Here is a 128,194-nt window from a genome sequence, read left to right on the forward strand (position 1 = left end):
TACCTGGAAAGGGTTTGGAGGTGCAGGATTTTGTGCCCCAAGCCTTTAGAGATTGTTTCTGCAAGTATTTAGCTGCTTGGAAATGGGTATCTGGTTTGAGGGGATGGGTTTCAACTTCAGCTGTGTGTCTTCCACCTGACCCTTCAAAATTCTCAAGGCTGAGGCTTCCTCTGCCCCAAGTTGCCTGAAGAATCTTCTTCCCCCTTTGCTTGATTTTGCTTCTAGAAGGGTTTTTAACTTGCTCCTTAGAACCACACTGTTCCCTGTAAGCCGCAGTCCTTGGTTCTGGCCATGGGGAAGCACAGTGTGCTCCATTTGCCTGCAGCCCCCACAAAGAGGGAGGTTATAGGAGCTGCTTGCAGACCCTGCTGCCCCTGTGTTACTCGAAGCAAGGACAGTTGTGGTGCTCAAGCAGCCAGTTTCCAGGCCCAGGCTTTCCTCTTAGGGAGAGGGGCAGCACTGTTCCTGCTTGAGGTTAATAAATAGCTTAATGAAATTGCCTCTGTGTGTTTTGTACTGGACTGCTCTGAAAGGTTTCCCCACAGTTACGACTGTGTAAACAGAGACAGCACAGGCTCATGGCTCCAGCAGCAGCCTGGGCTGGGTGGAGGGGCGGCGTTTGAGCTGTCAGCTCAGGCCTATCAGCCAGCCTGCATGGAGTAGGGCTTGCCTAAAAATAGACACCAGCATGAGTGTGCTGTTTGCCTTCAGGAGGTGGCTGGGTCTGCTTGGCTGCATCTGGCTGGAACACCCCCCCCAAGCCCCCAGGGAGAGGAGGAACACGGCTTTGTTTCCCCAGAGAGGAAAGGCACGTGGTGGCTAGGTGAAAAAGTTTATTCCCCTCTCTACAGTGACAAACCAGGAACTACTTGAACCCCAGCCCCAGCAGCGCCAGCTCGCACGCCGCGGCTGGGAACAGCTTCACAACAGGTGCAGCAGAAAAACAACCTGAGACAGCCGGCCTGCCTCGGGTCAGCCGGGAGCAGGGCACTGCCGAGGCCGCGGGCAGGATGCGGGGCAGGGGGGGGCTCGCTTCCGTGGAAGCATGAGGCAGGCAAGGGCAGGCTGGGTACTGACTCAGCAGGGAAAGAAAGCGCTCCAGGCCCTTCCTTGGACAGCTGGAGCAGGCACAGCCCCGCTGCGATCCCAGCGCTCGCTGCTCCCATGGATCCCAAACTGCAGCCCCCCCATACCCCGAGCACCCCTGGCTCTTGTGCAGGCTGGGAGAAGGCACAGTGCGGGAGTTTACAGTCAGAAAAAGGCAGGGCTTTGGCATCAAGCTCACCCAGCAGCAGCTGAGGGAGAAGCAGCCAGTGTTGGGTGGGAGCCGGACCACCCAACCATGCTACAGCAGCAAGAGCTGGTGCTTGAGGGGCTGCAGCCGGCAGGGCTGGCAAGGCACCAGGGCAGCAGTCACAAGGGAAGGGCCAGGCCGGAGCTGGGGTGCAAACCACACACCCGCCACCCCCCCCCACTTCCTCCCACAGCCGCTTCCCCCCCCCAACCCTGGCAGAGCAACAAGGGGCTCACAGGCTGCCCCACACCCCCACCCTGCCCGCAGCCACACCCCCTCTGTGCGCCATATCACCTGCTATGCACCAGGCACTGGGTTCCAGTGGCGGAGAGCTCAACTCCAGCCCCGGGACCAGGCCTCCCACGCACCCCAGCCCCATGGCCTTCACACAAAGCAGCCGCCACCCTCCCCCCCACCCTAGAGAATGGCACCGGGCAGGGCTCAGTACACCGGCGGGGGCTGGTAACCCTCCGGGGCCTCTGCCGTGTGGGTGAAGGGCGGCTGCTGGTAGCTGTCGTGGCTGATGTTGGGGTAGCTGGAGTAGGGAGTGGGAACCTCTGGGGTGGGGTCGACGTAGCTTTGAGTGAAGTCTTCCACCCCCATCTTGTACCTCTTGTAGGCGAAGGCGATCAGGAGGCCCTAGGGAGACGAGAGGGGTGGCGGTGTCAGGGCTGCCCAGCCTAGGGAACCCCCCATGCTCCCTCTGGAGCAGGGCAGGGCCGGGCGCTGCGGTAGCTTCACTCACCCAGGAGAAGATGGAGAAAAAGCTGAAGGTGATGGCGGCACGGGCTGAGTCATGCCCAAAGAGTACGTCCTCGGCGCGCGTCGAGGCCCACTGGTTGGTCAGGAAGCAGAAGCCAATGAACCACAGGAAAGTCCAGAGACCTGTGGGATGAAGCTGGTATAAGGGGCCGGGGCTGTGTCCTGCTGCTCCCAGGCAGGTCCCCAGGCCAGACCCCGCACCCACCAGGCTGCTGCTCCCTTTGGGGTAGGGGGGGGTGCGGAAGAGGCCAGCACAGCCACCCACGTGCTGTTCCCCATGGCTCCTTTGAGCACTCCTCGACCGGCAGCGCGTGGCCCACGGGCAGCGTGCCAGACGGGAGCGACTCCCTTCACCAGGCACCGGCAGCCACGTCACGGGACAAGGGCAGCCATTGTAGCAGCTGGAGAAGGCGCAGCCCTGCCCCACGGCTGCCGGTACCTGAGAAGCCGAGGTCTGCCAGGACCAGGTACTTGCGGTCGGTGGTGTTGCTGATCTGGGGGAAGTAGATATCCACCATAAAGAAGAAGATGCAGGCAAGGAAGGCAAGGATGCCGATGCCAATGCCGTAGCGGCACGCGTCCTCGTTGTGGTTGAAGATGCAGAAGAGCTTGGAGGAGCCGGGCAGGTTGGTGTAGCCCTCCCCGACCAGGCAGGAGAAGACGACCAGGGCGAAGACCTGCGGGGGGAGGAGCCGGTGGCTGGCGGGCAGCACTGGGCTGGGGGCAGGGGGGTCCCTTCCAGGGCTTCCCGTGCCCAGCAAGGCTCAGGGCACCGGACCGGGCAGGGCTCGGCCGAGCACCCGCCACCGCGGCTGCGCCAGGACAGGAGGAAGGGGAAGGCCAGGAGGGGGAAGGCCGGGCCAGGCCACGCCGCGGGGCCCGGAGCGGGCGGGAGGAAAAAGCCGGGAGAGACGGAGAGAAGGGGAAAAAGCGGGGCCGGGCCGGCCCGGGAGGGCTCACAGGGCGCGGGACCGGGCGGGCTCACGGGGCACGGGGCCGTCCCGACCCGGGACCCCTCCGCAGCCGAGCGGCGAGGCCCGGCGGGGCTGTCCCGGAGCTGTTCCGGGTCTGTCCCGGGGCTGCCCCCTCCCCAACTCACCGCGCTGGCGATCCGCGCCAGGACCTGCGGCTGCTGCACGAAGCGGCCCAGGTCGAAGGAGCCGCCGGCCTTGGCCGCCCCGTACGCGCCGCCGCTGCCACCCTCCATCGCGCAGCAGCCGCCGCCGCCGCGCTCCTCGCTGCTCCTGCGCGGCACCGCCCCGGGGAGGGGACGGGACGGGACGGGACGGGAGGGCTGGGCCGTCCCGTCCTCCTGCTTCGAGGCGGGGCAGGGCGGAGCGGGTCGTACTGGCGCCGGTGGCAGCGTCAGCCCCGGGGCTGTTGTCTTCGCGCCCCTCTGGTGTCCCAGCGCCTCGCCACCGTCCCCGGTGGAAAGTCCCGGTCCCTTCCCGGTGCCGCGGGGCCCCAGCAGCGCCGCCCCCCGAGCGCCGCGGACGGGGGAGCCCCTCGCGGTTCGCCGCGCTGTGTGCCCCGGGTCCGCTCAGCCCCACGGCTCCTGCGGGTCGTGGCCCCACGGCCCGGCGCGGTCGGAGGGGAAAGGGGGGATCTGCGGGGCTGCCGCCGCCCCGGCACCGGGCTGGGTCAGGCCGGGTCGGGCCGTGTGCGGGGAGGGGGAGGTGTCCGTGTTCCCCCGTCCTTCCCGCTGGTGAACGGTGCCGGCTCAGCAGCCACACCGAGCCTGGGACCCACACGCCCCGCCGGGGTCCCGCCAGCCCGGAGCAGCCTTAGTCCGCGCCGGGAGGGCTGCAGAGCCGGACGGGGCGGAGGACGGAGGCGCTGGGGGCACGGGCGGGCGGTGGGAGCGGGGTCGTTCTCCGGCCCCGGGACGGCGCTGGCGAAGGAGGGGCACAGAGGTCTCTGTCCCGGTGTCTCCCTGCCCGGGGCTGGGGCTGCCGCAGGGGCGGGAAGGGGCATCCCGCCCCGACGGCGCTGCGGGCTGGCCCCGACCCTTCCCCGGCACAGCCCAGCTCCGGAGCGTCCCCGGCTGCGCAGCCTCCCTTCGTCTCTTTCTTACTTACTTCCTGCCCCGGCCGCGGTTACCAGCCTGCTGGGCGGCCGTCCCGGGTTTAACCCCAAGGCTCTTGGCGCTTCCCCTTCTCCCGGGCCCCCGCGCTCAGCGGCCCCGGCCCCGGCCCGGGGCAGGCAGGAGGAGCCTCGGGGTTCGGGAGAAGCGTGGGACCGGCTGACACCCACCCGCTGCGGCAGGGCGTCGCGTCAGAGCGAGCGCAGTGCCACAGGGACCCGCTCAGCCCCAGCAGGATGTCCCGGCCGCCCTCCCTCGCACTCCGCATCTCTGAGGACACCGAGAGCGACGGGTGAGTGTGGTGGGCCTGCGCTGCCCGAGCCCCGGGACCCCACAGCCCCAGTGCCGTGAAGCTGCCGGGCACAGCAGCCCTTGTGCTCAGCAGGCACCGGGTGCCCGTGCCACAGGGCATCACAGCTGGACTTTGGGCCGACACCAGGGCTTTGCTGTGGCTCCGTTCCCTGGTGCCCAGCTCCGTTCCTTGGTGCCCAGCTCCCTTCCCCGGTGCTCAACCCAGCCCCCAGTAGCACCTCTGTGTCCCTGCAGCCAGGAGCTGAGCCCGGACAATGAGGGAGCCCTGCACACCACCTTCTACCAGCTCATCCAGGAGCAGAGCAGCTTGCTAGAGGCGAGTCTGGAGCTGGAGATGCAGGAGAGGGGCCAAGGTAAAGCGCTGCGGCTGCAGCTGGGGTGGGACAGGGCCCTCGTGTGTGTCCACAGCCGTCTGCTGTCCCAGACACTGCCTGAGCCATCTAGGGCTCACACACTTGTAGGAGCCTGCTGATGCCAGCACAGGCAGCAGGGCAGACCTGTCCCTGGGAACACAGAAGAGGGTGCTCTGGGGGAGCACATGCTGGGGCAGGCACGTGGCCTCCCCACTGCGGCAGTGCCGCAGGGACTGGAGCTGTGGGCACACTGGCTCTCACTGCTCTGCATCCTGCCCTCCCTTTCCCAGGGCACCCATCCCATCTGGCCCCCCCGGATGCCTGTGCCACCACAGCCTGGCTGGAACCCGGGCAGGCCGAGCAGCATCCCCGCTACTCCTCCGCCTCCCTGCAGATCCTTGCCAGCATGCCCAGCCGCACCATCGGTAGGTGCTGCCCACCCTTCCCCAGCCCCCGGAGCTCCTTGGAATGCTCCTGTGGCCATCCAGCCCACTGCCCTGCTCTTGCCCACAGGGCGCAGCCGTGGGGCCATCATCTCCCAGTACTACAACCGCACAGCCCAGCTGCGGCGAAGGAACAGTCGCCCGCCCCTGCAGCAGCTCTGCCGCACAGCACGGCCCAGCCTGCGGCTGTATGACCTGGAGACCGACCCCGCCAGGGCCACGCTGGAAGGTGAGGGGTCCCCCCGGGAGCAGGAGCTGGCAGTGTCGGGCAGCGTCCCCACACTGGGCTTGGGACAGGCACGCTGTGTCCTGGCTGGCTGTGTCCCACTGAGCTCCTTGTACCCCCAGATAAGTGGAGTTTGCTGGTGAAGGAGATGCTGAGCCTCCCGCTCAGCAAGTGCAGTCACATGCTGCTCAAAATGCCCGTCAGCCTGGCGGAGAAACGTACCATCTGGTAGGTCCCCTCACCCTAGCCAGGCAGGGCTCCCTCAGCTGGGGCCATCCTAGAGCTCTCTGACATCCCTCTGTGCTGAGCAGGCAGAAGGTGAATAGGAAGAAGGGCACCCTGAGGCAGCACACCCAGCACCGTGCCTCCTCCTCCTCCTCCTCCTCCTCCTCTCTCTGTGGGTGGTCCAAGTACTACATCGTCCTGGTGAGTCTGGGGGCTGGGTCTGCACTGCAGCTGTGGGGCTGCTGGAACAAGCTCCAGCCCCGGTTACTCCCCTGGGCTCCCTCTCTGCAGGGCTGCCAGAGCCTCTGGTACAGGCTTCTCTCCCAGCTCCCTCCCATGGAGCCCTGGCACTACGCCCTGAAGCAGATCAGCGGTCGCTTTGGCTCCAGTGTCGTCTCCTACTTCATCTTCCTCAAGACACTCCTTATCTTCAACGCGTCATTCCTCTTTATCCTGCTCTTTGTGGTGGCCCCACAGGCTGTGTATCCCCCAGCCTCAGCCAACCCCCAGCCCTTCACCGGCCTTGAGCTTCTCACTGGAGCGGTAAGCACTGGCAGCACATTAGTGCCAGCACAACCCTGGGCCAGGAGCTACTCCAGGCCTGAGGCCCTGCCCTGTTACCCCAGTGCAGCAATGCCCCAGTCCCTGTCCTGTTCCCCCAGTGCAGTGATGCCCTGGTCCCTGCCCTGTATCTCCCAGCACAGCAATGCTCCGGTCCCTGCCCTGTATCCCCCAGTGCAGCCCAGTCCCTGCACCATATCCTGCTGTGGTGATGCCCCAGCTGTTGCCCTCACACAGCTAGGACACTGTCAGCGCTGTGGGTGTGGGAGGGGGTGCCTGGTGCTGCCCCAGCCTGGGGCTCTGTGCCCACCAGCATTGGCACAGATGCGCCAGGCTGAGTGGGGGATAGTGGGCACCAGCAAGATCACTGTGGCCTCATTGTGCACTTTCCCACAGGGCTACTTCACTAACTCGCTGATGTACTACGGCTACTACCACAACGGCATCCTGAACCAGCCCTCTGCCTCCAGCCCCAACGGCAGCACCAGCCCCCTCGCAGCCCCCCTGCTCCCATACAACATGCCACTGGCCTACCTGTTCAGCTTCGGGGTCTCCTTCTTCATCACCTGCTTCCTGCTGGTGTACAGGTGGGTGAGCAGCGCCTCTGGCACTGCCAACATTCCACTCGGTCTGGCCCTGATGCCCTGACACCCTCCCCCTCTCCGCAGCATGCACTGCTCCTTCCAAGAGAGCTACCGCCTGGGCAGCTCTGTGAAGAACCTGGCTGTCAAAGTCTTCTGTTCCTGGGACTTCAAGGTGATGCAGAAGAGCTGGGTGAAGCTGCAGTGTGAGAACATCTGCACCCAGCTGAAGGTAAGGGTGGGGGTGGCAGTTGACCCCTGCGGTGGGAAGGCAAAGGGCATTCGCAGGAGCTGGTTCAGACCCCCAGGCTCAGCACCCCTCTCCTGCCCTCTGCACGGGGCAGTTGTGATGCTGAAAACACCCACTGGCCCCAACCCTTCACCGCTGCCTTGTCTGTCGGTGCTCTGGGTCCCACCCCTCGCTCCAGACCCGGAGTTGGCACTGGTCTCTTCCAGGAGCTGCTCGCGGAGCGTCGGTCCGGCGTGAGCTCCCTGAAGCTGTGGCACACTGTCGTGCTTTTCCTGGCCTGGTTCTTCTCGCTGGGCACGGCGCTGGTCTGCGTGCTGGCTGTGTACTACCTCTCAGAGCACATGCACGTGGTGAGTGCAGCCCATCGCTGCGGGCTCTCCCTCCCTGGCATGGGGTGCTGGGGAGAGGAGGGCCAGAGCAGCCTTGGAGGCACCCCGTTGCTGTAACTGCCCCCTCCCCGAGGGTAATGGGCTGCTGGCACCCACACTCTCACCCTGGCACCCACTCCCCAGGTTCAGCAGGACCACCGAATGCGGGGCAGCGGCGAGCGGCAGCAGGAAGCCATCCTGCTGGTCCTGCCCTTCGTGGTGTCTCTCCTCAACGTGCTGATGCCCTACTTCTACAACTTCCTGGCCATGTGGGAGAAGCTGGAGTCCCCTGTGATGCAGGTCTATGTGGCAATCTCCAGGTAGGTTGGCTGCGGGGAGTGTCCTATACCCCCAGCAGCTGCGTGCGGGAGCTTTTGGGGGCCAGGCACCCCATCTGTGGGGCTCAGCCCCTCTGTTCCCAGGGCTTAGGGGCTCCTGGCCCTGCTCCCAACTCCCTAGGCACCTCATCCTGAAGATGATGATCCTTGGCCTGCTCTGCTACCAGTGGCTCAACCAGACAGTGGTCTGCTCGACAGAGGAGGTCGGTGCCACCACCTCAGGGCTGTGTGGGGCTAGGGGCTGTGTGGGGTTGGGGGCTGGGCAGGGCTGAGCTCTGTGCAGATCCAGGTGAGGAGGACACATGTGAACCAGCCACCCGGAGCGTGTCTTCCCCAGGGAACATGGGGCAAAGCCAGGGCAGTGGTCCTGGCACCAGTGGCTCTGCTGGTTGGCACCAGAGGCACCATCTGCTCCTTTGCTGGGGAGAGGGGAGTGACAGCTGGCCAGGGGCACTCTACACGTGGGGCAGCTGAGGAAGGGGTGCAGGGGGGAAGAGGTCCCACTGCCCCTCACACCCTGTGAGGGCCACAGGGAAGTCGTGGGGGAGGAGAGGCCTCGTTGCCCCCTTGCAGCTACCTTGGCTTGTCTCCACAGTGCTGGGAGACGTGTGTGGGGCAGGAGCTGTATCGCTTTGTGGTGCTGGACTTCATATTCACGCTGCTGGACACGCTCTTCAGGGAGCTGGTGTGGAGGTAACGTGCCCCAGGATGGGTTCCCCCATCCATCAGCATGGCATATCCAGCACATCCTGGCTCTCCACATGGTGCTGCCCTGGTGCAGCCAGGCTCTGACGCTGCTGAGGGGAAGGTGGGGTGCTGAGTGTCCCCCCTGGCAGTGTGAGAGCAGAGCTCTGCTCTTTCCTAGGCTGATCTTGGAGAAGAGGCTCAAGAAGAAGCAGAGGCCCGAGTTTGACATTGCCCGAAACGTGCTGGAGCTGATCTATGGGCAGACACTGACCTGGTGAGCCAGCTCATTCCTCTGCTGGCAAACGCCTCGTGGTCCCCTGAGAGCCCCAGGGGCCAGGTGTGGGGTGTCACATGCTCCTTGCTTTATGGAAGCCTGACTGGAGCTGGTGCTGGTGCCCTGCCGCTGCCTCTGGCTCTGCCCCCTCTCATCTTCCCCCCACTCTCTCCCAGGCTGGGTGTTTTCTTCGCACCGCTCCTGCCAGCCGTGCAGGTGCTGAAGCTGCTGCTGCTGTTCTATGTCAAAAAGGTGTGAACTCCCCCCCCCTCCTGCAGCTCCCCACACACCCCCACGTCCGGCAGCCCTGCAGCACCCTGTCACAGGCTGCCTCAGCCACGGCAGAGGTGCTGCGGCGAGTGGGTAGGAGGTGGTGCTGGGGGGAACGGGGTGTCCCCCAGCTCGCTCAGCTCCCAACAGGAGGGACAGACAGGTCTGTGGGTTGGGGGCACCCGTCCTGCAGGCTGCTTCCCAGGAGACAGCAGCAAGTGGGGGGCTGATCCCTGTCTGCAGACCAGCCTGATGCAGAACTGCCAGTCGCCCAGCAAGCCCTGGCAAGCGTGCCACATGAACACCGTCTTCATCACCCTGCTGTGCTTCCCGTCCTTCCTGGGTGCAGCCGTCTTCCTCTCCTACACCATCTGGTCGTGAGTACCCTGTCAGACCATGGCTCAGGGCATAGAACCACCAGCTGCCTGGCAAGGGAGAAGGGCTTGGGGAGACCCTGCCTCTGCAGCCCTGATGAAATGTGGAGTGTGTCACAGCCAGCTCAGGGCTGTCTGGAGGAGGGATGCTGCCCAGCTGCTGGTCATTGCATGGGGCAGAGCCTGTGCCTGTTTCTCCCAGCTGTTGCCAGATGTTCCTGATGCAGGACAAGGGGATGGGACCCCCTTGCAGGGGTGTGTGACGCTTGGTCCCCAGAGGGACAGATGTGTGAGGCCAAGCAGTGCCCTGGGCTGGGGTAGCGGCTGGCTGAGCTGCCTATCGCTCTGACCGACTCCATCTGTACAGGATGCGGCCGTCGGAAACCTGTGGTCCCTTCCAGGGCCTGGAAACCATCTACAAGGCCTGGACGCAAGTGCTGGAGGAGTCCAACCCAAACATCACCCGGGTTGCCTGGGTCCCCCAGCACCTGCTGCCGTGTGTTCTCCTCCTGCTGTCTGTGGCCTCCCTGTGAGTATGAGCCCCAGGCTGTGACCATCTTGAAGGTCACATCCCCAACCAGGGGGCTGGGGTGTCCCTCCAGAGCCCCATGTCCCAGCAAGGACCTGGAGCAGTGTCCCCCAGGGTCCTACCCCAGCTGCCACCATCCCATCCTGCTGTCACTTGCAGAGTCGTGATCGACATCACCATCCAGACGGTGAAAGACCAGCGGGTGATCATGCGCCTGCTGAGGGAGCAGATCGACAAGGTGTGTGAGCTCTGTCACTACCCTTGGCCAGTCCTGGCAGCCCTGGGACTGCCGGATCCATGCTCTAGTCGTGGCACTGCTGCCTCCTCAGATGTGCAGGAGCCCATCCCGTGGCTGCTCACCAACTTCTCTGCTGTTGCAGGAGAGGAAGGATAAATCATTTCTCATTGAGAAGCTTCACTCCATTTACCAGCAGAGAGAGAGACGTGCCTGAGTCCAGGTGAGCCCTGCACCAAGGGGAGAGAGAGGGCTGCCGGGGTGCTCAGAGCTTGCTGGCTGTGTGGACATTCCCCTGCTCCGTGCCAGAGCGTTGCTGGCAGGAGTGTGATGGTGTAGCATGGGCAGGGCCAGTCCAGCTGTGGTGAAGCACTGCTTGCTGGGGAGCGGGAAGGTGCAGGGGATGATGGATGAGCTGAGGCAGAAGCATTTCCCCTCGCTCCCCTGGCCTGAGCGTGCAGGACCCAGCGTGCTGGGGACATTCCTGGCCTGTGCCAGGGGATGGCTGGATCGCTGCTGCGGCTGGGGGTGCCAGCACCAGTCTGGGGACAGGATTGGGACTGGGAGCAGAAGGGGGTGGGGGTGTTTAGAGAGCCTCACTGTTGCTTTCAGCATGAGGCAGCGCTGCTTGCCCCTGGCAGCAGACCCTGGGGGTTTCAGGGACACTCTCTCTCCTCTTCATGCCAGACTCCTTGGGAAGGAGAGGGCCAGGCCAGGACTCTGCTCACAGCCTGGGGCCGGACCCGTTCCTCTTTCTGAGCCATTGCAGCATGGTGCTGGAAACAGCAGGGTGCTGGGAAGACCTTCTCCTCAGCGTTGCAGCAGCCAAGGATCCACTGGGACATGTCAGGAAGCTCGGTGGGGATGCTGTGGCCTAGGGACGTGTGTGCTCCCACTGCCTGGAGCTGCCAGGGACGTGGCAGGCACAAGAGGACCAGGACCAGGACTGCCAGCACATCCCAGGGCATGGCTCTGCACAGGGCAGGCCCTCCTCTGTGAGTGGATATTGTTAGCAGAGAACAACTCTCCATCACCTAACACCCCAGCCAGCCCAGAGATCTGGGGACCCTAATGCTGCAGGTCCCCAGCCCCAGGCTGCCCTGGCCCATTAAAGCATGGCTGTGCTGGTGGCTCCCAGCCTGGCTCTGAACCTTTGTGCTGGAAGCAGATAAGTGATTTGGTGCATTAATTAGGGGTGGTGACTTGACAGCGTGTGCCCACACTGTGGGTGCAAGGAGCACCTGGCCCCAGGAGCCACTCACCACTGTGGTGTTGTGGCTGCAGCCCTGGCTGAGTGCTGCTTTCCAGGGCCTGTGCTGTCAGTAGCCCCCGGCCTGGGAAACCCAGTTACCCTGAAGCACATCCCCATGTGCCAGGGAGGGTTGTCCCAGGGCATGTGCCAGGCCTGGGCAGCCACACTGCCTAATGAATTGGCACTCATGCTGCTGGGTGAAGCAGCTGCCTGCCCAGCTCAGGGCTGGGCTATCCATGTGGGCAGGGGCTGGGTGATCCGGGTGGGTACAGATGCAGGTCAGGGCTGGCATGGGTTCTTGGTATGGATCCAGCTGCATTCTGAGCCTGAGCAAAGACAGTGCAGCCACAGGCTGGCACCGTGCTGTCCCTGAGCCATCCCTGCCCCTCAGTCTGCCCTGGCTCCCAGCACCCACCCAGGGCCCCACAGTGTGTGTGTCCCTCACCATGGCCTTGCTGGCACGAGGTCCACAGCCCCAAAGGTGCTGGCAGACCCCTGTGTACACTTGGCTTCCAGCCCTGGAGCCAGGACCAGCCCTGGCTCTGCGGAGCCTGACCCAGGCACCGCCACAGCCCCCAGTGATGCCAGCAGGGGCTCTCCCCAGGCTCCTGCCCACCCCCTCCCTCAAAGGCCGCAGTTCCACCCCCGCACAGCGCAGCCACCAGCCTGGACAGCACAGGCCCAGTTTTACTGTACAGCCCCACAGGGCTCCTCATGCCACTGGCCTGTGACGCTGCCCGGGGCCCCACACCCAGCTCCTGCTCGCCAGCCCCCCTGGCTTCAGTGCCAGGGCTCAGCGGGGGTCTCCCAGGGTGGCCCGAAGCCACCGCAGGACCTCGGCCAGGCCGGTGCCGTCGCGGGCGCTGGTCTCCAGCATCGTGACGGGCTGCGTGGCGCAGGAGACGACGTCTTGCATGCGGAACAGCGACTTCATCTCCGCCAGCGACATGTAGCAGGGCAGGTCACTGCAGACGGAGAGGAGGGGGCTGTGTCAGGCCACCAACACACCTCTCCTGCCCACCCAGACCCCTCTCTCCTCGCTGCCCCCAGGACTCCCCAGGCTTCCCTAGGTGGCACCTGATGGAAGGGATGCAGGAGCCACCACAGGCTCTGCTCTGGGCTGGACCCCCCTGCTCTGGGCTGCTCCCCTCCACCCTCTCCAGGCTGAACTCCTGCTCCGGGCTGACAACCCCCCACCCCTCACATCTTATTGAAGAGGACCAGCACGGGCACGGAGGCGAGCTGTGGGGCGGAGAGGACGGACAGCAGCTGGACACAGGACGAGGAGACCTGAGTGGGGCTGGAGGCGTCGATCACGAACTGGAAGAGGAGGAGGAGAAGGGAGAGCAGCGGTGCGGGGGGGGGGAGGGGGGGTGAGCACACCCGCCCGGCCCAGGGTGTAGGGACCAGCACCGAGCCCCGACCCGCCCCTATTCCCCTGCATCCCCCCCTGGGCCGTCACGGACACGGCTCGGTGCGGGTCCCCGCCCAGCCACCGCCCCGCCAGTGTGGGGTCCCGGTGCCGCCGCCGCTCACCAGGAGAGCACCGCACTCGCCATAGTAGCTGGGCCAGATGGGGCCCATGCAGCCGCCCAGCTCCCGGACCGTCACCTTCCGCGGCAGCCGCAGGTCGGTCAGGTTGGTGCCCACCTGCCGGGACCGGCGGCTCGGTTGAGTCCGGCCGTGCCCGAGCCCCGGAGCCCCTCGGCCGCAGCGGCGCTACCGGCCGGCCCCCGCCGGGCTTTGCCTACCGTGGGCAGTGTAGCCGGGGGCTTGCCCAGCTCCGCAGCCCCCTCGGCACTCAGCTGTGCCGCGGGTTAAGGAATAACGGCGACCGGGAAGGGGACGGGGGGGGGGGACGCGCCCGCTGCCCACCCGGTGCCCGCCCCGCTCAGCCCCCTCCGGGGGGCCCGGTCCGGTCCGGTGGGATATGCCGCAGCCGCCGCGCCAGGAGGCTCTTCCCACCGCCCGCCGCCCCCAGCAGCAGGCACGTGGGCACCGGCGGCCCCGCGCCCGCCATCGCGCGAGGCGCCGCCCCGCCCCGCCGGAAGCCGCCCCGCCCCGCCGGAAGGCGGAAGCGGAAGCGCGGCGCAGGGGCGGTCTGGGCCAGGCCGGCGGCGGCGGGGGGGGGACACGACACTATGGGGCGCGGCGGCGGCACCTTCGAGCGGCTCCTCGGTACCGGCCGCGGGTTGGGGGGATGGGGGGATGGGGGATGTGCCTCGGGGCCCGCAGCGCTCGGTGTCGGCAGCCGGGGCCGGCCCGGGGCCGTGGGCCGCCGCTGGGCACGGCGCTGCCCGAGCCGGGGCCCGAGGGTCGGTGTCACCCGCGGGGGGGGGGGGGGGGGGGTGCGGGGGTCGCGGCCCGCAGGAGCCGGAACGGCGGGGGCGAAGTTACCGGGCGGCGCGGGGTTGGGGGGGGAGGGAAGGGGAAGAGCCGGTGCGTTCCGGGAAGAAGCCGGTTCCCCGGGTCCGGGGCATCGCCCGGGGCGGGATCCCAGCGCAGGCAGCGGCGGGCAGGAAGGCAGAGGCGCTCACAGGCAGCCTTGAACATAGAATCATAGAATGGGCTGGGTTGGAAGGGACCCCAAGGATCACAGAGCTCCAACCCCCCTGCCACAGCCTGACAGGCTTGTTCCTTGCAGATAAGGCCACGAGCCAGCTGCTGCTGGAGACAGACTGGGAATCCATCCTGCAGATCTGCGACATGATCCGCCAGGGAGACACGCAGTGAGTGCTGGGGGGGGCTCTGCCTGCTCCCCCTGCCTGTGTGGGGTGAAGCCTGAGGGTGTCAGACCTGTCAGCCCACTGCAGCCTGTGCCCTGTTCCCCCTGATGGATGGGCATCAGAAAAGCAGCACAGTGTGCCCTGGGTGTATTGGGGGACTCCTCTGACCTGAGGGCACCACACCTTACTCCAGGCCTGGAATCCTCAGAGGAACTCCAGCCTGAATGTGCTTATTTGATTTCATCCCAGTTTTCCCCCAGGGAATCGCACAGGCTGAGGTCAAACTGTGCCTTTGTGCAGGGTGGGGGTTAGCAGGGTGTCAGCAGCAGGTGGAATCTCCCCTCAGATTCTTGATGTGCCCTCTCTTTCCTTACCCAGAGCAAAATACGCCGTCAACGCTATCAAGAAGAAAGTCAACGACAAGAATCCCCACGTGGCTCTCTATGCACTGGAGGTAATGTCAGCCCACACCATCAGCACTATGGGGGCCTGGGGCATGGCAGGCCAGGGAACTCCCCAGCTCCAGGAACCTGCCTCCCAGGCTGTGCAGCATTTCCTGCCTGGGGACCAGCAGAGTTGTGGCTTGGAGTTCACCTCCCCCTGGCTCTAGAACAGAGGTTTTGTGCCTGACTAGTGGCACGGTGGTTTTTGTTCCCTAATTCTGCCTTGGAATTAGGAACAGACAAGGCTGGAACTAGAAACAGTGTCCCTGGGAGTCTGTCTGTGTTGCAGAGCTGCAAAGGCCACTGTGGGGCTGAAGTGTAGCTTCCTCTCCAGTGTGGTGGTGTGGATTTCCCTGGCTTGGCTGACACCATCCTAACATGACTCGTTGCTGAAGTCATGCTGTTCTCTTGGTGCCCTGGCTGCAGTAGCCTGTAACATGTGCTGGGACTGATCACAGGCTGCAGAGAAGGAAGAGATCACCAGGCTAATGTTGTCCTTTGCCCTTGCAGGTCATGGAGTCAGTGGTTAAAAACTGTGGCCAAACAGTCCATGATGAGGTGGCCAATAAACAGACTATGGAGGAACTGAAGGAAATACTCAAGGTAAATGTATCTGAACTTACCCTTGGTTTGGAATAAGCTGGTGAGAGAAGCAGCAGGAGAAAACATGCATGTCCTCTCTCCCTTCCTCTGCATAAGGAGCAGAGGGGAACTGTTTGGAAATGCCTTTCAGAAAGGAGCTGACTGCATTGTGTGATGTGGAGGGGTGAGTGTAGGGAGCTGAGGGAAGGAAGATGTCTGTGATGTGTGGCTGTACTGTGAGCTGGGTAGGAACATGCTGTCAAAGCCTGGACCATTTCATGGCAAAGCACAGTGCTTTGCTTGGCTGGGGGCAGCAAAGGACAATGGGGAGATGATGGTCCACACCTGAGCAGCAGTGAGGTGGATTCCCTTCCCCTAATGCCTCCTCAGACACACAGGAGGGTAAAGCAGTGAGGTAAAAACTGGCTGGGGCTTCCTCTTTAGCATGGGATTGTTTGAGGTGCTTTGCAGGATCTCGATGTGGCTGTTCTCACTGAGGAGCTGTCACTTGTTTGATACAACACGATGCCTGCAGGAGCTCTGTGTGTCCCTGGGTGGGACATTTCCACAAGCAAATGTGTCTGTAGCTGCCAGCCCCAGAGCAGCAGAGCCCAGACAAGAGCTGGTTGGAGTGCTGCTGTTCCTCTCAGCCTCCCTCTTCTGCCACACACAGATGACCGGATGACCCACATACTTGGTGAATGAGCTGTGTGAGCCCTGTCATCTCACACACCGTAGCAGGGTGTCTCCCTCCTCTTCTTCTTCCTGCTAGGGCTGACTCAGTGTCTGTGCAGGAGCTGCTGAGGTAGGAGCACTGCTGCAGTGTGACAGGCAGGTGTTGTAGCACAGCCGCTCCCAGCGCTGAGGAGATGGGATAAGATCAGATCCAGAGATTTTGTGCTTCTCTCCAGCCCTTGTCTGCCTTGGCAGCTTCAGAGCTGCCCATTCTCCTGTGCTTGAGGCTTTGCTGGTGAAGTGGCCTTAGCTCTGATGAGATTCAGGGCCGTGACGTGTGTGGAATGCAGGATTTTGCCAAATCTCCCTAGAAGTTTGGAGCTGCAGGAGTTTGTCAGGAAGCCGTGCTGTGTGGGCTGAGCTCTGGGCTGAAACAGGAGCTTGACAGAGCCCCTCCGCTCCCCAAGGAGTTTCTGGAGCAGCCTGTCATGTGAAAGCCTGATGACTTGGTCAGCTGATGACAGGGCTGCTCTCTGAGGCAGGGGTAGGAACAGGCTTGCCAGGTTTCCTCCAGCTCCTCTGCCTGTGGGACAACAACTCCTGTCTCCAGAGGGCAGGCTCCCCAGCTGTCCTTATGGCCTCACATCCCGAGGTGGCTTCGGTATTCCTGGGAAGAGGGCTCAGGGCTGGAGGTGCAGACAGCCTGGCACTGGCACCCTCTGGGCACCCTGCAGCTCTGCTCTGGGGTGCTTGGTGAGGCAGACTGTGCTGTTCCACCCAGCTGGGCAGCTCTCAGTCTCACAGCTTTCTGGTGTGGGAGGAGCGACCCTCGTGAGGAGGTGGGCAGAGATGTTGGGCTGGGATGAGTGGGGGCTGGTTCTGGGGAGCGACTCTGTGAGTCTGTGGGTGTTTTCCCTTAAGCAACATAACCTGTCCCTTTCCAAGGTGGTCTGTGCTGTTCTGAGGGGTGTTTTCTTTGCTCTGGAGTGGAGAAACTCAAGGACTGGGTAGTCATCACTGCAAATTGTCCTTCTTGCAGCTTTCTGGTAGCTCTTCCCTTGCACAGGTGCTCTAAAGACTCTCCACGAATGCTGTTTCTGGCTTCTCTCCTGGGGGATTCACACCATCCTTTGTGTTTCAGGGTCTTTTTCTCAGATGTTTTTCTTTTTGCTTTCCCTTTCTGTGCAGAGACAAGTGGAGACAAGTGTGCGCAGCAAGATCCTGTACCTTATCCAGGCCTGGGCTCACGCCTTCCGCAACGAGCCCAAGTACAAGGTGGTGCAGGACACCTATCAGATCATGAAGGTTGAAGGTGAGAAATCTGGGTGCACGACTGACTGAGCAGCTCTGCTCAGGAATCATAGAATGGCATGGGTTGGAAGGGACCCCAAGGATCACAGAGCTCCAACCCCCCTGCCACAGGCAGGGACACCAACCTCCAGGCCTGGAGCTACACAAGGTTGCCCAGGGCCCCACCCAACCTGGCCTTGAACACCCCCAGGGATGGGGCACCCACCCCCTCTCTGGGCAGCCTGTTCCAGCCCCTCACCATTCTCTCTGTAAAGAACTTCCCCCTAATATCTCATGAAACCTTCCCTTCTTTAGTTTTAATCCATCCACCTTGTCCTGCCATTATCTACCCTTTAACAAGCCGATTCCCCTCCTGTTCCTCTGCTCCCTTCAGGGACTGGAAGGCTGCAATGAGGTCCCCCCACAGCCTTCTCTTCTCCAGGCTGAACCAGCCCAGCTCCCTCAGCCTCTCTCCGCAGGGGAGCTGCTCCAGCCCTCTGAGCATCTCTGTGGCTCCTCTGACCCCTCTCCAACAGTTCCCCATCTTTCTTGTACTGGGCCCCCAGCTCTGGACACAGGACTCCAGCTGGGGCCTCACGAGGGCGGAGCAGAGAGGGACAATCCCCTCCCTGTCCCTGCTGATGATGGAGCCCAGGATCCCATCGCCCTTCCCAGCTGCCAGAGCCACTGCTGGCTCATGTTAAGTTTCTCATCCACCAGAACCCCCAGGTCCTTCTCAGCAGGGCTGCTCCCCAGGAGCTCCTCTCCCAGGCTGTATCTATGTCTGGAGCTTTGTGGGAGAAGCGATGGGTGTCAGGACGCTGCCTGGGGGAGGAGGGGTGCTGTTACCAGTGCTCAGGGCTGTGCTGAGCCGGATGTGACGCGTGGCTGCGAGCTGGGCGCCCCGTGCAGAGCAGCCCCATCCCAACAGGATGCTGTCACTTCTCCCACAGGCCACGTGTTCCCAGAGTTCAAAGAGAGCGATGCCATGTTTGCTGCAGAGAGGGTGAGTGCTGCTGCTGCTGCTGCTGGGGAGGGAGGTGGCACTGCAGGACAGCCCGTGCTCTCCGTTCCCCTTCCTACTGAACCTTCAGTTCAGGCAGTGCTCCGTTCCCTGCACATGAGAGGCCTTGCTGGGCACATGCTGCTCCCAGCTGCCACATGGGCCAACTGAAAGGCTCATGGAGACCCTGTTCTCAGCCTTCCTCCCCTCCTTACCTGAGTTCCCTTAACCCTGACAGGCTCCGGACTGGGTCGATGCTGAAGAGTGTCACAGATGTCGGGTGCAGTTTGGTGTTGTGACACGGAAGGTGGGTGCCACTCCTGCCCCCCCTGGGTCCCCTGGTCCTGCCTGGGATCTGCAGGACTCCCTGAGCCTGTGTGTCGTGGCTGGACCACGTTCCCTGGCTGCTGCTGGGGAGTGCCAGGAGTGTGGGAGTGATATCTAGCTGTGAAGGCACGTCTTGGCACAGGGCTGATGTCTCCCACCCTTTGCAGCATCATTGCAGGGCCTGTGGGCAGATTTTCTGTGGCAAATGCTCCTCCAAGTACTCCACCATCCCCAAGTTTGGGATTGAGAAGGAAGTGAGAGTCTGCGAGCCCTGCTACGAGCATCTCAACAAGTCAGTACCCTGGGGGGGTGTGTTTCTTTCCCACAGCTGCGACTGTGCAGGGAGAAACTTGGTGTGGAGCCACCTTCTTGTGGACCACAGGAGGTGTGGGGTGGGCTGGGCTGGGTTCCCTTCCTGGGAATGTAGTTTGCAGCTGTAGTGTTGTGCAGGGCTGGGGCTCTGCTGTGGAGGGGGGAGCACTCAGGCTGCACCGCTGCCTTTTTCTGACTACAGGAAGGCTGAGGGCAAAGCTGCTGCCACCTCCGAACTGCCCCCAGAGTACCTGACCAGCCCCCTCTCCCAGCAGTCCCAGGTGAGTGGCTGCTCTGGGTGATCTGGGGGTCCTCACCTGCTTGTTGATGCCTTTTGCTGATCACCTTCCCCGTCTCTCCGCTCGCAGCTGCCTCCAAAGCGTGACGAGACAGCCCTGCAAGAGGAGGAAGAGCTCCAGCTCGCTATTGCCTTGTCTCAATCAGAGGCTGAGGAGAAGGAGAGGATGGTTTGTGCCCTGCTTGGCATCTGTGGGGGGGGTCTGTTGCCATGCAGCCCCGATGTGCTGGGTGTCTCCCAGCTGTGTGGTAACGGGTCCTGAGGCAGGTCCTGGCGCCAGCAAGTCGCAGGGCCTGTGCAGGGAGAGGTGAAACGAAGCCAGGCACGTGCAGTGTTGCATCCCAAACCTTGGAAGCAGGCTGAGCCCAGGCTGCCAGCCCTGGGGCACACTGGCCTGTGGGAACTGTGCACAGCCTGAGACTGGGTCTACAGGCTGTGCCTGGCCATTGCTGGGAATGTTGCCCTCCCAGTGTGCCCAGTCTGAGGCAGGCTGGGAGATCTGCAGGAATCCAGACAGTCCCTGAGTTGACTATATTTGTTTTCTCTTTTGCAGAGGCAGAAGACAACCTATTCCATGTACCCAAAGGCTGAACCCACACCCGTCACATCATCAGCTCCCCCAGTCAGCACACTCTATTCCCCCCCTGTGGTACGTTCAGGAGACCCCCTGCACATGAAGTGGCTGGTGTCAGCTGCCTCACCAGCCTGCATCTGCCCTGCTTGGGTTGGGTTTAATCCCTGTCCTGAGGGAAAGGATTTGCCCCGCTCAGTACCCTGCAGTTTAACAGCACTGCTGTGCTTTCAGCCAACATTCCAGTGCCTCAGCTGCAGCACAGCATGTGTCAGGCTGAAGGGGATGGCTGTCCCCTCTCAGTCTCTTCACTGGTGCTCAGCACTGGTGGTTGTGTATGGCCAGGTCTGAGCAGGACGTCTGCATGGGAGCTGTGGTTCTCTGGTTCCTCTGAAACATGTTTCCCTCTTATTTCCCTGTTCCTTTTTCTTTCTAGAATTCCTCTGCTCCCTTGGCTGAGGACATTGACCCAGAGGTGAGGATCTGTGCCTTGCTAGGCTGTGCCAAGGCTCCCTCCCAGCGAGGCTGCGATGCTCACCCTCCTTTCCCTGGCAGCTGGCTCGCTACCTGAACCGCAACTACTGGGAGAAGAAACAGGAGGAAGCTCGGAAGAGCCCCACCCCATCAGCACCTCTGTCCCTCACAGAGCCAGCAGCTCAGCCTGGGGAAGCCCACCCTGCTTCACTCAGCGTGGTTGAGGTAAGAGGGGGCCAGGGCCTGTGTGTGAGGGGCAAGGAGTGCCTGCCTCTGTCACACAGCACACAGCTCTGCAGGCTTGCTGCTGGCACAGCACAGGGGGGCTGAGGCTGATGGGCTGCCCTGTCCTTCCAGCAGCAGTACCAGAACGGCGAGTCTGAGGAGAACCACGAGCAGTTCCTGAAGGCGCTGCAGAACGCGGTCACCACCTTTGTCAACCGCATGAAGAGCAACCACATGCGGGGCCGCAGCATCACCAATGACTCTGCTGTGCTGTCCCTCTTCCAGTCCATCAACAACATGCACCCCCAGCTGCTGGAGCTCCTCAACCAGCTGGACGAGCGCAGGCGTAGGTTCTGTGGGGGCAGTCCTGGGGAGGAGTGGGCGGCTGCCAGGGCTTGGCATTCCCATGACGTGGCCTCTCTGGAGAGAAGCTGGAGCAGCGGTGGTCCGAGCACTCTGCCCTGAGCCACTCCCTGAGGCTCTTTTCCCCTTCCCAGTGTACTATGAAGGGCTGCAGGACAAGCTGGCCCAGATCCGGGATGCACGTGGGGCCCTGAACGCTCTGCGGGAGGAGCATCGGGAGAAGCTGCGCCGTGCGGCGGAGGAGGCAGAGCGCCAGCGCCAGATCCAGCTGGCCCAGAAGCTGGAGATCATGAGGCAGAAGAAGCAGGTGAGGCTGGGAAGCGTTTCCAGGGTGTTGGGGCTGTTGGCCAGCAGCCCTGCCTGCACCGTGGGCTGGGCCAGGGCTGGCAGGGGCGGCTGGCCTGGCAGGTGGGGGTACTGCGGTGTCCTGGCTTTTAGCTGTCACAGCCCTGTTCCCACAGGAGTACCTGGAGATGCAGCGTCAGTTGGCCATCCAGCGACTGCAGGAGCAGGAGAAGGAGAGGCAGATGCGCCTGGAACAGCAGAAGCAGACGATCCAAATGAGGGCCCAGATGCCAGCCTTCTCCCTGCCCTATGCCCAAGTATGGCTGCTGGGCCAGAGCCCCTCCTGACATGTCCCAAGGGACACAGACCAAAGCTGGCTTTTCTTCCCTCAACAGCTCCAGGCCATGCCTGCTGCCAGTGGGGTGATCTACCAGCCCTCTGGGCCCACCAGCTTCCCTGGCACCTTCAGCCCAGCTGGCTCTGTGGAGGGCTCTCCCATGCACAGCGTGTACATGAACCAGGCAGCACAAGGGGGCACGGGGCCGTACACCGCGATGCCCGTCAGCGGGACAGGTACGTTGGTGGGCCAGTCCCACGTGGGTGACAGCTGGGTGCAAGGTGGGTGTTTCAATCCCTGCCCTCCCTGCTGCAGATCCCAGCATGGTGAACGCCTACATGTACCCACCGGGCGCAGGGGGCGGGCAGGCGGCTCAGCAGGGACAGGCGGTGCCCACCACCACCCCGGCGTACTCGTCCTACCAGCCCACTCCAACACAGGGCTACCAGGCAAGTGAGGGCAGAGCAGCTAGGGCATTCTGGGGGGGGGGACTTGTACAGCTCCCCCCTCTGTGATGGGATCACTGGGTGGGAGGGAAAGGGAGAAAGAGGGTGTTGGTCCCAGATCTCTGGGATCTGCTGTTGCTTTTGTTGTGGGAGCGGGTGGGGGTCTGAGCCAGTTCTGGGCTCCCTGTGGTGCAGAGGGAAGAACACAGCCTGCTTTTAGCCATGGGGGGGGAAGAGTGGGGTCAGGCAGGCACTGGGTTGTGAGGAGCTGTAGCTGCCTGAACCCGGCCTCACCAGTCTCTCCTCCCCAGAGCGCAGCCTCACAGTCACAGAGCATCCCGGCCATCTCCCAGGCCCCCCAGTCCGGCGCCATGGGCTACATGGGCGGCCAGTCTGTCTCCATGGGCTACCAGCCCTACGGCATGCAGGTGAGCACTGGGGGCACAGGGGGTAGTGAGCTCCAGCCCCTGCACCCTGGCTGTGGGAGGGGCCTGAGAGGAAAGCTGCTGGCCTTCCCCTCTGCCCTGCAGACCCCCCCCATGCCCCCACATCCCTGTGACAGTCACCACCTTACTCTGCAGGGCCTCATGTCTGCCCTGCCGGGGCAGGAAGCCTCGCTGAGCAGCCTGCCAGCCCAGCAGCCCTACCTGCCCGGGCAGCAGCCCATCTACCCACCGGTGAGTGCTGCCAGCCGTGGGGTGGGATGGGATGGGATGGGATGGGATGGGATGGGATGGGATGGGATGGGGGGCATCAGGCTCCGGGAGGAGCCGCGTTTGCTAACAGCATCACCTCGCTGTGTTCCAGATGGCAGCGGCCGGAGCCCCGCAGCAGCAGCAGCAGCCGCAGCCGCAGCCCCAGCCGGCGCCCACCGCCGTGCAGCCCCCCCCGGGCAGCGCCGAGGCGCAGCTCATCTCCTTCGACTGATGCCCGCCGCGGCGCGGGCCCCGTGCAACACTACTCCCCCCTCCCCGCCGCTCCCGCCGCCCCCGGCTCGGGGCCCGCTGCCCGCGGCTACCGGCTCCGTCCCGGGGCGGGGGTGCCGGCCCCCGTTCCGCTGCCCGGCGCCGGCTTCGCCCCGCGTCCCGCCCCAGATCCCCCCCCCGCCCCTTCCCATCCCGCCCCAGCCCCCCCTCCCCTCCCCTCCCCTTCCCATCCCACCCGCGTCCCCCGCGGGCGCCCGAGCGCGGTCAGCGACAATAAAGTGTCCGGAACGAGCCGCGGCCTCGCGTTGCTTGGGGGGGGTGGGGGGGTGGGCGGACCCAGCGGCCAGAGCGTCACCCCTACCACTGAGACTCTGCCGCCCCGCAGCCTAGAGCGGCCCGGGCGCGGCGCGGGGGCCGCCGGGAGGGGCGGGGCGGACGGCGCCGTGTCCTCTGCGGGGCCGCCATGCTGCCCGCCGCCCGCGCGTTGCCGCCGCGCCTGTCCCGCCGCCTGCCGCCCGCCTGGCGATGGGGCCCGGCCGCCCTGCCCGCCGCCGGCCTCAGGGCGCTGGGTACGGGCCGAGCGCGGCGCTCGGAGGCGCTGGCCGGGGCGCCGCTGGACACGGCCGGTAAGGAGTATTCGCCGAAGGTGCAGCAGCTGGTGCGGGACATCGCGGGGCTCACGCTGCTGGAGGTGGCCGACCTCAACGCGCTCCTCAAGGTGGGTGGCGAGGCCCGGCCCGGCCCGGCCCGGCCCGGCCCGGCTCGGCTCGGTTCAGCCCGCCCCGGGCTGGGCCCGCCCGCGTGCGCCGCCTCACCGGCCGCCGGTGCCGCTGCTGCTCTTCCCGCAGGAGACGCTGAAGATCCCGGACGTGGCGGTGATGCCGGCGGCGGCTGCGTCCCTCGCGCCTTCTCAGGCGGCTCCGAAGGTACCGGGAGCCCCGGGAGGGGAAGGGGAGGGGGAGTTGGGTCCCTGGGGGCCTCCTGGGCACCCCACGCTGGGGGGGGGGGGGCGGGAAAGCGGCGGCCCGGGGTCCCAGCCCGGGGTGTTCACCGGCTCTGGCGGTTTCCAGGAGGAGGAGGAGGAGGTGCTGCCTAAGAAAGAGAAGACGCATTTCACCGTGCGGCTGACGGAGCTGAAAGCTGCCGACAAGGTGAAGCTGATCAAGGAGGTGAAGAACTTCGTGCCAGGAGTGAACCTCGTGCAGGTGAGGAGGGGGCTGCCTGCGGCCCCGGCCACCCGGACGGGCTCTGGAGCACGTTTCAGCCCCGCGGCCCCGGTTCTCCATCCACAAGGGAGCCTGGAGTTGTGTGTTTGGGGGAACAGGCTGCCCGTGCCTGCGCCTCAGATGTTGGGCAAGATGTAGAGCAGGAGCTGCTGTGTCTGTCTGTCAGGATGGCTGTTCCCTCCCCGCTCTCTGGGGTGAACAGCTCAGCCCCTAACGGAACCGCTGGGATGCAGGAGGCTCAGAGCAGACACCTTGGAGCGCTCTGTGCCAGCCTCACCTTCTCCAAACCTAAGAGCTGCTGTGGGCTTTCCCACAGAATTGGGGTGTACCCAGGATCATAGAATCACAGACTGGTCTGGGTTGGAAGGGACCCCAAGGATCACAGAGCTCCAACCCCCCTGCCACAGGCAGGGACACCAACCTCCAGGCCTGGAGCTACACAAGGTTGCCCAGGGCCCCATCCAACCTGGCCTTGAACACCCCCAGGGACAGGGCATCCACTACTTCTCTGGGCAGCCTGTTCCAGCCCCTCACCACTCTGTAAAAAACTTCCCCCTAATATCTAATCTAAACCTTCCCTCCTTTAGCTTTAGTCCATTCCCCCTTGTCCTGCTATTATCTGCTCTTTTAAAAAGTTGTAAGGATTCCTCCTTACAGCTGGATTTGCCTTACCCCCCTCCCTGCTTTTTCAAGGCCAGCATGTTTCTGAGTTTAGATGAGTTTCTCTGATCCACACATCTTGCAGTCCATGCCTCCAGTGCTTTTCAGCACTCTTCTCTTTGTAGGTGGTGCCTCCCCCTCCTCTTTGCTGAGGAGACCAGGCCTTTCTCAGTCCTCTGCAGCAGCTGAGCCCTTGAACGGTGATGTGGGCTCAGAGCAAAGAATGAGTGATTCGGGTGCTACTGTGGAAGCATTTAATGTGCTTCAGTTTGCCAGTGGGTGATGCTTTCACACCTCGTGGATAACAGTAGCACTTGATGTTTATCCAGTTGCAAGGAAGAAACATTGAGTGTTGTAAAACCTGCCCGTACTCCAAGCCTGGGAGAGCAGAAGGATTTGTGGAAATTCTTCTGACCCATTCATACCACTGCATCACAACCCCAGCAGTTCAGTAACAGAACCTCTGGAGAGTTCCATTCTCCCACTGGGATAATTAACTGGCTGTCAGCAGGGTCAGCCCGGGACCTGCTTCTCCGTTATCAGTCCCAAGTAAACATCAAAGTACCGAAGCCTTGTAACGGACACGAGCAGTGGGTGATTAAAGGCAGCCTGGAGAATGAATGGTGGAGCTTGGCTTAGCGTGTGGAACCTACTGGGCAGGCTGGTTACAGCCCGCTGCAGTCACAAGGAGGTTGCTGGTGCAGGTTAGCAGCAGTAAACTTCACCAAGTGTGACTGAGCCGGTGTGTTTTGGTTAAGACACCCCCCCTAAATTGCTGCTGAGGGCTGTCCCTGTATGCAGAGGGGGTGTTTTTTTGTTGTAAATTGTGTTGCCATCCAGTTGAGGTGTTTTTAACGAGGTTTGCAGGGAACTTACTTACTCTTGGCTTGCAAGGCTGCTAATGGTGTGGAAGAAAGCCTGGCTGGCAAAATCTTTGGACATCAGGTGCTGACGTGACTGGAACGGGACAGTCCTGCAGCAGCCAGCGCTCGGTGGGACAGGCTCATCGTCAGTACAAGCTGGACTTGAGTTTGCAGCTCTGAAAGCCTGTTCTGAGCCAGCCCAACACATGCTCACCTCGTGTCTTCTCTGCCCTGGGCTGGCATCCCCGTACGCACCGGCTGGGATTGGAAACAGCGGCTGTTGCAGTGCAGGTCCTGCTCTTCCTCCGGCTGGGAGCTCTGATCAGCTGCTTCCTTAGGGCCAGGCCACTTCAGAGCACAAGTGAAGCACTAGTGAGCAAAGATCTTAAAAAGATAGTCAAGATTGTGGTCCCTCATCTCAGCAAGCCAGGCCAGGCTCCTTTCTGGACACAGTGCTGGGCTCTGGTGGGGAAGGCATGTGTCCTGCCACCTCGGACACACCATCACAGTGCCCAACGTGAATTAAACCAACACGACCTCCTTTCTGTCAGCAACAGTCAGTCTGTGGGGTGCAAAATCCCTGTAGGGAGCTGGCAGTGGCTCCTTACCACAGGAACCTCCCCAGGCTCTGCCTGTAGAGCTGGGGTGCTTTGCTGTTGCTGCGAGAGCAGGAGCATCCGACTACAGCAGGGCTTACCCCCCACACCAGGCTCCTCCCCTCTCTGCACAGCGATACCGTAGGAAGTGCCTTTAAATCAGCTCAACGGTGTTTCACTCTGCCTTCAGTATCACAGTCCTGCACAGTACAGAGAGTCTGGTATAAGCAGTTCTGGAAATGTCAAGATCATGTTGTCAGGCACAGGCTGTTTGGGAACTCTCTGTTTTCACCCGGTACAGCGGACTCCCTGCCTTGCCCAGCGCAGCTGCCTGCAGACCCTGAGACAGCCTCTCTGCCAGGAATGTGCAAAGCAAAACACTGGGCTGGAAAACCTCAGCCCAGCAGGGAGCCACCTGGGCAGGGCTGCCCCTCTGGGACCACCGTGCACGGCCTTGGAGGGCTGAACGGGCAGTTACTCAGGGGTGTAGGGGATGTGCCATCACTCGGGTCAGGGTGTCTTCTGGGCAGGACGTGCTGTAGTTTAAGTAAAAGTTGTGGGTTTTACAGCAGCCAGTGAGTTTCCCTGGTCTGTGTAGGCAGAGGTCAGGCTCATGGCACTAAAGCTGCTAATCCAGTTAGTGAAAGCCAAGTTTACAGGCCTCGTACTTTGTCCTTCCCCCAGGCAAAGAAGCTGGTGGAGTCCCTTCCGCAGGAGATCAAGGCTAACGCTTCCAAGGAGGAAGCAGAGAAGATCAAAGCGGCGCTGGAGGCAGCAGGAGGGACCGTGGTTCTGGAGTAAACAGCTCTGCTTCACCACAGAGGGACTGGCACGATGGCAGCCTTCCCTGCTGCCGCCTGCCCGGGCCTGGCTGCTGCCGGCAGCGGGTCCGGGCTGTTCCCGAGTGTGAGTCGTGCCCAGGTCGTGCGGTGGGAAGGCTCTGGGAATGCTCCGGTGCGGGAATGCTGTAGGGCTCGGCGAGGCTGCTCTCTCCTTCTGACATCCCAGAGAACTGTACCTCCCTCCCCGCTCGCGGAAAAAGAACCCTGTGGAAAGGGTTGGGCTCTCCAAGCCTCCTCCGTGCCTGATCCGCTCCTTCCCCCCACCCCCTACCCCCCCACCCCAGACCCTCCTTGGGCTCCGCTGCTCCCGGTGCCGCCCGGCCCCCCCCCCTTCCTCTCGCAGCATCTCGCTGCCTCTCGCCTCCTCCGCGTGAATTATTTACTACGGGGAGAGGCGCCTTTGCGGGGCTTGGCCGTGCAGCCGGAGCCCGAGCGCAGCCGCCCCGGTACCGGGGGAGGGGGCGGGGCGGCGCGGGGCGGGGCGCGGGGCGGGGCGGGGCTTGGCGCAGGACGGCGCCGATGGCGGAGCGGCGCGTGTCGCGCTGGTACTTCGGCGGCCTCGCGTCGTGCGGGGCCGCCTGCTGCACCCACCCGCTGGACCTGCTGAAGGTGGGACCGGCGGGCGGTTCTCGGGGCCTGGGGAGCCGCTACCGGGGAGGCCGGGGTGGGGAGGAGGGGCCGGTCCCCAGGGGTCGGGTCGGGGATGCGACGGGATCCGGGGAGAGGGGACGCGGCCCCGGGCTCGGCGGGGAGAGGGGTGGCTTTGGGGCATGGGGGGGACGGGGCACGGCCGGGACGCGACGGGGGGAAGCGGCTCTGGGGCACGGTGGGGACGGGGACAGGCGGCTGAAGGGCCCGGGGTCACGGCAGCGAGAGGACTGGGCCGGGCCGGGCAGCTGTAGGGGACGGGACTGGGCCGGGCTGGGCAGCCGTAGGGCCCCGGAGGACAGCGGCGAGGAGGCGGGGCGGAGGGCGCCCGGGGCAGGTGCAGAAGGTTGAGGGGACACGGCGCGGGGCTGCGGGCTCTGGGGTGCTCTGGGCGCCAGCCCGGGGAGGGGGGGGTGCGGGAGCCGTGGAGGACACCCCGGCCCCGGGCAGCCTGTCCCGGGCGCCTGTATGAGGCTCGGCGGTGGCTCCGGGGCCGCGGCGTTGGATGCGGGCCTGCTGGACTCCGCGTCCTCGGGCCAAGATGTCACCAAGGCGCCGCGGACAGCCTGGCATCCCTGCTCCCGCACAAAGGGCGCCGCACGCAGCCCTGTGCCGCCAGCACCCACGGACGGGGCGAATGCCAGCGCTGCCCGGAGCCCTGCGTGCCTGCCAAGCCGCGACGAGCCTGGCAGCCGGGCAGGCTGCGGAGGGGGAGCGGGAGGGCGAGCCCAGGCCGGGCCCCTGCCGTGCCCGGGGCTGCACCCCTGCGTGAGGCTCGGGACAGGCGGCCCCTTCCCACCCCACCGCATGGAGAGGGGACAGATGCGCTGGGGAGCGGCCCAGGAGAGGAGCCAGCGCTGGCAGGGGGATTCCGCTTCCCTGGTGCTCAGCCTGTTGCCGTGCCCGGCTGGCCCCGGCTGCCCGGCGGAGGTGGCTGGCAGCCCGTGGGAGCTCGCGTAGGATGCCCTGGCAAGGCGCTAAGAGGGGAATTAGCCTGGCACATGCCGCTGGGCCTGAGTCTGAGCCAGCGTGATGGCTGCCACTCTTGGGCTGTGTCCCTGTGGATGTGTAGCCCCTGTGTGCCCCGTGGCTGTGAGCAGCCCGGGCTAGCCGGCTGGTTTTGCCAGAGGGTTCGCACCTGAGTATTGAACACAGACCTGCCTATGGCCCAGAACACCCCCGCAGTGTGGGCTGGTGCCAGGCCCGGGGAAGCAGGAAGGGCCTTGGGGTCAGGCAGGGCAATGGGCCAAGGGTGCTTCACTGCACCTCTGGACCTTGGCCCCAGAGGGAGGCCCCAGCCAGCCAGGCCAGAGGGTGCTCCTGTCCCTGCTGGAACGCCTGAGCTGGCACTGTGCAGCTACAGGCCGCCCACAGTGGCCACAGTGCTGGCCAGCCCCTCCCCTGCCCGCCTGCTCCCAGGCGTGGCTGTGGCGTACCTGCCCTCCCAGTCCCTCTGACCCAGGCTGCCCGGCAGCTGCTCGCCCAGCTCCCCGGTGCACCACAAGCTCTGGTTCCCAGTGTCCAAAATCTGCCTGCCAGACCCCTTCCCTACACCCCCGCTGCTGCCCTGCACAGGGGACAGAGACCATTCCCAGCGTCCTGCTGCGTGTCCCACGCCCTGGCCATGCCGGGGCTTCTGTAACGGGAGCCAGGCCTGGGCCCCTGCCAGCGGCCCTTTGCTCTCTGTAGTTTTATCTCCTGGGGCCTTTGACCTACACGTGATCTTCGCAGCGTGGGGCCGGGCGGGTGCACGCTGAACATGCTCCAGCCTATGCAGCGCCGCTGTCCCAGCCAGGACCTGCGTGGTCCTGCCACCACTTCCTCTGGTGACGGTGGGAAGCGGGTGGGGAGGGGAGCGCTCGGCCCCCCGGGCTGTGGCAGGGAGCAGTTTACAGCTGGTGAGCAGAGCTGCAGTGTTGTCTTCCTGCCTCTGCCATTCCCGCATCTGGGGAGGAGAGGAAGTTACTTCTGGAGGCTTGCAGCCTCCCGTGGCGAGGGTGTAGGGCAACAGGAGGTCACAGATTCACTGGCCCTGTCGTGTTCTCTCCAAGCAAACCTGTGCTGGTTGGTTGCTCGCTCACGTGCTTCTGGTTCCTCTCTGTCCCATGGCCCAGGGCCTTTCTTGCCAGAGCAGGCACTACCCCTTCGTCTCTGAGCATGCTCTTGAGGCCGCAGAGCTGGGCAGGCACCTGGGAGGGACTGTGGGCAGGTGCCTTGGCACTGCCCCTTCTCCTGCCAGCCTCCAACACTGATGCTGTGCTGGGCCAGTTTCTGAGCACCGCTTAGGTGTGGGGACCCTGGAGCTATTGCTAAGGAGTTCCCCTGACGAGCTATCGGAGAGGCCATCCCTGCTCCATGGCCCTGCGCTCTCCAGTCTCTACCCAGCACTGGGCTGGTGTGCTGATGCTGCTTGGCCTCTGCCCCAGGTCCACCTGCAGACGCAGCAGGAGGTGAAGATGCGGATGATGGGGATGGCGATGCGTGTGATCCGCACCGACGGCTTCCTGGCTCTCTACAACGGGCTCAGCGCCTCGCTGTGCCGGCAGGTGAGCGCCAGCCTGTGCCCTGGGGAGGCCAGCACGGAGCTCCTGCTGCGTGGCACTGCCCTCACCACCCAGCAGCCGGGCTGGAGCTGACAGGCTGCCCTGAGCCACGGGGGACATGGTGGAGGGCACCCAGCAGGACACAGCAGCTCATTCTCCCTCTCTCCAGATGACATATTCCTTGACTCGCTTTGCCATCTACGAGACCGCAAGGGACCGTCTGGGCCAGGGCAGCCAGGGCCCTCCCCCCTTCTACCAGAAGGTGTTGCTGGGTGCAGTGGGAGGTGAGTGAGGGGAGAGGGTCCCTCAGCCCCAGGCTCCCTGGGGCTGGAGGAGTCCCCCTGACCTCAGCTCTTCTTTGGCCACAGGCTTCACTGGCGGGTTCGTGGGGACCCCGGCAGACATGGTGAACGTCAGGTCAGTTCTGCCCACGTGGCTGGTGTGTGGCAGCAGCTGGGGTGGTGGGGTGCTCCCCATGCCCCACAGCTGCCCAGCCCACCCCCAGTGTCGGTAGCCCACCCCCGGGTCAGTAGCCCACCCCTAGGGTTAGTAGCCCAGCCCGGGGTCAATAGCCCAGCCCAGGCTCAGTATCCCAGCCCAGGGTCAGTAGCCCAGCCCGGGATGAGTAGCCCAGCCCAGGGTGAGTAGCCCAGCCCAGGCTCAGTAGCCCAGCCCCGGGTCAGTAGCCCAGCCCAGTGGGGAGCTCTGCATCTGGAAGGCCCTGAGGGTTGATACCCCAGGTCCCCCCCAACAGGGTGAGTGTGGGGGGTGGCTGGAGGCGGCTTTCTCATGCCTTTGCAAACAGGTGACAGTGTCCACAGTCTGCTGGGCCGCTGCCCTGTGCCAGGGCTGCCTTGCTCTGGGGCCCCCAGTGATGGGTGTCGCTTTGGGGCGCTGCCCCCCCCCCCCCTCACCCCGCGGTGCTTTGCCTTACAGGATGCAGAACGACGTGAAGCAGCCGCCCCAGCTGCGACGCAAGTGAGTGGGGGCCGGGGAACCGGGGCAGGGAGGCGGGATGGGGGTGGGGGGGGGCTCCCGGGGGTCCGTGCGGCCGCGGGAGGGCAGCAGCGCGCTGGCACCGGGGCCCCGTGCCCGGTCCGCGGCCCCCGCAGCGGCAGCTGCCCGCTCGGGGCGGGGATGCCCGGGGAGCCGCAGACCCTGACATCTTCCCTTCTCGCTCCCTCCAGCTATTCCCACGCCCTGGACGGCATGTACCGCGTCCTCCGGGAAGGTGAGGCCGTGCCAGCCGGGACGGGAGGAGCCTGTCGGGGTGTCCTGACTGGCACGGGGAACCCGCCCGGGGAGCTCTGGCTGGGAGCTGCCGGTGCTCACTCGGCTGGGGCAGGGAGAGGGGATGGAGGGTGGCTGTGGGGAGCCCTGGCAGCCTGCCCTGCTCCAGGACAGAGACCTGCTGGGAGACACTATGAAACACAAGAGATGGAGCGGGTGGGAGGGGATGAAGGGCAGCAGGGAGGAAGGAGGGGGGTGTTTGGGAGGATTCTCCTTCCCTGCAGCGTGTTTTTAAGCCCTGTTGTGTGAGGAGCCTGGGATGCAGAGTGGGCAGGGAAGGGAGTGAGAAATGTCCAGACTCTGCTGATCCCAGTCTGTATCCATAGAGGGCCTGAAGAAACTCTTCTCAGGAGCTACGATGGCGTCCAGCCGAGGGGCCCTGGTTACCGTTGGGCAGGTAGGGCATCTCTGCCAGGCAGGACATGCCCGGGGTATTCCCTGGCCTGGCAAGGAGGGGGCACGTGTCACTAATTTGCCCTGTCTCCACAGCTCTCCTGTTATGACCAGGCCAAGCAGCTGGTTCTCACAACTGGGTTGCTGTCAGACAACATCTTCACTCATTTCCTGGCCAGCTTCATCGCTGTGAGTGGGGCAGGGTGGGGGATGGCAGGGTGGGGGCTGGGTTTGCCTGCAGCTGGGCTCAGGACCCCAGGGGCTGCTCCTCGGGACTCTGGGGAAGCGAGGCCGGCACAGAGGCTCCCGTGGGGCTCCCAGCGTGGGCTTGGGTGCAGGCAGGGCCCTGGGTCTCTCTAGTGACCATGGTGGTCGCTGGCAGCTGGGTCTCCTCTGCGAGCTGGATCCACTGACCCTCACTGACTCTCCCCAGGGTGGATGCGCCACATTCCTGTGCCAGCCCCTGGACGTGCTCAAGACCCGCCTCATGAACTCCCAGGGCGAGTACCGGGTGAGTCTCCCATCCTGCCCACCTCACCTCACTGCTGGTCCCCATCCCCTTTGCGCACTGGCCTCTGCCTCCCAGCGCCTTCTCACCTCTCTCCTCCTCACTCCAGGGCGTCATGCACTGTGCCATGGAAACTGCCAAGCTCGGCCCTCTCGCCTTCTACAAGGTACCTTAGCTGGGCAGGCGTGGGATGGGCTTGGTGGAGGGTGGGGATGCTGGGAGCAGGGGTTAAAGTCCAGAGTGGTTCTGGGGTGGGAGCCTCCCAGGCTCTGCTGCCGGCAGCCCGACTGCTTCCTGCGTCGGGCCTTTGTCCGCCAGTCCCTGGCTCGGCCCCAGAGCATCGCGAGCCTTGGCCTCTTCCGAGCTTGCAGCCGGCGCTGCAGCAGCTGCCCTGTTGCTCCCCTTGGGCTCCCAGATATGCAGGTACGGGCAGCGCTGCTCCCAGACTCTCTGGACACTACTGACTGGTGACACTGGTCACCTCCTGCGCCCTCCGTGCCCAGGCTTGGTGCAGGTCCCATATGGTCGGTCTCGCTCCTAGGAGGGCCCCTGAGAAGGGGTTTCGAACCCACGGCTTCTTCCTGATGCTGCCACTCCGGCATCTTGCCTGGTACAGCCCGTCCGCTCATCTTCCCCAGGCAGCGTCCGACTCCTGAGGTGGGGCTGTGGGACCTGACCCGGGCTTCTACTGGTTTTCTGGCTGTGTAGTGGTGACGCCAGCACTGATGTGTTTGGGGCAGATGCATGGTGCGGAGCGCTGCGTGCACAGCCGGCGGCTGCGGTGCCTCCCTCACTGCCTGCCGCCCAGGGCCCAGCTCCTCCTGCTGCATGTCCAGCCGGCTGCTCCCCTGTGCTTTCAAGCTCGTGCTGCTCCCCCGTGGGTCGGGCTGCTGGGCACCCTGGGGCACCCACTGAGTCTCCCTGTTCTCCCTCTTGCCAGGGCTTCGTTCCTGCTGCCATCCGGCTCATTCCTCACACCGTCCTCACTTTTGTCTTCCTGGAACAGCTGCGCAAATACTTTGGGATCAAAGTGATCACCTGAGCAGGAGGGATGGGACCCTGCCTCACCCCAGGGGGGTGAGCGTGCGGGTCACCGCTGCGGTCCCAGAACCCCTCTGTGCTGTCTGGGGCCAGGCTGTTCCCCCCACCCCTCATCCCCACCCCTGTGCCTTGCCAGTGCCTATGGCCTGCCAGTCCCAGGCCTTCCTTTCCCCTCTCACACCTTTCTCAGCACCTCCATTACCCCAGGGATGTTCTTGGGCCTCTTTTCCCCTCTGCACTGTTTGCGTGGGGGGTTTTCCTGTTTTCTCACCACGTTGCCACCCGCCAAGTTCTGCCGTTACTTCCCTCAGCCCTGTCCCTTTGGGTTGAGCTGTCTGGGGGGACACACACAGGGGTCTGGCCTTCTGCCTCCATACCTGGACACCAAACCCAGGGCTGGGGGGACCTGTTCCCCTTGTGCCCACGCTGCAGCAGGGCGTAAGCTGGGGACAGCAGGGCCAGGAGCTGGCTCACTCTCCTGCCTCTCCAGTGACACAGCTTTGGTGTGACAAGGCCCCCTCCTCCCTCCCTGCCTCTGGCCCTATGTCCTCCGCTGCCACCCCCAGCGCAGCTTCCCGGCCTCCCACACACCCCCTGCTTCTGCTTGCCAAAACTCGCCAGCGCCCGATGGCTGCTGGGCTCTTCAGGGATCGTGCCTCATACCAATGACGACAGCCCAGAGCCTGTGGGCGAGGGGCAACCCCTCACCCCCCTGCCCAGCTGCCCAGGTCCAGGCTGGAGCCCTCTGTGCCTGGGCAGGGCCAGCAGCCCCACTGCCAGTCGTGGCTCTGGTGGGGGCCAGGCCCTGCCTGTGTACAGACCCAGCACTCACTCGCCCTCAGCTGCTCCACAGCCTCACCAGCCCCTTGCCAAGGCCTGGGCAGACCCCAGCCCTGAGGGTCCTGAGGCTGCCCCACACCACCCCCCCCCACCCTGCACTGCCCTGCACGCAGGGGCTGTAGGCACCAGCCCCTCTGCCGTGTGCACCCCTGTGCACGGTGACCCCGAGGGATCAAAGAACTGGAATATCTGTGACCTTAATGTATAATAAACAGTGGAACAAGCACAGGGCCTGGTGTCCTGCTCAGGGGCAGCGGGCGGGAGCTCTGTCCCTTCCTGCTGTGGGAGGAGAGCAAGGTGCACCCTCCAAGCAGGGGGGGTCTTCACCCCATTCTGTGCCCTGGGCCTGGCCCTGAGGGTGTATGTGCCCAGCACCCCCCTGCCCTGGGGAAGCTGCAGCGGGATTCCTGGGCCAGCCCTGCTCTGAGCTGTGCCTGGTCTCAGCTGCATGGGCAGCCCCGGGGCTGAGCCATGCCAAGGGCGCCTGCCCACCTCCGCCCCTTGGCTGGAGCTGTGTCCTGGCCCTCGCACTAATTGGGCTCCAGCGGGTGGAATGCAGCCAGCCCGGGACAGCAGAGAAGTGAAAGCTCATCACCTTAACGAAGCCTAATGATGCTGGCTGGCATCGCTGCTTTGTTCCTGTGCCTGGCCCCGGGTGAGAGCCGCGGGCAGGTGAGTGTGGGGTGAGCTGAGCCCTCTCCTCATGTGAGGCTGGGGGCTGCTTGGCCACGGCTGGGCTGCGGAGGCTTGTGCCCCCAGCTGCCCCAGCATCGCTCCAGGGCTTGTGGGTGCTGCTCTGCACCCAGGCAAGAGGCTGACAAGGAGCAGAAGAGTGATGGAGCTGCAAGGCCCTGCCAAGCCGGCCATCACCCTCCAGTGGCACGGAGCCCTGCCCAGGGAGCCATTCCAGCCGGGCCGTGGTCCCACTGGCTGCACCAGGCCCTCACATAGGTTCTTCCTACATCCCTGACCACAGCTGAGCTGTGCGGTGGCCACGCCAGCAGGACGGCATGTGCCAGACACAGCCTGGAGCACGGAGCGTCCGGCAGCTGCTCCGTGTGGAGCGCTTCTTATCTCCCAGGATCGGAAAACAAGAGGCCTTGGGACTGTCGACAGCCCGTTGCCGGCAGCGGTTGTGCTCACTGGCCCCTCTGCTTAGCTGACTGCTGCCTCCTGGTCCCATCCTGCCCTCTGCTCAGGACTCTGCCCACCCCTGGGCAGCGTGCCGAGCTCCAGGCCCTGCTGCCTGGAGGGGCTCCCGCACCGGGCAGGGCTGGGGGCTGCCAGTCCTGCTTGTCCACCCACTGTCCTGCCCATCCACAGCCTCCCCCAGCCCGGAGGGGGCCAGGGCTGTGTGCAGGGGGCAATCCTCAGTTCAGCCCCCCACGCTGGCAAGGCACCCGCAAGGCCCAGGGTGCAGACAGGCCCCTCCATCCAAACCCAGCAACTGAGCAGAACGGGACCCCGGCTGGGGTGGGGGGTCCCGGGGAGCTTCACGCCAGTCCTGGGGGTCGGGATGGCCGGGGTCCAGGTGCCCCCGGTGCCACCACCTGCGTGGCCGCAGGCCAGAGGTCACCGTGTCTGTGCGCAGCAGCCGGGGCAGGGGCGGGCAGGCGGCTGGCGGCCCGGGGCCGGGGGATCTGCCGGGCTCCGCGCTCCAGCCCCGGGGTCCGGGGGGTGTCCCGGCGGTTGCCGCCGCGCTGGGCTGTGTTTACCTGGTCGCGCTGCAGCAGGACCGTGCGGGGCAAACTCCGGCCCGTCCCCACCAGCGGCGGCCGGACCCGGGGAGGGTCGAGGCGGCTCCCGGCGGCGCGGCAGAGCTTCGTCCGGGTCTCCGGGGGAGGGGGGGAGGGACGGGACGAGCGCGGCTCTCGAAGCGGCAGCGTGACAGGCAGGACCGGGCAGGGGGGGGGGCGGACGGACCGCGGGAGAGCCCCGACCCCCCCCGCCGCCTCGCTGGGACCGGGGGGGGAAACTCCCCGGGGGACCCCGCGCACCCAGCCGGAGGGTTGCACCGGACCCTCGGGCACCTCGAGCCCCCGGAGACCGGTGCGGACTGGCTGCCTCCGCCGCCCCGCCAGCGAGCCGAGCCGGTGCCCGGGTGCGGGGCGGGGCGGAGGAGCTGGCGGCGAGCACCGGCGGCGGGGGACAAGCGCCGGCGCCCCCGCAAGCAACCGGGCGCGGCCGCCGGTGATGCGGGGCCGGGCGGGCAGCGTCGCGCCGAACACCCGCGTCTGGCGGCGCCGGGCGGGGCGGGGGGCAGCGGGCTGCGCTCCCCCCATGCCGGCGGGAGGAGTGGGGCGGCGGGACGCGGCTCTTGGCCCGCGGTCCCTCCCCCCGCACCGGTCCCTCCCCCCGAGCCGCCACAACCGCCGCCGCCGCGGCTCCGGCGAAAGTTTTCACCGGAGCGGCCGAGCGCGCCGGTCCCGCTCCCCGCCAGCACCGAGATGCGACCAGGAGCCGCCGCCAGCACAGCCCCGACAGGTACGGGGAAGAGGAGGGAGGAGGAGGGGGAGACAGCGCCCGTCCCCGCGGTCTCTGGGCTCCCCGACGCCGGGATGCCGTTCGCCCCGTCGGCTGGATGCGGACTCGGGTCGTGGCCGCGCATCCCCGGGACGGCGGCTTGAGCCCCGGGAGTCCGGAGCGGCAGCTCCCACGGCCGTTCCGGTGCTGTACGCCGACCCCGGGGGGTGGCTGAGCCCCTCGGCAAAGGGTGTCCTGGGCCGGGGGGGTGGGATCTGGGGGATGGTGTCCCGCCTGGGCTGTGCCTGCTCACTGCCTGAGCCGCCGGGAAGGGGCTCAGCCGTTGGGCACCCCAGCCCTGGCTGCTGGGAGCCCTGGGCGAGGGGTATCAGCTGGGCTCTGTCATGCTGGGGACATCTCCCTGAGAAGCCCCTCACCACCATGGTACCTACTGGGTCTCCCTGTTGAGACCCACAGCAGCACATACGACTTTCCTGCCAAGGGGCAAAAGTGGGGGGGACAGGGACGCTTTTCCAGCCTTTCCAGCGCTCCCCAAGCTCTGTGGTGCTCCAGAGGCCCATTGCATGTGCCCTTTGTGACTCTGTCCCAAGCTCTGCTGTGTCAACACCATGTTGGTAAATGGCTTTGTTTAACCAGGACATGTTGGGTATGTGACCTTGCCGCCCTCCTGGTTGCAAGCGCATCTCCAAAGCAGCTGCTGAGATCACCTCTGTCTGGTGCTGCTCTCCCCAGCCCGGCAGCTCTCCCAGAGAGAGCAGAGCACCATGGTGCATCTCCCCTGCAGCCATGGAGGCTGGATGGGCAAAGGACGGGGCATCTACCGCTACCCAGCCAGCGCTGCCGAGCGTGCGCCCACCCAGCACCACGCAGGCGCCTTGCCCCACGCTGCACTCTTGCTGTGTGGATGTCCTGACCCATGGCAAATTCAGTGGTTGGCCCTGTCCCCGTGGTTTCCTTGGCTTTAGCTGTGCATCAGGACAGTTTAGGGCCCGCAGGACCCCCTCCTCGGCATGTTAGTGCTGCCCCACTGTCCTTCCCGCCAGTCCCCGCTCCTTTCCGCTCGCTGCAGTGCAGATTATTTCATGTTCTGTTGCCTGGAGAGGGGGAAAAGCAAAAAAAAAAAAAAAAGGCTGAATGGAGAAGAGGCAAAATGTGGATTAAAAATAGTTAATGGAAAAAAATGTGGCCGCAAGCCCTGATGGGCAGCGCAGGGCTGCTCTGCGTGCCTCCCTATGCCAGGCAGGCAGAGGCAGGGGAGATGGGATGGCCATGCCCCTCCATCCTCCTGTCCTGCTTTCCCCACAGCCAGGCCCCTTGTCCTCGTCTGTTGACCCTAGCCCAGGCTGTGAGTAGTGAGCACCAGAGGATGGATGGGCATGGGAGTCACCCCACTGCACCCCTGCATCCAGTACGACTGGTGTCTGGCTGTGCCCATGTGCTGGGGGTGCCTTGGTACAGGGAAGGACCCTGCCAGGGTGGGATGCTGTGCACAGTGTCCCTTGCACATCTGCACGTTGGCAGGGTGGGGTTTGAGCTGGCTCCTCGGGGAGGCACCGGGAGGTTATCCCAAGCTCCATGATGCCTGCAGTGTTCATTCCTGACACGCTGCCCTGGGAGGCGGGTGCTGAGCTCCCAGTGCAGGCGCACGTGCGCGCAGCCCTGTCGGCACTGACCTTTTCCTAGGCTTTTCCCAGTCCTGTGCCTCCCCCGTGACACGCCGACCACACGTGGCACACTGTGTCTCATGCCATCCTCCTGTATTATTATGGGTTTTCATGCAATGTGATGAAAAGCCTGGTTACCCAAGCCAGGACTGAGGTGCTGTGGGGCTCAGCATCCCCTCACCAGAGCCAAATAGCAAGGCTATTTGGGCACTGCCTGGCTGCCCAGCTGTGCTTGCTGATCACATTCCTTCCCTGGTGCTGTGGAAGCCACGGAAGATGCCCTTGACCATCCCTTCCTCTTGGTAGTGGGGCAGTCGTGAAGGTGATGTAAAGAGCGTTGGTCCTGATGGCACAGGACCTTTGCTGGCATCCTGCACTGCAGCTGATGAAGCCACTGTCAGGGTTGGTTTAGGTTTTCTTGGCCCAAAGTGATGCAGAGTCCAACCTCGCTGGTGCCCGGTGACGTCGGCTCATTCCCTGGGCTGCTGCTCAGCATTTCCACAAACATGCAGCTCTGTGAACCGAGCTGAGGGCTTGCAGTGTGAGGGCTGCTCCGGGCAACTCAGCTGTTCCTCAGCTGCCCACAGTCCTTGTACTTGCTTTACGGGGCACATTGGAGCAGTTGTGGGTCGCAGGTGGGGAGCAGGAGGTCCCCCTCCCCAAGCTTGGGGCAGGGACACAAGGACAGGGTGCTGGCCAGACCTCCTGGGTTCTCCCCACGGCTTGTCCCGCTTGCCATGCTCCTGGGCAGAAAGTGGAGCAGCATCTGCAGGGCCAGGCTGGCGCTGGCATTGCATCAGCTCTGGCCCTGCACCGTCCCCTCCCCTGCCAAGTGCCGAAGCCCCCGCTGCGCTGGCTGGTAGCTCGGAGCTCAAAGCCAAGCCAGCCGTGGAAAGTGCTGCATTAGCGCACTGGGGGCTAATCCCTGCGTCTGGAGGGCATGCAGCCCCCTCCTCCCCCCTCTCCCCCCCCCCCGCCTCCTGAGCAAGGGCTGCTGCGCTGGGCACGGGTCTGCGCTCGCAGGGCTGGGCTGTGGTGGGCTTCACCAGCCGCCCGGCGCTTGTACGGGGCTGTGGCTGTGCCGGGGCTCTCCCAGGTCACGTTGCAGCTGCCCACGAGCGTCCCCGTGGAGGCTTCACGGAGCCACTGATCCGTGCGGCAGCGATCCCAGATGTGGAGCTCGTTCCCCGGCACGTGCGGGGGCAGCCAGAGCCGGGCGCTGTCCTGGGCACCAAAATCCCTTGGGGAGTCAAACTGGGTGGGAAGAGGACAGTGTGTCCCCCACCCCCGGGCAGGGGTCGGCACTCGCCAGCCACGGGGGTCTGCGTGGGCATCTTCATGGGCACAGAGCTGCTGCCGGGCAGCGTGGGGGCTGCACACCCACAGCGGGGGGGGGGGAGGGGACAGATCCCCAACACCAGCCTTGTCCCCTCCATTCCCCATGGCTCAGTGTGATGCAGCAGCGGTGCAGCCTGACCTGGGTGGCTCACCACAGCCCCTCCCAAGGCTGCCGGGCCATGAGCTGCAGGTCCAGGGGCTGCAGGGAAGTGGGGTGGGGGGGGTCCTGGCTTTATCCCGGCCACTGCAGCGAGGAAGGGCTCAGCACAGGAATTTGGAGGCCAGTGACTGCCCCACTCCTCCACCCCAAGTGTCGATGACGGTGCCTGTGTCTGACACCTCCAGCCCCCCGGCGCTGGGGCTGCCAGCACTGACCCCTTGCCACATGGGTGCAGCTGTCCCGGGGCTGGTTCCTCCTTCCCTCTCCCCCATCCCGGGCACGAGGTCTCCCCTTTGCAGTGGCAGCAGCGGAGCAGGAGCTGGGTGTTTGCAGCCCAACCTCTGCGGGGGTCAGCAGCCGCGGAGCCACGACACGGGAACACACCGTGTTGCCCAATGCTGGCGTGGGGCAAAAGTCCCCTGCACGCCCACTGCAGCACACCACAGCCCCAGGCGATGCACCCACCTGCGTGCTTGGTGCCCCCCACCCAGTGCCCATGGTTTGGAGTGGCAGGGGGTCCCCCCAAAGCCTGTCCCTGGCTGGGGGTGAGGTGCCAAGGCAGGGATGGGTGTCACCATGAGCTGCCGGGCACAGCAGAGTAAGGGGACTTGGTGACATGGAGCTGGGTCCCTCTGGAAGCAGTGGGCACGGCAGAGAGGGGCTCCTGGCTCTGAGCACTGTGGGCACTGATGCCGGGCAAGGCCAACTCCCTGCTGCTGGTGGTCTGACTCCCCCCCCCAAGAACCCCCATCCTGGCCATGCAGGACCAGTGCTTCTTCCCTGCCACTGCCAAACCTGGGGCGGCTGGTCCACAGCTACACTGGGTGTTTGCTGACAGCCTGTGTCTCCAAGAGCACACCGGGGGGGGGGGTAGCTGCGCTGCCGGGGGTCCCTCGCACCGCGGGGATGGGGTGGCCGGCGTGTTGCTGTGACTGTGCGTCACCACGGGCAGCTGGGGCAAAGGGCCTGGGCAGGGCCCTGCTGCGGAGCGGGGAGCCCCGTGCCGGGGGCCAGGAGCGTGACCAGTCCCGCGCCAGGACCCCTCACCCAGTGCAGTCTGCCCAGCTTGGCCGCGGCAGAGCCCCGGGGCCGGGGGGACCGGCTGCCAGCCCAGGGGGGAGTCTAGGGCAGAGGCCTCCCCGCTGCTAAATCCCATCGCAGGCAGCTAAAAATAGAGACACCTCTGCCCCAAAGCTGCCCCCTCCCACCCCCCCGGCTGCTCAGAGGGGCTGGCAGCGAGTTTACTGCTGACCCGCCGTGCCCGAGAGGAGTGTCCCCTCCCAGGGCAGGGATGCTCCGGGACAGGATGGAGGGGATGGGCACCGGGAGGTTCCCATGGGGCTGAGCCCTGGGCGGCAGCAGGAGGGGGCAGGTGGGGATGCTGATGGGGCTGGGCGGGGACAGGGATGCGGGTGGGGGATGAGGAGAGCGATGCTGGTGAGGGGCTAGGGGGGGATGAGGACAGGACATGGGCAGGTGGCTGGTGAGCACCCACCAAAGGTCCCTGTTCCCAGAGCCCACCCAGGGCGCTCTGTCCCAGGAGACAGATCCTTCTGTCCTGGGACTGTCTAAATAAGGGGCGCCGGCAGGTCCGGCTCCCTGAGCTGCATCTGGAGCCCCACGCGCTGATTAATGAGCTTCTCAGGCAGCCGCTTGCGACATGGCGAGTGGGTCTGCATGGAGGAAACACGACTTTCCCAGGGATAAAAATAGACCCGGGCACAGCGGCGAGCCCTGGGAGCGCTGGCTGGTCAGGGAGCGCGGCACTCCGGCCCGTGCCCGGGGAGAAGCCAGAGGCAGAGGGGGGTTGATGCCACAGTGTCTGCAGTGGCACCGGCACCGCTGTCTGTCCTGTCCCTGTCACCCCCCCTGCCCGGCTGCCCTCACCCCACACAGCTGCCAGCAGAATGGGCCCTTGTCGGAAGAGCCGAAATCCCGCTCAGGAGCCCCGTAACCGGCTTAGGGGGATGGAGGGAATTACGGCGCCTCGTGAGCCGGGCTTTGCACCGGAGCTCGGGCACCGCGGCGCTTCCACAGGCTGGGGGTGATGGAGCTGTGGCTGAGCCAGTCCCTGGGCCACGGAGACCCACAAGGTCCCTGTGGGTTAATGGGCACCTGCCCCGGGGCTGGCAGCCACCCCTGCCCGCTCCCTGCCCGTCTCCATCCCCAGACTTGCCGGGATGGGGACAGGGCACCCCGAGAGCCACCCTGCGGGGTTGTCCCTGGGCCTGGCTACCTCCACTGCTGGACACTGCTCTGCCATGGAGGTGGTGAGAAGGTGGGGAGGGGAGGCAGCCAGGGCACCAGTTGCTGCCCTGGGAAGATGCTCAGGCATGAGGAACAATCTTGGCTGCTGCTGGGGTCCAGGGCTCTTGGTGGGGGGCAGCACTGGTGCACTGCTGGGCATCAGCACCGGTGTGGGGTGGCCCTAACCCAGGTCTAGGGGGGTGGTCCTACCCCTACATGCACCCAGCCATGCCTGGCTCTGCCCCAGGATGGGTCCTGCCACCCACATCCCTGTGACCCAGCATCTCGTGCAGGGTCACTCACGCGCCAGGACCTTCCCCGACGGCACAGAGGAGCTACTGAGGGCCGGTAGGAAGGCAGGCAGCCCGCACTGCTCTCCATGCAGCTCGTGGCCCAGCAGAGGGATGTCCCAGCCACGGCTCCTCATCCTCCTGCTGCTGCTTCTCTGCTGTCAGGTAAGGATGTGCCATGTGTGATGCTGGCCTGTGCCGTGCCCAGCCCCCTGCCTGTGCCAGAGCTGCAGCCAAGACACCCCTGTGTGCCGCTGCCCCTCGCTGTGGCACGCTGTGTGCAGCGGCTGCTGCCCTCTGCTCCCTGCGTTGCCATCCACGCGGCACGGCACAGTGTGGCACAGCACAGCACCTTCGCCTGTGCTCACCCAAGACTGTTCCCAAGCTGGGGGGGTCACTGCCCTGCCTGGCATGGCAGCCCCGCAGGCAGCACATGGGTGACATTCCCGGTGCCCATAGGGCCCCGCTGCCCAGATCACGGATTCCCTCTTCGAGAGCTGGAAGGCGTACAGCGAGGAGTGTCAGCGCAACATGAGCCGCCTGCCCGCGCCCACAGGTGAGACCCCGCGCGGGGTCCAAGGGGACAGGGACCTGGTGGGGGGGGAGGGGAGGGACAGGCTCCAGTGCAGCACCCAGCTGAGGGTGATGCCAGGAGTGCTGCCATGTGCCATCCATCCCCAGAGCTGGTCTGTAACCGCACCTTTGACAAGTTCTCCTGCTGGCCCGACACGCCGCCCAACAGCACTGCCAGCGTGCCCTGCCCCTCCTTCCTGCCCTGGTACCAGAAAGGTAACGGGGGGGGATATTGGGGGGAGGTGTGTGCACATGTGTGTGTGTGGTCAGGCCTGGGCTGTTGCCCAGCGCCGGTGGTACCACCAGGCCCTGCACACCCCTCGCCCCTTCCCCTCTCAGTGAAGCACAGACACGTCTTCAAGACCTGTGGGCCGGATGGGCAGTGGGTGACGGGTCCCCGCGGACAGTCCCTGCGCGACGCCACGCAGTGCGAGCTCGATGCCGAGGACCTGGAAGCGCAGGTGGGCAGAGCTGGGGGCCAGCGGCGCGGGGGCTCGCTGCCCGCCCGCCCTGCCTGCCCCTGCCCACACCTATTCTCCTTCCCTCTCCAGGAGAAATTCGCCAAGACCTATGGCAGCTTCAAGGTGATGTACACCGTGGGCTACTCGGTGTCCCTGTGTGCGCTGCTCCTCGCCCTGGCGCTGCTGCTGGGCTTCAGGTAGGTGTGCAGGCACAGTGGCTGGGCTGGGGGATGGTGGGGCTGTGCTGGGGGGGGCTGTATATGCCACTGACAGCAACTCCCCACCTCTGCAGCAAGCTGCACTGCATGAGGAACTACATCCACATGAACCTCTTCGCCTCCTTCATCCTGAAGGGCGTCTCCGTGCTGGTCATCGACATCCTGCTCAAGACCCGCTACAGCGACAAGATCGATGACTACAACGTGCACATCTGGCTGAGTGACGAGGTGAGCGGTGGGCTGGAGGGGGACAGGGGGTGGGGACAGGCGGAGGGCAGCCCTGACCCCTGCCCACAGGCAGCTGCCGGCTGCCGGGCGGCCACGGTCTTTATGCAGTACGGCATCGTGGCCAACTACTGCTGGCTGCTGGTGGAGGGCATCTACCTGCACAACCTGCTGGTGGTGGCTGTCTTCTCTGAGAGGAGCTACTTCACCCTCTACCTGTGCATCGGCTGGGGTGAGTGTGGTGGGACCAGCACCCCGTCCCCTGCCTGTGTCCCCCGCCATCCCTCACGGGCCCCCTGCCCACCTCCCTTCCAGGAGCACCAGTGCTGTTCCTCATCCCCTGGGTCGTCGTGAAGTTCCTCTATGAGAACATCCAGTGAGTACCAGCCCCTGCAGCGGGTGTGCAGGGTATGGGTGGGTGCTTGTGGGACACGCGTGGGGATGGTGTGACAGCCTGGAGAAGCCCCACGCTGTCACCCTGTGCAAGGAGCAGGGCGCTGGGACACGGTGCTCGCATGGCTGGGGATGCTGACACTGTGCCAGGCTCCAGCAGCTGCCCAGTCACAGGGATGCCCAGCAGTCCCCTTCCCCTCCCCTCCCTGGCAGGTGCTGGACCACCAACAATAACATGGGCTTCTGGTGGATCCTTCGCTTCCCTGTGTTCCTGGCCATCCTGGTGAGTCTGGTGCTCTGCCCACCATAGCCCTCGTGCCATGGCTGGGAAGACCCCCAAGCCTGCTGCAAAAGGGGCTGCCCTGGGCAAGGGACAGAGCTGTCCTGCCCCTGCCCCTCACGGGTGACTCCTCCATTGCAGATCAACTTCTTCATCTTCATCCGCATCATCCAGATCCTCGTCTCCAAGCTCCGTGCCCACCAGATGCGCTACACCGACTACAAGTTCCGGTGGGTGGTGGGCACAGCCCTGGCCCTGTGGTGCACGGGCTGGGGTGTGTGTGGGGGGTGGGGGTGTGTGTGCACCCCACGCCCCCCCCTGCTGACGAGCCCCTCTCCATGCAGGCTGGCCAAGTCCACGCTGACACTGATCCCACTGCTGGGCATCCACGAGGTGGTCTTTGCTTTCATCACGGATGAGCACGCCCAGGGCACCCTGCGCTACGTCAAACTCTTCTTCGACCTCTTCCTGAGCTCCTTCCAGGTGAGTCCAGCCCCCGTAGGGACCCTCAGGATAGGGGGGTCAGGCTCCAGCTGCACACCTCACTCCTCTCTCCACCCAGGGGATGCTGGTGGCCATTCTCTACTGCTTCGTCAACAAGGAGGTGAGCGGGACGGCGGGATGGGGGGTGGCTCAGGCAGGCAGCAGTGTGGGGCAGCGCTGACAGGAGCTGCCCACAGGTGCAGGCAGAGCTGCTGAAGAGGTGGCAGCGCTGGAAGCTGGGCAAGGACCTGGCAGAGGAGTACAAGCACACCTACAGCCACGCGCCCGGCGCCCGCAATGGTGCCGGCAGCGCCTGCGAGAAGCACCAGCTGGTGAGCGGCTGTGCCAACGGGATGGGGCGCAGCCCGGCCGCCGCGCGCCCTGGCACCCACTACCTCGAGAAGGCCAACCGCGGCACCGCCGAGCACCTTGCGCTGGGGGACCGGCACCACTGCTACGAGTTCCCCGAGACCACGGCCGAGAGCCACTTCTGAGCCTGCAGCTGGAGTGGGAGGGCTGTGCCAGCCCTTGCTGCCGCGGGCTGAGCCAGCTTGGGGTGGCTGCCGTCCCCCTTCCCAGCCCCGTCCTCCTCCGGGTGCCACACGGGCTGCGCGGGACCCTGCCCGCCCCGGTGAGGACGCTGCGCCGGACACGCGCGGGACGATGGACGTGGCTGGGCCGGCTGCGGGTGAGGCACGGTGAGCGGGACCTGGACCTCTGTGGGGAGGGGATCAGTGGGATGGGGGTGGGGATCTGTGGGTGGGGTGGGGTGGGGTGGGGGGGTTGTCCTGTGGTGCTGCCCTCGTGCGCCTTCGAGACCCTTTGCGCAGTGCTGTAATTTATCTGTCGTATCTGTAAATAGGTGTGGGCCCGTGCCGGGCTGCAGGGCCAGCTGCGTGTGCCTCTCTGTCCAGTACAGGTGTCCTGGTGGTGTGGGCATCACCCACAGTGTGCCCAAATGGGCACTGGGGATGGCCACAGCCACACACACAGGGAGCTGGGCCAGCCAGCATGGATGGGCTACAACGGCATACAGCCCCACTGCCTGCCTCACAGCCACACTGCCTTCCCCACAGCCCCACTGCCTGTCCCACAGCCCCACTACCTGCCCCACAGCCTGCCCCACGCAGGTGAGCGGGGCAGACGGGAGGCAGCGGCCGGGGCGGTGCTGCCAGGCTGGGCTCCAGCTCCCGCCAGCACACGCTCTGCTCTGGCCGCTAATCGGCTCTGTCCTCTCACTGCCAGGAGCCCTTAATTAAATCATTTGGCTCTGCCCGCCGGCACCCCCTCTCTCCTGGGAGCCGGCCCAGGCCACGGCCCGGGCAGTAGCTGCGGCGGCGCTGAGCACCGTGAGTGGCACCGTGGGGTGCAGGGATGTGGGTGCCGGTGCCGGCAGGTTGGGCTGTGGCGAGAGGGGCGTGCGGCGGGCTGGCACCCTAAGAGGCTTGTGCCGTGCAAATGAGCGCTAAGCCCGGATGCTGAGGGCTTTGGGCACCACAATGGGCTGGTGTGTGGGGATTAGCCGGCACACCTCTGCAGTCGGGGCACCCACGGGACAGACAAACAGCCCTGCTGCGACCCCCTGCTACCCCACAGGCCCTGGGTGTGGGGCACTGCCAGCTGCCCACCCCACAGGCCCCTCCTGGGCCTCCTGGCTGTCCCCATGCCACGTGCAGCCCAGCACAGGGTGACGTGAGGAGCAGGGTGAGCGCAGCTGTACCCCAGCAGCCACCGGCAACCCCATGCAATAAACAGCAGCACTGGGCAGCCGGCCACCCCCCTGCCAAATCCCACCCTGTCCCAGCATCCCCAGCACTGCCACGGCTCCACGGCCCTGCCCGCCCACACCGGATGGCATGAGGGACAGCAGGAGCCACGCTGTCTGCCCAGGGTGGTGATGGGGTCCCAGACCACTGGGAGGGCGTCAGCAGGGCTGGCCACGGCATGGGGAGAGCATGTCTGCAGCGCCGGCCCCGGCTGCGCGGTGCTTGGCACCCGGCGGCAGCGCCGTGCCGAGCGCGCAGTAATTTTCCTCTGTTTACTCGAGAACTCGCTGTCTGCCCTGGCCGAGCGGGGACGCGGCGTCCAGGGGCTGGGGCAGCATCAGGCAGCGGGGACATGGGGTCTGGGTCTTAGTGGGAGGGGGGGGTGCTGGGAGCCTGTGGCAGCACTGGCATGGGGCGGCGTGGCACCGCTGCGGTGATGCTGGAGCCATGGGGGGAGCGGGGCTGAGGGGGCAAAGGGAGGTGAGCGCAGGGGTTGGGGTCTGCCTGGGTGCACAGGGATGGGGATGGGGATGGGGATGGGGAGGGGGATGGACCCTGCCCAGAGCTGTGGAGCCAGAGCTGGCCAGAGCAGCCCCTGCGGAGCTGCGGGCCCCCACAAGCCGCTGCCGTCACTGCGGCCTCCTGTCGTGGTAACGAGCCTAATTGAGGCAAATTGCTGGAGCACGAAGTGGTTTCTGGGAAGGTAAATATGGTCAACGTGCGGCGCCGGGCCCTCTGCCTGTTGCTCCTGTGTTGCCTTGGCAACACCCCACTGTCCCCCTGCTCTGTGCCACCGCGATGCCCCGCTGGGGTCAGGCTGGGCCCACAGCACCAAGGGCACAGGGACCCCCCAGCCCCTGCCTGGGAGGGGGGACATGAAGCACCAGGGCTCCCTGTCTGCCACGCTGGACACACCGGTTCCCTTTGGTAACCCCAATCCAGCCCACAGGCTGTCCCTGCGGACACACCACATGCCCCTCAGTGCCATGGGACATCCCCTGGCATTGCCCCGCAACCCCCTGCCCCAGCCCCTCCATTCTGCCTGCAGACACTCCACCCAAAGCTGGCACACTGCCGGGCTGAGCCGGCAGCCCCCGCATCCCAGTTGTCTCCCCAGTCCCACACAGCCAGCAGCTCCCACCCATGCCTGGGCATGGCTCCTCCTCAGGAGGGGGCACAGTGCCTGGGACCCCAGACCAGGGTGCCCGCAGCCCCTGGGCACGGGGCCAGCCCCGGCCTAAGGAGCTGGTTCCCACGGGACAGCTGTCAGCGTCCTTTCCCATCACCTCAGGGCCTGGAAGGGGACAGCTGGTGGCCCCTGTGCTGCCGTGCCCACCGGCTGCTGGGGCTCTGGCCACAGCCAGGGCTGACCATAGGGCCACCTTCAGCTAGATCAGGATGCTCAGAGCCCCAGCCAGCCTGTCTGGGAACGTTCCCAGGTAGGAAGCATCTCTCATCTCTCCAGGTGACCCGCATCACTGTTTCACCACCCTCAGCCAAACTAACACACCTCCCCTGCCCCCAGCTTGGGGGGCAGAGGCTGGGCTTGGCTGCAGCCTCAGTCCCTGTCTGTGAGGTTAAACATGTCAGAAAGGGGCAATAAATTGCCACTCACCACCCAAGTTGGCCGGGCCGGGCAGCGGCACCGCTGTGGCTGCAGCCAGGCACCCCGGGGCCGCGGCGCCTCGCAGGAATACTCCCACTTTATCAAGGGAATTGAGCACCACAAATTGGTCTTCTAAGTAGATTCTGCCCGCCGCTGTCCCCTCTTCCCAACGCTTAATTCAATGATACAACACATACCTCTCTCCCTCCCACAGTTTAATCTAATGATAAGCACTGTATCCGAGTCACAGGGAAAATAAACCCTCCCCCAGTTCCATTTGGATAGGTAAACAGCCTGATCCTCTGGCCTGCGGCCCTGCTGCCTCCCAGGGACACCCCCACTACCTGCCTGCCACGCTTCTGTGCCGCCTCACCGCCCTCACCCCTGGGGTTTGTGATCAGTCTTCATAAAAACCTCCTGTTTATAGAATGATTTTTGTATGACATTTCATTAGAGCTCCAGCAGCTGCTTTGCCTCCGGCTTTACAGCACCCCAGCCAAGAGAAAAACAAGGCTGTGAGGCTGGTGGGGTTGGGCTGCAGGACCCCCACACACCCCCTCGGGCTCCGGGGCACTGGCAGCCCCCAGGATGGCTACAGCCATGGGGAACAGCGTGGGGCCCCACAGCAGCCAGCCCAGGGAGGAAGTGGGGGGTGTGTGTGTCTTGCAGGAAGAGCTAGAGGGGCCACGGCAGCACTAACCAGCACTAACCAGCACTTCTTGCTCTGGTTCCCAGCCAGACACAGGGCAGCAGAGCCAGGAGAAGGGAGCAGGCCCAGGGGCAGCTGCAGCAGAATTGGGATCAAAAGGGGCCAAGGAACCATTGCACCGTGCCAGGACCGGGCATCACGCCCTGGCATGCACGCAGCCCCAAGAATGTTTTGGTGATGGGAGGTAAACAGGGTCATGGCTACATGGAAAGAGATGCACTTGAGGAGAAATCCTAGCAATGCTAAGTATAGTTGAACTGCCATTAAAGCAGGGGAGGGAAGAGGATACGCGTGTATTAATAGTCTCAACATTTAAATCTTTGGTCCAGCGACAGCTCCCAGGATGCTGCCAGGGCCCAAGGGCAGCGTGTGGCCAGCGTGGAGCACTGGGCTGCACACACTTGCAGTGAAATCAAGAGTCCAGAGCAAGAGCCAGGGCAAGATCCCCTCTGGAGAACAAGAAATCCAAGTTAGAGGCAGCTTCAGCTTTCCACGTTAAGACTCCGTAGGATGGGGTTGGGGCTGAAAAGGCTTGGAAAGCCCTGGCCTTTGTTGCTGGCACTGATGTCTCAAATGGAAAACTGGAATGTCTTGGGCATCTAAAAAAGGGAAGAACAAAGACTCTGGCCCAAGAGGCCACAGGCACACACGGCCAGCAACGATGGAGCAGCAGGGAGACACACTGCTCGTGGGCAAAGGCGGTGAGGAACCCAAGGGGTTTGGGCAGGGAACAGCCTGCCAGGACACCCTGGCCAAGGCATCCCTTTTCTGGGCCTTTGTGCTGCCATGCCAGGCACTGCTGGCAGCGGACAGGCAGCGTCCCACACCCTGCTTTGCCATCAGGCACAACCACCACGGCCAAGAGCTGATGATGGAGCAGCCCCAGTACCCGTCCCAGGCAGCCACAGAGGGGGGGGCTGTGGTGGGCAGCGTCACACGGAGGCAGACCCAAAAGGACACCGGCTTTTATTTACAACACTCCTCAAGTGACAGACAACAGAAGAAAAAGAAAAGGGAAAGGTATAGCTCAACGACAACAAAGGAAAGGTAACGGCAGCCACAGCTCCCCTGCACCCCTCCCAAAACCCACCGGCACTGAGCAGAGCCCCAGCAGCCCCCTCCCCGCTGGCTCCAAGCACCGGTGGGCAGGGGGCTGCTCTCACCACTCCCCATCCCCAGGGTCTTCTGGGGGCACAGGTGGGCCCTGCAGCTGGCACGGCTGCTCTGCTCAGACGAGCGAGGACGGCACGGTCACTCTCCCTCGCTCAGAAGCGATGATGCAGAAGCCACCCAAGGCGTGCCGGGAGTGAGGGTCCCAAGAAAGCTGCCCCCCACCCCAGGCAAGTCACACCAGCTACGGCAGCCCCCACGCAGCGACATTTCTGCCAGCTGAGGAGGGCAGAGCTCTTCCAAGGGTGCACATCTGGAACACGGTGTTGGTATAAAACAGTGTGCCACTGCTCAGGCAAGGATGGCAACGAGCTTCTTCCTGCACAGTCAGGATCAGCTGCCTCCAACTGTTGCTTCCCCCCCCCACCATGGAACTGCCAGAGCACTGAGGCAGGGGGCTGAATGTGGCCCAGCACCCCCCCCTCTGAGCTCCTTTCAAATGCCCGGGGCTGGGGCCAGTGCTAACAGCCCCCCTCTCCCCATCTGCAGGGAGAGGGGAGCAGCTCCACCTCCAGCACCACTGGGGTCTGACTCATTGTACACACAAGGGAAATGCAGGCCCAGAAGCTCTGGCAGCCCAGGCCCAAGCTAAGCCACCCCCCCCAGGAGGGAGCAAGGAACAGCCAAGTGTGACCTGCCCAGCAGTCAGCTGCACAACGGGTGTTGAACTGGGGCTGCCCAACTGTCCCAAGGCGCAAGGACAGAACCAACTCTCCTTCCTTCCTCCCCTCATCCACCCCAGCAGCTCTGGATCCCTGGTACACAGGAAGGAGCAGAGAACAAGCACTGCCTCTGCCAATGCCACCTGAGCCCAGGGAGCCCATGAACTCAACGCACTAGGGATGGAGGTGGAAGGAGAAGGGGAGCTCTGTGAGGCCAGCGTGAAGGGAGGAAGGACAGCTTGAGGCCAGAGAAAGCTATGAGCAGGGGACTGGAATCCTTTGCAAGAGGCTCTGGGCATCCTCAGCGAGGCGCTGAGCATCTCCACTTTCAGGTAGCTTCAGAGTCAGCCCCAAAGCTGACGGGCTCTCCCGCGGGCTTTTGGGAGTACAGACCAGAGGAGGAAATCAACACAAAATCTCAAATTAAATCTGCTTGAGGACCTTAGGAGACCAGCCGACCCACGGAGGGGGGGGGGACCTGCCTTAGGACTTCTTTGCATCCTGTGTGTTCCTCCTCTTCAGATCCCCCAGGTCAACAGGTTTGAACGCTGCAGAGGAGACAGTGTGGGGGGGGTGGGGGGGCTCTGGCAGCACAGGCCGCATCGCAGCGCCCTCCCGACCCGCAGAGGCTCCCGGGGCCGGCCCTTCCCCCCCCTCGGCGGGGGCTAGGGGAGGGTGCCCGGCGCCCCCTCACCTTTGAGGCTAGGGTTCGGCATCTTCTCCACGTACTCCTCGACCAGGCCGCGCTCGGAGCCCATCTGGCTGCGCAGGTCCCGCTCCACGCACTGCCAGGCTGCGGGGACACGGGGAGGGGCCGCTGGCCTCAGGCACCGCCCGGGCGGCCCCGAAACCCCGCGGCCGGCGGCCCCGCTCACCCTCGTAGATGAAGCGCACGTTCTCCTCGTGGGCCGGCGTGAAGATCTCGCTGCCGGCGCCGGGGGAGCGCGGGCCGCCGCTCCGCTTGCCGTTGTAAACCACCCGGGACACGGGGGAGCTGAAAGCGAAGCGCGGGGCTGAGCCAGGCCCGGAGCCGCGGCTGGGCCCGGGGCCGGGCGGGGCTCACCTGGCCATGGCGGCGGCTTGGTCGGCGCGGCGGCGGCTCGGCTCGGCTCGGCGCGGCTGCGGGGGAGAAAGGAGAGGGCGGCCAGGCCGGGGCTAGGCCGCGGGCCGCCCCCCGCCCGTCGCCATGGCAACGCGCGCCCCTCACCTGGGCCCGGCTCCCGCCTCCGTTCGCCCTCGGGCCGCGACGGAAGCGCCGCAGCGCGCATGCGCGGCCCCGCCCCGCGGCGGCCCCGGTGAGACCCGGTTGGCCCCGCCCGACCCCGGCGTCGGCCCCGGCCCCGGCCCCGGCCCCGGTCTCAGCCCAGGCCCCGGTCCCGGTCCCGGTCCCGGTCCCAGTCCCAGGCCCGCCCCGCGGCGGCCCCGGCCCGGCCCCGGTCCCAGCCCCAGTCCCGGCCCCGGCCCCGGCCCCGGTCCCAGCCCCGGTCCCTGTCCCGGCCCCGGCCCCAGCCCGGCGGTTGCGGTGTCCGAGATGCTTTATTGGAAAAGTACAAAGTGGTTCCCGAGACGCGGTACCGAGCGAACCCCCCGCTCGGCCGCCGGCCCAGGCCCAGCCTGAGCCCGGCCCCCCGCCCGGCGCGGCCCCGCCGCCCCGGCCCCCTGAGGCCTGCTCATGGCCGTCCCCGCCTCAGTCCATGGAGGCGGCTCGGAAGAGCTCCACCAGCTCCTTGTACTCCGGGTCGATGAGGTCCGAGGGCTTCTCCCCCTCGTCGGTGGTAGCCTCCGGGCTGGCCCCGAGGGAAATGAGGTACCTGCAGGAGAGACGGGAGCTGAGCCGGGGCAGCTCAGCCCGGGGCCTGGCAGCCGGTCCCCGTGATGCCAGGGCACGGCGGCAGCAGGCTCAGAGAGGCAGGCTGGGCCTGTGTGTGCCGCGGGTACCGGGCACCCTCCTGGGAGCAGCCACCCGGCACAGCCCCGTCAGAGCCGGCTCCTGTTCTTGGGGCCCTTGTGGCACAGGGGTGACCCCATCGCAGCCCCGGCCTGGCGCTCCTCACCTGGCGATGTCAGCGTAGCCATCGCTGCAGGCCATGTGCAGGGGCGTCCACCCGTTCTCATCTTTCTGGTGGATGTCGGCGCCGTATTTAACCAGGAGCTTGACACAGTCAAGGTTTCCAGTAAGCACAGCTTCATGGAGGGCTGCCATGCCTACAAGGAAAGGACCTTGTTAGCCCTGCGCTGGGGAAGCAGCCTTAATGCTGAGTTGTCCATCCCCCCGGGAAAGGGGGCTGCCAGCAAAGTCAGGGAGAAGAGGCTGGGGAGGGAAGCAGAGACTGAGGAGGTGAGAGGAGCTGCCACAGGTTTCTGTTCCCTGCTGCAGGGCAAGTGCCCTGAGACTGCCTGCCTCTGGGTCCGGCAGGGCAGATTGATGGGGGAGCAGCTGCCCTCTACTGCAGAGCTCCAAGCCAGCAGCCTGCCTGCACCCCAGCCAGCACTCACGTGGGCACACAAGAACACTTGTCTCCAGAGTCCTGCTCTGCCCAAGCTTTGGAAGCTCCTTACAGAGCAAGTAAGGAGCAAGTGATCAGTGGAAGCCTGGGGTCATTTGAGACCGTGTCTCTCTGGCCATGTGACAGCAGAAGCTGAAGCCAAGCACATGAAAGGGACAAACCTGGGCCCTGCACCAGCCAGTGTGGATCGAGACATTCCACAGACAGTCCCTGGTGAGGTTGGGTGCAAGCTAAGCACAGTGCCTTCCCCACAAACATCATGCTGCAAGGCTGCAGACCCACAAGTGCAAGAGAGAGCAGCGTTTGTGGGACTGAGTCAGGAACACAATATGGAGTGAGCCCTGTGTCTCCCCACTCTTGCCCTGAGCTGCAGCAGAAGGTAGTAGCCCCGTGGTCCTGTCCAGAGCTCCACAGAACAGCCTGTGCACATGACTCCTTTTCCAGGCCACACTACACAGCTACCCAGTTACACCCGAAAGGGACCCAGGGCTGACCCTCCCACTGACCACGCTGCTGAGGGGACATCTTGGGGCCCTGCTTGGTGATGCAGGGGCCACTCAGGGAGGAAGATGGCTGATTTGACTCCAACCTGGCACCCTGCTGAAGGCTGCCCACGCCCCAGCCTTGGCTGCAGGGCTCGCTCTCGTCTCCCTTGCAGCCCAGCTGAGCTGAGCTGCCGTGCAGGCTCCATCTCTGCCGCCGCCGGCAGCACTCACCGGAAGGGTAGATGGTGTCCAGCGTCACTTTCCTGGCACGTATGAACCTGCCCACCTGCTCCAGGTCCCCCTGCCTGATGTGGTCCTGAAAGACGACGTCGTTGGGGAAGCGCACGCTGCGTGAGGCTCTCAGTCTCCGGGTGTACCGACCGTACCGCGGCATTGAGACCGGGTAATAGTCCTTCATGCTGGTCGCAGCCTTCAGGCACTGCTGAGGAAGAGGAGGGGCAGAGGAGGCACACGGGCTGTAGGAGCAGCCGGAGCTGCTCAGCGCTCTCAGCCCTTCCACTCGCCGGCCTGGAAGCACTGCTTTCTCCTCTGCTGCCTGTCAGGGCTCTCCTTGCACACCCAGGTGTGATGGCAGCAGCACTGCCCGGCTCCCCGTGTGTCTCTGCCGGTGTCCGTGAGGGCGGCGGTGGCCGCCGGGCTGTCCCTACACTCCCACACCACGCGCAGGAGATGGCGCTGGGCACACGCAGTTCTCCCTCCGGCCCGGGGCCCAGGACTGATGGTTCTCCAGGGCCGCGGTGTTATATAGGCTCCCGGGGGGCTATTTTGAGGATGTGCAGCTCATGCTGTTTGCCACGATACGGTGTAATCGAGCCGCCCGGCCCGCAGCCTCCCACTTTTGGGCATAAGTTGGTGGCTCATCTTACCACCCACCTGTTGAAGCGCCCATCCAAGGGGTCAATCTACTCCTGCCTTTGCATGGGGAGCCCAAGGACCTGTGAGCAGAGCTCCCCCACAGCCAGCCCTCACACACGTGTGGCAGGGAAAAGGCACAAACACCATCGCCAAGCTCACGTACCGACCAGCCAGCTCAAGGCAGACGTGTCAGAGCTCCGGTGCCAAATACATTTGGAGCTGTGTCACTCTCCTGTAGTTGCATCAGACGGAGCAGAATGAGCACCACTGTGAGACAGCGTACAGCTCAGCACAGAGCCAGGCCCCTCGGCTTCCATCAGCGCCCTTGTGAGGATGGAGGTGCTGCTGGTGTGGAACCAGGAGCCTGTGATGCCAGTCCCAAGGGTCCAGCGTCCTACTTGCAAGGCAGAACCAGCCGCTGCGTAAGGGCAGGTTCCTCCAGAGCAGCCTCACACAAAGGCTGAGGAACAGCACCACCACCAGCCAGGTCCTGCATTTGGTACTCACCAGACTTAGCTTTCAGGAGCCAAAATGTACCACGTAGCACAAGGGAATCTGTCAGGCCCACCAAGGACCCCCCCCTCATTCTTTTTCCCATCCAAGTTCAATCCTTTCTGATACACGAGCATATTTTCATGCTGATGGGGACGGCCCAGGCAGGATGACTAACCCCACAGCAGGAAACAGCCCCCATCCTGCCTTAGGAGCCCTGGAGGCTTCATTCTGCCCCTTCTGCAGCAGACACGTGCCATGAACCCCTGGCAGCAGCGGGGGCCGACGGCTCGGCCAGCCACACACCTGAGGCCACCCCACGCTCCTGCATCAGCATCGATCGCTGTGCCGAGCACCGCGGCTCAGAACACCACGCGGGAGGCGGCGGAGCTGGGGAGGTGGAACACTTTTAGCCTGTTTTCTTGGAATGGCAATTAGCTGTGTACACAAGATGACTCTGAGTCCTGCTCCAAGAGCAGCCTTGGTGCATCAGAAAAGGCCCCGAGCTGGGCAAGGCCGGTCTCAGCCTGTAAACAGAGGAGAACCACCGCAGAGCTCGGCCTTGTTTACATTTTAACTGGCTCCACAAACACAGGGCTTTTGGGGCAGACTCCCAGCCAGCATTCCTTGCAAGCTCTGCCCTCTTCCTCCCCACACAGAAAGGCAAGGCAGCTTTTTCTTACTCAGGAGCAGCCACCCCGACACCTGCCCCTCCCATCAGGGCGCAGCAGCCTGGCACTGAGTCCCCTGTCTGCCCCCAGCCTGGAGAGAGGCATCAGAGATCCTTCCCCACACAACCACAGGTAGCAATTGGCCCAATGTGGCTTGACCACAGGCCATAGCAACTGCCACAGCAACTGCCACTTTCCCACCCCACAGCCAGCAAGGGCTGGCTCAGCCCCAGCGCTGCCACACTGAAGGTTTCACAGAGTTGTAGGGGTTGGAAGTGACCTGCCAAAGCAGGGGCCCTAGGACAGCATCAGCATCCAGACAGGGCTGGAATCTCTCCAGAGGAGACACCACACCCCCTGGGCAGCCTGTCCCAGGGCTCCCTCACCGGGAAGTTCTTCCCCAGGTTGGTACAGAACTCCCTGTGCTCCATCACCCTTTGTCCTGTCCCCACAGACACTGAGAAGAGGCTGACCCTTTGCACGTGTCCCACACTTCAGATATTGATAAACATTGACCAGAGCCCCTCTCAGGCTTCTTTTCTCCAGGCTGAACAGCCTCAGCTCACTCAGCCTTTCCTCACAGGGGAGATGCTCCAGGCCTTTAATCATCTCCACAGCCCTACACAGGACTGCCTCCAGGAGATCCCTGTCTTTATACCAGGGAGCCCTGAACTGGACACAATACTTCAGGTGGGGCCTGAGCAGGTGCCCAGGGGAAGAAGCCAGACCCACAGCCAAGCATTGTACAACACTCCCCACCCCAGCACAGCCCTGTGCAGTGACAGGCACAAGCAGCCTCCCAGGTTGCCCTCTAGCTGTGCCCTGCCCTCCTGTGTGACATTTATAGCATATTTTCTTACAAAAATATTTCCAGCAGTAAGTGACTGGTTTGGAAATAGCAGAGTTGCTCACTGATCATGTGAGCCCAAGCAGCCCAGCTAGAGGCAGCCCCAGGTTTCCCTAGGCAAATGCCTTGGTGAGCAGCTCAGGAGCAGTGAGGTCCCTGCCCTCAAGCCAGCTGGCAAGCCCCATGCCTCTTTCCAGCCCAAGCCAACACCCTCCCTCTGCCCTGGGAGCTTGATTTAACCTGGACATTACACAAGCATCAGTAAGTTCTTTTCCTTTACAGATTAGGAAACAAGTCTCTTCAGGTTACAGTTCCAGAAGGCACCTGCAGAACTGGAAGTGTAGATCCTCTCAAAACACAGGTATTGAGTGCAACCTGGAGACAGCTGAGGCACACCCCACAGCAACAGTCCCATGAGAACCACCCCAGCACTCCAGTCCTCTTTGAGGTCAGGTTCACATCCATTCCACACTCTGATAGACACACAGTAGTATTAAAATCTCAACTTTATTTGGCCAACAAATTGGTTTCCAATGTCATTGGAGCGGAATGCCAAGAACCAGCCCCAGGCAGCTCGGGCTGCTGCAGCACTCCCCTGTTCATGTTCCTCCCCAAACCCCAGCAATTGCAAATGTCCTGTTTGATCTGTTTTATCAGACCCTCCCCCACCACCCACCTGCCTGGTCAACCAAATAATGCATGAAGTGACTGCGTAACGGTCTTGCATTTGATCAAGAGGATGGCAGCTCAGCTAGTTCTTGCCTAAGCTGGTGAGGCAGGGAGCACCTCCACCCTCAGAGCCTGCCACAGCCAGTGCACACAGTATTCCACCCTTCCAGGTGTTTGGAATAGTAATCACTAAGTCTTAAAGCAGAGGGGGAAGGAAACATCTGGCCAGTGTGAAGAGAAGGCTCCTTCAGCTACACCTTTCACCAGGATAACACCATCAGCCTACTGCCTCTCCCCCCAACATACACCAAGGCTGATTCCAGGGAAGAACAGCCAAGACCCTGCATGGTGCAGAAGTCAGCTACAGGCTTTAGTCTTCAAATGAAAAAAAGGGGGAAAAAAAAAAGCTTTCTTGGAAGATGTTAGTGGCAAGGCTCCAGAACATGGGGCCACTGAACTCGTGCTACTGCTTCACAATCTGCTTCTACTCAGAAGAACAGAATACCTCAAACAAAAGCTGTGTACAAAAAAAGTACATCACAATAAAATAAAAAATGAGCCCAGCTGGCTGGGCTGGCTACCTACTGACAGATCCCTTCTCAACAGCAAAAAGAAAGAAACAAGACAGTCAAGTGCACAGACAAGTGAGGGTGAGTGTTACTTCAAAAGCCAATCCCTGGATTGCCAGTCATTCACCTTCTGCTTTAAATCTTAATGGGTTTCTGACTCACTGGGCTGCGTAACAGCAGCCAATTTAGTGTCTGATTTTGTTTTTGGGGTGATGTAGATCAGTCTTCTCTTTACAATTCATCCTTTTGGATCTTCTGCTCATCATCATCACCTTCCTCAAGGTCTGTTTCTTCATCCGTCTCAAGGTCCTCCAGGTCCTGTACAGGTTAAAGACAGCTACTGCTTTCTGGCACACCCAGCAGGTCCTGTGCATTGCTCTCTGCTGCCATGTTCACAAACCCCCTGGGAAATCCTACCAGGAGCCCCATATTTGGGATTTTAAGGACTAGGAACCCCTGGAAGCTGGTACCTGCATGTCTAAGCCTCCAGCCCAGCAGGTGAGGAGCCATCAACTAGATACACCATGCTCACCACACAGCTCAAGTTCCAGCTGCTGAGCAGGAGCTCATAGAACAAGCCCTTTAAACAGTCCAGCAAGCTCAGGACTGCTTGTGCAACCCAACAGGTTGAAGTTTATCAGGAAGGCATTTCTTTTCACCAACAGTATCCCTGTCTGGGCCTTAACTCAGGACAGAGGATTCAAGCACAGCACCAGAGCCAACCCATGCTCCCCCTCTGACAGCCCAGAGCCCTGTATTAATTACTCACATCATCAGCTGCTGCCCCATCCTGACCACCGCTCTCCAAGAACTTCTTGAAGCCTTCTAGTGTCCTCTCCCCATTATAGTCAATTACCTACACAGGGGAAAGAAGCACCAAGAGAATGGTTATGGGCACCTACAGACCCACAGCCCTGGAGAGGAGAATTCTCTTTCTGAGCAACAGTTCACATGCCAAGCAAAAGGGAATTTAAAAATTCACCTTCACCCATGAGACACGAAGGAAAACAGCTCAGCCACTAGACTTCAGAGATCACTGCGAGGAAAGAACAGCCTGCAGATGAGCACACTGTCCCCTGTATGCTCCCTCTCTCCCCCATTCCCACCCCACCAAACACCTTCCTACAGCCCAGCCCCCCACAGCAGGTCTCAGATGTCCTGTAGCCTTGATGCATTCCAGCCCCACAGAAGGGGGAGCCCTCCCAAAAGCCTCATCCAGAGCAACTCAGGGAACTCCACATCTCCACTGCTCCCTCATGTGATCTGTACAGAGCTCAGCTGCCCCCTTACATTTCTGCCAGAGCCTGCAGGGAAGAACTTGAGTGTGGGGAAGCTGTGGATTTTCACAGCCTCCACTTCATTGGCTGTCGAATCCATCTTGGCAATGATGATGTTCTCGTGGTCCCGGTAGGTCTCTCCCAGCTTGTCCCAGATGGGAGCCAGTTGCTTACAGTGACCACACCAGGGAGCATCTGTTAAATGACAAACACCACAGCTGGCACCAGCAGCCCAGCAAGCCAGCACTGCTCAACCCTCAGCCCCCATGCCCACACATTTCAGCCAAGGCACACCCTCTGTGGCTGAGGGTCTCTAAGATCTTTTCTCCCCAGTCCCAGCCATGCAGGATTTTGATGCTCCTTTCACACCAGCTACTTGGAATCACTTACAGAACTCCACAAAGACATTCTTATTCTCATCAAAAGCAACTTCTTCGAAGTTCTTCCCAACTAGAACTTTGACAGGCTGCTTGTCCCAGTCATCAGGAAGGTCTTGACTCATCAGGTGGGGCTGGAGTAAGAAGTGAGGTTGAGACAGTTTGTTACACCCCTGCTCAGAATGTACGTGCTGTATCACATATCCAGGAAGACCCAAGTCTAACCACCCCCCCCTGTGAGCAGCCAGATGAATCAGCCACTTCCTCTTCTGCTTGCAACATCCTTCCCACCCTGAGCAAGTGGGAGCAGCAGCTACTCCTGCAGAGAGCTGCACAGGAGCTCTAAAGGAAGCAACACTGCTGACAGGATGAGTCCCACAGTGCTGAGTTTAGGCACAGGGTCACTGCTGGAGTATGCTGTGTATGGCTCCATCCAGCAGACAGGAGCTGAGAGCTCTGAGCTGTGACACATGAGTTCACACCCCTCCCCACCCCCAACTACTGGCAGAAAGAGCAACTGGATAAAGCAGCACAGCTACCACAGGCAGCTGAGGGAGCAAGCTCCAGCAGCACAGTGCCAGCACACAGCTCACTTCCCTGCAGCCTTCATGCCCCAGTAGTTTTGCCTTCCCTTTCCCCACACACAAAGCCCCAGGGGCACTCTGTGCACCACAGGAAGGATTTTCTCCAGGTGCCCTGTGGCTCCTCACAGGGAGGATTTTTTTTTAATGCTTGCTTAGCCAGAAGCATTTATCTTTGTTACCTTGATCTTGCCCTCCAGGAACTTATTACAGAAGTCTTTGATCTTGTCTGCTGTGAGGTCTTCAGATTCAGGCTTGTACTTGGTCATCTCCTCCTCCAGCGTGATCAGGCGCACAGCTGGACACTCCTCCTTCTTGAGGCCGAAGAACTCCAGGATCCTCTGGTTGTCACTGTGGTCGCTGTCGATGAAGATGAACAGGATCTGTGGAGGGAAAAGAATCAAGAGCAGCACGGTGAAGGTGAGCACCTCATGGCTACAGGCACCTGACACACACAGACAGTAGCTGAACTGTCCCCTCTTCCTCTCCAGGGCTGTGAAGAGGGCAGAGCACAAGCACTGCAGCTGGTCCAGCACCACCCACAGACCCAGCACAGGCAGAGTCAGATTTACTCCCACAAGGAGGAAAGTTGTGAATTAACCACTATTCCTTCAGCAGTGGGGCAAGCCAACGAATGACATTGTCCCCCTTGATTCTAGGTGACAGGGAGGGGGCACTAGCTTCAATCTCTCCTCCACAGCCAGCTACAGACAAGCAGTGCCACACTTCCCCATGGGAGGTGGCTGCTTAAGTCATAAGCCCAGAAACCATCTCACCTTCCCTTTGAAGCTCTCAGCTGCACTCTTGAAGTTGTCCAGTTTTGCTTGGTAGTCAGACACACTTTTTGGTAAGAACAGCAGAATGTGAGTCTTGATCTCTCCTCCAAAGATTTTTGGAGCAGTCTGAGGAGTAGAAAACACACTTTATTTATGGAAGAGATGTGAGTTAGTGTCAAGGCCAGCTTGGCTCTGCTATACTGACAGACCACCAGAGCCTCCCTCCAGTCCTACAGGACTGCTCTGAGCAGCAAGCTCACACCTCCTTTCCACCGTGCTCTCCTCATCCTTAACCCCCACCTAGTTCCAGCTCCAAGATAACACAGCACCACATAACCCCCAGTTTGGGCTGCTGAACATGTACAGCAGCAATGGGAGGTGCCAAGTACCTACAGACCTACCTGCTCAGTGAACTCGATGACCAGGGGCAAGGCATTAGACTTGATGAAGGTCAGCAGGTTATCCTTGGTGAGATCCCCTTCAAAGCTGTTGCGACCTTCATCGAACTGCAAAACCAGATATCCTGGCATTAGGAAACCTCCACATCCCACAAACTCTCCAGAGGCACTGCCCCAGCCCACCTCAGCTGCACTGATTCAGAGCAGCCTTCCAGCACTCAAAGCCTGGATCAGGGTGTTCCTTAAACCCCCTGCTAACAGTGGGACACGAGCAGCACCAAGACAGGGAGTGCTGATCTGGGCATTGAGGGTCACCAAGGCTTCACCAGCTGCCATACAGCTTGCAGAAGGCCTCAGAGCAGCAGAATCTCAGAGCACAGGCAGCTTCCTGCTCAGCAGTGGACACACATTAACCAGACAGCACTAGGAGATGCCTGACAGCACAGCCCACTACACACTGTGAGCAGCAATCCACTCAGCTCCAAGGGGTTGTTCCAGTCTTGTTGTTAGAGACGACAGCACGTGTTTAACACACACATTGCACTAGAGGTGCCAGATCCCATTTGGTATCAGGCATCACCTGCATCCCTGAGCAGGATTCTCAGAACCCTCTGGCAGCCTGGAAGGGGAACAGCTGTAGCAGACATCAAGGTTAAAGGGGATGTGCAGGATAACCCAGCAGCCCCACGGCAGCACAACGCTCGAGTTACTGGCAGAAGCAGGGGTGGACTTGGATAACCTCCTGCTAGGGGAAGCACACCAGCCTCAGCTGAGAAGCTGAGCAGACACTGAACACTGGAAGTTGACTTCAGAAATACTTTAGGGTTGAACTAAAGGCCTCAGGGCCTTTGGAACAGTTGTTCCAGAGTCTCTGCAAGTCTGGACAGGTCAGTACAGCGAGAATCACCAGCTGAAGCCTCTCAGTTCAGGCCCAGCTATGGGCAGGAAGCTGAGCCAAAGCCCCAAACCAAAGCTGTTGGTCAAACAAACCACCTGGTTCCTACACCCCAGTATTTGGTTACTGGGGTACTTACTGCAGCTGGGTTTGAGGTGGACATAGTTGAGAGCTCTTGTGGCCCTACCATGCAGTCACACAGGAACATGGAGGCAGCGTTCAGAGGCTGCTGCCTTCCCCCCCACAGAGCAGAGCCCTTCCACAGCCCCTCCAGTGCTCCTCAAGCTGACAATCCTCATGGAAAGCAGATTGGGAAGTCCTTCACTGCTAAAGACAGGTCCTGCCACTGCCCCAGGTCCTCAGGAGCAGAGGAAGCATACCAGAGCCCACAGGACTTCAGTGCCAGGGGACAGCACATCAGCTCAAACCAGCACAAGTCCATCCCACAGGGCTGGATGTGAGAACACACACATGTAGCTGACAACTGGGGCAGTAACATAGTGCTGGAAGCCCCAGCTGTCCTCTCTGCTGCCCTGCTGAGCACCCAGTGCCATACACCCCACAGCCCCAAAGAGAAGCATTTCTGTTTGGGCTTCAGCCAAAGGATGCAGAGGGGCATGGAGGAAACCCCTGCAAGCAGCTATTTCAGCCCCACATCAACCACAAACAGCACACACAGATCACACAAGGACAGACACACAAGAGCAAGAGGCAGGTTTAGTAAGTGTGAACACCAAACAGCCCTGAGCCCTGCCTCACTGCACACACGTGGTACCACTGAGCCCAAGGAACTCAACTTGTCTTCTCAGAGGTAGAACTTCCTCCCAGTGAGTTGGATTTTAATAGTAAAAGGCATCAGTAGGTTATTCTCTGCCTCTGCAGACTGCCTACACCCCTCCACATGTAACCCAACTGCCCCAGCTGGGGAGTTGGAAGTGCCAGTCCCCTTGGGGACTCTGCTGGAATCACTGCACCACAGGACCCACCACAGGGTGACACAGAACAACTCCTGGATGCAGCATCAACTGTGTCTGCAGAGGTGAACACAGGGTGTTTAAAGGTGACTTTGCTGAGCCACAGCCAGACACAGAGCATCACAGCAAGAACTCTGCCTGAGACCTTCAAAGCCCAGGGGGAGCACAGGACACCTCACTAGTCACTGCCATGGCTAAAGGTGTGCTGATCATGACCACACTGCTGGCAGATACCAAGAAACAGAGAAGAGAGCGGAGCAAGTGCTTGGACCCAGAGCCCAGAAGCTCTGGGAGGGCAGCACCAAGCTGGGAGACATGCAGAGGGACCTGGGGCTCTGCAGGCTCTGAGGCTTGAGAACCACACAGGTTCTTCTGCTGTTGAGCCCAGGGCTGCCCTCATTTGAGCCTGATTAATTAGAGGAGAGCTAGGAAGAGGCAGAAGACTCAAGCACAGTGCTCATGCTCCACACTAACCTTTTTGAAGAGCACCACTCCATCCTTGCTGAGCTGGTACTTGGTGAAGACATCAGCACTGGAGGAAATGCCAAAAGGAATGTCATCCACAGCTTCTGCTGCAGCCAGGAACTCCTTGGCTGCCTCTGATGCCACATCCTGGAGAGGACAGAGAGGCGTCAACACACCAGGGCTCACCAGCCAGAGAACTGGAAGATCAAGTAAGGCAAGGCAGCAAGTGTTTCCCAACCCAGAGCCTTCCCAGCTGTCAGGCTCCTGCCACACTCAAGAGCTTCTGAGCTGGGAGGACAAACTCTTACCTTGAAGAACCCGATCACCACCACTTCACTGGACTCCACCAGCGCCTCCGCCGCAGCAGCATCTGTCAGGGTCGTGGCAGCCGGGCCGGTGCGTTTCTTCAGCCAGCTGACAATATCATCTGCTTCCCTGCCAGCTGCACCAGGAAGGCAACACCACCCATTCACTTTTAGGTTAAAGAACCAACCCCCTGGAGCTGAGATAGCCTGCTCAGCAGCTGGCCAAGAGGTCAGCAAGAACCAAGATATCGCTTACGCAACCCTTCCTTTCACTCCTGGAGTAATTAAGCTAATCCATAATTGTTAAGTCAAGGTACAACGTGCTCCCAGGGATCCATTCTTCTCCTGCTTATGGAGCAAGCCTGTTCTTAAACTTTGACCAGCAAAGTCACACTTCACCAACACACTCACCTCTTCCACGGAAGCATCCCACCTTTTCCTTTCCAGGCCAGCACTGTGCATCCTACACTCAGCACAGCTTGCCTTATTTTGGGGAATTCTGCTTCTCTGCCACACCTGCCTCACACCTCCCACCCACCCCTTCAGCCAGCCACCCAAGCACTTCATTTGGCACTCAGTACCATGTCGCTCAAGTAAAGGCAAGCTGAGCAAGACACCCAGCTTGGATGGCTTCGCTCTCCCACACAAAGCCAATTCCACCTGCTTTAGCAGAGAAGGCTGCTAAAGGTGGGCTTGTCCCCCACCACACACCTGCCACAGCTCCACAGCCTTGGTCACTGTCACAGTGGTGGACCTTGTCCAGCCACCCCAGCACACACAGAGGGGAGCAGGGCCAGGTACAAGGACCTGTCGCCACGTCGCTGCCCTCTGCACCCAGGCACAGGGCCAGGGGCCCCGGCTCACCTGTGTACTCCTTGGGAGCGGCCTTGTCGCCGTTCCTGAAGAACTTGATGGTGGGGTACCCGCGGACGCCGAACTGCTGCGCCAGCTCCGACTCCTCCGTGGCGTCCACCTTGGCCAGCCGGATCTCCGAGCCCTCCGCCTTCAGCTTGGCCGCCGCCTTCGCGTACTCCGGCGCCAGCGCCTTGCAGTGCCCGCACCACGGGGCGTCTGCGGGACGGCACAGGGGGGTCAGTGCGGCCCGGGAACAGCCTCCCCACCCCCACCGCGGGCGGGCCCAACACCCCCCCACTCCCCCCCGGGAGGGGGAACCCCGGCAGGGCCCCGCGGGCCGTACAGAAGCCGCACCCCGGCCCAGCGTCCCAGCGGCCTTCAGCCCGAGCGCAGCCCCCCCACCCCCCCCGTCTCTCAGCCCGGGGGAGGCCGGTCCCCCCGCAGCAGCGGCGGCGGCGCCTCCCACCCCCCCCAGCCCGACCCCGTCCCCCCGCCCGCGGGCCCCTCCCGGCCCGTCGCTCACAGAACTCGACGAGCAGGAAGCGGTGCTCCGCCAGCGCCTGCTCGAAGGAGGCGGCGCGCAGCACCAGGACGCCGTCCTCTTCCTCCAGGGCGAGGGCGGGGAGCGGCAGGAGCAGGCAGAGCAGCGGCAGGACGGCGCGGAGCCCGGCCATGGCGCTGATGGCGGCGGGTCGGGACGGGCCGGGACGGGCGTGCGGCCGCGGCGCCGCCTCCGCTTATAAACCCGCCTCTCCCCGGGCACCGCCGCTCCCCATTGGCTGCTCCGCCGCCGTCCGCCATTGGCCCGGCCGGCAGCGCGGCTCCCATTCGACAACGGGATGGGCGCGCCCGCCGCTCGCCTCCGCGGGTTGGCCGCCGGCCTAGCTCCTCCCTCCCCGGCTCGCTATTGGTCGCTCTCCAGCGCCGCGTCGCTCGCGATTGGCCGGCGCCTCCGCCTGGCGCGGCCGCCTGCCCTCGAACGTGGCACTCGGGCGGTCCCGGGCGGGCGGGCTCTGCGCGTGCGCGCGGCCAGGCGCGCGTGGTGGATTCTGACTGGGCCGCGGGCGCCGCCCTTTGACCCGGCCCGGAAAGGGGAAGCGGCGCTTCCGGGGGCCGCGCGCATGTGCTGGGGCCGCGCGTCACGGCGCGCGAGGCCGGGGCACGGCCCCGGAGGGGGAGGGGGAGGGGGAACCGGCGGGAGCGGGACCCGGCCGCGGGTAACGGCAGCCGCGCCGACCCCTTCCCCCCTCCCCCGCCCCGGGCCGCCCCGCCAGCCGCGCTGGGCCCCGGCGCGGGGCCGGGAGCTCTGCCCGGGAACGGCCCCGCGGAAGCAGAGAGGATGGGACAGTCGTTCCCCATCATGTCTCACCCTCCCCTCCCCCAGCTTCACTCCATCCCCCTTGTCCTGCCATTGTCAAGCTGATTCCCCTCCTGTTTCTTTGCTCCCTTCAGGGACTGGAAGGCTGCAATGAGGTCCCCCCACAGCCTTCTCTTCTCCAGGCTGCACCAGCCCAGCTCCCTCAGCCTCTCTCTGTAGGGGAGCTGCTCCAGCCCTCTGAGCATCTCTGTGGCTCCTCTGACCCCTCTCCAACAGTTCCACATCTTTCTTGTATTGGGGGCCCCAGCTCTGGACACAGGACTCCAGCTGGGGAGGACAGAGCAGAGAGGGACAATCCCCTCCCTGTCCCTGCTGCCACCCCTCTGCTGATGGAGCCCAGGATCCCATCGCCCTTCCCAGCTGCCAGAGCCACTGCTGGCTCATGTTAAATTTCTCATCCACCAGAACCCCCAGGTCCTCCTCAGCAGGGCTGCTCTCCAGGAGCTCCTCTCCCAGGCTGTAAATATGTCTGGGGTAGCAAAGCTGAACCTGGTGGGGGCAGCTCAGGGCTGGGCTGGGCTGCTGCAGTGGGGAATCGGCTGCCACTGGAACGGTCCCTGCACCAGTGCTCAGGCACCTTGAATCCCACTAGGTGCCACAGGCAAGGCAGTGCTGGGCCCGGCTGGGCTGTGCTCGAAGGGCCAGACCCTGGAGCAGGGCAGGTCCTGCCACAAACCCCCTCACCTGGCAGGGGCAGCTTTGCCGCAGCCCAGGGGAAGTGGTGTGCCCCGCTGGCAGCAGACTTTGGGGCCCCAGGCTGGCACGGTCTCACCACGGAGCTACACGTCAGCAGAGGCAGCGGGGCCTGGCGTGGCTCTGGCATGGCCAGCAGTGCTCGCCAGTGCCTTGGCCCTGCTTTTGGTGTTGGCTGAGTGCAGCAGTCTCATGCCTTGAGCAGAGCATGGCCCCCGTCTTAACCCCCTGGCAGTGCCCTGGGCCACTGATGTCTCCCCCAGGGCCAGCAGCTGGGGCCGTGTGTCGCTTCCATGCCCACCAGCCGCCTGCACAGCGGGCTCAGGTCCCCAGCCAGGGCAGGATGTTCATTCACAAGCCCTCCCCTGCCCCTCGGGCTGTCTTCTGGCACGCATATGGGAAGGGAGAGGAAGCTGCTGCACTTGTGGAGCCGCAGTCCCGCTGCTTCAAGGCGGCTGCGGGGCCAGACCCGGGCAGTGCAGCACCAACAGCCGCCTGGCCCGGGCGTTGTGCAAGCTCAGCCCCGCGGTGCTGGAGGTGCCGCTCCTGGGAGGGGCTGAGGCTTTTGCCGGGAAGCCACAAGCAGCCAGAGCAACCCGGCCCACCCAGCCGCTGTGACCAGAGCTGCAGGTCTCTTGGTGCCGGGCGGGAGAGCCCAGCCTGTTTCCCTGCAGCGGGGACCTCGTCCCGTGGAAAACACAGGCAGCCGATCGCTGCTGTAGCCCCTCTGTTCCCATATTGCCCCAGTCCTGAGGACCCCTCCCCAGCCACCCCGCCATCGCAGGGCTGATCTAACAGAAACACCAACGTCTGGGGTGTGGAAAGACTTGCCAAAGAGCTGGGGGGGGGTTGCATCAGGCAGGATCTCGCCCTGACAGCGACTGCCCGCAGAGCGGCTGTTGGGGGCCAGCACAAGGGGGGCCTTTGTTGGCTTTATCGGCGCGGCTGGGCTCGCTCTAACCGCCATGGCACAGGGTGACGCCTGCTCGAGCTCTGCCCGTGCGCTGCCGGTCCGGCCCCACGGCGCAGGGAGGGCTGCAGGGGCACAGCTACCTGCTGCCTCCTCCTGCTCCTCACCCAGGAGGCTCCTGCCCAGCTGAGGGGGCTTCGTTTCAGCCCTCACGCTTCCTTTAGCTGCGGCATCTGGGAAGCACAGCAGCTTTGCTGGGTGCAAGAAGGCACCCGTGCCCTTTGCTCAGCAGGTTCCCCCCTCTCAGGTACCAGGAGAGGGCCGAGCCGCCTCCTCTACACCTTCTCCAGCGCTGTAGGTTCTGTAAAGAGCTTTTCCCAGCTACACTTTCCTTATCCTTAACACAAACATACCACATGCTCTGCAAACATCCGCAGCCCCTTATCACCATTGCCTCTCCTGGATTCCGTTCTCCCTCCTCCTCCTGGCTGCACGCAGGAATTTCACTCTCTGGTTGCAGCTGGGTTTGGCACAGCACAGAGAGGGGCCAAAGCTCAGAGCCCCCATCCCTTTTACAACCCAAGACCCAACGTTTTCACTCCCCAACACCCTTCTCATCCCTCATACCACTGGGTGAATAGCAAAGGGGTAGAACTTGAGGACAAGCGCTACAATGGGGGCTCATGGCCTCCTCTCCTCTGTCACAGACAGTCTCAGATCTCATTCTACCAGCCAGCAAGCCTGGGGAGTCCGATGTTTGCAGAGATTCCCCGTGGAACAGTCCCCAACAAAGACCCAGAGGGATGGCAGGTGGTCAGTTCAAAGATTTTATTTAACTGTCATAAAAGGAGAAGCAGACGATGATGATTCCAAACCTGTTAACCCGGGTCAGGGACTGACAGACAATACGCACCAAATCAACCGAACCCAAAACAAAAGATCTCTCTAGGGACAGGGCAAGGGAGGGTTAGAGGCAGAGATGTAGCTACAAGAAAGCCACGGGTACTTGGTCCCAGTTCTAACACGACCTCAAGCGTGGTAGGATCCAGTAAGAGGGCTGAGGAGCTGGAACGAACGGGCCTGCCCAGCCCTCGGGCTCTCAGCGGGCTCCTTCGCCCCGAGCGCTGCCAGCGCGGCCTTGGCTGCGGCCTGCAGGGTCTGCTGTGCGGGCACGGGGGGGGAGTTGAGTGTCAAGGCAATAAATACCGACAGGCCAGGCACAGATTTCAAAGGCAGAACAGATACATAAGGCATTAACCGCTTCCCAGGCCTCGCCCGCTGCAAAGCTCTTTGTTGATGGGGGCCCGGCAGAGCAGCCCGGGCCCTCCCCAGCCCACAGCAGCCAGAAGGGCGGGTGCCCTGGAGTTTCAGTGCTTGGCAGCTACCCTGGCTGCAAGGAGAAGTGTGAGGTGATGGCAACACTGGTGATTCCCTGCCTTGCAACCCTCCCTGCTCTGCCTCGGGGTGCCGAGGCTGCCCGAGCTGGGAGTTCTAGGCAGGCAGAGCCAGGGCTGCTGCCAGCCAGCGCTCGCTTGGGACACAGGGAGGGGTGGCCAGGTGTCACCCAGGGTGTCACACCACCCTCCCCTCTGGGAGATGTCCCACCTGGGGTGAAGAACGGACCAGCAGCGAAGCGGGAAGTTGTGAATCTTTCCTAATAACCCATGAGGGGGCGTGACCAAGATGAGTGCCATGCCAACGAGCCAGGGGGGGCAAGAAGGGGGGTGGAGGGGGTGGGGGTGGCATTTAAAAAGTGTAACAAGGGCTGGGCCCCCTCCCTAGAGGATACGTGTTACACATTAAGGCATCATGGTTACAGGGAACATCCACAAATGAAGCTGCCAGCATTCCCAGGACACTGACTGGGTGGAAGGGGCAGGCCGTACATGATTTTAGCCAACAAAGGGGGTTCAATAGCTGCCTGGCATCGAAGTTCCTCAGCTACTTGGAAGCAGTAGCTACCCTGAGCTGTGCACAGGACACAGAACACGGGAGCCTCTCCCCTTCAGCACCCACCCAAACAGAGGGAGGTGAGAAGCAGCAAAGGGCCTGGAGAGGGAGCGAGCGCTCCCACCCCTGCGCTGGGACAGCACGGCCCAGGGATGGGCAGCTGGAGATCAGATGCAGACAGCACGGTTTGGTCAGTGATTCTCTCGGGAGGGGGCACGTTACAAAACTGAGCTCTGTCAAATTATAACAGGGGGTGAAAGGTAAGAGGGTTCCAATGTCAGCACTTTGGTACAGGGGGGGATTTCTACGGTAGCCACTGTCTGATTCACGCTCTCTGGGGTTTGGCCTTGGGAAGGGCTAGTCCTTCCAATCCTTCTTGATGGTCAGGTTCCACTCCCAGGACAGGTGGTCAGTCTTATCATCATCTGTGAACTTGGATTTGATGTTGTAGCTGCCCCGGGCCAGCATGCCCTTTGGGGCTTCTTCCATGGGGGTCAGAAACTCGTACTCCTCTGCTCGGGGGCCGTAGCTCCCAACCATGTACTCGGTCTTGTCAACTAGAAGGGGAGAGAGAGGTGTATGGGGGCTGTACAGCAGCCCCTTCCCCTGCATATGGGGCAAGGCTGAGGCAAGCGAAGGGTCCTTTACCGCTGTGGCAATCCCAGAGGAGCTGTGAGAACCAGACTGCCACCCACACCCACACCCCTGCTCTCTCCAGCTGCTCCTACAAGGAGCCACCCCCCTGCTCCACAGAGACCCGTTCACTGCTGTGCTCCAAGGCTGCAGGTGCAGCCAGGATCACAGGCTGTCCCCCTGCAGCAGACCCAGAAGCCTTCACATGTCCCCACAGGCTCACAGGCAAGAGACACAACCTAAGAGTCTCCTGCTGTTGGGAGCTGCTGGCGCAGCAGCAGGTGGGCCCTGCTGCAGGAAGCCCTCAGGAGAAGCAGCACCCCAGTGACACCCCCACACCCCCCCACACACTTACTTTTCACTCCTTTCCGGAACGTGTGCTGAATATATTTCAACCCTGACACGATCTCCCTGTTAACCTGCAGAGAGACGGGCAAGGACTGTAGGACACACCTCCCAGACACACCACCCGCCTCACCCACGGGAGGAGACAATTCCCTCCGTCCTGCCACTTCTCAGGGCTCAGGCCCTCCCTGTGCTGGGGTGCAGCAGGCTGCTGTTCCTCTCATTCTCCCCTTTCACATCTCAATTCTCACCCGAAAGGAGATTTTTATCCGGTACTCCACACCCTCCTTCAGCACAAACGCTTGCTTCTTGTAGCTCTCCAGGTCACCTACAAAGAAGAGAGAGTTGCTCAGAGTCCCTTTGTATTGTGCTCTGGGGTCAATTCCAGTTGCCAGAGGTGCTCAGGAAAGGACCTGCCACTACAGGGGCTGACCCTCGCTGCCTGGACAGCACACAGTCCATCCTGTTGCAGGACAGGACCCCAAAGTGGGCACGCAACGCCCCACCACGCAGCACAGATTAATTCCAGAAGGTTGCTCTGCAGATGGCTGCTCTGAGGCCCTCACCATCTCCAAGCTGCATTAGGTCACTGTGCAGGCTAGAGGGCAGCTGGCTCCCCCACCCGGCAGCTCACACCTCCACAAACACAGGGCTCGGAGCAGGGAACCAGCAGGCACCTGACTCTCTGCCTGTGGCACAGGGGTGTTCCTGAGGGCTTTGCCACTGCCAGCACTGCTTCCAGACCCCACACCAAGCCAGCAGGGAGCTGGCAGAAGGGCTGGCGTTCCTCCCTTGCTCACCTGTCAGGTCCAGCTCCAGAGGGCCAGGAGCAGTAGTGCAGACCAAGGTCAGTTTGGTCACCACCACGTTCGGAGCGTTGGGATCTACAAGAGAAGAGAGAGGGTTGTTCAATGCTCATCCCTGACACCCACCAACACAAATCCTCTTCTCCAAAGCGTAACAGTGAGAATGACACCTGCTTCTGTGCAGGGCTGGGCTCCCCACCACGTTAGGCCTGACCCCTCTAACCGCAGAGAGCCCCCCCAGTTCACCAAGCCTTACTCCAAGGGCCAGAGGTTGGCGCAGGGGGAGTTGCAGATGCTCTGGGTGCTCCAGCCCAAGCACAAAGCGCTTTGAGGGGAACAGCTCCCAGGCAGCAGGCAGGGACAAGGCAGAGCTGACAGATGGAGCTCTGGCTGCAGTGTGGCACAGCCACGTCCTAGGGCTCACCTGCAGTCACAGTGACAGCACCAAGCAGCGCCTCCTTGTACTTGCGCAGGCTCTCATCGTCCTTGTCCAGCTCCTGGATCTCCTGGATGCTCTTCTGGGCAGGTGGCTTGTAGTTGACGGAGTGTTCATCCTCCTCATTCTCAGCTGCAATCTGGGCCAGCTGCTCCGCTGTCGGCTCCTGCTCTGCCATCCTCACACAGACGAGTTACACTGAAGCGGGGAGGAGAAGTGTAACTGCAGCTGCCTGCTCCACCAGCCAGGCTCCCCCAGAACTGCTCTGCTGCGAGTCCTCAGGCTCTCCTCTCACTTGGGCCATCCATGGGCTGTCCCCGAGGCCTTCAGGAACACAACCCTGCTGAGCACCCACAGCCCCTGCCAGCTCCTCCAGCTCGTCAGCCCATGGAGGCCCACGCAAGAGGGCAGGGAAAGTTCAACCTCAGCACTTTAGTTGTAAGCTGGAAGGGGCAAAACCCCAAACCAAAGTGCTTTCCTCCATTAGAACAAGCAGGTGAGGCTTTTGCCCATCACAAGCGTGAGCCCAGAGTAAACCCAGCTCAGTTCTGCTCTGCACAAGACACGATTCCAGCTGAGAACAGGCCCTGCTGCTGGCAGGGGTGCCGGGAGCCTCTGCCGCGCTCCGGAGCTCAGGGTTTGCAACTCGATCGGATCCCTGTGCCCTGTGCCAGGTGCCTCTGGAAGACCCGAGCACCCAGCTGCCTGATTCCACACCCAGCCCCTGCCAAAGGCCCGTGTCACACACAGCCAGTGACACAGGGAATGGGTTAACGGCACGTGCGCGGTCTGGCTCGCCTGTCTGGGACTCCTGGCAGGGAAACACCCAGAGGTGCACTGAGGGCTGGTGAAGGGTGATGCCAACACCCTGCTAAAGACCTCGGTAAAAGCTGACTGCCTTGGTAATGCCTGATGCTCTGCAGGGCGTGCAAGGGTCAGCCTACCACAAGTAACAACTTGGACTCTTGACAGACTCAGTAACACTCTTTCAGTGGCAGCTTTTGGAGGGCTTTTCGTGCAGGCAACATCTTTCACAACTGACCCAATGGATCCAGGTGTATGTGGCATTACCTGGCATCCCTGCATTGACATTCCTGCTGAGCAGCACAGCTCACTACAGAACAGCATTCACTGCTCTGGCATCTGGTTTCCAAATAAACCAGGAGCTACAGCGTTTGCTACAAACACCACACACACACACACACTGGAATTCTGACCTGCCTGCACCTAAAGCTTCTCACATGGGTCACACTAAGCAAACACCCATTCTTTCTGTCTTCCAGCTAACACAGGGTTCGATTATCCCCTTCCTACCCCGTGTGCCACCCAGAAGGGGAAAGAGAAGAGGCCTCAGCACTGGCATTGGTCACACACCGTTTATGGAGCACGTTTTACAGCGACGCAAGGCAAGTTCTGCAGATGCCAGAGCCAGTCTGACTCCACATCCAGTCTGAGCCTGGTGATGGCTGCGATGCAGAGCAGTGGAGCTGTCACCTGGGCTCCTCTGAGATTTTTATCCACAGCCTTTATGAATGTTTTGTTGGCGAACAGGGCAAAGGAGGCAGATCAGACACAGAAAGGGAATTTTCATGCATCTCTGCCAGAAGAGAAGACTGCAGCAGACCTACCAGCAAACAGGCAGAGAAGAGAGAGGAGGCAAGGGGGGAGAACCGCCGGCCAGGCAGCGGGCATCCCCGTTTGGGACCCATCCCTTGCCCCCTCTCAAGCCTAAGGAGAGACTTGCTGACTTGCCTGGACTGGCAGCACTCCCCCAGGGAGGCTGCACAGCTCAGGAGTCCCAGGGCAGGACATTCTCAATGGGTGCAGCTGGCTGCCCTGACTGAGATTTAGCCCCAGCCAAACGTGGGGGAAGATGCAACACTTGGGGGTTATGACAAGGGCTGTGGACCTGATGATCTCTTGAGGTCCCTTCTAACCCCTTTGTTTCTGTGATTGTGACCTGCATGGCATGGGCACCTCTGCGTAGGGGAGCTTCTCCCACTGTACCTCCTCCATACCCATAACTCCATATGCCCTCCAGTACTGGCTCCTGTGCTTTGCAACAAACAGCTGGCCCTTCTGCCTGGTGTTCCCCATCCTGCTGTCACCGAGCAGTGGGGATATTTGTGTTCCAAAGGCCATTTAACCTCACATCATACATGAACAACCAATTAGATTTCGCCTTGGTATCTCCATACCAAACCCAGGCGCTTCCTTTGTGCTCCTGTCCCAAAAAGCCCCCAGCCTTGAGGACTCCTAGAAGTGCTGAGCACTCACTCAAGCACCCGCTCTCCTTCTCCATCCCCTTAGCGAGTCCTTTGTCTCGCCTCCAGGCTGGATTTCACCTCCCAAGCACTACAGGTCCTTCCCTCTCTGTAGGCTGAAGAGCTCCTTGACCTTCCTCCCAAGACACTTGTGGCTTTCAGGGAGAGCTTTAACCAACTCAAGTCCCAAGTCACGAACCCATGTTGACTCCCAAGCTCTGCAATCGAGCCCTCTTTGACAGCATTAATATAACAAACAGACAGTCCACCAGCATCCACACCCACATCTGCAACAGTGCTGGGTCTCTTTCTGTGGTACCAGTGTCCACAGATGCAAATCCCCTTCCAATCTCCAGGCCAAAGCTGAGACAAAGCTTCTTCCAAACATCTGGATCAGAACCAGCAAGCACCAGGCCACAGGAGTCAGCCAGCCTCTCCTCCATCACACAGAGCTCCCACAGCCAGCGCTGTGCTCGGCTGTGAGGTGAGCAGAGCAGCTCCAGCCACAGCCTGGGGCCTGGATGATCGCTGTGCTCTGCACAGGAAGAGCTGCAGCGTTAAACAGATTCCCAGCAGCTGATCTCCCGGATCAGATATCCTATCCCAGTTAAGAAATGCTCTGGTTGGAGCTACCGCCCGCTGATAACCAACCTCCCGATGTAACAGACCAGGGGGCAGCAGTTCCTCCCACACATCAGCAGCTCTGTTAGGGCAGCCCCTCTTGCAAACAGCTATTTAGCAAGAGGCACAGAAGGCATAGAACTGCCCCCCCCCCCCCAAACCAAACACAAGCCAGCCCCAAACAAAGCCCCACATCCCCAGCCCCTCGGTCGTGTCCCTACATCTCTATCTTGAATCTTGTGATCCAGAGGTAAAGAAACAGTCACACACACCCCCCGCATGGTCCCCACAGGGTCTCTGAAGCAGGGAAGCCCCCAGAGACAGAGCACAGCTCTTCACACCAGCACGCAGCCCCGTTCCAGCCAGCAGCTCAGGCCAGGTCTCAGCCCTGGAGAAATAAATTCCACTGCAGCTCTTCCAACAGGCCCTCCCCAGAGCAGCAGTCAGTGGAACAACATCTCTGATCCGGCTGTGTCCCAGGCACCGCTCAGTGCTCCCCAGGAGAGTGGGCACCTGCACCCTGTCCCTGAGCATCAGGAGGCACCTGCGACACGGGGCGCAGGGTCTCATCGCCGTGGGCCCCAGTGCTTTGGCTGCTTCTGCAGACAGACAGACAGACAGGGAGGGAGGGAGGAGGCTCCTAATCGCATCCAAACTTTTCTGAGGGCCTCAACCTCGCCCTTCAGCTCGGGATTAGCCAGGCTGCTCCAGGGCTGTGGAAGACCAGCCGCCTTCCTGCCGGGCAAAGCGAAGCCAAGGGACTCCATCGCATGCAAGCTGCCAGCAGAGAACTGCGCTCAGGGAATCCCACCTGAGCTGGTGCTGAGACCCCCAGCAACCACAAAGGAGAGCGGGTGGGCAGCACAGTCCTTCAAAGGGTTCAGCTCCCAAACCTTCCCACCACCCTGCTGACCTGCAGCCGGGCGCAGGTCGGCTTACAGGACCTCAAACCTCAGGCACTGGAAGGACATTCCTCCTCAGCTCTCTACAGGAGGGAGGCTCTCGGGTGCCCTGCTCAGCACCTCTGCACGGCAGCTCTCCAGCTCGCACGGCGCCGCCGAGCCGGAGAATGCCAGAGCCGGTGCCTCAGCGGCTCCGGGGAGCACTGCTGCTCTGCGAGGGGGCACAGACCCGCTGTGAGCTCTGCCATGGCTGGGACAGAAGGGGAGTGCTGTGCCCAGCCTGGAAGCAAATCGCAGGAGGGGGGCTACTTGGCTACAGGAACAGCTCTGAGCTCCTCTCAGATCCCTGCAGACCCCAGGAGCCCGCAGGAGACAGCAGGAGGCTGAATCCCTTCCCGCCTGGGAATTTACAGCCGGTTGCCTTCCACGCTTCCTCAAGTCAGCAGTTTCTCCTGGACTCTCTCAGCATTTTTCCCGCCGGACAGAGGAGCCAGCAGCAGCGAATGCGAGAGCCCCACCTTCTGCCCGACACACACGCTGCTGGGAACACAACCCCGTTTGTTTTCAGGCCGACAGTGATAAACAGCGACTTCTCCACAGCCCGGGATCAAGATCCCAGAGCACCAGAGTTAGGCAGAATCTCTTCAGATGAGCTAATTGGCTTCCAACGTCCTTAAGGCCACGGCTCAGCCGGGGACACAGCAAGTGCCAATTCCAGCAGTCCCCACCCTTCCTCCTTCTGCCCGTGGCGCAAGGGAAAGCTTGTGCAGCCACACGGCAAACTCGACTGGAATTCCATCCAGTTAACAGCCGTTTCTGCAGGCTTCTTTTCCAGCTGGATCAGGCTGCTTCCTAACCTGCTTCAGGCTGCAGCTACAGAAGCTGCTACGCCATGAGGAGCTCACGTAGAGCGTCCCGAGGCTGCGCTGCTGCACGTGTACAACGGCCCCTCAGGAGGCTGGACCAGAGGTAACCACGGCTCGGAGGGCTCCCGGCACAGCGGCAGGGGAGGGCAGGCATATCAAGCAGCACAGGAGGGACTGGTGACTCACAGACACTTCCCAAGGCAGAGCATTGTCCCCTGATTCCTCACAGGAATTTGGAGGCAAGAGATTCCTGGTAATGCTGCTGCACCAGTTGCTTTGTAAGGGCGTCTCAGAGAACTCTCATCTCGCCTTCAGATGAAGGACTCTGGAAACAGCCCGTGCTGCCTTTTGGGGACTTGGCTGTTTGCAGATGTAGGGGGTTTTTGTTTGGGGTTTTTTTGGTTTTGCTTTTTTTTCCTCTCTCTCGTGACATAAGCCTGGACTGCAGCTCACCTACAAGGCGTTAACTGTCAAAAGCAAAACCAAAGCTGTGAGCAGAGCTGCACACGCTCACGACTGCAGACGCCTAAAACCCTCTTTGCAGCCCCACAGCCAGGATGCAAACAAGTGACGAGGGTAAAAGGGGCTGCAGCCTGGCTGGGTCATGTGGCGACCCTGGTGCTGCAGCCATGGGCACTCCCAGGAGCGTGACCCATCCGTATGAATCACCGCTCCTCCCCAGCGGGACAGCACAAGGAAACTGTCCCTGCTCAGCAGTTGTGGGACAGGGATACCCGCACTGGAAGAACGCTGGGAAAACCAGAGCAATGAAGCGCTTCTGGACCAGACCCGAAACCCTCCAGACAACCATCTGGCTGCTTAACTCGACCGGGAGTTCTCCTTGTGTTAACAAAAGGGAAGTTGTGGCTTTCAGAGTTGCAGCGAAGCCCCTGCGGAGCCAGGGAAAGCCTGGCCGCCCTTCCTGCGGGCTGCAAGGGAGGAGAACCCACAGCCCGGGCAGGGGCCGGGCTGCAGCCCCCACACACGCTGCCCCCGCTGCTCTGCCCTGCGCCCGGGCTGCAGCACACGAAGGGGCACGAACCGGGCTCCTCGGTCACCGGGCTCCTCGGTCACCGGGCTCCTCGGTTCCTCCAGCGCGGGCGGAAAGGGACCCCGGGGGAGCCGCCTCCAGGTTCCTCGTTTCGCACCCAGAAGCCATTTATGGAGAACCTGCCCGAGGCGCACGGGCGCGCCGGCACCTCCCCCCGCCCCGGGAAGCCAAACGGGCCCGGCGCTCGCTCCCACCGCCCCCCCCACCCCCGCCTCCCCGTGCCCGACCCGCTCGGGGCCGCCCGCGTCCCGCCCCGGCCTCCAGCCTCTCGCCCCGCGGGCTCCGCTCCCACCCCCACCGACCCCCCGAAGGTCGCGCAAGGGCACTCGTGGCCCCGCTCCCGCGCCCCGGCCGCGCCCCGGCCCTTCCCGCGGCGCGGAGCCGGCGGGGAGCGGCGCGGCCCCGCTCGGGCGAGGTCGGAAGCGCGGCCCCGCTCCCCCCCCACCCCCCACGCCCCCCGCCTCCCCTCCCCGTCCCGCCGCAGGCCCCCGCCCCGCCCTACCGGCCCTGCTCGCTCGCTCTCCGCGCCGCGGTGACAACGCCGCCGGGATCCGCCCAGCCGCCCGCGCTCCCCCGCACTTCCGGGACACGCCCGTCACTTCCCGTTAAGCCGCTGCGCGAGCCTCACTTCCGGGCGCGTTCATTGGCCCGGGGGGAAGGGGAAGAGAGAGGGAGGGAGGGAGGGAGAGAGAGGGAGGGAGGGAGAGAGAGAGGGGGAGGGAGGGAGAGGGAAGAGGGAGAGAGGGGGAGGGAAGAGGGAGAGAGGGGGAGGGAAGAGGGAGAGAGGGGGAGGGAAGAGGGAGAGAGGGGGAGGGAGGGAGAGAGGGGGAGGGAGGGAGGGAGGGAGAGAGGGGGAGGGAGGGAGGGAGGGAGGGAGGGAGAGAGGGGGAGGGAGGGAGGGAAGAGGGAGAGGGAGGGAGGGAGGGAGGGAGGGAAGAGGGAGAGGGAGGGAGGGAGGGAGGGAGGGAGGGAAGAGGGAGAGGGAGGGAGGGAGGGAGGGAGGGAGGGAAGAGGGAGAGGGAGGGAGGGAGGGAGGAAGGGAAGAGGGAGGGAGGGAGGAAGGGAAGAGGGAGGGAGGGAGGGAAGAGGGAGAGGGAGGGAGGGAGGGAAGAGGGAGAGAGAGGGAGGGAGGGAAGAGGGAGAGAGAGGGAGGGAGGGAAGAGGGAGAGAGAGGGAGGGAGGGAAGAGGGAGAGGGAGGGAGGGAGGGAAGAGGGAGAGAGAGGGAGGGAGGGGAGAGGGAGGGAGGGAGGGAGAGAGGGGGCAGGCAGGGAGGGAGAGAGAGGGGGAGAGGGAGGGAGAGAGAGGGGGAGAGGGAGGGAGAGAGAGGGGGAGAGGGAGGGAGAGAGAGGGGGAGAGGGAGGGAGAGAGGGGGGGAGAGAGGGGGGGAGAGAGGGGGGGAGAGAGAGGGGGAGAGAGAGGGGGAGAGAGAGGGGGAGAGAGAGGGGGAGAGAGAGGGGGAGAGAGAGGGGGAGAGAGAGGGGGAGAGAGAGGGGGAGAGAGAGGGGGAGAGAGAGGGGGAGAGAGAGGGGGAGAGAGAGGGGGAGAGAGAGGGGGAGAGAGAGGGGGAGAGAGAGGGGGAGAGAGAGGGGGAGAGAGAGGGGGAGAGAGAGGGGGAGAGAGAGGGGGAGAGAGAGGGGGAGAGAGAGGGGGAGAGAGAGGGGGAGAGAGAGGGGGGAGAGAGAGGGGGAGAGAGAGGGGGAGAGAGAGGGGAGAGAGAGGGGGAGAGAGAGGGGGAGAGAGGGGGGAGAGAGAGGGGGAGAGAGAGGGGGAGAGAGAGGGGGAGAGAGAGGGGGAGAGAGAGGGGGAGAGAGAGGGGGAGAGAGAGGGGGAGAGAGAGGGGGAGAGAGAGGGGGAGAGAGAGGGGGAGAGAGAGGGGGAGAGAGAGGGGGAGAGAGAGGGGGAGAGAGAGGGGAGAGAGAGGGGGAGAGAGAGGGGAGAGAGAGGGGGAGAGAGAGGGGAGAGAGAGGGGAGAGAGAGGGGAGAGAGAGGGGGAGAGAGAGGGGGAGAGAGGGGGGAGAGAGAGGGGGAGAGAGAGGGGAGAGGGGGAGAGGGAGGGAGAGAGAGGGGGAGAGGGAGGGAGGGAGGGAGGGAGGGAGGAGGAGAGGCGCACACAGGCGGAGGCGCACGAGGCGGCGGTGTCGTCACGCGTCTGTTTATTGCGGTGGAAAAGCCACCGGGACCCGGCGCGGGGCGAGTATCCCAAAACTCGGTACAAAACGGGGCTCGTCAGCGTTAAAAAAAAACCTTTACAGGAGTTTAAAACCTATCCCAGAACCAAAGGAAAACAAACGCCATCCTCGGCCGGCGCGGCGTCGCGGCATCGGGGGGGGCGCGGCGCGGTCCGTCCCGCCGCTTAGCTGGTGTCCATCTGGAAGAGAAGGGAGAGGGGAGGTGTCACTGTGCGGCTACTGGAGCCGCAGACCCACGGCGGGAGGTGGTTCTGCACCTCGGGGAGCCAGAGCCACCGGCACCGCGGCCGCGGCGACGCTCCGGCAGCACCCGCACCACCCCCGTCCTGTTCCTGCGGTGCTGCTCCCACGCCCTGGCCCCAGCCCTGCACCAGGAGGGTTGGGACAGCCAAGGGAGTCCATCCCGAGGGACTCTGCGCGTTACGGACTCACACCCACCATCGGCACCCCCCTGCCCCCGCCCTGGCTTTGTCTCATGGGTTTGGGTTTTGCTTTCCCTCTCTCCAGCCCATTATCTCTGTGGGGTTTGGGATGCAGCTACTGTGGGTCAGAGCAGCTCCAGCCATGGAACAACCCGCCCAACACCAGCCCCGGCGAGCTGCGGAGATGGAAAGGGTTTGGGCATCCGTGGCAGCAGCTCCCAAGGTGCTCTGGGAAGCAGAGCTGAGCTGTGTGGCTTTAGACAGAGACAGCTTCAGTCCAATGACCTGGGAAGCACTTGCTCTCTCCTGCCAGCTCCAGGCTGCCATCTCCAGGCTGCCATCCTTTCCCAGAACGCGACACCACAGGGAACCTGGGCAGTGCCCCTGCAGCACTTACCCTGGCATTATAAGCATCCAGCTGTGCATCTAGTTCTTCTGCGGAGAGCTGCTGTTTGGAAGTTCTTCCAGCTCCTCTGCCTCTCCCTCTGTTCCCACCACGAGCTCCTCGCCTATTACCACCTCCACCACCGAATCCTCCTGAACCACCACGGTTTCTGGTCATTCCACCTCTGTTTACACTGGAATTTTTAAAGAGCGTTCCCATTAACCCCGAGAGGCACACTGCTTGCCCAACGGGACGCTGGTCCATGCTTTCTACTCTGAGAGGGACCAGGCGCGCTCCCGCACCGTGCTGAGCGGGTTACAGCATCTCCCGGGGCCGGTATGGCCTCTCACCTCTGTGCTGGTCTCCTCTGTGTGTCGATCTGTGACGTGACCAGCTGAATGTTCATGGGGCGACCTGCAAGAAGAGCAGCCTGTGAGCTGGGGCGCGGGGACACGGGCTGCTCCAGCCAACAGCGCGCGCTCCGGGGACGGCCAGGCAGACTCACCGTCCAAGGGGACCCCGTTGTACTGCTTCATCGCTTTCAGAGCGTCTGCCTTCCTTTCGAAATGCACGTCCGCTGTCCCTAGGCTGCGGCCGGACCTGTCATAGTGCACGGCTGCCTTCTTCAGGGTCCCGAACTCGGCAAAGAGCTCCTGAGGGGGAGAGGGAGAAGAGCGCACGGGTCCACCAGTGCTGCGAACACCGCGCAGCCCAGAGCCGCGCGCAACCCTCTCGGCCATCACGGGCAACCCCCTCAAGGCACTTCTGAGGACTGGCAGAAAAAGCATCACAGAGTGGGGAGCACAAGCCCACCAGGGCTTCTTATTCACCACTAGCATGGTGCAGATGTTCAGTCAGCAAAGCAGACTCAAGGGATGCCGACCTGTTTCTTTTCCCAGGGAAACTGTGGGTGTTTCTGCTGGGGCTGAGTCAATGGGACGAGTATTTGAAAGTAACCCAGCCCCTGCACTGTCTCAGGGAGGAGGGTGGAGCTGTAGGAGTGCATGGGTGCAGGGATTCACAAGACCATCACAGCTTGAGCATGCCAAGCTTTTCTTCTGCCCCACTTAAAACTTTACCAGGCCAGGTGCAATTTTAAAACAGCCCCATTAAGAACATACCCCAAGACCTGAGATGAGGAAGACCCTGCTGCCAAAGCGTGTCACACACTGTCACAAAGGATGGAAACAATGAGGCAGCGATGGAGCCCCCAGTTTTGTTTCACAGGAGCTGTACTTCATCAGTCACCAAGGACACCTCAGCTTCATGAGCTCCTGCTATACCCACTGCCTTGGAAGCTCAATGCCTGCACCAGAGCAGCCAGGCACCCAGAGGGACGGGCCACCCTCCAGTATCTGCTCAAAGCCCAGCTGTCCTCAACGGCCACACAACCGTCCCTGTGAGCTGCTGCACAGGCTCCTGATGGGGCACCCTACGTGCTCATCCACTGGGTAAGGAAGCTGTGCTTCAGGCAGGGCTGCAGGCCAGCTCCTCCTCATGCTCACTCATTCACCAGAGGTGAACGTTAACACAGAGCTCAACAGGAGCTTCCTGGAATGGAGGATGGTGCTCGGCCACGTCTCCCAAGCCAGACTCCCTTGGCACTGTGGGGAATGCAGGTCCCTCCTGAGCAGCAGCCAACACTCAGGGAGCCACACTGCACAGCTCCTGCAAGAGCAACGCACGGTCAAGGGAGGTTCATGGTTCCTCCTGACACAGGGCTGGAGCTGATGCTGGGCTGTACCTCAACAGCAAAGCCATTAGCATAGAAACAAAGAAAGAGATCACCACATCTGAGGCAGCACTCAATTACCGGGTGGCAGGAACAGACAGAGGCAAAGCCATAGGGTCAGCTTTGCTGCTAAGTAAACCAGAGGTGGAAGCTCACCTCAGCCTCAGCAGAAAAGGCGAATCCCAACTGCCAGACAAGGCAGAGAGGCGGCTTAAACTGAGGCAACTCTGCAGAGCCACCTTTCACCACCTTTCACACGCCAGGGCCTGACCCTAACAAACCTATTTAACCCCGATCTAAGCAGACAGGAGAAAAAGAGGTGGGTTTAGGCACGTTATGCAGTAACTGGGTGACCTGAAAGAGCTCACTCCCAACTCCCCAGGCACAGCGTGAACCAGCTGATGAAGAAAGCACCAAGTGCTCAGCGGCTTCTCCCTGGTGAGACCAACGAGGACCAGGAGCCAGCTCCAAAGGAAGTGCTGTGCAGCGTGGCTGAGCCTGCGGCGGGGATGGTCTCATCCACAAGTGTTTATTTCTGCACAGCTCACCACCTGCTCAGGAGCAGGGCAGGAGCACCAGGCCCCACACACAGCCAGAAGCAGACCACACCGTACACCCGACCGAAAGGGCCCATCAGGGTCTCACCCGCGGAAGGGCTGCAACAAGGAATGCGACAGGTGACCCGGCCAGAAGAGCCACACCAGGTAGTGCAGGGACAGGAGTGTAGTGAGGGGGGGGTGTGTTCTCCCTCCCTCCCTCATCACATCAACGGATGAGCCCTCAGGAATACCTCACTGCTCCACGGAATGAGACTTTAACAAAGCTGTACAAACCCATCCCACGGAGCCAGCACGCAGACGGACGATACAGTTACAGAGCTCCTGCATCTCTGTGGACCTGGAGAGCTTGTGCTAAATTCTCCACTCCCAGTTGGGCTCAGGCATAGAGCAGCATCTCCCCACACATACCATGGTGGAGTCACTCACACCACCATCAGCTCTGCGGAAGGCAGCAGCTTTTCCCCCCTCAGGGTCACCAGAACCGCTGCAGCGTTGGCGCTCGCAGCACTGGCACAGAGCTCATCCTCTCAGGAACCTCCCAGCACGGTAGTGGAAGACACAGGGACCTGCAGGGCTCCCACGGGTGCCCAGGGCACCCAACGCCGACACTATGAATGAAACCCCCCGTGAACAGCCCCCGCACACCCCGGGGGGCCGCTCCCAAGCCCCCTACCTGGATGTCCGCATCCGAGACGCCGAAGTCCAGGTTCGAGACGAGGAGCTTCCCGCCGGTCTCCACACCGGCCCCCGCCCCGAAACCGCTGTCGAACAGGTCGTGCTGCCACTTCTCCGGGAGCTGCTTCGGCTACAACGACACCGGGGACCTCACTGAACCGGCGCCGGGGAACCGGCCAGTCACGGGCCGGGGCCGCCGCCCGCGCTTCCCGCCCCGCCGGGGGGCGGACAAAGGGCGCCGGGAGCGGACAAAGAGCCGCCCGCGCGCCCGCCCCGCGTCCTCCCGCCGCCGCCGCCGCCTCCCGCCCCTTCCCGCCGCCCCCCGCCCCATCCCGCCGTCCCTCCCCCCCCACCCGCGGAACGCCCGGGCCGGGAGCCGGTTCCCCACAGCTTCGCCAAGCCCCGCAAGCAACCGCTGCTCCCCCCGCCCGCCCCGCCGCGCTCCATACCCGGCTGTAGGGCGCGGGCCGGTTCCTGCCGCCGCCCCGGGCCATCACCGGCCTGTTCCGCACGGGGCCGCCGCCTCCCGCTCTCCCGACTCCCACGCCGCCCCGGCCCGGCCCTCCCCCGCGGGTGGCGCCGCCCCGGCCCCGGCCGCCTCCTCGCCCGGCTCCCCGCTGGCTCCGGTTGAGCTTGATGATATCGTCCAGGGACATGTCCATCTTGTCGGCCATGATGGCGGCTCCGCTCCGGGGCCCGCGCTTCCGGCCGCGCCGCGCCGCCGCCGGTAGCGGAAGAGGCGGAGCCGGGGAGGGGGGGGAGTGTGTGTGGGTGAGGAGGGGGAGGGGGAAGAGCAGGAGGGAGCCCGCGCTCGGCGGCGGGAGGATGCGGGTTCGTGTGCGGAGCTGGCACGGCGTCGCCTCCTGGCTGTGGGTGGCGAACGACGAGAACTGCGGGATCTGCCGCATGGCCTTCAACGGCTGCTGCCCCGACTGTGAGCGGGGCGGGGGCGGGATGGGGCCGGGGAGGGGAGAGGAGGGGAGGGGAGGGGGGGGGGGGGGGAGCACCGGGAGCCCGGGCTGACCGTCCCCCGCCGCTCCGCCCCGCAGGTAAGGTGCCCGGTGACGACTGCCCGCTGGTGTGGGGCCAGTGCTCGCACTGCTTCCACATGCACTGCATCCTCAAGTGGCTCAACTCGCAGCAGGTGCAGCAGCACTGCCCCATGTGCCGCCAGGAGTGGAAGTTCAAGGAGTGACGGCCGCTCCCGCCGTTAAACCGGGGGCGGGGCCGTTCCCTCCCCTCCGCGCTCCCGCCCCACGATAAACGCGCGGCCGCCATCCACCCACCCACCCATCCACCCATCCACCCATCCATCCGCCCGCCCCGCCGATGCCCGGTCCCGCCTCGGCCACCCGTGGGGCCGCCGGTGTGCGGCTCCTCCCGGGAGGGCGGGACGTGCCCCCCTTCCCCATCATCATCATCATCATCCCCCCGCGCCCGGTTATAAAGGCGGCGGCTCCGGAGAGCCGCGGTCCCGGCGGAACCATGCGCGCCGCCGGCTGGCTGGGGCTGGCGCTGGGGCTGCTCTGCCTCTGCCGCCCCGCCGAGCCCTGGTACAAGCCGGCGGCCGGGCCCCGGCACTACTCGGTGGGTAGAGCCTCGGGGCTGCTCGCCGGTCTCCGCCGCTCGCCTCACGCCCGCCGCTCCGGCACCGACGGCATCTCCGAGCCCGGTCCCGGCGCGCTGCCACCCGGCTCGGCCAGCCCAGGCCAGTGGCTCCGCGCCGCGGTGAGTACCGGGGCCGCCCCGGGGGGCTCGGGGCACGGTGTGCGCCGCGGGAGCGGGACCCTCTGCCCGCCGTGGGCGGGGGGCGGGGGGCAGCCCCGGCGCCCCCTCCCCCGGGCAGCGCCGCCGTGCCGGCCCGTGTCGATGGTCTCCCCGCAGGTGCTGTGCGTGACGGATGTCGCCCCCGACCCACCGAGCTGCCGGGCGCCGCCGGGAGCCCCCGGCACGCTGCAGTGCAAGGCGGAGGTGACCGTGTCCATGGAGCCCGCGGGGTGCGCGGCCGCCTGAGCTGCCGGCGGCGGCTCTGCCGTGACAATAAACGTGCTTGGGCCGACTCCGTCCCCTGGTTCTTTGCGGGGGTGGGAGGTGCCGCGGGATAAGGGGAACGCACCGGGTGCGGTGGGGCTGGGGGATGCTCTGCCGGGCTCACGCCGAGGAAGCGTCTCACCTGTGAGGCTGCTGAGCATCCCCCTCACGCCCTGCAGCCCCCCTGAGCCCTGTGGGATGCTGTCTGGGGCTGGGCTGAGTGCTGGGTGAAGGGCAGTAGCACCCTGGCAGTGGGGAGGGGGCTGAGCTGAGCACAGTGCCCAGCCTGTGCTGTGTGGGTGCTCCAGGGTGCCTGTGGGGTACGGGTATCCCCATCCCCTGCTGCCTCCAGGGCTTGGTCAGCCAACTGAGTGCCCACTGCCTGCCTCGACTGGCCCTTCACCGAGCCCTGGGGACCTGTGACAGCACCACAAGGGCTCCAGCCCCACTGAACCCAACACCTTTCCCCCTCCTGGGTGTCACGGCTGCCCAAACACGGGGCAGAAGGATCACTTGCTGATGATGCCTGTCAAACTGGTGCCCCTCTGTCAGCCCTAAGCCAGCCTGATGACTGCGGTGGCCACAGGACACGGTGCAGGGAGCCCATGCAGGCAGCACGGTGCCAGGCTGAGCCACGGGGAGCAGCAGGAACTGATTTGCTGGGTGGTGAATAACCACAGGCAGGTGCTTCTGGCCCTGCATTGCCCCAGCTTGGAAGGGTCCCCCTGCCCCACCAACCCCCACCCCCCTGCCATGGTTCTGATGGAGACCTGAGCATGGCTCCTGCCCAGCACCGGGGCACCCAGCTGTGCTCCAGCAGTAGGATGTGGGCTCTGGGACAAGAGTGAGGTGGCAGCAAACCCCCAACACCAGCTGCTCCCTAGCAAGGGCACCCCCCACCCCCAGGCATCTGGGGGGGCTGCCTCTTCCCTGGAGGTGAGGAGCACAGCACCCAGCCTGGTCTCATCCTTCCTGGACTCACCATGTCTGGCAAGTGCCTGCAGAGCCCTGGCCCCCCCTGCACAGTGGGACGGGTGTGCCAGGGCCATCAAGGAGCTGGGTCTGGGCTCTGGCCAAGGCAGCTGACAGTGACTCACATAGGGGACTGGCTGATGGGGCCCTGAGATGACCCCAGCCCCGGACCGCTGTGGAGTCTGGGCTAAAGCTCCCGCTCCCCTCAGCAGCATGATGGCTGCTCTTACAAGAGATAATTATGGCACCAGCAAATTAGTTCCCATTAGAGACATATCAGGCACTCACTGCAGTCCGTGTCCTAAGGTGGGGGGGGCTGTTCTTGGGGTGGGTGCAGAGCCAGCATCATCATCTTCTGTGCTTGGGGGAAGGAGGGGGGGGAGAAAACACCCAAACCCCAGAAAACAAGTCAGTCACAAACTTGAAATTGATGTAATTATTTTCCCCAATTTAAACCCCACGCTCCTTTATGCCCCTGGGACTCACAAGCTGTCAGGAAGCAGAAGCGCAGAAGAAGAGCCCAGAGGCATCTGGAGGAAGGAACAACGGGCAGAAGTTTTCAGAGTAAACTCAGCAGCAGCCCTCAGCTGCCCCAAGGAACAGCCAAGTTGATATTTCCATGCAAAGAAGTGATGCCAGTGGGCAGGCACCCGCACAGGGCCAGAGCAGACACAAAATTCCTCTGTCATTTTTTAATAACAGCAGCACCTGCCTGGGTCCCAGAGGCAGCTCGTTTACATGCAGATGCTCAGCCTGGGGGGGATGTGTCACTCTGGCTGAGAAGTTTGTTTGTAATGACAAACTTTCATGAGGTCTCAGTGGTGGGGGGGGTGGGGTATGCGCTGCAGAGGGGTTGTTTGTGTGCTCAACCGCTGGTGGAGCCTGGGAAGGGGCTGACAGCTCGGTCTCATGGCATTTTTGGGGCTGAGGAGCAACTTTGCCAGCTGCAGGCATGCCCTGATGCAGTTGGATGTCAGCAGGAGGGTGCACAGGGCAGCTGGGTGCCGTGATGGGACTGGAGCAGAGCACCAGGTACAATGGGGTCCCAGCACACACATCCCCCAGGCAGATGTTTGGGATCACTCCAGCACCCCAGGGCTGCCCTTTCCTCTCCTCCAGCTGCAGAAGGCTCCTTGCACTGCCCAGCCTTGCTGCTGGAACCCTCTCACAGGCTGCCAGCACCCTGGGGGGACAGAGAGCCCAGCTCACAACGTGAGTGCAGCAACAGGCTCGAGTAGTGAGGACCATCCTTGCCCTCCTGCATCAGCTATGGGGCTGTAAGGGACAGCTGGGAGCAGCCCTGGGTGACGTGAGTCTGCTCACCCTATGTCACCCATGCTCAGCGCAGGGACCTGACTACCACTGCTGTCTGGGCACCCAAGGGGCTCCAGCAGGATGGGACAGGAGCCTCCCAGCTCCCCCAACCCTCCCCAGCCCTGTGCTCAGCCAGGAGCATCCCCACACAGGTGTGTGTGTCTTGGCTTTACAAACACTCTATTAATTACCAAAACGCTAGTGTGTGAACACAGGCTCTGGGATCAGCAGCCACACAGCCCTGAGATCCCGAGCTCCACAGCTGATCCGCTCCCCACACAGCCCCACTCCACGACAGACCCTCCACAGCTGCTCGAGATGCTGCTTTGGCATCACAACCCAAACCCTGAGCAGGATTCAGGCTACCTCTTCCCTCCATACCCACCATGGTCACCAAACTGCCACAACACTCCCCTTTCCCGTGCAACTCCTGCTGCAGTTTGAGCCTGGAACACATAAACACCAGAGCACAGCAAAGCAAAGACCCCTTCCCAAGGCACAGCTCAGTTTTCTACTGAATTCAGCCAAACCCTCCTCCTGCAGCAAGAACAAAGAGCTTCTAGGCACAGCGATCCCCAATCCCTGCATCAGAACAAACCCAACGTGCCCCAGGTCTCTGGCTTGGCTGCCTAAGGGCAACAAGCTCCTTCTTGGGGCACAGTGGCCTCTGCCTGGCACAACCAACCCCCCAGGAAAAGCTGCTGCAGAAGAGTCTCCAGCCAGGGCCCCTTCCCACTACCTGGGCTCGAGTCCCAAAGAGACCAGCACACAACCCTTCCATGTTTTATTAACGATCAGCAACAAAATTTACAACAGAGAGAACAGAACCGGCGCGGAAGGGCCGTCCAGCACTGTGCAGGGAGCAGCCTGGACACCCCCCCCACAGCACCCTGGAATGTAAGAGGCAGAAAGGGGCTCAGCCCAGCACCCATCCTCCTCAGGCCCTGCACTTGCCCACAGGGCTCATACGCTGCATGCCGGCCCCAAGGACCAGGCCCTCCCCTGGGTAACTGCTCAGGCACGAGGTAGGCCGTGGCGGCACCAGCGAGCAGGGCTCCGGTCCGCACACAGCACCGGGCCCTGCGGCTGCGATGGGAAGAGGCTCTGGAAAAGCCCCCAGAGCTGCCATGCTGAGAAATCCCCCCATCCCACCAGGGAAACCGCAGAACGGAGGGTCCCAGTGCCACCAGCTGCCCACCCCTCGCAGCAACGGCTGCGATGCTGCCTGGGACTGGGGCAGCGAATGATTCCCAGTGGGCACAGAGAGGCTGAATCCAGCCAAACCCGAGCAGCTCCACCCTGTACTTGTGCAGAGGCAGCAGCTGAGAAGAGGCAGCATGGTGAACCCCAGAGCACTGGGCCCGTCGGCACCTCCCACACAGAGGACCCACCGTCCCCACCCGAAAGGTCACACAGGAGGAACCGCGGGTGCCGCATCCCTTCCCCGGGGAGGCCGCTCTTGCCCATCTCTCCAGCTGCCCCCATCACCACCCCAAGGGCTGCTCTGACACGCAGACTCCTGGTGGGATGGCCGAACGTGGAGGGCCAAGCAGGCCGGGCAGCTGCTCCATTTCCACCCTACTAAAAGCCAGAAATGGCAGAAGGTAAAAGCACATCAACATGTTAAAACATTAGTTATAATTAAAACTGTTTGGTGGGGTTCTTTTTTCTCTCTTGTCAAATCTTCTCCTGGGAAAGGGGACGGGAGCTGATTAACGGAGGAAAAACTAGGCAGCACGATCCTGACTCGTTATTTCTGCATAATTAGTGCAGGAGGAGCTAGAACAGAAGAGGGTAGGACAGCACATCCTGCGTGCCAGCAGCGGCGGCCCCGTTCAGGGCTCCTCTCTCAAAGAGCTGTCTGCCCCTCGAGCAGGGGAGGCTGCGGCGCTCTGCAACCCACTCATCGGCTCTCTGCTGGCCTAGTGCTTCTCTTCTTCCAGTCTCTTCATGGCCTCCAACACAGCCAGCTCTTTTGCTTCCTTCTTCTGGTTCCTAGCTTCAAACTCCAGCCTACAGCAAGCACAAAACACTGTGAGATTCTCAGCCATCCCCACCTCTGGTGGACTAAAAGCAGCCGTAGCAGGGGTGTGCTGCCTTCTCCTGCGCTGCCAAAGCCTCACCAGGAACCCCCAAGGCTCTTCTTCAACCACAAGCCCTACACTCCCCCACTGCCCAAGCACTACTTGTTTCTCCCTCCACAGAAGATGCTGCTGGAATACCTTGGTCTGACCTGGCAGTGCCATGACACTGAAATCCATTTTACCACTGAGCTGAGCCGAGGTCACTGAAAGCGAAGGGCTCAGGCTTCAAAAGAAGCCACATGCTAAATCCCCAAGGACATAGCAAGGAAACATTGTCCTTAGCAGAGGAGGAAAAGCAATAAAATGTGCTGCAAAGCACATGCTGAGGCAGCAGCGTTTGGCTGCTCCTGCACAGTCCAGTACATCCACATTTAAGCCGCCTAAACTATGGGAGATGAAAGATCAGTTCACTGATGCTCTGCCTTCAGGTGAGCCCTTCTGTCCTGCTCCATCCCATTTATTAGTCCTGGGGGGACTGGATGGAACAGCACGTGACAGAAGCAGGAGATAAAGAAAACCAACCTGTTCTTGATGATCCTCTGCACAATTAAATCTGTGGTGAGGTTGCTGCCACTGTCCACCAGCTGGAAAATGCCCCGTCTCTTGGGTTCCTGTGGAGAAGCACGCAAGGCTCAGCTGTGAAAAACACTCAGGACGTTCTGGGTTCACAGCTTGAAGCCACAGCAGGTCCTGTGGGCACCCAGCCAGGCACGACACAAACCCACCTCCAAGGAGGGAGAATAAATACAGGCTGAAAGCAAAGCTTCACCCCTGTGCGAGCTGAGCGAGGCCAACCAGGCCTGGAGTAAAGACTACAGGAGTTCTCATTCTGCCAGGAAGGCCTTGGGAACAGGCACAACAGAACAGTGACCACAAGAATGAGCTGCTTTGAGTGAGATTCACAGGCTCTGCTCCAAGTAGCCATGCTCAGGGAGTGGGGGCAAAAAGCAGCATCCCCTGGCAAAGGCAGCATCTTCTGTGACACCCCGTCTCCGCTCCGGAACGCGAATGAAGCCATGCTGCATCCACCAAACACTGAGGAAGGCACAGGGACAACAGCAGCAGGCAGCTTACCTCGTATGGATCAGAACCATCCTTGTCTGGCACCACCTCAGTCATCCCATGACACACGAGCGTGACCTGGAGAAGGACATGACATTGCTGACAAGACCCCAAAGGTAACAGGGACTTTCCCTGCTGCCGCACTGCCAGCAGCATAGCCTGGAGAGTGGCAAAGCCACCCCAAAGTAGTGGGCCTGGCAGTGCATCTGGAGCTCCCTGCAACCCTGCTGCAGGACCGTGCCTCTTGAACACACTGGTGTTTTCCTGCACCCCTTTATCTCCCTATGCACCCCACACCTTCTGCTTGGCGACTCTCACCTTGAAGTGATCCAGCAGGTCGGCAGTGACAGCGTAGGGGGCTCCAATCACCACTTCTGAGACGTACTGGAAAAGATAACCAGGGAAAGAGTCTGGGTTTGAGAATCAAAAAGAAAGGGCAAAGGACCTAACCTGCCAGCCTGGGGCCTGACCTGACTTGGGCAGGTGGCCTGGCTACTGTCAGCAGGCGAGTAAGGGAATGGGAAAGTGGGGTCAGCAGCCACCCACGCTTGTCCCACAGCAGCTTTCTGTTCCACTGAAGAATGTGCTTTCTGGTAGCACATGTAGTGAATCCAAGAGTTAACGGCTCAGGGAACACGATCCTGTGCCTCCCTGCATTTCTTTCTCAGGAATTTCCCCCCCTGCTGCAGGCAGCAGAGAGTTTTCTACAAGAGCAGAGCTGCAGAGCTGAGGAGCGCTCTGCAAGGCATCCCACCCTCCCGCTGCCAGGGGAACAGAGGTGGATGGGTTCAGCGGCAGCATCAGCCAGGAGGAGAGGGGAGGCTGGGGCTTCCTCCTGAGCACACATCAGCACCTCTGGCAGCCTCAAGTGACCAGCTCTGTCTCTGCCTTCTCAGTGCACACCCAAGAACTCGACTGCTGGCTGCAGGGTGAACATCCCCAGCTCCAGGCTGGAACGGCGCAGAGGCACCTACCCGACAGGCCAAGACACTGAGCGTTCTCTCATGGATGTTCATGATGGGATAGTTCTTCCCTTTGTAGCGATTTACTTCCTAAGACAAAGCACCAGGCACAATCAGAAGCAGGACAAAGCACCCCCCCTTTTCCCTCCTGCTTTCTCCCAACACAAAGATCCTCCACTGGCCAACACCCCTCTCCTTGAGTCTCACAGATCAGAGAAGGAATGGGCCAAGACACTCTGTCTCTGGACCACTCCACACACAGACCTGATCGAAGTGCAGCCCAGCGATGATGTAGGGCTTCTCTGCCAGCCGGTGAACCTTCTCCAGGAAATCTACGTGCCCGATATCTGTGGACCTGTTTAAGGAACTGAACATGGAAAACAGGGAAAGGAAGAGAGAAACGGACACGCTGCAAAGACTGCACAGCTACAGAGAAGGAAAGGAGGAGGAGGGGAAAGAAAAAAAGCAACTGTCCTATTGTGGTGGTTCAAAACATGAAAACATCAAACCAACCAGCCAGAGCTACAGCCAAGGATACGGAACAGGTCAAAGGCTCCGGCCACGTAGATGATGGTGTCTCCTGGCTGTGGCTCCTTCCCTGATGCAAACTGGATGATCTTCTGAGATGTCTGCAGGAACTGCGAGACGCCAGTCCAGGGACTGTGACCCTTTGGCCCCTGGGAAAACACAGGCAGCACACGGCTCCTTTCTGGGCTCCAGGAGGGTGTTTGAACAACACACAGGATGCAGCCGCAGGCTGTGGCTGGCCCGAATTCGTCTGCTGGCCAGCATCTCAGCTCTCAGCAGCTCGGCCTCTCTATTCCTGGCAGCAAATGTTTAGGCAATGGCAGGAGCACCCCTCTCGCTCCCTCAGTCTGAGCTGTCACCTCAACAGCCGGCTCAGGAGGTGCCCAGAAGGAAGCTCAGGAAGAAGGAAGGCAACAGGGCAGTGTTGGATAACCAGGAGAGGCCAAGCTTGCTTGGCAGAGAACACACAGCCGACCTACGCCTTTCTCAAGCCTTTGGGCAGCCCACCCATCACTGGCCATGCCAGGAGGGGACCACCCAGAGCTCTGGCAAGGGCCAGACCCAGCACCAGTGAAACCAAAGACGGAGTTTTATCCCCATCACACAGCAGCTTTGGGGCCAGCCAGCAAGCCACTGGCTGCAGCCCTCCTGTGCCCCAGTAAAGCCACCTGCTCTGCAAGACCGGAAAGCACAGAGACAACTTGGAGACCAAGACCAGTCGCACCAGTGCCACATGCGGAGTGGGGCTCAGCTGGTCCCTGCACGGGTGCTCTCCCCAGATGCAAGCACAGGGAACAGCCATGCTGGAGCAGCAGACCCCGTAACACCTCCTCAAAACCCCAACACGGTGGAGAAGATGATTCCTCCCAGCCAGCAAACCTCAGTGAGTAAAAAAGACTCACTCAAGCTGTGGGTCCAGGTGTTCCTTAACCAGGGACAACCCAACACCCAGGAAAAAAGTGGTGCTGGTGGCTCTTAAAGGTATCCTGAGATGTGAGCTGGACACGACAGCAGAGAACCCTGGGACTGCTCTGCTTCCAGAAGAGCAGGCATGGGGACACTGCACACAGCATGCGAGCTCCACGCCGCTCCACGCCGCTCCCCAGACCCAAGGCAATGCCTGGAGAGGTTGTCCTCAGGCTGGGACAGCGGGCACTTGGGTCCCAGAGGACATGGCAAAGACAAGCAAGCCAGAAACGCAGCAAAGGTTCAAGAGGCACAGCAGGTGTGAGCTCGCCTGCCGAACAGGGACACCTGCCTGCACCGCTGACCGCGGCAGCCGCTCCGCGGGGGCGGCCGACGGTGACTGAGGTTGCTACTAAATGTGGGGGGGGAAAACAGGCCTGAAAGCACATTTGGAACCCCTCTCAGCCACGACAACAACCAGACGTCCACGAGCAGAACTCGCATTACCTTCCCAAAGTTGTCAGTGTGCTTCCGATAGTCTAGGTCCTCATCCTGAAGGGAGATAGAGAGTCAGAAGGTGTAAGCGCTCCCACAGCTCCTCCAGCTCCACAGGCTCGCGTGGCAGAAGCGCTGGGCAGCGCTGGCTCAGGCCGCTCGCCATCGATCCCTGGCACCCGGTGCTGACAAACTCGTTAATGTCTAAACCCGAGTCGTGCCCCAGCCTGAGTCAGGTGTAGCCTGTCCTTATCTGCTCCCAGCCTGGCATCCCACGGCGGCTCTTGCACAACGTGCAGCGCTGCGCACCTACGCGCCCCCCTCAGCTGCCCCAAGCCCCCTGGCAGCACAGCATCCCTCTCCTTCCAAAGATGCTCGGCTGGAGCCGGGCTCAGATCGCTGCAGGCGGCTGGCAGCTCTGCACCAGGTCTTGGTGTGAACGTCAACGGGGCAGCTAAGCCAATCTAAGGGCTCAGCACAGCAGATCTCCCTCTACCCCCGAATTCTCCTGTGGTCCCTCACCACGTCCCTGCCGTTATCTATGTGACTCCATTCACTGGGCTGCTCGTTTACCAAATCAATTCAGCTCATTTCCTAACATAACACTGCCTCCTTTATTTTCCTTTGGTTAGCTTAGCTCCCTGCCAGGCAGGGAGCTGAGGAGACTCAGGAAAGGCCTGACAGGACTAGAGACAGCAGAAAGCAGAAGCACACAGCTCAGGGAGAAGGAAGAGGACTGTCCAGTTCTGGCTGACAGATCGATGTGGCTGCACAACGTAGTTCAGCCACGGAGAAGCCATAGGCAAACCCTGTAACACTCCCAAAGCCCCCAGCCAGCCAGGAGGGATCGAAGCCTTTGTCCCCCCACGCCCTTCCAAAGCGGCGAGGGCTGAGATCACAGCGTGATCTCAGACAGGCTTAAGCAAACATAAGCAGGTTGTTTTGCTGCCACTGCCCATAATCCGCTTGCCAGTTCTCCCTGCACCCAGGAGCCCGACGCAGGAGCTCTGCTGCCATTTGGGATAGCGAATGGAAAGAGCTGGCGTATGCCCTGGGCTCCAAGCTCCCACCCAAAGCCCTCTCACTCACTATGTTGCTGTGGTGAGCCTTAGTCATGAGCAGCATGCGGCCAACGAGGTCGGTAGTAGACACACCTTGGGTGCGTTTGCATTCCCTGCAGGGAGACAAGCAAAGGGTAACGCAGGAGCCACAGGAGCGTGTGCCTCTTCCCACCACTACCAGAGGAACCCCCCTGACACCTAAGAAATCCAGACCAGGGGCCTTCTGAGGAAGTCTTCCCACTACCTGCTCACTTGCTGAGCCTCTGCGTCTTCTCCACACCACAGCAACTGCTCGTAGGAGGAAAACTTCTCTTGCACAACCCTCCCCACAGAGCTAACTCCCAGGGAAGCTTCAAGATGAAGGCTAGCATCTGCCAGGGGCAGGAAGCCCCTGCCAGCCAGCAGGCAGTCTGCAACACTTCCCAGGGGCCAAAACGGTGTTAGAACAAAATTAAAGCGTGACCTGAAGAGAGCTGAGCTTCATCTGGCTTCCCTTCAGGGCACAAACTCCCAGAAACTTTGCCCACACCAGGTAAGAAGGTAAGCAGCAAGGGGTTACCTGTATCGCCCTGCTGTCTTCACCTCCTCATAGGTATCCTTGCCATCTATCGTTAAGGTGATGTCATCTGCAGAGAGAGAAAAGCCTCAGCTCCACACCCAAGGCTTACTGCACACCAGCTATAGCCAGACCAGACCTCCTGCGATCTGAATCCCTGCACAGACACGTGGGGTACGTCCTGCACCCCTTGGAAATGCCAAGGGTTTGCAAGACTAACCTATCCACGGAGACAAGCCCGATCCTGGATGCTGGGCACCACGAGCCACCTGCCCCACTGGGTTTTTAGACAGCCCAGAAAATCTGAGCCAGTTGCCCTCACACTGAATCCAGCGGCATGACTGATTGAATTATTGCCTGAGTGAGAGTGAACATCGTTCTCAGTGTTGAAAAGCACTTTCATCTCAACCTCTCTGGGCCAGGTTTTAGCCGCTGGTTCATGTTACAACTTGCTCAGCCCTCCTACAGCCAGTTTTACCCCTCAGCGACAGGACTGCTAACAGGGACATCAAGCTACTGAGTTAGTTCTGGTTCATCCTTGGCAGGGTGCCTAACCCCCTTGCCAAAAACACCTCTCACCTATTTTGTGACACTTTAAGAACTTTGCAGGTGAAATCCTAGGCTGGCTTTCCTTTGGCCAAGCAGCCAGAGGAGGGCACAGGCCAGCTCACGAGCTCCTGCACGTGTGGGTGGCTGCTCAGGGAGGTTCTCACCCCACACCCTCGCACCTCGGGGCACAGGGCAGCGGGACCGTGCTGCAGGCACAGCTCCATGTGCCAGGAGAGAGGCAGGAGGTGGGTTTGCTGCCTGTGCCCTTCCCAGGCAGGCTGAGCTGTTTCAACACTTTACCTTCTGCACAAACAGAGCCCGGCAGAACCACAGGCAGAAGCACCCAACGATGTGGCAGAGGGGATGGACAGGGTGGAACTGGAGCAAAGGCCAGCCGCGCGCGCTCGCTTCCCAGCAGCCATAATCCCTCACCAAATCTCCTGAGGGGTCACGTACCCCAACAGCACGTTCAGGGCAGGCAATTAAGTTAACAAGGCATTTGATAATCACCCTGCCCACGTGAAAAAGCGTATCTTAGAGATGATTAATGATTTATTCACATTGGATGAAATACTGGCTTATCGACGGCGGGTGCTGGGACCGGATGAGGAAGGGTACGTGAAATGAGTGCAAAGACCACTCCTATCAAAGGACCACATACCTGCAGAGGGGCAAGGAGGAGGGGCTGAGGCTGAACGAACATGAAGCAGCCCTGGGAAGGGACAGAGTACACAGGTCCCATCTCCCCCCAGCACTGCTTCCCTTCAGCGACTACAACCCGAGAAGCGTTCAGGTTAAGAACCAGGCCTCTGGCACACGGTCAGCTAAGCCCTTGAACAGCTTATCAGCTGGATAAAGAGAGAGAAGCTTTTCACCTCTGATCTCATCCCAGGATAAGCAGTTACAAACATGACTGTACTTCTGCACACTTATCTTTCTGACAGTGTTTTTCACGTTTAAGTTTTGTACATGACTATTCCCTGCCCCCCCCCCCCCCCCATCCTCCCCCTGCACAAATTTCCACTGGCACTAAGGGCAACCTCATGATAAAGTGTCACAGAGGGATGCTTAACCCATGGGATCTCTCAGGGTGCCCAGCATCTGGACAGGGCAGCCCGACAGCCCAGAGTGGGTGCTGGTGGCAGACACACAAGGCATCCCCCCACAGCCAGTGCTGCCCAGGACATTCCTCGGTTGGCAGCAGGGAATCCAAGAGCCCACAAGTCCCAGAGGGGCTGTGTATCACCTCAGAATGCCACTCACCACCGTGCACACAGAAGTCACAGTTATATTTGTCCAGGGTTTCCAGTGTGGTGACATAGGGAGCTCCTGGAGCAATCTCATCCACCCACTTGATGGCTTGCACCATTTTGTACCTCTCCTCCTGCGTAAAGACAGGGGGGCCCTTGTGCTTGGCAATCTCCTCTGGGGGAGAAACAGAAAAACCCTGTTAGAAGCACATACCACACCCACAAAGACCCTCACCTACGGGACCCTCACTCCCCACTCCGCTGGGTGACCATCACTGCAGGCTTAGCACTGCTCAGAGCTGGTTTGCAGTAGAGGAGGGAGCCCCAGCTAGGCTGGGAAAGATTTCCATTTGGTTGCTTTTCTTAAAGGGTGTGACAAGGGCCCTGAAAATCACCTGGAAGGCAAAGGTCTCCGTGCCGCCCTGTACCCAGGGCCTGGGCCTCCTGACAGCCCCTTGAAGGGAGCTTCCCCCTCTGAACAACAGCTTAGTTGTTACGCTGGGTTCACGCCACAAGACACACATCAGTAAACCAGCTTAAAATCCCTCGTCAGGCACAGGGAGCAGTGCCCAGCACTGAACTCCTGGATGGGGTGGAAAGGAGCTGCCTGTCTCCGGAGAGCCGGTGGTTTTGGTGCAGCGGCTCTGCATTCTGCACCAGCAAAACCAGAGTCCTTCCCAACCGGCTCCGGTGCTCTTAGAGCACGGATCGCCCCTCACACGATGCCTGCAAGCCCTGAGCCTGGCTCCAGGGAGCGACTGCGCTCCCTTTCCCGGTCAAGGGGCACTTTGGGGGGCTGTTGCTCCTTGAGGAGATGCAGCAGCCGCTCTGCATCGGGAGATCCCCGTTCTCCCGGGGCCGGGAGGTGAAAAGCCGAGAAGAAAAAACACCCTCTTACCGTCCGTGTGGACACCCACGATCAGGTAATCCCCCATGGCCCGAGCCTGGCGCAGCTGGTTCGAGTGCCCGTAGTGCACCATGTCGTAGCTGGAAAGGCAAAGGGCCGCGGCTCAGCCTGGGACGCCGGGGCCGGCCCTTGCCGGGGAGGTGACCTTCCCCCTCAGCCCTGCCGGGGCTCCTCGGCCTCAAGTCTCCCCGCGGCTGACGCCGTGCCAGGCAGCGCACGGGGCTGGGGGGGGGCCGCGGCCCGCCGGACTCCCCCACCCCCTCCGCCACCCGCCACCCCAGCCACCCGCAGCCCCGGGGCCCGTCCCGCCGCGGTGACAGAGAGCCGGAGGCACGGACGCCGCTAACACGGTTTATTTGCCCGTCCCCGCCGCCCCACTCACCATCCGTCGCACCAGACGCGCACGGGCCGCTGCAGCCCCGCGCCGCCGCCGCCGCCCGCCGCCGCCCCGTTGCGCAGCATGGCCGCGCTGTCACCGGCGGCGCCGCCCGCCCGCAACCGAGCGAGCGGGGCCGCCGCCGCCACCGCCCGCCCCTCCCCGCCCCGCCCCGCCGCCATCGCGGGGCGCGGCCCCGCCGGGCCCGCCCGCCCGCCCTCAGTTGCTCTTCCTGCGCCGGGCGCCCTTGGCGCAGCCGCGGCCCAGCCAGCCGCCGGCACGGGCGGGCGGCTCCTCCTCCCGCCGCGGCTCCTCCTCCTCCTCCTCTTCCTCCCGCGGCGGCGCGGTGCCCGGCGGCGGGGCCACCGGCTTCCGCGAGTGCGTGCGTTCCTCCCCGGAGCGAAGCGGCTCGGCCAGCTCGAAGATGGGGTCCCGCGCCCTGCGGAGACAGGGCGGGCGTGGGACGGCTGCCGGACGGGCCCCGAGGTCCGGCCGGTCCCCGTTTCCGAGCCGCTCACCGGTCGTAGCGGGGGATCTCCAGCCCCAGCTCGGCCATCAGCAGCCGCATGACATCGTCGCAGCGGCCGTGCAGCTTCAGGGCGGCCAGGTCATCCTTTGGGGTCCACTGCAGGGGGGGACAGCAGACCCGCGGCTGCAGGCATCTCCCCGCAGGGTCCCCTCGAGCGAGGGGGGAGGGAGGGTCCCTGCCCGGGATGCGCCCGTGCTCGGGGACCCTTCATGCTCCCAAACCCACCCAGCCCCAGGGCAGGCAGCTCTCACCTGCAGGTTCACGATATAGAGCTTTGGGCGGCGAGCAGGGGGCTTGCTCATGCACCAAAGCCGGGGGTATTTTTTCAGAACCTGCCAGAAAACAAGAGATTATCAGTACAGCCAAAGGCACCTGTAACCGTGACCCGTATCAGCGAGAGGAAAAGGAATGTATTACCAGGAGGGGAAAGAGGGAGGAAGAGAGACTATCACAGATGGTGGGCGAATCCTGACACCAGAGTTTACAGTTGTCTGTTTGGGAGGAGACTGCTCAGCACCAAGGTGTATCACCAAGAGGGAATGCTGCTAACAATCTTCACCGAGTCTCTAAAGTTACCTTTAAGCTGGAACCCAGACAAAGAATCACATCTGCTTTGCTTGCAGCTTCTGTTGCTGCTTCCCAGTTCAGGGGCTGCCTCAACGTCCCCTTCTCCCCAAAGTGGACGATTGTATCTCTCAACTGTGCCCCACACTTGTGGCACATCCTGCCAGTGTGATGCCTGTGCAGGGCTGTGCGCTCCGTCACATCGAACACTCGCACGTACTCTCTGTTGGGTGTACAGGAAGTGCAGACCTGATGCAGAACGAAAGCAAAGACCCCGTTAACATCGTTGGCATCCAGCCCACGACACCCAGGCACTTCTCCTTCAGAAGTGCAGCACTTCTTGGGGACGGTTGGTTGGAAGCAGTAAAAAGGGATCACCCAAGGGATTGGGTGCTGACTTGGAAAAGTGTGGGAAACCTCAGCTAGCAAGTGGAATTACAGGGTGCCTGCTGGCTACACGACAGCAGGGAGGTCAGAGGAAGTGGAGTCAGAAGCAGAAGGTTCCAGCAAGTACAGAGGAAAAAGCCACCAACTCATACAGAACACTCTGCTGTGGTGCTCGCTAACTAGTTCACCCCAAACCTGCCAGCCTGAAGACAGGAACTAGGCAGAGGCTGACCCATCCTGGCTCCTCTCGAGCGAGTGGGAGGTATGTAGTTTACCTTCTCTCTTGTGAGGCCACCAGACAGAACCCACCCCCTGTTCTGGCCGCTCACCTCTATGTACATGTTGCCATGAAGCTCGGATATTGCTGCTCGGGGTAACCCGCTCCGCAGGTGCAGCCCATCGCAGTTCTGAGACACCACATGCTGCACCTTGAAGAGAACAAAACACTGAGCTGACACACAGGGAGAGGACTCTGGAAGCATTACAGGTGACACCCATGTCTCTCTGCTGGTTGGCACAGAGTTAATTTTCCTCCTAGCAGCCGGCACAGTACTGAGATGCGGGTTTGGGATGAGAATAATGCTGGTAACACACTCCTGGTTTCAGTTGTTGCCAGGTAGTTGTGGTGTTTACACTGAGTCAGGAACTCTTCAGCTCTCAGGCCTGGCCAGGTGCACAAGAACCTTTGAGAGCAGAGCCAGGGTGGTTGGCACAGGCTGGCCCAAGGATACTCCCTGCCATATGACATCATGCTCTGTAGGTAACTGGGGGAGCTAGCTGGGGGGCTGGATCGCTGCTCAGAAACAGACTGGGCATTGGGTGGGTCCTTTTCTGTGGGTGGTGAGCAACTGCATTTGTGCACCACTTGTTTTATATGTATTTTTATACTAATATCACATTATATATTTAATAGTCTTTATAATAATTATAACATTCTCTTTGTTATCCCATTAAACTGTCTTTATCTCAAGCCACAAGGTGGGTTTTTTTCCATTCACCTCCCCATCCCACAGCAGGAAGGGGGGAGTGAGCAGCTGCCTGGTGCTCGGGCACCACCTGGGGTTAAAACCACGACAGCCTCAATTCACACCAGGCAGCCCTGGGCATCAGAGCAGAACTACCTGAAGGAAAGCATGGAGAACAGACTGTGGTGAGAGCTAAACCAAACCACTCCTTCTGCTGAACAGAGCTCTACCAGGCCTGGCTGACTCCATGGCTGGATGCCCACAGCAGCCTCACCAGGAGGCACACACAAGGTGTTAAAAGGCACCTGGGGAAGACCTGCCAGAGCAACTGTCAGGAGCTAGGTGAACAGAGACTTGGCTGCATGTGAACACAGATGCTTTTTCCTATGTGGATGTGGACCCACCTGAGTAAAAACAGTAGTTAGGCAACCCTGTGAAAGGCTTTTCCCCCACTGTTGGGTTTTATTTGTCATACTTAGAGAGGTGAGGTGCAGTGTCTTACCAGGTTGTGCTTGTGCAGGCAGGCAATGCTCATGTGGGTGAGCGTGGGCTCTGCCTCACTCAGATCTGAAGCCCTGACAAGAAGCACAGGAAAAAACAAAAGAAAAAAAAAAAAAGAGGTTGGAATTGTCACTAATCTCTCTTTTCAGTGTCAGCTTTCTGCTTCACAGCTCAGCTGTTCTCCTCACCTGATGGTCCTGCCCTTCTGCAGCAACGTCCAAATGCCATTAGGGCCTCTGTAGTCCGGGATTGAAGCTGCCTGTGTTATCAGGAGAGAAAAGTGAGGCCTGATGGGAAGGTTCGTGCCTCTTCTGCACAGACACACCAGGCTGCTCTCACCCAGGACAGCCAGACACACACACCCCATTCACTGGTGCATTCCCCTTCACTCCAAGTTTTCTAGTGCAGTGGTTCTTTAATCACAGGGAAGTCTTTGTTTCACGTTTTTTCTGTCATCTCCCACCTCACAGCTCTCATTTTCACCTCCAGTATTTATTTTCTGTCATTCTGGAATCCCTCCAGAAATCCTTCTGACCCTCAGTGCTTCCCATTTCCCTACAAAGAACTCAATTCTTGATCCTTTCCTTATTTTCACCAGGCTCTGATTTCTGGTTGCTCACACTTTAACCCTCTTCAGCAAAAGCACTTGTGACATTGGCCCTTGTACACCCACCCCAGCATCGTGCCCCATATCAGCAGGGACAGCAGAAAAGGGAAAGAAAATAAGGTTCCCATCTCAGACTTCAGAGGTGACATGTTAGGAGAGGCAGGACCAGATTTCCACTCTCCCAGAGCCCAGCTATTTCTTAGACTGAAATTTATAAGTTCATAGAATGGTCAGGGCTGGCAGGGACCTTAAAGATCATCAAGTTCCAAATCCTCCTGCCATGGGCAGGGACACAAGTTCTGATAACCAGCTGCTATTCCCACTCGTCCATTAACACAGATGTTAATTAACTAACTTGCTTTTAGGTTTTACATTAAAAGGAGAGACTTGAATGAAGACTCAGGATCGCCTTGTTTAAGCAGCACACTCATCACTGGGGTGACGCAGCCCTGGAGTCTCTTGAGCAGCAGGTGCACCACCAAACCTCTTGCTCACGGTTTGCAGCGCAGCAGCATCAACCCAGCATCCCATAGCACACATCATGCAGCCGTTCAGAAACCACAAAACCCATTGCAAGGAGCCCAAAGGAGCTCCTAGAGGTCCAGCTGCTCACCCTCAGAGAATCCTACCGTACTGATCCCGGCTCCTGTGTAGATGACAAGGTGCCTGGCATTCCGGACAGCTGCAGCCAGCTCAGTAACCTTTCTGTTTAGCTCCTCTGGTTCATCACACACCTGGAAAATACAACTGAGGGGGTTGACGTCTTTCCAAGACACAGCACATCCCCAGATGGGAAGGAACAGGGGAGCTGCGTGGCCCCGGCCTGGCCAGGACGAGCAACACAGACCCGATCAGAGGTGGTTGCTAAATGAAAGGCCTGGCCCAAGGGAGAGGGGAAGGGAGAAGCTTTCTGGAGAGCAGCACACGCGGATCCACCCTCCCGCCCAGCCCGAACCGGCAGCTGCTGAGGGTACGGCTGAGGCAGAGACAGCTCGGGGGTGGCACCGGGGGCCGCAGCCGCGGGGGCGTTGCCGGTGAGGCGGCACCAGCAGCGCTCCCACCCAGGCCTGCCGCCGCTCCAGGGCCGACCCCGCAGCACCCAGCCTGGCGGCCGCAGCGGCCGATGGGGCGCGCTGAGCTCCTCTCCCCACAAACCCCCCCTCTGTCCCCCGCCGGTCCTCAGCCCGCGCCCCCCGGCCGCCCCCCGCCGCCCACCTCCTCCTGCCGCCGGCGCAGCCGCTCTCGCCGCTTGCGGCGCCGCTCCAGCTCCCTGACGATCTCCTCGCTCTCGCCCAGCACCTGGCACTCCTCGGGGCTCCGCTCCGCCGGCGGCTTCCTCCAGATGCGGCACACCTGCCCGGCACACGCGGGCGGTCACGGCGGCCCCGCGGTAGCGGCGGGGCCGAGCCGAGCCGAGCCGGGCCGGGTCGGGCCGTACCTGTCTCCGCCGGTCCCGCTGCTCCTCCTGCTGTAGGATCTCGGCGCGGGCCGCCGCTTTCCGCTCCGAGCGGCTCAGGCTGCCGCCGGCCGCCATCAGCCCGGAAGCGCCCCGCTTCCGCCTACCGGGCTGCCGGGCCGCGCCCCCGCTTCCGCTAACCCTCCTGGAGCGGCCCGAGCGCAGCTTCCGCCGGCGGTTTGGCGGCACCGCCCCGGGATGCTGCGGCAGCAGCGGCGGCAGCGGCAGCGTCCCCCCGCGCCGCGGCGGACCGCGCCCCCAAGGAAGCGGCAGGGCGGCGGCGGCAGTTGGAAAGCGCTTTATTGTCACGTACAACCGGGCGGCCGCGCGCGGACACTATGTACAGCAGCCAGTCGGTCACGCCGCCCCCCCTGCCCGCAGCATCCCGGGGCGGGGACCCCCCCCTCCGGCTTTCCCCGTCCTGCCCCGGGAGGGAGCGGCGAGGCGGGTAATGGGGGGCGCGGGGCTTACTGCCCCCCCCCCCCCCCCTCCATCGGGGAACGGCCCCAGGCAAAGAGAAAGAACACAGACACCCTTCACGGCAGGGAAGCAAAGGACGAGCACCTCAGAACACCGACTGTCACACCCCAGGGGGCTGTACACGAGAGAGGGGCTGGGGCCAGCCTGGCTCGGTGCCCTGTTGATGGGCACTGGCCCCCCCCGGAGCAGGACGGACACTCCTTGGGCGCTGCAGAACATCCCTCGGGGGCCAAGGCTTCACTGGGAACAGACCCAAAGCCGACACGCTAGCAGGGGAAGCAGCAGGTGTGGGGGGACCATGTCCCCGCCAGCACCCAGCCCAGTGCCTTGTGGAGCTCACCTGCCGCACCGGCGGCATCCAGGCCTGGACAGGCCTCATCGAACGCGCTCGGAGCGGGCTGGGGTCACAGGCCAGTGAGCACAGGAGACACCGGCCTCAACGTCTGGTGGAGCCAGCACCGGGGGCCTGCTCGGCCCTCCTGACTCACATCCCGCTCCGAAGCGGCACGGCCTTGCCAGCAGCAGCAGCAGGGCTGCTGCCGAGGCTGCAGGCTCTCCTCACACCACGGCCTCTGGCCCCACACACAGGCCCTTGGGCTGCTCACCTTGTGGAGGTCAGACCTCCAAATAGGTTCAGAGCCACTCTCCAGCCAGGCATGATCTCAGGCTGGGCCCAGGAGGGACAGGATTGGGACTGACGCCCCAGAGGTCTCAGTGTCTCACCTCTCCCAGGCACCACATCACCAGCTGGAAGACAAAGGCCAGAGCCCAAAGCTGAGTGGCAAGTGCTGCTCAGCACATCGCCTGTCCGGTGAATGGCTGTGAAGCAGCATGTCAGACACTGCAGCTGAGAGAAAAAGCCCAGGGCTGGGAGGGGGAAGCCTGGAGGCAACGTTCTGACCCTCTCCCAGTTCAGGAGAAGCATCCCAAGCAGCTTCTCCCTCACCCCCCCCCCCCCCCCCCCCCCCCCCCCCATCAATCAACACAAAGCTGCTCTCCCCCTCCAGCAGGAAATCCCCACCAATTATCTCCTCCTCTCCTGCGGCTTCACAGCTTTCATCAGGTTTGCCTGCTTCTCAGCCCAGAGGCCAGCAGCATCAGTTCAGCTACGTCAGCAGCACATCACCAAAAACCACCCAGGATGGCAAACCCTGCCTCCCCACAGACCTGCGGTTTCACTTGTGCCGTCCTGGTCCTGCCCCCTCCGCTCATGAGACTTTCAGCAGCCAGATCACACGGGCCTCACCCCCACCTCCTGCTTCTCTAAACCAACTCAAGTAATCAGCTCAAATCTTTGGGGAGGGGAAAGCTAGGGGTGGGGTGGGGGAAATCAAAGTGTTTGTGGAAATGGAGCCTGGCCACAAATAGCTTCTCAGCTGCGTCACAGCTGTGAGTCTAAGCACTCTTCCAGCGCCCACAGACAGAAGCTGCACCAGGAAAGACAGCAACTATGGCACCGCTTAGTTCCCAGCAACACAGACACTCCGGACCAGCGCTGGCCCCGCAGAGCCCAGGGGACAGGCAGCTTTGCTCCTCTTGTCAGGGGAGCCCCAAGAGCAACAGAAGTTCCGAACACAGGATCCAATTCCAGAGTTAAATCCCATCGGTCTCCTCCTCAACTTGGACAATTCTCCCTTGAGTTACTTCCCTACCAGCTTTGCTGGAGGAAGGAAAGGACAAGGTTCTCCCCATTCAGGTATCAGCTACCTGGCACCAGCTGCTCAGCCAGAGGCCCAGCTGCCTCTGCAGAGCAGCGTCTTCCAGCCAGGCATCCCTACTGAGTCGCACCAGCCATTCTTTCCTGCCTTCCAAGAACAGCAGCGCCTCTCTCCCCATCCCCCCACCCCCTCCCCACCACCAGAATCCTCCCTGGAGAATCCAGAGGGGTTCCAACTCCATCTCTCAGTTGAGCTTAGGGGGGAAAAAAAAGACGACAGCAGCATGAAAACGACAGCACACGGCACGGGCAGCCACGGGCACCACCACACCACAGCGCCACGCACGAGCTCGGAGAGCACAGAGAGCTCTACACAAGGGGACACAAGGGAAGAAGCCAGCAAGGTTGAGAATAAGTCACTTTTGGTACAATTGCAAAAAGATATCAAACAGGACTTGCCTCTTTTTTTTTTGTTTTTTTTTTTCTTTTTTTTTTTTCTTTTTTTCCTAAGTTTTATAAATAAAGTCTGATAACTCTTTATAAAAACTAACCTCAGAGCCACAAACAGCTTGCGGGAGGTTCATGAGAAACTTTAAAATTATTTATTTATTAACTTTTAACTAGCAAAGTCTCCCGAGAATATTTCCCCATTCGTATGGTCAAATATTCTCGCCCTCTCAGATAAAAAAAGCTGACTATAAATACGCTCTCTCTTCTGTCTGACTTTTTTTTTTTAAACTTAGATAATTTAATAACTCTTAAAACGATGTTTCTCTCTTTAAATAAAGGGCTATTTAACCACATAAACTGGTCGTGTAAACCATCACACTAGAGACACTTGATACCCTCAAAACACGGGAACAACTAGTGATTTTGGTCTTGTTCAGTGCAACACATTAGGCACAAAACCGGCCTGCAGTCCACACGGTACCTCCCCTCCCTCCCCTGCAAGGGCTCTGTCCTGGCTCCTTCCCCATCGCTGGGGCAGGGCACGACTGCACCGTCCTTCCCACCACTGCTAGTTTACACGGCTAAACGCAACGGACGTCTGAAGGAAACCCACGGCTGGGGCACAGAGGCACACCTAGAAAGGAATAAAAACCTATTACACAGAACACCCCAACTGCAACTACAGGTACCGAAGGAGACAAAAGCAGCAGGTTCAGGCGCCTGGCAGTCGGGCACCGCGATGCACCACCTGGAAGAGTAATGAAGTAAAAGCCTTTGGAAGTGACTGAAAAATTAGGGTTCCCGGCCCCAGGAAGAAAACCTCCCTTCCCCTCCTCCAGACCCTCCCCAAAGCCCTTCCATCGCCCTGCACAGACTTTCTTTGGCTTGGAAACCAAGATCTCGCAGTCTGTCCCAAGGGCGCCCGAGGACTACAGACCGCTGGGCTGGGGAGGGGTGGGGAGGGGGCTGTGTCTGCACAGGACAAGGGACGCACCACCACTGCTCATACCAATCTGGACACAACAAAAGAAAACTGGAGTGATCAGCAGGCCAGTCCTGGGCCAAGTAGAAGGAACCCAGACCCGTGTGGGGAGGGTTTGTGCTTTGGGGATTCCAGGCTGGTTTTGTGCCTAATTGCCCTGCACAGACAAGCTCAGGCAGCACTCGCTTCACTAAGACCGGGCGTCCGTTTTGGATTTCACTATTGTGATGACACTAGTAGTAGCAACCTTGCCAGGGACAAGGGGCCCCATACTGGAGGTGAGAGGCCCCCGCGCAGGGGTGACGGGGCTCCGGGCCACGGTTCTGGCGAAGTTCTGGAGAGCCTCGTATTTGGAGCGAAGAGCATCGAGTTCCATTTTCATGCTGGCGTTTTCAGAGGCCAGCTTCTCCACTTCTTGCTGCAGCTCTGCCTTCTGCTTCTCCAGTTCCTCCTTCTGGGTAACACGCTTGACTCTGCAGCTGGCCGCGTAGCCCCGGTTCTTCAGCGTGCGCCGGCGCTGCTTCAGCTGGATGATCTCCTCCTTCGACAGGCCCCGTAGATGCTGGTTCAGCTCCCGCACAGACATGGTCACCAGCTCCTCATCTGTCAAGCTGGTCCCATTCTCGCCTGGCTCCCTCTTCACCTGGAAGAGAAGGTGGCACGAACTCATGAAACCCAGAACGGTGCCCGCACCCGCCACCCGCACCCCCTTCCTTCACCTGCTGCTTTACCTTCAAGGCCTTGTTTCCTTTGTTGGGGGTCGTCATAACACGACAGCCTTGTCAATCAGGTTCTGGAAGGGAAGGAAGGTCATGTTATTTCCCCCTTGGAGACAGCAGAGCCCGGGACATTCCTGTGGCAGGGTCCAGGTGCTGCTGCACATCCCACCCTCCCCTCCCCAGACGACACTTGACAAGCACCCGACTGAGCTGGACTCACCAGCAGCAGATTCCGTCCCCGAGCAGAAGCTGCTGCCCTTCCACACCCCTACTCCCACGGAGACTGTGGCAACACTGGGTTTTGTTGCCTTTTTTTTTTTTTGGCTTGGGGTGGGGGAAATTAAAAAACAAGGAGGAGTCAGAGTACACGGAAGCCACATTTTTAAAAATAGCCTGGCAGGCAGCAGGCTGGGTCCAGAGCACGGCTGCTCCGGGCCAGTCATGCTGACTCAGCACGCCGGCACTCTGCGCCTCGCGCTCCCAGCCTCTCAGCCTTGTCGCTCCCAAGCGCAGCAAGGCAGCTGGCTGCTCCAGCACGCCCTCCCAACAGGTGCCCAAGCTCAGCCCAGAGGGTAAGAGTCCTTTTCTGGATCCCAGGAGCACCCAAGGTCCCAAACCAGCATGGCTCAAGAACACGCGACCCTGGGCAAGGAGTGCAGGGCAAGCCTTTGCCTCTGCAACACACCTGGCTGGGCACCCTGCGGGGCAGGAGAACCCCATGCCCGTGCTCACGCCTCTCCAAACTTTCTCTGCTTCCCAGGAAAGTGAGCGCATCCAGGTGCAAGTCAAAGTTCTGCACCCAACCTTTCCTGAGGAGCAGGAGGACAGCCCGGTACCGCAGCACAAGGAGGCCTTTGGGCGTGCTGGAATCCCAGCCGATGGCTCCACAGCAATCCCAGTCACACAAAGCCGACCCCAGCTGCGGGTCTCCCCTGTGAGAAGGTCCCTAGGTGAAAACCACCTTCCCTCTCCTCTATCTTCAGGACCAAGCCATGCTAGTAACAAAGATTCAGGGTGACCAAAACCAGCGGGGAGCAGCCCCCTCTGCTGCCATGCGAGACAGGACGTCAGAACTCAAAAGAGCAATTCCCAGGCCTGTTCTTACAGTGGATCACACCCGAGCTCCTGCTTCTATCCCTACGTACCTCCTCCCCTCAGCCTTCAGTTCAGAGTGCAGCTACACTGCCCAATGAGTTAATCCACTCAGATACTGCTTGACACACTCAGCTGCAGCCAGGAACAGCCCGGCTCCCGAGGCGAGGCCAGCGCTCAGTCCACAAACCCCTTCTCCACCTTTTGTCTCCTCAGCACCAAACAGCCAGCAGGAATTCTGTTCGCTGCTGCCTTGCTGAACGTGAGGTGCTGATGCAGTTACAGCCGAGAACCAAACGCACAAGTCAGCAAACATGAATTTCTGCTCTTCCAGCAGCTGTGGCACAGGCTCCCTGCAATACACCCACCACCTTCCAGAGGTGAACGGGGTCAGCATTCCCTGGGACAGCAGTAGAGACACTCCCACAGCCTCCAGCCTGCCAGGAGGCTATTTATACCTGGAGGACAATGCTCCTTCCAGTGAGACGTCCACTACAACCCGACAGTGCTGGTGTGGAAAGGGCTCCTTTGCTGCCCGAGGAAGCTGTGATGAAGCAGGCTAACACAAAACGGACAGCGCGCAAGCGACCGCTTCATCAAATCAACTCTTTGCTCCTTCCCAAACGGCTGCATTTCTTCCCTCTACTGCTGCTTGGCAAGCAACACGGCTGCTGGGAAAAGGGGGGAAGGAAGGGAGTAGCTGGGGAGACCAACCTCACCCCTTCAGCACCTGGGCACCATCCCCTGGCGAGTGCCAGGGGCTGAGGGCCAGCATGGTCAGAGGGACCCCCAGAGACCTGATCACCTTGTGTCACTACAGAATTGCCATCAGCCTGCCAAGCACTCGAGCCTCCTTCGTTAGGGCAGAGCTGTCATTAAACAGGCAGGGTGCTGTGTGAGGCAGGGTACTGGGAAGAGAGCCCTTGGGGCAGACTGGGGAGTCAGCAGGGTGGCTGCAAAGGCAGCGACAAGGACTAGAGCCGAGAAGGGGGCAGAGAAGAGGCTGGTCCCAGCCCCTGACAACAGCAGTTTAACTTTTCTGGAGCTTTAGGCTTAAAACATTTTCACCCAGAGGAAATTCCGACCTCCTAAGCCTGAAGCCTCCTGAAGCTGTAACAGGATCATCCCCAAAGGCACCTGGGGATGCCACCCCTCCCGGTCCCCTCTCCACGGGATCAAAATGAGATGCAGCATCGTGCAAGCCAGCGGAGTGGGAAGAACAGCCTGGAGACTGCTGGCTGCCTCCTGGGTCCCGCTCGGAGGATCGTTGGGCAGCTCGCACAGAGGACACCCAGGGAACTGGCACCAAGGCAGAGACCAAACTTGGCCTGAGTCTCCAGACTGCTGATCGCTCAGCTTTCGATAGCTTCCCGAAGAAAGAGCACACCGGGAGCGCCAAGCGCGATGACTGCGACGGGGAAAATGCAGCTTCAACACATTTCCCCAGAGCTCAAAAGGCCTGAACTCAGCACAAGCGCGGCCAATTCCCTCCTCGGCTCACAGGCGACACAAGGGAGCTGACAGCACCGCGCATGATTCAACGCAGGCCCCATTCTCCACATTCCTGATCGCGGAACCGTGCCACGAGCCCCGTGTAAACACGCTGACGTCACCCGTTCCAGCGCAGGCCGGCCCGGAGACGGCGCTGGGAGATGGGGGGGGGGGAAGAAAGGGAGACCCCTTGGTAGGGATGGGGATGGGGGAGGCAGAGGACGGGGCTGTGCTCCACAGCTCCGGGCAGGGGGAGGAGCGCGGTGTGCTGGCAGCGGTGGGGCACGCTGCACAACTCTCTCCCGGTGTGGATTTCACACCGGGTTCTGTTTGCTTTCTGGGAACTGAGCTCGCACAGCCCTCCCAGGAACCCCAACAGATGGGATGACTCCCCGGGATGCAGATGGGAGTCAGGCCAGCAGCTCTCCTGTACCCCTCCGGGGTGTCCCCGCTGAGCTCACGTCCAACCCAGGGCGCTCGGGGGGGGCAATTTTACCCCCCCTGCTTCCCCTCACGGCCCTGCCACCCAGCCGGTTTTAGCTCCGCTCGCCCAGCTACGGAAAGAACTGGCTTCCGGACACCCCATTCAGCACCCACCCCGCGTCCCACGGGCAGCCCGAGCACCCCCGGCGCGGGGCAGCAGGACCCGCACCCCGGAGAGCCCTGCCGCAGGGAGCCCGCCCGGTGCCGGGGACGCTGCGCCCCCAGCCCGCCCCCCCCTGCCCCGGTCCCCCCGTCGGCGCCGGGAAGCGCGGGTGTCCCGCCTGCGGCCGAGCCCCGGTACCGAGGGGGCCCCGCGGGGGTCGCCACCCGCCCCACACCTCTCCCTCCCCAGTCAGAGGAAAACCGGGGGGTCGCCGAGGAAGCCTCGCGGAACCGGGGAGCCCGCAGCAGGCCCGGCCGAGGCAGCGCGGGGCAACGGGACCGAGAGGGGCGGGCCCGGCGCCGGGGCAGCCGCCGGGCGGAACGCGCCCGCGGTGCCCGCTGGCGACCCCGGGAAGCGGCGGCCATAGACGGAGCGGGACAGGCCCCAGACCGGCGACCCCGCGCACCTGTTGCTCGTCCGCGGGGCGGGAACCGGGCGGGGCGGCGGGAGGGGGGGTGGGGAGGGAAGGACGGCGGCGGGGCTGCGCGGCGACCGCGGCCCCGGAACTCCCGCCGTGAGTCAGCGGCGAAACCCGCCGAGCCGCGACGGCCCGAGCCGGCCACCGGGCCACCATCCCGGGCCCGCCGCGCCCCGCCCCGGCCCGCCCCCGGGGACCGGCCCGCCGCGCCCCGCCCCGCCCGGTGCCAGGGCCGCGCCCGCCGCCCGCGGCCGCACCCGCCGCCGGCCGTCGCCGCGGCCGGTGCCGGTGGCTCTCACCTCCTCACGGAGCCGCCGGGGCCGGGGCCGGGCGGGGAGGCCGCGCTGGGAGGGACCGGGACGCCGCGAGCCGCCGCCGCCACCGCCGCTCACGGTCGCGTCACGTGATGTTTGGGTCACGTGGCTCCATTCATGAAGCGCCCGGCGCAACCGCCCCGGGCCCGGCGGGGGACGCGCGTCGCTGCCGGGGGCGGCGCCTTAACGGGGAGGCGGCGGCGGCAGCGCGCGTCCCCCCCGCTCGCCACGTCCCGCCGCGGGCGCGAGGCCCCGCCCGGCCCGGGGTGCGCGCGGGGCTCGGTCGGTGCTGCCGCCCTCCGCCGGTGCGGGGCGAGCCCCGTCCCCCCGCGGGGCATCTCCCGGCCTCCCCGGAGAGCAGCTGCCGTGGCGGCGGGGCGGGGGAAAGGTGACCTTCGGGCTGCCACGCGTGGCCGCGGGGAGCGGCAGCGGGGTGTGTGTGTGTGGGGGGGGTGCGCACGTCCACACCCGCCCCGGTCCGCATCCCGGCTCGACCTCCGAGCCGGGGAGAGCGCGGCCACCCGGCCCTGCCCGGCCGCAGCCCCGCGCTCCCCCCGCACCCGCGTCCGTCTGGGCTGCGGGGCCGCAGGAGGAGCGGCCGCGCCTCGGCCGGACGCGCTGACCTGGAGAAGGCGGCTCCGCCGCAGCTCTCCCGGCTCCGGGGCTGAAGCCGAAAAGCATCAATCCCGGGCCCTGACGTGCTGCGGCTCTGCCCGGTCCTGCCCTGCCAGCACCGCGGGCCCATAGCGCAGGGGCACAGCGGAGCGGGGATGCTGCGGAGGGGGACGCAGTCCAGGCCCTGGGCGCTCAGCCCCGCTGCAGGGACGTGACCTCGAGTCCTTTGGGATCTCCTCCCCCCTCAGCACCCAGGCTGGTTTCCATCATGCTGTGGCACCAGCTCTGCAGTCATCCCCGTGTCCTCCTCATGCCCGTGAGGAGCGGTGGCACGGAGCCCTGTGGGACTGGCAGTGCTGCTCAGGAGCCGTGGGTGCCAGGAGGAATGGGCTTCCCCTGCCCCCAGCCCCACGCCAGCCTCACAGGCAGGTTTGCTGCACACCTCCAGCAGCAAAGAGCCACGGCCACTGCCAGTCCAAACAGCTGGGACAAGCCACAGCCCTGTCAGAGAAGCTGTTTATTATGTAAAGAGGGAAGAGGAGCAACCATCCGTCATGCTTACAGTCATTCCCCACTACCAGCTGAAAGCCTAGCACTAAACACGCTCTAACATCACTAGCACCTTGGGCAGCCCCTGCAGCGATGCCAGAACTATTTTCCCACATCACCTGCACGTCCAGGATTCCTCAGGACACAGTAAGCCCATCTTGAACATTGTCCTACCTGTGGGCCCCCAGTATGCCCCATGGTAGAACACAGCATGGCAGTTCCCCACCCAAATCTGTTCCCTCCCCCTCCAGCCTGTCGCTCCCACTGCAGCCCTGTGGGCAGCTCACATGCCAAGTGCAGTTCTTGCTTGAGACAGGAGTCAGGCTCTGGGACAGAAGCAGAGCAGCAAGGAAGCCACCCAGGGAGGCTGGCTGGTTGCAGAGGAATTGTAGAAAGCAGCAGGCAGTCATCTCAGTGGTGCTGCTGGGGCTGGTGCCCAAGACTGTGACAAAGGAAAGCTTGACCATCCTTACTGATGACAGGCTGCAGTCCCTTCTGCCTGACCAGAGCACTGGTCCTTTCTGCCCTGGGAAGAGCAGTGCTGCATTGCCCTTGACACAGCAGCACCTGCTCATGCTGTGCCTGGTGCTCAGGCTGCTGCAGGAAGGGTCGAGCAGGGCCACCCTCTGCTCGATGCTACCACAGCCACGGCCAGACTCCTCCCCTGCAAGCACTGGTCCGAAGGGGAGAGGGACCACTCCTCCTGCACCCTACACTTGGCTGCCATTTCTCACTCATTGATTGGGAGTCAGACATGGGAAAGTCTCCAGACCAGCACAGTGAAGGTCTTTCCTCCTCTGCAAAGCCACAGCATCATGTTTCACCAATCAAGTCCCCGTCCTTGGACAGGCACCAGGCATTCTCAATCCCTGCCTGAAACTCTTTTGTGTCAAGAAGGGACTGACTTTCCTCCTGAGGCTCATGCAGGACAAGCTAGGTGAGCTGGGACAAGGTCAGAGCCACAACCTGGCGTGTTTCCCTTCAGTCTTGTATTCTAAAGAACTTGGGATGCAACTGCACAGAGCAGCCCCAAACATCTTCCTAGGTGTTTGAACCTTCTTCTAGGTGCTTTCCCCTTCTAGCCATTGGTGATGCAACACCTTCAGAGGAAAAAGGAGAATCCCAGGGTACCAAGATAGGGCGACACCAAGGGCTGCTGTGCTGAATCTCACCAGCCCAGGAGCTCTGCCAGGAGAAATGCTGCCTGGAAGGGACACCCAGTCCACCACCAGCCACTGAGCAGAGTGACTGCAGAGTGGCCACTGTCAGCAGGCACTGATGATGCAGTCTGAGGAAGGGGTACAGCTGAGGAAGGGTCCCATGCAGCAACCCAGCAGCTGGATACAAAACACTGCTGCAGACCAAGTGTCCAGCACAGATGGTGGCTTTCTCCAGAGGAGGTTGTCCTCCACTCCAGCTCTGCTCCTGGCTGCCCCAGGAGCAGTGCAAAGAGCCAGGAGAGCGTCAGGGAGCACAGTGATGCTGCAACATGTCCATGGGCATGCAGGAGCAGATTCTGCCCATGGAGAGCACAAAGAGGTGTCAGAGGGAACAGGGAGCACTCCCTACCCCCCCACCTGCCCAGCCACCCAAGCCAGGCCAGCAGTGAAGGAGGGACAGGGAGCAGCTCACAGTTCCCCACACCAGGCAGAGCAGACAAGGGGTGGCTGGAACAGACTGTGGCCCAGGTGTCTCTCAAAGTCAAGGCAGATGGGGACAGGGAAGAGGAACTTTGGTCTTTTCTGAGAGCTGCTCTAGGGCCCAGCCTCTAAGGCAGCATGTAGCTCTGTGTCTGCGTGGCAGCATCTGCTCTAGCTAATGAAGACAAGCTCTGACAGCAGAACTAAGATGGGACAAGAGGGATCCATGGGACAAGAGGAATCCAGGCCTGTTTCAAACCTTTGAAACCAGAAGACATTCCAAAACCTCTTTAAAAATCCTATTAGAAACCACCTCTGTGTGGGACACCACAAACACTGCCCGAATCCTAGGGGTGTCCAAGGCTTCTGGCCAAACATCGCCCTCGGTGAAGCTCTGATGATGGCACCACCCCTGCCCAACAGGGAACAGCAATGCCAGGGACAGTCTGCCATGCCAGCCTCCCCTCCCACTAGCTCCAGCTCAGGAGTGGGGGGAAAATAGGGAGAAATTCAGGTTCTGCATCACCCTAAGTGCAGAGCCACGTTTTGCACTACAGGTTGAAGACCCTCTTCTACAGCGTTGCACTGCCCCAAAGCTGCTGCCAGCCAAGAGCTGGGTATGGGGGACACCAACATTCAGAGTAAGCGCTTCTCCTTGGACAAACAAGAAAGGGAGTGGAGGAGCTGATGCTCAGCATGGTCAGTTCTTCTTGCTGCTCGGGCTCTTACTGGCAAACAGACTGACTTTGCTGGTGGACGCCACGGAGAGAGATGGAGACTCCAGCTTCACCTTATCCAGCAGAGTCTTCTTTATGGCTGCAGGGGAGATCGTCTCTTGGTCTGCCAGGTGCTGCAGCTCCCTGCAACGGGGTGGTGGGAGAGAGAGACATAGCAGAAGGAAGAGAAGGTGGGGAGGAATGACACAGCAAGGTTTGCAGGCCCTTTAGCACTTCCTAGGTGCCCACCTTGTCCGGATGCAGGAAGCCTCCACGGCATTGATTAGGAGTGAGCGAAAGCCACCGCTCTCCAGGAAGTGCAGGGCATGGATGGTGGCTCCCCCAGGCGAGCAGACATTGTCCTTCAGCTGACCAGGATGCTGCTCAGATTCCAGCAGCATTTTGGCTGCACCCTGCAGGTGAGAGGGAGAAAACAGCTGCCAGAGCTCTGACTGAGGGACCGACTGCCACAGACTGCACAGGGCAGCCCCACGCTATCAGGGGGGCAAAACCAGTGTCCCAGAGCCTCTAGCTGGGTGCCAAAACACCCTCCAGAGCTGGCACAGCCTGAAGAGCAGGCACGGCTCCCACGGCAGCACCATGGCTGTGGACAGGTCCCACATCCCCTGGCTGGGAACGCCTGCACAGGCAAACCAGGCGCCTTTCTTAAAGCAGATTCAGTAAAAGGACCGAGATTGTTTCAGCCTGTGATGTGCAGAACACTCTGCACAGGGTGGGAACAGACTCAGATCTGTGTCCTGGAGGGGGGAATACTGACCAGCAGTGCCTGTGCTCCCAGTCGAACAGCCAGCCGGCGAGGAAGCCCCATTTTCACTCCCCCATCTGCCAGCGCGTCCAGGGCAGTGAATGCCTGAGACCAGACAGAAGAAGAAGGTGACTCCAAGTCCCTACTCCAGGGCTGATGCTCTCAGGGAAGAGAAGCCAGAGCTCCACTGTGACCCTGTGACTCCCATCACATACAGACTTGACAGAAGCACCACCCCCCATTCCCCTTCACCACTGGGCTGCCATGCCAGCCTCCCCTCCCACTAGCTCCAGCTAGGGGAGGGAAAATGGGAGAAATTCAGGTTCTGCATCACTCTAAGTGCAGACCCACGTTTTGCAACGCAGGCATGTGGATGCTGCGCGCTGGCGATGGACTTCAGACCCATCTGATTGGTAATGGACTTTTGTTGTTGACCCAAACTGGTAATAAAATGGATAGCTGGATTGTATGTCCCATCGTGAGGGATGAGAAAAACAAGAAACAACTGGAATTGCAAAGACTTCCAGCACATGCAAAGCCCCCCCCCAACCCAAGACTGTCCCAAGTTGAGGAAGGGGCACATACATACGCAGGGCCACTGCCACTGAGCCCCGTTACAGCATCTATCAGGTCCTCTTCCACCTCAGTGCAGAAGCCTACGCTGGCCATCAGTTGTTCCAAGAGCTTCCCATCCTCCACATCTGCGTGGGTCCCGGTGGCATAGACCGTAGCACCTTCCCGGACCACCACAGGGGTGTTGGTCATGCATCTGATCACTTTTGGTGTGGGGCAGAAGGCAGAGAGTTTCTTGGGGCAGGAAATTATTGGAGAGGGAAGGAAGAGAAAGAAGAGTTTTAGTGCTGATGTGGCACAGCAGATCAGCTGCCTGGGAGGAGGCTCCCCACAGGCAAGAGCGGCGCAAGCAGAGGGAAGAGAGACACTCCTGCATTCCAGGCTCCCTGAGAGCAGCCAGAACTTAAACGGGAAGTTTTTGGTAGCACCAGCAAATGGGGAGCTGCTGTTGGGAGCGACACCCCCTGAACGCCTTGTTCCCACCTCAAGTCACGAGTCTCCAGAGCAGCTCGTGCAGACCCTCAGCACAAAGGCTGCAGAGGTTCAGGGGGAGGGGACCCACCACTGTTGAGAGAAGAAAAGACCTGATCTGATAGCACCTCGTGCCATGGAAGGGCGGGTGTGCAGCCTCTTACAGCTCCTTCTGGTGAGGACGGGCACAGCCCCTCACATCAGCTGCTGGGGGGGCTACAGGAGTGTCACAGCCGACGGCCAGGCTGGCACACGGTGCTGCCTGGCAGCAGTGACCTCCCGGGCACCGGGTGTCCCCCCCCCAGCCCAGCCACCCCCTCACCTTCTCGATGGAGCTGATGGTGACACCGGCCGCGCAGGACACCACGATGTGCCGCGCCTCGATGTTGGGGCCCACTTCGTCCAGGATGAAGGGGATGATGGGGGGCTTCACGGCCAGGAAGAGGACATCGCTGTTCTTCACCGTGTCCTTGTTGCTCACCGTGAAGTTCACGCCTATTTTCTGCAGCGGTTGGGGACAGACGGGGGCCGCTGTCGTGGGGCCTGCCCGGGGGGTCCAGGGCCGCCCCTCCCTCCCTCGCTCCCTCCCTCACTCACCCGCAGCCCGCTCACGGTGGGCAGGTCGGTGTCCGGGGAGCTCGCCGTGATCTTGTGCGCGGCCAGGACCCCTGCGAACGGCACCGCGCGTCAGCCCGGGCGGCCCGTCGGCGGCACCGCCACCCCCCCCTCCTCCTCCCCTTCCCCCTCCGCCGCTCCCCCGCGCCCACCTGCCGCCGTGAAGCCCCGGGCCAGGGCGAAGGCGAGCTGCCCGGCGCCGATGAACCCCACGCTCATGGTCGGTGCGGGGAGCAGCCGGTTCGCTCGGCCCCACCGGAGACACCTGCGGCCGCGCCGCCGTCCACGTGGCCGCGCAGCGCGCAGGGAGGCGGAGCCGCCGCGTGGCGGAGGGGGCGGGGCGCCGGCGGTTGGCGAATCGGCGTGCGGCGGGGCGGGGCCTCCCCGTCTCTCCGCCACTCAGGAGGGAGGGGCGTGGCCTCGCCGCGCGGCTCTCGCCAGCTATTGGGGTAACCGGCGCCGGGAGTTGCATCATTCGTCGTGCGCGGGGGTGGCGGGGCCCCTCCGTGGTCGCGCTGTGCCGCCAGGGGGCGCTGTGTCCCCGCCGCAGCCGCGGGCCGGTGGCGCGCGCACTTCTGGAAGCTTCGCGCGCCGCCGCGTGCCCCGCGGGGCGGCCACCGGGAAGGCTCCGGGCCTCCCCCCCACCCCCCCCGCCCCCTTCCCCGGTACCGGCCCGGCTCCCGCCCCTCCAGCCTGGCCCCGGCGTGGGGGCGCGGGCCGTTCCCAGCCGCCGTGTGCCCGGGATGCTCCAGAGTGGAGCAGCCCGGGACGGCCGGTCACCCCCTTCTCCCCCGCGGGGACCCGGGGCGGGGGAGGCTGGGGCAGCCCCCGGTGCCTGCGGGTTCCCGGGTGCGGGACCTTGGTCACCCGGTAGCCTGGCGCGATGTGTCTGCCGCCCCGGGCAGTGCTCGGGGCGGCCAGAGTAGCGCGGCGGAGACACCGGAGTGGCCTCGGGACGTGTGTGTGGCACCGGGGGCGTGGGCAGCGCTCCTGCGGCACGTGTCCCGCACTCGCTCCGTCCCGGGGTCTCTGGCCTTGGCCTCTCCGCCCAGCGGGCACCCCCCAGCATCTCGGGGCCTCTCCGGCCAGCAGGCATCCCCCAGCATCTTGGGGCCTCTCCGGCCAGCGGGCATCCCCCAGCGTCTTGGGGCCTCTCCCCCAGTGTCTCAGGGCCTGTCTGGATGGTGCGTGTCCCCCAGCATCTCAGGGACTCTCTGGCCAGCAGGCATCCCCCAGCATCTCGGGGCCTCTCTGGATGGTGCGTGTCCCCCAGCGTCTCAGGGCCTCTCTGGACAAACGGGTATTCCCCCCACATCTTGGGGCCTGAACCCCAAACACCAGAACCAACCCAGACACAAACCTCAGCGCGGAGCCTGACGGAGCCCGGCCCGGTGTCCAGTCGGGGTTTCCCATCCACATCTCCCCGCGCCGGCGGGTCGGCCTGGCTGCGCCCAGCGCCACTGGCTTCCCAAACAGGCCGAGTGACGGGCGTCCTGGGGAGCCTCGTTTGTGGCCAGGCGCTTGATCACGACTTATTAATTAAGGGGGAAAGAGGAGCTCTGGAAATAAAAGTGTTTTTTAATTAACTGCATCGTGACGAGAGCTGGATGCTGGAGCCCTGCTAAGCAGATATCGGATGTTCGCTGTCCCAGATTGGGCAATCTCATAGTTTCCAATGGTTAGTGGATGTTTTAACCACTGAAGCATGAGGTTTTGATTTTTTTTTTTCCCTCCTAAAAGAGTGGGTTGTTGTCAACACAATCAGCTTTTGCCATTTTGACCATGCTAACATTTTTTGCTCAATCTTTGGCTGGCAGATGAGAAAGCTAAAATCCGAACACACTGTTCTTGGCAATGCCTTGTCTTTCCACTCCTCCAGTCAGTGGTATCATCATTTCCATGTTAAATTCTATTTCCTCCTTATTGTGAAGCCACTGAATTTTACCCCTGGTATCTCCTGGTTACCTGTCCCTCTTGGGCCTTTCTCCATGTCCCCAGTGCTGGTTCTGTTGCCTCAAACGTGCCCTCAGCAGCTTTTGTTGTGTCCCTGCTGATGGCCCCTGCTTGGTGCACACACTTCATGGCAAAAGGCACACGTGGAGCAGGGAAAGAGCGTGAACCAGCTGAGGGGCTTTCCAACAGACCTCGCTGCCGGGAAGATGTGTGGCATCCTCAGGGCAGGCAGCCCCTGCCCACAGGGCACCCACTGCTGCCATCCCCCTCCTGCCCCACCAGCCCCCTCAGAGCCACCCTGTGCTCTGTGGGAAGGTGCTTTCCTAAGGCAGTGCTCCAGCCTCCGTGGGTTTGACTCTTACAACAGAAGCCACGATGGTTCACAGCCGCCTGTTTGATTGTTTTCCCTCTGATAAGGGGAGTAACCCTCAAGCTTAATTAGTCCCAGGTGACTGGTGTGATAGGAACATGTCATACATGTGCCAGGCTCCTCGTGCGTGCAGCGGCTCTTGGGTGCAAATAGGTTTATTTCCCCAAGTCAGCATTTCTTACTTGTTCAGCCCCTTGATGCGTTTGGGTGACAAGAAACAAAGCTCTCCAGTAGCCCAGTTTGCACCCAGAGCAGCCAGTCTCAGGTCCTGCCCTAGAACAGGCTGGCCAGGCAGCTGGAACCCCCCTGGGAGGCTGTTTGGCACCTTCCCCTTACGCTGGGTCCCAGTCCCTGAGCTGGTACCTCTCGGTACCAGGTTTATCTGTCCCAGCAGTTTTCCCCTTTGCTTTTCAAACCCTGTGCAAAGTGCTGCTGAAAAGTAAGTGTCCCTTTTTCCTGAGAGACTCTGCTACAAAGGACGTCAGCCAGGCGGCTCTGACGTCTTGCCCACGTACTTTTACTGGGGCCGCATCCGTAGGCTGACGTGGATCGAGCTGTGCCTTCCAGCAGAAAGCTCGTGTCTGGTGAAATAAAAGCTGTGTAGAGAGCAAAAGTACAAAAAAAAACCAACCTCTGGAGAAGTGGTATGTGAGCCTGCCATTCAGCTTTATTTTAATTTGCTTAAAAAATAAATCTTGCTTCTGACAGCCAGCTACTTTGGATTTTAATCAAGCCTATTTAGTCTGCATGCTTTCTGCACAAGCACTCGGGCTGCTCTGGCTTCTTGCTGGACCAGAAAGGGAGAACATTTCTTCCTATTAAGCTTGAAATCTGAGCTATGCAATGTGGGACTTCAAAGTGGGTGTTTTGTCAGGGATGGGTCAGAGAAATGCAGCTCGTGGGTGACGCGGGGAGCCTGGCATGGTTAGTGCCTGAGCTGGTCTGCGCCAGCACTCCCCGTTTCTTACCGTCAGACGCAGCTTTTGTCATGTCCTGCCTGTGCCCTCCTCCTCCCCAGTTTGGTTTTCCACACACTGCTGCAAGATCAATTCGTCTCTGCATCCCTTCCCCCCTCACCCCCCCTTAAATTCCCCCCAGAATTTATCCTTAAGCTTCCAGGAAAAGGATGGTTGACACCAGGGACGAAGGAACGGTGGCACATGAACTGAGATGCAGCATGTGCCAGGGTCCCTTCTGGTCCTGCTCAAGTGAGGATGCCAGTCTCAGCTGTTCCTCTGCAGCTGGGCTCTGTCCTGCACCCTCCTTCCTGGTGGCACAGCCCTGATTCTGCAAGCTGTCATTTTGGTTTGCAGAACTGGGGTCTCCCCAAAGCTTGAGGGTAAATTTTTCTGTGCCGGAGAGGAGAGGAGAGGAGAGGAGAGGAGAGGAGAGGAGAGGAGAGGAGAGGAGAGGAGAGGAGAGGAGAGGAGAGGAGAGGAGAGGAGAGGAGAGGAGAGGAGAGGAGAGGAGGAGGGAAAGGACTGGTAACCTTCAAAACAGCATTACAGCTATGATGTCCATCTCAGAAACATCCCGACTGGAATTTCCCACACTCACAAGCATCCCGTGTCTCGCCACACAGCCCAAGCTAACCCAAACTCCGAGGGATTGGTTTTCATCCCCAGAACTGGTGTTCCTTGCTGCAGCTTTTGACTTTGCCACTTCCTGGGTAGTCACTTGATTATGGTTAAGTGTCGGTAAGAGTTTCAAAATCTTTGGTGTCTTTCCTAATATCTGGCCTGGCAACCCAGTAGCCTGCAGAGCCGCTCTCGCAGCGGGCGTTTCTGCTCTCTGGGGAGGACAGGCCAGTCAGTCTCTGTGCTTTGAGCCGCTCTGTTTCTGCACGCCGGTGCCAGGCAGCCGAGGCAGAGGCCAGTCCATGGGGGAACTGGGCTCTTCCCAACGCTGGCCACAGCCCACCCGCCACGGGGCATTAACTGCTGGTCCAGTCAGTCTTGACCTCGAGGGTTGGTTCACCCACACATGCCCAACCAGTGCCTCCCTTCCCCTCATCCTCTGTCCTGCTGCATCCCCAGTGCCTGCCACTTACGGCGCGCACCGGGACGGCTTTGCGGCGGCAGACCCGGCGCTTCAGAGGTGTGAGACAAAGCGGATGCGCTGGGAGTACGCCAGGTCCACGACGTAGAGCAGCAGGTTCACGTAGGTGAAGATGGCGATGACCAGCTGGCTGTCCCAGGGGCACCTGCCCTTGGCGCAGAGGCCGGGGCGCCGCGGGGAGCCGTACTTGCTGTCGAAGCAGAACACTGGCCAGATAACCGCTGCGCTCACGTACAGCAGCACAGCCCCGAGCGTGTAGACGACCACGGAGCGCTCGAAGGGGAACCACGGCAAGGCCGTCTTACCGGTGACGCTGATGGCCACCACCACCACCGTCACCACGAAGCAAAAGCTGTAGACGGCCACGCACCACTGAGTCGCCACGTATTTGCCGTAGTCGCTGTCGTTCACCAGCGCCCCAAAGATGATGCAGGCCACGAAGGCCTGCACGATTTTCAGGAGCCCGGAGACGGTGGCCATGTAGCTGGTGACTTGTCCCGGTTTTGCCCTGGTTAGGAAGACCTCGGCGGCGTAGGCGACGAAGAGCAGGCCTGCGAAGACGCTGGCTGCGATGCGGAAGTCTCTCACCTCACAGCCGATGGGGTAACAGCCGAGCTGGACGAAGTAGAGCGGGTAGATCACGGCGGCCGTGACGGACATGAGCGTGGCGAGCATGGCGAAAGCGGCCGTGAAGTTCCCCCAGGAGATGCTCAGGCAGCTGTGCAGATGCGTGAACTCGCAGGTGATGATGAAGGTGGTGAGGGCGAAGCAGAAGGTCCAGACGAACATGCAGAAGGTGCCGTAGGCGGCGCTGAACCCCCCCCGGTGCGCTACCAGGCTGAACGTGGCGCAGCCGAACGCCATCTGCAGCAAGCGAGCTATTCCCACCGGGGCCGTCACAGCAGCCGTGTTCAAATAGGGCCCTCCGGAGCTCTCCATCATCTTCCCAGCCTGGCAGGCAAGGCCCTTAAAACCCTTAAAGCTCCCCACCCTGAATGGCCTTTACAGGGTTTGTCTCCTTTGTCCCGAGTCACACCCGGTGCTGGATCGGGAGAGCGGCAGCTGCAGTCCCCAGCTCGTCTTCTGCCGGTATCGGTAGGTGCTGCGCGTGATGCCGAGCGAGCGCTGCCGGCAGCCTCTCAGCACAGCCTGGCCGGCTGCAGGGAGGTTACTGCCTGGCTCTGCCCACTGCCTGCGTCCCCGGGGTGCTGCAGTCGGCTCGCTCCGCGTCCTCGGGTCTGGACTTACCCGTGTGCCGTCCCTTCACCGTCCCCTTCCCCGCTGCAGGGCCGGGAGGATCGCGTTCTCCCCGGAGGCTGCCATTTACTCCCTGTCAGCTCTGCAGCTGTAGCTCTGCTGCACCGGTCGCAGGGACCTCAGGGTATAAATAGGGGCTGTATTAATAGATCTGGAATGAGTCTGGCCTCCCCCTCCACTGCCATGAGCGGGTATTATTTACCACCGGAGCTGTGATGACCCTTCTGCTGTTCCTCTAGAGGCACCCAGGTCACCAGCACGCTGCCGCTCTCCCGGCGGCCGCCCCACAGCACGGGGGCTGCCCGTGGCCGTGGGTTGTGACCGGCCACACTGTGGAAAATGAGCTTGGTCCTGCGGAGCCGATGGCCCCTGAGCGGGGGCACGAGCCCGGAGGCGTCACCAGCCCTGTGAAAGGATTTAGGCCAGAGGCTGCCCTTTGGTCCGAGGCAGCAATATCCTGACCTGCTGTGAGAGGCCCTGCTGTGCTCCGAGCGAGAGAGCACGTGGCTTGGGAGGATTTTGAGCACCCATCCTCACTGTCTCCTTAAGCTCTTCCCCATCTCTCCTCTGCTTACTCAGGGATCGGTTACTCCCTGTATCTTTGAATGCCAAAACCAAGTACAATTGTAAGAAATTCATAGAATGAATCATAGAATCACAGACTGGTCTGGGTTGGAAGGGACCCCAAGGATCACAGAGCTCCAACCCCCCTGCCACAGGCAGGGACACCAACCTCCAGGCCTGGAGCTACACAAGGTTGCCCAGGACCCCATCCAACCTGGCCTTGAACACCCCCAGGAATGGGGCACCCACCCCCTCTCTGGGCAGCCTGTTCCAGCCCCTCACCACTCTCTCTGTAAAGAACTTCCCCCTAATATCTAATCTAAACCTTCCCTTCTTCAGCTTCACTCCATCCCCCTTGTCCTGTCCCATCTGCCCTTTTAACAAGCTGATTCCCCTCCTGTTCCTCTGCTCCCTTCAGGGACTGGAAGGCTGCAATGAGGTCCCCCCACAGCCTTCTCTTCTCCAGGCTGACCCAGCCCAGCTCCCTCAGCCTCTCTCCATAGGGGAGCTGCTCCAGCCCTCTGAGCATCTCTGTGGCCTCCTCTGACCCCTCTCCAACAGTCCCACATCTTTCTTGTACTGGGGCCCCAGCTCTGGACACAGGACTCCAGCTGGGGCCCCACGAGGGCAGAGCAGAGAGGGACAATCCCCTCCCTGTCCCTGCTGCCACCCCTCTGCTGATGGAGCCCAGGATCCCATCGTCCTTCCCAGCTGCCAGAGCCACTGCTGGCTCATGTTAAGTTTCTCATCCACCAGAACACCCAGGTCCTTTCTCAGCAGGGCTGCTCTCCAGGAGCTCCTCTCCCAGGCTGTATCTATGCCTGGGATTCCTCCAGCCCAAGTGCAACACCTGACACTTCGCAGTGTTGAACCTCATTAGGTTCACCCATGCCCACCTTTCCAGCCTGACAAAATAAATAAATATTAACAAACACACCACACACCCCCCAAAACTTGGAAAAGTCTGTGCTTGGAGCCAGCCAGCTTCAGTAGCAATGCAGCACATCCAGCCTCTGGCTGCCTCTTCACACCCCACCACCCTCCTCCCTTCCCTTCCACGCCCTGCCCGCGCAGCGGCTCCGCGAGCCGGGTGGGGATACTCATCTCTGATTTAAAAAGAACAGCAGAAAACTCGCACCTGACAGGGATTATTTTTAACCCAGAGTCATCACTGGTCAGATTGACGCTGCTGATGTGCATGGCTGCACCCAGAGAGTCACAGCACTCCCAGGCAGAGCAGCCCGGGCCCGGAGCCTGGATGTGCAGTACCTAAGCTAGTGGTGCTGCTGCTACACCCTTGAGATCCAGCTGTGGCTTGAGACAAGAGACAGGTGTAGGTGACAGCACGATGGCTTTGGGTGAAAAGCAGCAGCTACAGCATTCTGTCAGCTCACAGCCAGCGTTGTGAGCCAGGGGTAAGTTTGCAGAGTGAACAGCACTACTTTTGTGGATGGTAAGACAAAAACATGCCTACCTTCAGCTCTGTCACTGTCTGGTAACCCCGGGTTCTCTCTCATCAAAATCCCTCCTGTTTGCCTTAAAAAGGCTGCCGGTGCTGGAGGTGGGAAACCTGCATTCTGTTCTGTGGGTGGGAGCAGGCAGTCAATGAACATCACAACAGCCAGGAAACAGCAAGGGAGCCAAGGAGCTCCAGGTGGGCACTTCCCACCCCAGATCTGTTAACCCTCTGCCTCCAGCAGTTTTCCAGACACTCCTGGCCGTGGCAGTCACACAGAATCACAGAATGTTAGGGATTGGAAGGGACCTTGAAAGATGATCTAGTCCAAGCCCTCTGCCAGAGCAGGATCCCCTAGATTAAATCGCACAGGAATTCATCCAGTCCTGCCAGAGATGGGCAGAGCTGCTGCTGCTGCTGCCCAGCCAGCCTGGGGACGCTGCTTGGCCAGCCCTGCACAGCCCAGCCCTCTGCCAGTGATGCTCTGCTGCTGACATCTCGCTCATCCTTTTTCCTCTTAAGCCCCAGCAGGACACCCTCCAGACCTGACTCCCCTCCTCCTGCCTCCCCTGCAGTATTTGGCTGCAGCTGAACCACACCAGGGGCGTGGGGTCAGCAATGAAAGGCGTATTTGGTACTTACAGTGTGAGTCAAGGGGGATACCAACTCCACAGCGGCAGTTTAAAGCCCCCTGTTACTGCTCACATCATAACTTGCCACATCACCTCCCAGCTGAGCAGGGGACCAGCAAGCAGAGAGCGAGGGGATGTTCTGGGTCAGGACATGCTTGAGGACAACCACTTGCAAAGCCACAGTCTGGACAGAGTAACAAGGGCTAGTGTGGGGAGGGCAAAAGCTTGATCAGTTGCCCCAGGGCTGCAGCAGATGCTGTGGGACTGAGTGAGAGCAGCAGCAGCACCACAGTCCCACTGCTGCTCCCACCCTCTTGCAGAGTTTTCACAGCAACAACTCTGGCTCCACACTGCTTGTCCAAGGAACGGGGCACCTCTCCCCAGAGCAGCCCTTCTGTGCCCTTTGTCTCCAGTGGGCTTCTTCATCCATGCAGCTGCCCTCAGGTCAGCACAGAGCTGCAGCTGGCGAGATGGGCAGAACATAACTGTCCGTGGTCTCCACTGCACTGTGGCTGGGTTTGGCGTGTGTTACTCGGTCAATCTGCAGTCCTCCTCCATGGGTTACCTGGCTCACAGTGAGTCCCTCTGGCAGCAGGTCCTGTAGTGAACAGGGGTGCAGGGTTTAGCCCCCAGCTTGTACCCAATGCCTGCATCAGGACCTGTAGTCCCACAGTGCAAATCCTACAGCCTGCTATCAGATGATGACTTCTTGGTTGCATCCCACCTCAGTCACATGAGGCTTCTGGAGATGGTTTTTCCCTCTGAGAGTGAAGGGATCTCATCTGGTCACAAGATCCCAGAGTACCAAATTCTTCCAGTCTTGCCCTTTTTGCCACTGGCATTCACATAGCAGATGCCACTGGGGATGACCTTAGAAGTGCCAGCTTTACAAAGCTTGGGAGAATTACATTCATTGTGCAAGAAGTATAGAGATGGAAATTACTTCCCAGGTTAGAGATTCCAATTTCCAGGTACAACTTGCAATGACATTGTATTATTTCTCCAATAAATTGCCCAAGATCCCCTTTACAAACATTTCTGAGTCTTCTCCCTGTTACACTGCTCCAGAGGCACTCTAAGCTAAAAGTGATCCATGACTCCCAGGGATTTCTTCCTGTGCTTGTAAGGAAAGTATCACCTCCAAACATTCTTCACCTTTTAGAAATTAACCTTTGAATTAATGTTTGAGATAAACAGGCTCCACAAAAAGCCTTCCCAACTTCAGCAGCAGCATTTATACTTCCCTGTTTCCTGGTACAAACACATCTCTGGACACAGCCTGGGGCACTTGCTGTATCTACAGCTGCATCATCTTGCAGAGAGTCATCCCATGAACAAGTGATCCGTGCAGTTGTGTCCCTCGGCGCTCCCAGCTGATGAAGTTCTGGCTCCTGCCCACATACCAGCACTCTGACCGACACCATGTGCCTCCAGCCCTCCCGGGAATCCCATCTTGCTGCATGCTTTTCCAAACGTTGTCCCTACCAAAGCAGCCTCTCAATTCAGAGGCATGGAAAACGCCATCAGCACAATTTCACTGTTACACCCAGGTCAATAAAACATAACGGGCATTGGTGACCCCTAAGGCTGATCGCAGGGAGGCTCCCTGAATAGTTTTCCCACATTTCACTTCTGCTGGAAGCACTGATCATGTTCTCTTCAGCTGCTTTTTGATCTTAGATGGGTACTAAACCCATGGGCAGCTCGGCTCATTTCCTGTGCGGGGCTGCCCGCTGTTTGCTGGTCCGTGAGCAGCAACCAAACAGCTGCAGGTTTGGTTGTTTCCAGGCTCCCTCGCCTGTGAACCGGGGGATCTTACGGCCTTAACCTTGGGAAACATGTCCTCCAAGTGCAGGGAACTGTTCTAAAACTGGGCCCAGACTTCACACAGCCCTGTGCATTGTGTAACTACTTACACAAGCATTAAGCAT

At 61.8% G+C, this 128,194-nt stretch overlaps 19 protein-coding genes across 24 annotated transcripts; 7 read left to right on the plus strand and 12 right to left on the minus strand.

Moving 5' to 3' along the window:
* Positions 1-1,572: 1,572 nt before the first annotated feature.
* SYNGR2 (synaptogyrin 2) lies at positions 1,573-3,295 on the minus strand. The gene is made up of 4 exons (XM_084273600.1): positions 3,156-3,295; positions 2,496-2,733; positions 2,040-2,179; positions 1,573-1,933 (listed from the first exon to the last, which is right to left on the minus strand). Exons 1-4 carry the CDS (start codon positions 3,261-3,263, stop codon positions 1,736-1,738), a joined length of 684 nt encoding a protein of 227 aa, XP_084129726.1. The 5' UTR covers positions 3,264-3,295; the 3' UTR covers positions 1,573-1,735.
* Positions 3,296-4,375: 1,080 nt separating this feature from the next.
* TMC6 (transmembrane channel like 6) lies at positions 4,376-11,296 on the plus strand (the record flags this gene model as incomplete). The annotated part of the gene is made up of 20 exons (XM_084273599.1): positions 4,376-4,431; positions 4,686-4,804; positions 5,095-5,229; positions 5,318-5,476; positions 5,596-5,701; positions 5,785-5,899; positions 5,990-6,241; positions 6,656-6,846; positions 6,928-7,072; positions 7,297-7,440; positions 7,603-7,778; positions 7,918-7,999; positions 8,392-8,489; positions 8,662-8,757; positions 8,934-9,009; positions 9,271-9,404; positions 9,769-9,930; positions 10,090-10,168; positions 10,311-10,388; positions 10,853-11,296. The coding sequence occupies 19 exons, from the start codon at positions 4,376-4,378 to the stop codon at positions 10,380-10,382; spliced, it is 2,397 nt and encodes a 798-aa protein (XP_084129725.1). The 3' UTR covers positions 10,383-10,388; positions 10,853-11,296.
* A 790-nt stretch (positions 11,297-12,086) lies between these two features.
* ARL16 (ARF like GTPase 16) lies at positions 12,087-13,456 on the minus strand. Its single transcript, XM_084273662.1, has 5 exons — positions 13,349-13,456; positions 13,169-13,223; positions 12,954-13,067; positions 12,622-12,737; positions 12,087-12,382 (listed from the first exon to the last, which is right to left on the minus strand). The coding sequence occupies exons 1-5, from the start codon at positions 13,435-13,437 to the stop codon at positions 12,211-12,213; spliced, it is 546 nt and encodes a 181-aa protein (XP_084129788.1). The 5' UTR covers positions 13,438-13,456; the 3' UTR covers positions 12,087-12,210.
* A 68-nt stretch (positions 13,457-13,524) lies between these two features.
* On the plus strand, positions 13,525-22,986 carry HGS (hepatocyte growth factor-regulated tyrosine kinase substrate). Of its 2 annotated transcripts, none has more exons than XM_084273503.1 (21): positions 13,525-13,595; positions 14,062-14,146; positions 14,522-14,597; positions 15,097-15,189; positions 17,032-17,155; positions 18,087-18,139; positions 18,375-18,443; positions 18,631-18,755; positions 18,978-19,056; positions 19,144-19,242; positions 19,627-19,722; positions 20,081-20,119; positions 20,200-20,343; positions 20,476-20,689; positions 20,841-21,013; positions 21,168-21,308; positions 21,387-21,564; positions 21,644-21,777; positions 22,086-22,202; positions 22,356-22,451; positions 22,582-22,986. In XM_084273503.1, exons 1-21 carry the CDS (start codon positions 13,559-13,561, stop codon positions 22,699-22,701), a joined length of 2,292 nt encoding a protein of 763 aa, XP_084129629.1. In that variant the 5' UTR covers positions 13,525-13,558; the 3' UTR covers positions 22,702-22,986. The 2 variants fall into 2 exon arrangements, with proteins under 2 accessions (XP_084129629.1, XP_084129630.1); XM_084273504.1 differs by having other exon boundaries at positions 21,686-21,777.
* Positions 22,987-23,135: 149 nt separating this feature from the next.
* Positions 23,136-27,116, plus strand: MRPL12 (mitochondrial ribosomal protein L12). 2 transcript variants are annotated; one of them, XM_084273613.1, is made up of 4 exons: positions 23,136-23,418; positions 23,549-23,626; positions 23,771-23,905; positions 26,730-27,116. In XM_084273613.1, exons 1-4 carry the CDS (start codon positions 23,164-23,166, stop codon positions 26,844-26,846), a joined length of 585 nt encoding a protein of 194 aa, XP_084129739.1. In that variant the 5' UTR covers positions 23,136-23,163; the 3' UTR covers positions 26,847-27,116. The 2 variants fall into 2 exon arrangements, with proteins under 2 accessions (XP_084129739.1, XP_084129740.1); XM_084273614.1 differs by having other exon boundaries at positions 23,774-23,905.
* A 290-nt stretch (positions 27,117-27,406) lies between these two features.
* Positions 27,407-33,445, plus strand: SLC25A10 (solute carrier family 25 member 10; the record flags this gene model as incomplete). Its single annotated transcript, XM_084273646.1, has 11 exons — positions 27,407-27,496; positions 29,962-30,081; positions 30,248-30,362; positions 30,447-30,495; positions 31,015-31,056; positions 31,266-31,309; positions 31,695-31,765; positions 31,858-31,950; positions 32,195-32,272; positions 32,379-32,435; positions 33,210-33,445. 11 exons carry the CDS (start codon positions 27,407-27,409, stop codon positions 33,309-33,311), a joined length of 861 nt encoding a protein of 286 aa, XP_084129772.1. The 3' UTR covers positions 33,312-33,445.
* A 3,153-nt stretch (positions 33,446-36,598) lies between these two features.
* Positions 36,599-45,699, plus strand: GCGR (glucagon receptor). The gene is made up of 14 exons (XM_084273601.1): positions 36,599-36,634; positions 42,337-42,498; positions 42,793-42,889; positions 43,015-43,122; positions 43,246-43,367; positions 43,458-43,564; positions 43,660-43,813; positions 43,883-44,042; positions 44,126-44,186; positions 44,417-44,486; positions 44,625-44,713; positions 44,828-44,966; positions 45,046-45,087; positions 45,164-45,699. The coding sequence occupies exons 2-14, from the start codon at positions 42,448-42,450 to the stop codon at positions 45,458-45,460; spliced, it is 1,497 nt and encodes a 498-aa protein (XP_084129727.1). The 5' UTR covers positions 36,599-36,634; positions 42,337-42,447; the 3' UTR covers positions 45,461-45,699.
* Positions 45,700-49,995: 4,296 nt separating this feature from the next.
* Positions 49,996-52,119, minus strand: MCRIP1 (MAPK regulated corepressor interacting protein 1). The gene is made up of 5 exons (XM_084273414.1): positions 52,087-52,119; positions 51,943-51,998; positions 51,755-51,873; positions 51,574-51,672; positions 49,996-51,427 (listed from the first exon to the last, which is right to left on the minus strand). The coding sequence occupies exons 2-5, from the start codon at positions 51,948-51,950 to the stop codon at positions 51,363-51,365; spliced, it is 291 nt and encodes a 96-aa protein (XP_084129540.1). The 5' UTR covers positions 51,951-51,998; positions 52,087-52,119; the 3' UTR covers positions 49,996-51,362.
* A 376-nt stretch (positions 52,120-52,495) lies between these two features.
* Positions 52,496-54,597, minus strand: PPP1R27 (protein phosphatase 1 regulatory subunit 27). The gene is made up of 3 exons (XM_084273462.1): positions 54,103-54,597; positions 52,934-53,084; positions 52,496-52,690 (listed from the first exon to the last, which is right to left on the minus strand). Exons 1-3 carry the CDS (start codon positions 54,287-54,289, stop codon positions 52,567-52,569), a joined length of 462 nt encoding a protein of 153 aa, XP_084129588.1. The 5' UTR covers positions 54,290-54,597; the 3' UTR covers positions 52,496-52,566.
* Positions 54,598-57,245: 2,648 nt separating this feature from the next.
* P4HB (prolyl 4-hydroxylase subunit beta) lies at positions 57,246-65,621 on the minus strand. Its single transcript, XM_084273407.1, has 11 exons — positions 65,422-65,621; positions 64,908-65,114; positions 64,047-64,180; positions 63,748-63,885; positions 61,408-61,512; positions 61,007-61,132; positions 60,413-60,613; positions 59,663-59,783; positions 59,286-59,467; positions 58,765-58,851; positions 57,246-58,313 (listed from the first exon to the last, which is right to left on the minus strand). Exons 1-11 carry the CDS (start codon positions 65,570-65,572, stop codon positions 58,227-58,229), a joined length of 1,539 nt encoding a protein of 512 aa, XP_084129533.1. The 5' UTR covers positions 65,573-65,621; the 3' UTR covers positions 57,246-58,226.
* Positions 65,622-68,698: 3,077 nt separating this feature from the next.
* ARHGDIA (Rho GDP dissociation inhibitor alpha) lies at positions 68,699-78,320 on the minus strand. The gene is made up of 6 exons (XM_084273541.1): positions 78,256-78,320; positions 72,038-72,247; positions 71,608-71,691; positions 71,059-71,135; positions 70,818-70,881; positions 68,699-70,386 (listed from the first exon to the last, which is right to left on the minus strand). The coding sequence occupies exons 2-6, from the start codon at positions 72,225-72,227 to the stop codon at positions 70,187-70,189; spliced, it is 615 nt and encodes a 204-aa protein (XP_084129667.1). The 5' UTR covers positions 72,228-72,247; positions 78,256-78,320; the 3' UTR covers positions 68,699-70,186.
* Positions 78,321-79,889: 1,569 nt separating this feature from the next.
* ALYREF (Aly/REF export factor) lies at positions 79,890-84,406 on the minus strand. The gene is made up of 6 exons (XM_084273615.1): positions 84,167-84,406; positions 83,716-83,847; positions 81,256-81,403; positions 81,101-81,164; positions 80,763-80,943; positions 79,890-80,122 (listed from the first exon to the last, which is right to left on the minus strand). Exons 1-6 carry the CDS (start codon positions 84,389-84,391, stop codon positions 80,108-80,110), a joined length of 765 nt encoding a protein of 254 aa, XP_084129741.1. The 5' UTR covers positions 84,392-84,406; the 3' UTR covers positions 79,890-80,107.
* Positions 84,407-84,494: 88 nt separating this feature from the next.
* Positions 84,495-84,912, plus strand: ANAPC11 (anaphase promoting complex subunit 11; the record flags this gene model as incomplete). Its single annotated transcript, XM_084273577.1, has 2 exons — positions 84,495-84,651; positions 84,767-84,912. Exons 1-2 carry the CDS (start codon positions 84,543-84,545, stop codon positions 84,910-84,912), a joined length of 255 nt encoding a protein of 84 aa, XP_084129703.1. The 5' UTR covers positions 84,495-84,542.
* A 134-nt stretch (positions 84,913-85,046) lies between these two features.
* Positions 85,047-85,769, plus strand: NPB (neuropeptide B; the record flags this gene model as incomplete). The annotated part of the gene is made up of 2 exons (XM_084273576.1): positions 85,047-85,445; positions 85,602-85,769. 2 exons carry the CDS (start codon positions 85,047-85,049, stop codon positions 85,728-85,730), a joined length of 528 nt encoding a protein of 175 aa, XP_084129702.1. The 3' UTR covers positions 85,731-85,769.
* A 3,036-nt stretch (positions 85,770-88,805) lies between these two features.
* Positions 88,806-98,910, minus strand: PCYT2 (phosphate cytidylyltransferase 2, ethanolamine). Of its 3 annotated transcripts, none has more exons than XM_084273769.1 (13): positions 98,777-98,910; positions 98,386-98,474; positions 97,501-97,662; positions 95,692-95,758; positions 95,161-95,245; positions 94,084-94,128; positions 92,681-92,819; positions 92,407-92,489; positions 92,155-92,232; positions 91,499-91,564; positions 91,193-91,258; positions 90,641-90,729; positions 88,806-90,047 (listed from the first exon to the last, which is right to left on the minus strand). In XM_084273769.1, exons 1-13 carry the CDS (start codon positions 98,854-98,856, stop codon positions 89,957-89,959), a joined length of 1,140 nt encoding a protein of 379 aa, XP_084129895.1. In that variant the 5' UTR covers positions 98,857-98,910; the 3' UTR covers positions 88,806-89,956. The 3 variants fall into 3 exon arrangements, with proteins under 3 accessions (XP_084129895.1, XP_084129894.1, XP_084129896.1); XM_084273768.1 differs by having other exon boundaries at positions 92,407-92,509; positions 92,656-92,819; XM_084273770.1 differs by lacking the exon at positions 94,084-94,128 and having other exon boundaries at positions 92,407-92,509; positions 92,656-92,819.
* A 36-nt stretch (positions 98,911-98,946) lies between these two features.
* On the minus strand, positions 98,947-103,877 carry SIRT7 (sirtuin 7). The gene is made up of 10 exons (XM_084273767.1): positions 103,762-103,877; positions 103,539-103,676; positions 102,953-103,057; positions 101,905-101,975; positions 101,718-101,790; positions 100,580-100,678; positions 99,876-100,112; positions 99,551-99,631; positions 99,289-99,395; positions 98,947-99,209 (listed from the first exon to the last, which is right to left on the minus strand). The coding sequence occupies exons 1-10, from the start codon at positions 103,855-103,857 to the stop codon at positions 98,990-98,992; spliced, it is 1,227 nt and encodes a 408-aa protein (XP_084129893.1). The 5' UTR covers positions 103,858-103,877; the 3' UTR covers positions 98,947-98,989.
* Positions 103,878-106,078: 2,201 nt separating this feature from the next.
* On the minus strand, positions 106,079-112,092 carry MAFG (MAF bZIP transcription factor G). Of its 2 annotated transcripts, none has more exons than XM_084273348.1 (3): positions 112,014-112,092; positions 108,080-108,141; positions 106,079-107,991 (listed from the first exon to the last, which is right to left on the minus strand). In XM_084273348.1, exons 2-3 carry the CDS (start codon positions 108,113-108,115, stop codon positions 107,539-107,541), a joined length of 489 nt encoding a protein of 162 aa, XP_084129474.1. In that variant the 5' UTR covers positions 108,116-108,141; positions 112,014-112,092; the 3' UTR covers positions 106,079-107,538. The 2 variants fall into 2 exon arrangements, with proteins under 2 accessions (XP_084129474.1, XP_084129473.1); XM_084273347.1 differs by lacking the exon at positions 112,014-112,092 and adding an exon at positions 108,288-108,310.
* Positions 112,093-113,147: 1,055 nt separating this feature from the next.
* On the minus strand, positions 113,148-118,248 carry PYCR1 (pyrroline-5-carboxylate reductase 1). The gene is made up of 7 exons (XM_084273624.1): positions 118,126-118,248; positions 117,956-118,026; positions 117,681-117,860; positions 116,900-117,121; positions 116,327-116,419; positions 115,798-115,961; positions 113,148-115,692 (listed from the first exon to the last, which is right to left on the minus strand). The coding sequence occupies exons 1-7, from the start codon at positions 118,190-118,192 to the stop codon at positions 115,533-115,535; spliced, it is 957 nt and encodes a 318-aa protein (XP_084129750.1). The 5' UTR covers positions 118,193-118,248; the 3' UTR covers positions 113,148-115,532.
* A 3,457-nt stretch (positions 118,249-121,705) lies between these two features.
* Positions 121,706-123,668, minus strand: MYADML2 (myeloid associated differentiation marker like 2). Its single transcript, XM_084273396.1, has one exon. The coding sequence runs from the start codon at positions 123,294-123,296 to the stop codon at positions 122,388-122,390; it is 909 nt and encodes a 302-aa protein (XP_084129522.1). The 5' UTR covers positions 123,297-123,668; the 3' UTR covers positions 121,706-122,387.
* Between the last annotated feature and the right edge of the window lie 4,526 nt (positions 123,669-128,194).

The sequence above is a fragment of the Gallinula chloropus genome (assembly GCF_964237585.1).
Source record: "Gallinula chloropus genome assembly, chromosome: 20".
NCBI lineage: Eukaryota > Metazoa > Chordata > Aves > Gruiformes > Rallidae > Gallinula > Gallinula chloropus.

What these genes read in the sequence shown, in the direction of transcription:
- SYNGR2 (XM_084273600.1), bottom strand. Translation starts at nt 3,263, where the DNA reads ATGGAGGGTGGCAGCGGCGGCGCGTACGGGGCGGCCAAGGCCGGCGGC. An exon ending in TGGCGCGGATCGCCAGCGCG is followed by an intron (nt 2,734 to 3,155) that starts GTGAGTTGGGGA and finishes CTCCCCCCGCAG; the next exon opens with GTCTTCGCCCTGGTCGTCTT. An exon ending in TTTTCTCCATCTTCTCCTGG is followed by an intron (nt 1,934 to 2,039) that starts GTGAGTGAAGCT and finishes TCGTCTCCCTAG; the next exon opens with GGCCTCCTGATCGCCTTCGC.
- ARL16 (XM_084273662.1), bottom strand. Translation starts at nt 13,437, where the DNA reads ATGGCGGGCGCGGGGCCGCCGGTGCCCACGTGCCTGCTGCTGGGGGCG. An exon ending in CTGGCGCGGCGGCTGCGGCA is followed by an intron (nt 13,224 to 13,348) that starts TATCCCACCGGA and finishes ACCCGCGGCACA; the next exon opens with GCTGAGTGCCGAGGGGGCTG. An exon ending in GCGAGTGCGGTGCTCTCCTG is followed by an intron (nt 12,738 to 12,953) that starts GTGAGCGGCGGC and finishes CTCCTCTTCCAG; the next exon opens with TTCGTGATCGACGCCTCCAG.
- HGS (XM_084273503.1), top strand. Translation starts at nt 13,559, where the DNA reads ATGGGGCGCGGCGGCGGCACCTTCGAGCGGCTCCTCG. An exon ending in TTGGTGTTGTGACACGGAAG is followed by an intron (nt 18,444 to 18,630) that starts GTGGGTGCCACT and finishes CACCCTTTGCAG; the next exon opens with CATCATTGCAGGGCCTGTGG. An exon ending in CTGAGGACATTGACCCAGAG is followed by an intron (nt 20,120 to 20,199) that starts GTGAGGATCTGT and finishes TTTCCCTGGCAG; the next exon opens with CTGGCTCGCTACCTGAACCG.
- MRPL12 (XM_084273613.1), top strand. Translation starts at nt 23,164, where the DNA reads ATGCTGCCCGCCGCCCGCGCGTTGCCGCCGCGCCTGTCCCGCCGCCTG. An exon ending in ACCTCAACGCGCTCCTCAAG is followed by an intron (nt 23,419 to 23,548) that starts GTGGGTGGCGAG and finishes CTCTTCCCGCAG; the next exon opens with GAGACGCTGAAGATCCCGGA. An exon ending in CAGGAGTGAACCTCGTGCAG is followed by an intron (nt 23,906 to 26,729) that starts GTGAGGAGGGGG and finishes TCCTTCCCCCAG; the next exon opens with GCAAAGAAGCTGGTGGAGTC.
- GCGR (XM_084273601.1), top strand. Translation starts at nt 42,448, where the DNA reads ATGTCCCAGCCACGGCTCCTCATCCTCCTGCTGCTGCTTCTCTGCTGT. An exon ending in CCGAGGACCTGGAAGCGCAG is followed by an intron (nt 43,368 to 43,457) that starts GTGGGCAGAGCT and finishes TTCCCTCTCCAG; the next exon opens with GAGAAATTCGCCAAGACCTA. An exon ending in TACACCGACTACAAGTTCCG is followed by an intron (nt 44,714 to 44,827) that starts GTGGGTGGTGGG and finishes CTCTCCATGCAG; the next exon opens with GCTGGCCAAGTCCACGCTGA.
- MCRIP1 (XM_084273414.1), bottom strand. An exon ending in CGTGCGCTTCATCTACGAGG is followed by an intron (nt 51,673 to 51,754) that starts GTGAGCGGGGCC and finishes GTGTCCCCGCAG; the next exon opens with CCTGGCAGTGCGTGGAGCGG. An exon ending in GCCGAACCCTAGCCTCAAAG is followed by an intron (nt 51,428 to 51,573) that starts GTGAGGGGGCGC and finishes TCTCCTCTGCAG; the next exon opens with CGTTCAAACCTGTTGACCTG.
- PPP1R27 (XM_084273462.1), bottom strand. Translation starts at nt 54,289, where the DNA reads ATGAAGGACTATTACCCGGTCTCAATGCCGCGGTACGGTCGGTACACC. An exon ending in GGACACCATCTACCCTTCCG is followed by an intron (nt 53,085 to 54,102) that starts GTGAGTGCTGCC and finishes CTTTCCTTGTAG; the next exon opens with GCATGGCAGCCCTCCATGAA. An exon ending in GGCTACGCTGACATCGCCAG is followed by an intron (nt 52,691 to 52,933) that starts GTGAGGAGCGCC and finishes TCTCTCCTGCAG; the next exon opens with GTACCTCATTTCCCTCGGGG.
- P4HB (XM_084273407.1), bottom strand. Translation starts at nt 65,572, where the DNA reads ATGGCCGGGCTCCGCGCCGTCCTGCCGCTGCTCTGCCTGCTCCTGCCG. An exon ending in TGGTGATCGGGTTCTTCAAG is followed by an intron (nt 63,886 to 64,046) that starts GTAAGAGTTTGT and finishes TGTCCTCTCCAG; the next exon opens with GATGTGGCATCAGAGGCAGC. An exon ending in CTGCAGGCTCTGGCAGAAAT is followed by an intron (nt 58,852 to 59,285) that starts GTAAGGGGGCAG and finishes TCCCCTGTGTAG; the next exon opens with GTAATTGACTATAATGGGGA.
- ARHGDIA (XM_084273541.1), bottom strand. Translation starts at nt 72,227, where the DNA reads ATGGCAGAGCAGGAGCCGACAGCGGAGCAGCTGGCCCAGATTGCAGCT. An exon ending in TGCTGTCACTGTGACTGCAG is followed by an intron (nt 71,692 to 72,037) that starts GTGAGCCCTAGG and finishes CTTCTCTTGTAG; the next exon opens with ATCCCAACGCTCCGAACGTG. An exon ending in TCTGGAGCTGGACCTGACAG is followed by an intron (nt 71,136 to 71,607) that starts GTGAGCAAGGGA and finishes TCTTCTTTGTAG; the next exon opens with GTGACCTGGAGAGCTACAAG.
- ALYREF (XM_084273615.1), bottom strand. Translation starts at nt 84,391, where the DNA reads ATGGCCGACAAGATGGACATGTCCCTGGACGATATCATCAAGCTCAAC. An exon ending in CAACGGGGTCCCCTTGGACG is followed by an intron (nt 81,165 to 81,255) that starts GTGAGTCTGCCT and finishes CTCTTCTTGCAG; the next exon opens with GTCGCCCCATGAACATTCAG. An exon ending in CAGAGGAGACCAGCACAGAG is followed by an intron (nt 80,944 to 81,100) that starts GTGAGAGGCCAT and finishes TAAAAATTCCAG; the next exon opens with TGTAAACAGAGGTGGAATGA.
- PCYT2 (XM_084273768.1), bottom strand. Translation starts at nt 98,856, where the DNA reads ATGCTGCGCAACGGGGCGGCGGCGGGCGGCGGCGGCGGCGCGGGGCTG. An exon ending in CGTGGGTGTCCACACGGACG is followed by an intron (nt 97,663 to 98,385) that starts GTAAGAGGGTGT and finishes TTTCTCCCCCAG; the next exon opens with AGGAGATTGCCAAGCACAAG. An exon ending in AAGACAGCAGGGCGATACAG is followed by an intron (nt 95,246 to 95,691) that starts GTAACCCCTTGC and finishes GTCTCCCTGCAG; the next exon opens with GGAATGCAAACGCACCCAAG.
- SIRT7 (XM_084273767.1), bottom strand. Translation starts at nt 103,857, where the DNA reads ATGGCGGCCGGCGGCAGCCTGAGCCGCTCGGAGCGGAAAGCGGCGGCC. An exon ending in GCCTGCACAAGCACAACCTG is followed by an intron (nt 100,679 to 101,717) that starts GTAAGACACTGC and finishes GTTCTCTTCAAG; the next exon opens with GTGCAGCATGTGGTGTCTCA. An exon ending in GTCTGGGTTCCAGCTTAAAG is followed by an intron (nt 99,632 to 99,875) that starts GTAACTTTAGAG and finishes GTTTTCTGGCAG; the next exon opens with GTTCTGAAAAAATACCCCCG.
- MAFG (XM_084273348.1), bottom strand. Translation starts at nt 108,115, where the DNA reads ATGACGACCCCCAACAAAGGAAACAAGGCCTTGAAG. An exon ending in AAGGAAACAAGGCCTTGAAG is followed by an intron (nt 107,992 to 108,079) that starts GTAAAGCAGCAG and finishes CTTCTCTTCCAG; the next exon opens with GTGAAGAGGGAGCCAGGCGA.
- PYCR1 (XM_084273624.1), bottom strand. Translation starts at nt 118,192, where the DNA reads ATGAGCGTGGGGTTCATCGGCGCCGGGCAGCTCGCCTTCGCCCTGGCC. An exon ending in CCACCGTGAGCGGGCTGCGG is followed by an intron (nt 117,861 to 117,955) that starts GTGAGTGAGGGA and finishes CAACCGCTGCAG; the next exon opens with AAAATAGGCGTGAACTTCAC. An exon ending in CCATCAGCTCCATCGAGAAG is followed by an intron (nt 117,122 to 117,680) that starts GTGAGGGGGTGG and finishes TCCTGCCCCAAG; the next exon opens with AAACTCTCTGCCTTCTGCCC.
- MYADML2 (XM_084273396.1), bottom strand. Translation starts at nt 123,296, where the DNA reads ATGATGGAGAGCTCCGGAGGGCCCTATTTGAACACGGCTGCTGTGACG.